The sequence below is a fragment of the Ceratotherium simum genome, chromosome 12, assembly GCF_057802395.1.
Source record: "Ceratotherium simum simum isolate JZ-2026a chromosome 12, ASM5780239v1, whole genome shotgun sequence".
NCBI lineage: Eukaryota > Metazoa > Chordata > Mammalia > Perissodactyla > Rhinocerotidae > Ceratotherium > Ceratotherium simum.
In genome coordinates, this window is record NC_141911.1 from 69337171 (window position 1) to 69481349 (window position 144179).

The 144179-nt window shown below is 40.0% G+C and overlaps 1 protein-coding gene and 1 long non-coding RNA gene across 2 annotated transcripts; one reads left to right on the forward strand and one right to left on the reverse strand.

Moving 5' to 3' along the window:
- Positions 1 to 642: 642 nt before the first annotated feature.
- On the reverse strand, positions 643 to 90072 carry SEC24B (SEC24 homolog B, COPII component). Its single transcript, XM_087437212.1, has 25 exons — positions 89991 to 90072; positions 87743 to 88375; positions 70327 to 71055; positions 59912 to 60085; positions 51203 to 51307; positions 37454 to 37534; positions 34517 to 34740; positions 26348 to 26532; positions 23677 to 23779; positions 21420 to 21546; positions 20590 to 20699; positions 18739 to 18851; positions 15259 to 15377; positions 14859 to 14914; positions 14407 to 14613; positions 12010 to 12133; positions 11445 to 11603; positions 10534 to 10707; positions 9544 to 9654; positions 7697 to 7872; positions 6945 to 7082; positions 5885 to 5989; positions 4951 to 5043; positions 1762 to 1865; positions 643 to 1517 (listed from the first exon to the last, which is right to left on the reverse strand). Exons 1-25 carry the CDS (start codon positions 90070 to 90072, stop codon positions 1403 to 1405), a joined length of 4347 nt encoding a protein of 1448 aa, XP_087293338.1. The 3' UTR covers positions 643 to 1402.
- A 12393-nt stretch (positions 90073 to 102465) lies between these two features.
- On the forward strand, positions 102466 to 140524 carry LOC147915877 (uncharacterized). Its single transcript, XR_015553846.1, has 2 exons — positions 102466 to 102604; positions 140049 to 140524. It is a non-coding gene; the product is annotated as an uncharacterized LOC147915877 (long non-coding RNA).
- The last annotated feature ends 3655 nt before the right edge of the window (positions 140525 to 144179 follow it).

The window sequence follows — 144179 nt, forward strand, 5'->3', positions numbered from 1 at the left end:
ATGAGTGTTCTCATCAGAATAAAATCTCTCTCAAAATTCACGATGGTAATCAAAGTCAATTAAATAGGACAGTCACATATGTTATGAAAATTTTCTTGCTATGAATGTGCAGAAAAAATGCCTGAGAAAGACAAATTAAGATTATACTCAGTCAATAAATGTATGTATTTTGAAAGCAGCATTTGTTTTTTTTGTCTGTGTGTGTGTGTGAGGAAGATTAGCCCTGAGCTAACATCTGTTGCCAATCCTCCTCTTTTTGCTGAGGAAGACTGGCCCTGGGCTAACATCTATGCCCGTCTTCCTCCACTTTATATGGGACGTTGCCACAGCGTGGCTTGACAAGCGGTGGGTCGGTGCGCACTCAGGATCCGAACCCTGGACCACTGCAGCAGAGTGTGTGCACTTAACCACTACACCACTGGGCTGGCCCCAACAGCATTCGTTTTTAGAATACAAACAGAATAAGTACTTAGTAAAGTCCACAAACTAATGAAAACTTATTGATTCACATATATGACTGATTGAAACACAAGATTATTGCATTTTCCCAAGTGGTAAATTAAATATATCCTGTATGTAAAAAAAAAAAACAAAAAACACTAACCACCAACTCCCCCCGCACAAAAAAAACACCAAACCATATTGTCAAGCAAAATATTTTTAATTAGTAGGCTGATCATAAATAAATCCACATAAAAGATTTAACAGAATTACAAAGAGTTTTGTGTTCCTTTTGTGGACTCAATTCATGACACGCATTAGTCAACCTCATCCTCTAACTGCGACAAAAAGAACTGTCTCCCAACAATGCAGCAGTTCACCCAACTCACATTCTGTAGTTACATTTCTACATTTTCTTTACAAATGTAACATTTATGTACATTATGTATATTTTCTATAGTTCACGTACTGAAACTCTATTGTTTTTACAGGGAAAATATTGAATTCATTTAATGAATACGAATCATTCCTTGTTAAAAAGTAATTCATATAAATAACATGGGTACCACTGCCTTTTGGCATCTCTTGTCAGAGTTCAAGTCCAGAAATGTTATATTAATTTATCAGAAAAAAGAACTGATCTAATTTTACATTATGACAGATCATCCCACGTGGCTACCTAAACTTGCCGTCTTGCAATGAACAGAGCGCTATACTGCTGCACTACTGGAAATGTGTAGAAACTGACTCAAAACAGACCTGGTGAGAGAGCAACCCACCCCATCAATGAGGCTGCAGGGAATCTGTCTCGGTCCTTCCTCCCAACCTTTCGTCAGCACTCAGGGGTGCTGTGCCGCACTGTGTGCTGTAACAGGCACCTCCTGTCCCTCTCCCCCCGCGCCTCTCTGACAGGTTATGCTTCAACCAGGCTGTGGATCTTCTTATTCAACTTTATTCCACTTCACTTACAAATCTGCCGCTGAACGTGAAGCAAAAATTCATAGTAAGAGAAGGCGGCTTCTGTCCGGTCTTCAATCAAATGCTGAAAAAATTCCGTTTTGGCAGGACTCTCGTCTCTGAAAGAGAGAAAAAGGTATTTATCTAAAAATGCCTATTATTAAAAAGAATAATTATAAATTCAGAAAATTACTAATCCATGGGGACTGCAGGAAAATGGAACAGGGAATATTAATCAAGTAGCATTCTACCACTAGAATATATTGTGATAATATTATTTAAAATTTTGCTTTGAAGACAAGCAATTTCACACCAATTGCACAGGATATGACAATTCCACAATCAAGTTACAGAAGAACTTACTTCACCACGTGAAGAATTGGGCTTAATGGTCTGTTGTCTCTAAGCCATGTTATAAAGGATCTGGCTCTTTCTGACGAAAGTGTATTTAGCTCTGGAAGATGTGTCTGGTAAGAGAAACATAATTAGGAAATCATTTCCTTCCTCCTGACTTCAGGAGTATTAGTACTAAATCAGGATTCCCACTACCAGCACCAACTGCCAGCGCTGTTCCCAGCCCCCAACGGTAGTAACCAAACAATGGAAATTTAAATTGCTGGCAAATCTGTTTATATTTTTCTGGATAAGTCAATAAAGCACACACAATGATTAGTCTGTCACTCGTTTTTTGTTGCATTTTTATGTTTCTTCCAGAGGAAATACTCAAATGAAGGGCATTATCACTAAGTTCCAAAGTCACTTAACAATTATACATTAAGCCCTATTCTAACGATAGCCGTGTTCAGAGAATTTTGTTTTCTTTAGTCCTTACAATTTAAGGGCAAGGTATTTTAAAGAACAGTGTGGATGTGCAAAAACATTTAAAAACTATATGCAAGACTATTTTTAAAAGACCTAAAAAGTCTATTCTTTATATATATATATATTTTTTCCAAAGCCAACTAAATAATAATTCAAAATATATAGTAAGTAAAAAATTTAAATAGAAAATTTTGGGTTAACTATATTTGTAATTTATGTCAACAAAAAGTAAAAGAACAAAAAACATTTTTATTTTGATATGAATTTTTTCAGATATCTAAGTATATATAGCTACTATTATTATATACACACATTATTTTTTAATTTTTTAATTTTTCTTATTTTTATTTATTTATTTTTGTGAGGGAGCTCAGCCCTGAGCTAACATCCATGCCAATCCTCCTCTTTTTGCTGAGGAAAACTGGCCCTGGGCTAACACCTGTGCCCATCTTCCTCCACTTTACGTGGGATGCTGCCACAGCACGGCCTGACAAGCCATGCATCGGTGCGCGCCCGGGATCCGAACCCGGGCCGCCAGCAGTGGAGTGCTTGCACTTAACCGCTATGCCACAAGGCCGGCCCCTACTAACACATTTTTGAAAATACAAATGGATATTATGTTTACTCTTCGCTCTTCAGACTGTATCCTTTCTAATAAATGCATCAATATTATTTAATGTGACACGCATGTGTGAACATCTACATACCTCTATGAGTAGATCTATAGGGAATGTTCTTTGAAATAGAATAACTGACTGTGTCAAGACTATGTGATTTTAGTTTTAACAGATACTGTCCAATGGCCCTCCACAACTCTGTATAAAGGTACCCCTCAATCAACAGTATCTGACGGGCCTGTTGACCTACACCCTCTGCATTACCGCCTATTATCAAATTCTAGAAGCTTGCCAATCTGGAAAATGAAAGAAACACTATGCTGTTATTTTTCTTAATCATGAGGCTGAACATCATTTCATGTGGCCACTCTATTTCCTCCCTATGAAGTGCTATTGAATTCTTTACCCAGTTTTCTTTTCCGTTTTTTTTGAGGGGACAGGGGTGTCTTTTTCTTAAAGACTTGTTAGAGAACTTTATATACTAGAAAATTAACCCCTTTTCCATCATATGAGTTACAGATAATCTTCTGATTTTGTTGTCGGTCTTTTGGCTTTATTTATTTATTTTACCAGACAGAAATGTCTATTTATATGCTCTCATATAAATTAATCTTATTAATCTTTTCCATCACTGACTTATAAAGGCCTTATCCATTTTAATATGATTATTTTTTTAATATTCCATTTTTTTCAGAGTGATTTGAAATACAATCTTTACCACATTCTATTTTTCACGAATTAGATCCACTTCTGAATTCTATTCTCTTCCATTGATGTTTATTGTGCCTGTATCATAGTGCTTAAATAACTACAGCTTTAAAATGAAGTTTATTATTATTTTTTTTGGTGAGGAAGATTAGCCCTGAGCTAACATCTGTTGCCCATCCTCCTCTTTTTGCTGAGGAAGATTGGCCCTGGACTAACATCTGTGCCCATCTTCCTCTACTTTATATGTGGGATGCCTGCCACAGCATGGCTTGACAAGCAGTGCATAGGTCTGCACCCAGGATCTGAACCCGTGAACCCTGGGCCACTGAAGAGGAGCACACAAACTTAACCACTACACGACTGGGCTGGCCCCTGAAGTTTATTATTTCATTTAGAAGTTTAGTATTTGATTTATTTTTAATATGCTTTTCCCCTTTGCTGACATTATTCTCTCTTCTCAAACTTTTCCTTATTATCCTCATTTGTTGAGTCTTAAAAATGAACTCTGGGTGTCAAATTAAAAAAAAAAATCATAAAAATCAATCAAACAACAGCAGCAGAATGTGATAAGGATTACATCAACTAAATTTATATTAATTTCAAAAGAAAAGATAGAGTTACAATATCCAAGAGTAGGGCAGGCCTTTTCCATTAACTAAATATACAGAACTGCTCTTAGAACACTATTTCTTTGGTATTGGTTAACACATATACAGTAAAGACTTACTGAAAAATTTATGTTTATTTTCAGTAAAGTAATTTAAATCAGAAGTTAAAGGTGTTGGAAAACAGTTGGGCAGTTCCTCAAAAAGTTAAACATAGAGTTACCATATTAAGCAGCAATTCCATTCTTAGGTCTACACCCAGGAGAACTGAAAACCTATGTCCACACAAAGACTTGTATACAAATTGTTCACGGCAGCACTATTCACAATAGCTCCAAAGTGGAAACAACCCAAATGTCCGTGAACAGACGACTGGATAAATAAAATGTGGTATATCCATTCAATGGACTATTATTAAGTAGTGATACATGTACAACATGGATGAACCTTGAAAATACTGTGAGAATTGACAGAAGCCAAACACAAAAGGCCATATATTGTGTGAGTCCATGTATATGAAATGTTCAGCACAGGCAAATCCACAGAGAGAGAGAGGAGACTAGTGGATGTAAGGGGAAAGCCAGAGGGGAGAACTGAAAGAGACAGGTTTCTTTCTGGGATGACAGTATCTGAAATTAGATACTGGTGATGGCTGTACAACATTGTGAATATACTAAAAACTAAAGAACTGTATACTTTAAAATGGTTAAAATGATGAATCTTCCGTGAATTTTATCTCAATAAAAAAATTTAAAACAAACAAGCACACAGAAAGTTAAAGCTGTATGAAATCCACTGACCATTTTCTGTGGTATTGATGCGAAATTAGGATACCCAAGCACATCTTCGATGAAGTTATTGTCACAGCTTTTTCCAACCCAAATGTAAAAAACCTAAAAACAAAAAGCAAAATATTAAAATGCCCTAATCAGAAACACTTTATAGCCAATTTTCTCAAAATCGTCCAGCATAAAAGAGGTCAAGATTACTATATCAAAGTAGGAAAAAACAAAAAAGTCAAAGGAAACGCATAACTGGTTCATTTGGAATTCCATCTGGGAATCGACAGTGGTTCATATCTTCTTTGCTTACATTTCAAGGCTTCCCATAAAATATTTTTTACCTTCTTCCTTTTTTCCCAGTAGGAATGTCACACTTTAACCAGGATAACTGACTCATTGTATTTCCCATCCACTGTTTCAATTACTGTCTCTGTATTTTAACTGTGGGCTCCCCCATCCCGCTCTGGGGGATATCCGAATCCTTCCCTGCTCGTAAGGTGTCATTTAGGAAGCCATTTTGACCATTCTGACACCCTTCACCACCACCCTGCCCAGTGACTCCTCCTGAACTCCTAATCATCAATGGCATTTCTGACAATGGATATAAGCTGAACTAGATAAACTCTTGAGGTTCCTTTGAATTTTATGGTTCTAGACAGTAAAATCCTTGATGACAGGAATTTATCTCTTTATTTCTCTTTATTGAGTACACATAATCCACGAAAGTAAATAATCCATGATAATAAAATTCACTAATCTATGAAAATAAAAAGATGTTTAACTAGAAAAGTCTAAAATCAATTGACCTCTTGTGTCAGTCACCAATTCACTGCCTCTCAGCTCCTAATCCACCTTTTACTGCCTGATCTGTGATAACAGAGCTGGACCCTGAAAGTGCTTCTCCTTTTGCCAGCTGGAACAGTGTTAATCTTGGTCAGTAGAGGGTACTTACAGAGCCACAGTCCATAAGGAAAGCACCTTCTCTTGTCAGCTTCTCTGCTGACAACTTCTGAAGAGGTGGCTGAGGTACAACCCTGTCATTAACATGTATTGCACCCTAAAAAGAAAAATATGGCATGTGAATGAGCTTACATTACTATCAACCCCATCTGGAAGCTAATGGCCACTAGCTCTTTATGGAATACTGAAAAATGACACTTGAGAATTTTGTAGGATGCAAAAAATTATTCCTAATTCATTATCATCTTGGCTGCAGAATCAAGACACTCAAATACATTCAAATTAAAAAGATAAAAACATGAATACGTAAAACGATTTGTCCATTTCCTTCCCTTTTGGGATGAGGATATATTAAAAGCACGACTATTAGGGCTGGCCCCGTGGCTTAGTGGTTAAGTGCGCGCGCTCCGCTGCTGGCGGCCTGGGTTCGGATCCCAGGCGCACACTGACGCACCACTTCTCCAGCCATGCTGAGGCCGAGTCCCACATACAGCAACTAGAAGGATGTGCAGCTATGACATACAACTACCTACTGGGGCTTTGGGGGAAAAATAAAAAAAAAAAAAAGCACGACTATTAAATCTGCTGTAAAGCAAGTTACTTTTTTACATTCTCTAGTAACATAATACAGAGAAGATTCCACAGGGTAGTTTTAACACAAGGAAGAAAAAAGACACTATATATTTGCATACTAAAAAATACTATCGGATACTAGATTTGGTTTACAATGTAATGAAAATTGCCCTCTGATCATACCAGAAACAGTCAACATCTACAAAATATAAATGGAAATGTCCACTCTACTACTCAGCTTTGTAATAAATATTATAACCAAACCCACAAGGTGAATTATTTCCTATATGAAACTACTTTTGAAAACTCCATAACCATAGATAGTATCAGATGCTCCTATGGTCAATCAAATCCACGGCTAGTGTCCTTAGTTAATGTATTACTACCACAGGGGTTGGGAAAAACTGTTAATAACACATTACCACCTTGGCTGTAGAATCAAGACAGTCAAATATATTTAAATTTAAAAGAAATCCTACCTCATCCGTCAGTCTGTCTATCCTGTATAAGTTGGGATGGATCATTTTCATTAGATGAACCAGTGGCTGACACTTTATCTGACACATGGCATACACGCGATCATCCAGGCGTGTGCTTGTACCAGTTCTAAATGCTTTCTACAGAGAAGAAGATATACATTTGTAAAGGGAAACATAAATATAGTGGACAAATAGTAAAACGGATATATACCATCAATCATGGAAAAAGCAAGGTCTTCAAATCAGAGAGCTGGATTCAATTCTCAGCTCTGACATTTAATAGGTAGGCATGTGAGCAAGTTACTGAGCGTCTCAAAGCTATCCTGTCACCATAAAGAAAACAGGGAAACAATGCTGACCTCTCTGGTCTGCTGTAAGGATTAAACAAGATGATGTGTATATAACACCTATTATGACGCCCGAGACTTGGAGAGGCATTCAGTGAAGAGCGGCTCCTCTCCTTAGGGTCTCCTTCCAGAAGCACACAGTCGAGTGTGCTGTAAGCACACCACTGTTCAAGCTGCCCCCACACAGTAACGAGGGAGAGCACAGGGCTTCACAACAGTCATCAGGGGTTTGCGCACCTTCATTTTCCACTATCTTTTCCTGTTTTTCAAAACTCTTTCAATGCTAAGCTGCATAATCATCTAGGTAAACATTTTAAAACTCCCAGAAAACTGAGATTTCATTTCTTCACCTATGTATTGAGAATTTTAAGACTTTATTAAATGTAACAGTGTATAGACAGCTACCTGTTTGAGAAGGGCCAAAACATAGAGCGGAAACAACTTGAGGGAGCTGGGTGCTATCAACGCAGAGTGCTGTAAACTGGAGACTGCGGAGCCGTACGCGGATAGCGAATCCACCACAGCGTTCACTAAGGCATCTCTTGCATCTGACAGACTTGATGAAACTGATCGATCCACAGCTAGGCAGCAACCAAAATGAAAAGGTATTTAACCATTAGATTCCAATGAATGCAATAAGAGAGAAAATTTACATACATTATTTAAGAAACCAACAAAAATTCCATTTTTAGGATAGAAAAATATATTTCATCTACTCCGTCATTTTAAAAGTTATCTGCTCATTACACAATTTTTCTGAACTAAATGTGAATAAGCCTAACAATCAGAACAAATCTAGATTGTTTTGGACCTTTTCGTTTTAATCTCTTTAAGTCTAAAAACACTTAACCACTAGTGATACTGGAGAACCTATATCATCCATCCACTTCTGAGAAAGCTCTGGAGGTGGTTCCATTACTCAAGCAAAAGTCACATGTATAAAGTATCATATTTTTCTGTATGAACAATGTAAGTTCTACAATCTGAGTTGTCCCCCGTGATCCTCTAAAATCTTCTTCATCAAAGCACTCCCAGGTCAACAAAAAAAGATGGCAAACTCAACACAGGTTCTCATCTCTGAAGAGCCGGATATCAGTGTGAAACTTATTTCCCTCCAAGAATATATTTTATTAAAATAGAGAGAACCTATATGTAAGTCAAAGTATTAAAAATAAAATTATATTGAAGAAATCAGTTATGGTATAATTAATTTGAAATATAGATGTAAAACGTTAATTAAAAAATTGAGATCCTTTAGTAAATGCTATTATAATTTTTCCCAAAATGAGGAATAATGACAGTTTTCCTCCAGGACTACATGGGAAATAACAAGGTTCATTTCATGCCTAAATTCATCATATAGGTAAATTCATTAAAAACAAAACACTCAGTGCTAAATTACTTCCCCAAAGGATTTTTTTAAACTTATATACAGTAAAATTTACTTTTTTGATTATAATTCTATGGTGGTTTTATGTTAAATGCATACTCATGTAATCACTACTACAATCAAGATACACAACTGTCTCATCACCCCAAAAATATCCCCTTGTGCTGCCCCTTTGTGCTAAAATCCTCCCCCTGCCCCCAACCCTGATAACCACTGACCTAGTCTTCACCCCTGTAATCGTTCCTTTTCCAGGACGTCATATAAATGGAGTCATATGTATGCAGGCTTATGAGTCTAGCTCCTTTCACTTAGCATAATGCCTTTAATCCATGTCTGCTCACATATCAACAGTTCACTCCTTTTAACGGCTGAGCTATATTCCATTGTACATTCCATTGAACAAACCATAGCTGTTCATACACTGACCAGCTGCAGGACACTTGGGATGTTACCAGTTTTTAGTGATTACGAATCCCCCAAAAGATTTTTAATTTTTTTTGGTGAGGAAGATTGGCCCTGAGCTAACGGCTGTGCCAATCCTCCTCTATTTTGTATGTGGGATGCCGCCACAGCATGGCTTGATGAGTGATGTGTAGGTCCACGACCCGGATCTGAACCTGTGAACCCTGGGCCACCAAAGCGGAGCATGTGAACTTAACCACTATGCCACTGGGCTGGCGCCAAAAGATTTTTAAACTAAAGAATTAATAAGAAATATAAGAACTGTCCAATACACACTGCATAAATGAAAATGTACAACATACTTTTTAAAGAAGGGATTTCTAGGGTGAAAAAAATGCCCAGGGTTCAGTTTTTAGGATAGAAAAATACATTTCACCTGTTCCTTCACTTTTTTACTCACCCATGTTTGCCAGGAGGCAGATGGCAGCTTGTACATCCACTCCTGCATACACATCTGGTAATGAGCTGACCACCGGCAGACAAAGTGTATGCACTCTTATTCTCCGCTCACCTAAACGAAAGGACTGATAAAGGTCACTGTAGAACACGTTAGACCAAGAAAGAAAGAAAGCAAACAGGTCAAAATATTACTTAAGTCATTGTTTTGACTGGATTAAATCACCAACAGGATTTTGAAATGTAAAAACAAAGCTTTACAATTAACATGTTTTAAAGAAAATTACACACTCTCCAAATCTGAAGATAGACTATGAACATACACTATATTTTGTATATAGTTGAACATTAGGTTCTGGTTTTTATTTGACCATCACTCATTCACGTCAGAAAACTCAGACTGTCAAATAACAAATGTAGGCCCTAAGCGCTATGCAGAATTCTTGATTTTATGGTGCAAGAAAGAATGCTAAGGATGACATCGCTGCATTCAGCATGAGTTGTTTACCAGACACATATGATTCTGGGAATACAGGTCTTCCACAAGTGAAAAAAACATATTAATTAAGGCTGGCCTGGTGGCCTAGCAGGTTAAGTGCATGCGCTCCACTTCAGCACCCCGGGGTTTGCAGGTTTGGATCCCGGGTGGGCACCGACGTACCGCTTGTCAAGCCACGCTATGGCGGCGTCCCATATAAAGTAGAGGAAGATGGGCATGATGTTAGCCCAGGGCCAGTCTTCCTCAGCAAAAAGAGGAGGATTGGCATTGGATGTTAGCTCAGGGCTGATCTTCCTCACACACACACACACACAAAAAGATATTAATTAAGGATTCAAAAACGAGTAAAAGAAAAAAAAAAAAGGGAACACATATTTGATTAACTAACGCCAATTCCATTACTGCCTACCGTATGTTCACTCTTCTCCCTACTCTCCCAGCCTGTGCGAGGGGGGTTACTGCTGCCCCAGGTCCACCGCACTCCTGTTGGCATACCTTTGCTGGACGTGTACAGCAGGGCCGTCTGAAAGCACACCAGGGACGTGTCTGTCAGACTCTCCTCAATCGACAGCTGCACTGCAAACCCTGCGTCAGGATTGATGTTGGCGAGCGACAGCAAGTCAGTGGAACGGACGAAGAAGTTCCCGTGAAAAGTGTGCATCGAAAGACCTAGGGAGGAGAGAACTAGTTATAGCAGAGGAAGTAGGACAGACCTCCTCTGCTCTAAAAGACAAGGTAAAGTAGTATTTTTCCCTCAAGCAAAGCTATTTTTTAAAGTAAAAAATGTCTCTGATTTTGAATCAAAAGGATAGCTGGGGAGTAGGATTGGAGTGTCAGTAGACGTTCTAAAATAGCAATTCCAAAAAACCAATGTGGGTTATGTAAAAGGGAGACTATGTATTTAAATTATATTGATAACCAATCTTATAATATTTTCTCATATGTGATTTGAAGTCAGAAGAAGACCTAACATACAAAATTAAACAAATGAGGGTTACCATACAACTCATTTAAGAATTAAAATAAGGGATCAGAATCCCTCCAGCAAACATTCAACCGAGGTATTGTACATTGAAGACTATCTGAATGATTATGAAGGCAAAGATTATTAATTTGACAATTTTCATTTAGGATCGTCCCTATTCTTCTATCTCCCCTTCTAAAACCACCTCCAATATGGCTTTCCTTTAGGTTCTTCCTAATAAAGCAAAACATCGTTTTTGCCCATTTATTCAAATTACTTATAAAAATTGGGCAATGATTATTCAATAACTATATATTTAAAACAGGGTACAGCTAACTGGATCAAGCTGAAAGTCCTTTACAATGAACAACCATAGGTAGTCACAGGTAGTTAATTTCGACAAAAGTATGTAACATAAAGCATAATTTTTCTAATTTCATACCTTTAGTGCACCTTATTCTCATAACAGCTTCAAATCCAATTTTTCTTGTGAGATATCGCTTTAGGTCTTTTTGTAACTTTTCTGCTTGTGAAGGATTGTGAGTATAGTGGAAAGATGGATAATAATAGACGCACCCTGCAGAATACTTGGACATACACGCTTCAGAGAGAGACATAAAAAGGATTAGCTACAGAAACGATAGTATTCCACTTGTCCAACAGTAGTACACGTTCTATATTATGAAGAACCCTAAGTCACAATGAGGAAATCTAAGCTGTCAAGTAAGGATAATATACAGATCTGAGAAAACACAAACATTTGTAAAATATAACAAACGATAAGGTTTATTGTTGAGCAGAATGGTAAGGAAATTGTATTTTAAAATCAAAACTGTAAAAGCACTTTATATTTGTATGGTGCTTTAAAGTTGACTCGTAATTTTCATAGATATCTAATTCACATGCCTTTCTCCCCAAACTACTGAGCACTCTTAGTAAAGAGTTTAGATTTAATTATATGCTAAAAATGTGTATGTAAACAGATAAACACAGTGATATCTCCTTACCTAGCGAAGCAAGGTCAGAATACTGTGAACTGAGAAGGAACAGATCCACCGCAGTCTGCTGCCCTGAGCAATCTAAAGCGAGTTTCTTATAAAAATCAGTTGCAGGGCCAAGATGCTGTACAACCTAAGTCAACAGGTCACCAAGTAAGAGCTAGAAAGCTTGAATTTTGCACATCTTTTTAGGTCTCTTGTAATAAGGAAGAGCATAGCCTCTGTCCCCCTATCAAACTAAGGAGTTTTTTTAAATGTTGAGGCAGCTGGCACAGATTTCCTGTAAGAATAATAATAACTGCTAACATTTATCAAGCACTTACATGCCAGCACTGCTTGAGATGTTTTATATAAACTAAATTATTTAACCCTGGTAATAACATATATCCCATAGGATTATCTACATTTTACAGATGAGGAAACTGAGGCAAAAAAAAGGATTCAGTAACATGACTGATTACATAGTTATTGAGTGGTGGATGCTGCAATATAAACTCAAGAAGTCTGACTCCAGAGAGAGTTGCTAACCATTATTATATACTGTTACCTAACAACGTGAGAGAGCAATAGATTAAGGAAGGTTTCCCATTGGTATGAGGACACTAGAGCTGAGAAGGTGGCACTGGAGAAAGAGTTAAAAATACAGGAGCCAGGCTCCAAGTTCTTAATTACAACACTCACTGCATAACAAAATGTTTCAATCTTCTTAATTGTAGTGTATGATTATTACATTAGAGTTTACACAGATATGAAGGAATATGTAAAACAGAACAGATATTTAAGCTTTTGAGTCCCAGGCACATAGAGAATATTTCTGAAAGGTAAATGATAAAAAACTCCCAACACTCTATCAAAGAATTCAGTAAACACACACCTTCCTATGTTCAAAACACCTCAGTATTCTGTCACAGGCTGCCATGGATCAATGAACCGATGCTAGCTGTGCTTGTTGATGAATTTAAAAAATATACTTGCCCCAATTTACTTTGAAATTAGCTTCTTTCTCAAATGCAATTTAAAAATACAATTTATACAAATAGTAAAATATGGTGCTATTTTTCTCAAGCAAACTGGTGATGAAAAAAAGCAACATGGTGACTAGAAGATGAAAGTCCTTAAGAGTACAGGTTGATAAAAAACCCCAATAAGCAAAATACATGAGTAGTTTAAATAAAGTGTATACTCTTTTACCCAATAATTTCACTTCTAGGAATTTATCCTAGGGAAAAACTGAATACGTGACTAAAGAGTTATGACACTATTAAAACTGTTTAATTCATACTCATAACTAGTTGTGATGGCATTTTCTCACATAAAAGTTGAGGTCAGACAAAATTTATGTACAGAATAAAACGACTGTTCTAGTTAATTTACTATTTGAAATGAGGGATTAAAATATTCTGACCAAATCTTCGTGTAAAATCCAAGTAATATTCAGCCTCATATTCTTTTTTTTAATAGTGGAAATACTAGAGACAATTTAGCTATTCAACAACTAAGGGGCAATTAATTAAATCGAGTACTTTCCCAGTTACTAAAAAATATTTTTTAAAGAGAATTTTTAGGGATCTCAGAAAATGAGAATATACTTTCCAATGAAAAAAGTTAAGAAAGATAGTATATATGAGATGTATGATGTCCAATTATGCTTAATTGTGTTTGCATAACTCAATAATGTTATTCTATTGATAGTGAGATTATTGATGATTTGTATCTGTTTCCACTGTCCAAGTGTGGCACAATGACTTTTTTTTTTGTGAGGAAGATCAGCCCTGAGCTAACATCCGATGCCAATCCTCCTCTTTTTGCTGAGGAAGACCGGCCCTGGACTAACATCTGTGCCCATCTTCCTCTACTTTATACGGGACGCTGCCACAGCATGGCTTGACAAGCGGTGCGTCCGTGCGTGCCTGGGATCTGAACCTGCAAGCCCCGCACCGCTGAAGCAGAGTGCACACACTTAACCGCTGCACCACCAGGCCGGCCCCCACAATGACTTCTTTATCTTTATATTTAACAAGTTTACTGGTCCGAGCATGTTCAACCACGACATCTCAGATTTAGTAAGTATTATCATTTGTGTAACAGAAAAGAGCACTGGAGTCAGAAAGTCAGTCACGTCTTCCCTATTGATAGTTATTCAACCTTCGGCAACATAGTATAATGTTTCCCCATCTGTGAAATGAAAGGGTTTCAGTAAATGATTTCTAAATTTCTATGACTTGCAAACAAGGTAATAAAAAGAACACACTGCAACACAAAAACAAGACGATAATTCGAGTTAAACTCTTACCAGTTTTTTACTATTAATGAAGCAGAAAAGTAGAACAACAAACCAATAATCACACAGTCTATCGAGGTGGAAAACACCATCTTGAGTATGACAGAGAAACCAGATACAATTACCTTTGTGCTTGATCTCTGATTGGGATCTTCTCTGGACTGCAGAAGTCCTGCGCCCAAGGAAGGTAACTGTGTCTGAAACACAGACACGCGGCCGCCTGTTGGAGACATTAATTTAAAGGCAGCCTGAAGCGCAGGACCAAGGGCACTGTGTGTCTCTCTTGTATTGGTGAACATAGTTGGTAATGCATTCAGTAAGTCTTTTATAAGCTGGGAAAACAAAAATGACAAGTTGAATTACTGAGAAAGCAAGGCAATAATACTCTTCTTCAAAACATTCCAGAGTACGGTGTGTGTCACTACATTTTGGGGACTGTAAACCGAGGAGCCAATAGGTAGGCCACCTACATTGTCTACAGCACTGTTAATATACCAGGTAAACAGATGTTAGACATTTTAGTAAACAGTTGAAATAAGAGAAATATTTTAATACTTCATGAAAAAATCAATCTCACCTCTTTACTTTCATAGAGATTCACAAGTAAGCTATCTGGTATAGGCAGAAAAACATCTGTAGGGAAAATATATATTTTAATCAACAGATAAATCAAGTCAAAAGAATATAATAAATTAAAAAATCTTAGTTTTTAACAGGCCATACATGTAATGGACACTATAATATTGTTTTATTAAATACATATATGCTACATTATACACGTGTGTGTGTGTCAGTACACACACAAAGGTGTAAAAAAACTTAAAATCAAGTATTTTCCAGGAAGTAATTATTTTTAAACAAATATCAAAGTGCACCAAAGTATCCTTACAGCATTATGACAAGATGTACTGTCAAATAGAGAAGACTTCATCCCAAAATCTGTAGTTAGAAAGACTTCTATTTTATTCATTGCTCACCGTCTATATCAGACACAATCAACATCTGAGGCTGTGATAATCCTTCTTGTAAATTGTAGAAATGAATAGTGCTGTCAAAGGTCATGAATCCTATTCTTGTTCGTGAATCTCCAGGAAGCCTAAAGATAAAAATGACAATTTTAAATTCAAAGTGCTCAGTAACTTATTTTATTTAAAAACATAATGAAATAGTAAACTAAGTCTAAGAATAATTACATATGCTTTTTTTTCGAGGACAGAGAAGTTATCCCTGTCTAAATCAATACATATGAGAGAAGAACAAGGATGAAACCTTTCATTTTCAGATGAAACCTGACATGTTTAGGGTTCATACTTTAGAAAACTGACCTATATTCAAATAAACCAACACTAAAAATGACATGATTAAAAGAACAAAAATTTCTTGCTAACTTTCCTTTCAAACACACTCCTTTAAAAGTGAAAAATTACCACTATGTTCAGTTCCAATATTAAAAAAATAGCTTATTTTGTTTAAGTATTTTAAGGGCAGAATGACAAACGAGTACTTTCTAAGAAAAGACTGAATGTAATGCAAATCAGATTTTAATGTGCAAAATTTTAAATAAAAATTGCATTTAAGAACATTGAGGGCCGGCCCTGTGGCTTGGTGGTTAAGTGCGCGCGCTGCAATGCTGGCGGCCCGGGTTCGGATCCCGGGTGCGCATCGAGGCACCACTTCTCCGTCCATCCTGAGGCCGAGTCCCACATGCCGCAACTAGAAGGATGTGCAGCTATGACATACAACTATCTGCTGGGGCTTTGGGGGGAAAAAATAAAAAATAAATAAAATCTTTAAAAAAAAAAAAAAAAATAAGAACATTGAGACATTTTATCTATCATCAATCTTTTAAACATTTTCTGCTAGAACTCAGTATTCAAAAGTCAATGCCATAGCAAAAAATAAATTACCATTTTATTGCCGGTCAAGTCAAGCTTTCCTTATTGATAAGACAGATGCCTCATCTTACAAAAGGATATTTCTAAGTACCACCAACTACTTTAACTGCTGTTACATACTTTATTGTTTTAGCAATGCCTTTAAAATATTTTTGAATATATATATTTTTTTTTTTGTGAGGAGATCAGCCCTATGCCAATATCTGCCAATCCTCCTCTTTTTTTTGCTGAGAAAGACTGGCGCTGGGCTAACATCTGTGCCCATCTTCCTCCACTTTATATGGGACGCCGCCACAGCATGGCTTGCCAAGCAGTGCGTTGGTGTGCACCCGGGATCCGAACCAGTGAACCCCAGGCCGCCGCAGTGGAGTGCGCACACTTAACCACTTGCCGGGCTGGCCCCTAAAATATTTTTGAATATTACAGGATGCCATAACAGTATGCAAGCATTATTACTATTATGCATGATCAATCAGGCTACTTAAATATAGGCTGCAAGCTAGGTCAAAAAGCATTTAAGAGAACAGAATGCAACAAATTTTATGTGGGTGTTTAGTTTACCAGCACTGGTCAAGATTTACAACGGTTCCACAGGCTACGGTCGGCCCATACAATCTACAGGTGGTTGAATCTGTGACTGGGGAACCCACGGATACAGAGGCTGGACTAAGGGACCCGAGCCTCCGTGGATTCTGGTATCCGAGGCGGGTCCTGGAACCATCGCCTGTGGATAACCAGGGAGGACTGTATTCACTCCTTTGAGATTTCTAAGGTCACTGAGTATTAGGGTGTTTGTTACCCATTAGAACGGAGACTTTTTACCTACTCTACCCCTAGCTTAAAATACAGAGTTGAGCTGGAACTGCCCCAGCATCAAATTCCTCTTTCTCAAAGTTATATCCAGAGCCCCTTCCAAAACCACATTGCTACATTGTTGCTCTCCTATCACCTTTACCTTTTTGTTACTTTCCTAATGTTTCTTATTTTCTGCTGTAATCAAATAAATATCTATTTAAAAAACTATTTTCCATTCCCAATGTTATCCTTTTGGTTTTGCATAGTCTATTTAATTCCCACATAGTCACTCATCTTTGTTGGACTGGCTCCTATTTCTAGGACTATATCCTCATACTTTTCTAGCAAGCCAACTCTAGTCTTAAAAACCGTTTCTTTGCAAAGGGTCTTCCATTGCTGTTCACTGCTAAAGCTATATCTGAATTAAACACTCATGAATAAAGAAAGCGCAAATGTTTCAATCAAGGATAAAAATACAAAAATTCTGCTAAAAGAAACTAAAAGCAAATCATTTAATATGCGGGGGTGTTTTTATTTCAAATGTCTCAATGTTATCAGTTTATTCACAGGCCAAGATCAGCGACATGCAGACTACGGCACTAGAGCTAGCACTCAGCAGAACAAGGACTGAAACTCACAGGGAAGACAGGAGAGAACCTTCTGGGACCACCAAGAGGATTTGTGACAAAGTATTCACACATCACCACCTCACCCCTCTACACACGTCAGAACCCCTGCAGTAGTGAACCACTCTTACTAACAATCTTAAGTCATATCTCTTGTGGGTGTTGAAAGAGAAAGGTACAAACAACTTTGTTTTCCAGAGATTTGGAAGGTTCATTTTTAAAGCTAGTTGAGGGTCTCCTTCATGACTAATACTGGTAGACGCACAGGCAGGAATCAGAGACAGGTATAAGCAATCTATCCTATACCCTGTTTCCACTTCCACAATACAGCTCATTACTAATGTGCTGTAGTGAAGGGCTCAGTTTCTGGATTCTTGAAATTTTCAGCATAAAATCAATTCCCTATTTCCCTTTATCCAGCTCATTCTCTCATTAGCACATTTAAAACTATCTTATGAAAAACTCCTTGCTCAGGCGTAAATTGCAGCTAGATTTCTCTCATCCAGATCCTTGACACCCTGGCCAAGTCAAGTTTTCTGGGCCCCAGTGCTCAGAGCTGCTAAGTCAGAGAGATAGTTAGATGAGCTCTAAATTCCTTACTTAGGAATCCTTTTAAAGGATTTTATGATTCAGATACCAAGTCATAAATCATAATAATCCAAGTAGCAGGACCCTTATTCTAAGGTGGGCAGGAAGCAGTCTTTAGTGATAGGTAAATGAAATCAACCTTAATAAAAACCAACCCCATAAACTGCTAATAAATACTTCACATTTAAAATATTTACACAGGGCCGGCCCGTGGCTTAGCGGTTAAGTGCGCACGCTCTGCTACTGGCCGCCCGGGTTCGGATCCCAGGCGCGCACCGACGCACCGCTTCTCCGGCCATGCTGGGGCCGCGTCCCACATACAGCAACTAGAAGGATGTGCAACTATGACATACAACTATCTACTGGGGCTTTGGGGGGGGAACAAAAAAAAAGGAGGAGGATTGGCAATAGATGTTAGCTCAGGGCCGGTCTTCCTCAGCAAAAAGAGGAGGATTAGCATGGATGTTAGCTCAGGGCTGATCTTCCTCACAAAAAAAAAAAAAAATTTACCTATATATACACACACACACTATGAGTAAAAAAAAATTCTTACTTGTCTAGGTTTTCTAACAGTGACTGGCACAAAATTGTCAAATATCCAGCTTCCACCGCATTATGAGACACATCTAAAACAAACAAGTAAACTGCAGGTTGAGGAGGACGAAGCTGAAAGGAACAAAAGTAAAGTCGCTTATTTAGAGGTACAATTTATTCATTTTCTATCACTATTACTATTGAATATTTACTGAATATGTTATACAAAAAGATATACAAATAGGATTGATGTTTTGTAAGATCTTCTGTGCTAATGAAAATAACATTCCTTTAACTTTTTTTCTTACAAAGTTGGCTGTGGATTAAGCACGACAAAGCAGCGGTTATAGAGTAATGGTTAAATAGATGGGCTAAATGTTTTCCTGGTAAGAGTGTTGGCTGAGATAGCTTTCAAAGAAAAATTAAAATTATTTATTATTTAATACTAACCTCTATATCCCTTCCCTACTCCTAAAACCATTTTTTTTTAATATTTATCTTTTTAAATCTGATCACCATTAGTACTAGCTATTGGGTCACCCGGTGGTGGCCAAATCCCAAAGGTTAAGTGCTAAATGTAAAGAAAGTCCTTGTGATGGTATTCTAAACATGTTAAGTCCTTATTTGCTAGAGACACACACTGAAGTATTTATGGGTTAAATGAAAGGATGCTGGGATCAGCATTTCATAAACTCCAGACTGGGTGAGGGGACCGGCCATTGGGGTGGATGGGGGACAGATGAAATGTATTTGGCCAAACGTTAACTGTTGAAGCTTGGTGATGGGTAAATGATGGCTCATCATACTATTTTCTCTTCTTGAGAGTATGCTTGAAAATTACTGTTACAGAAAGTTAAAATAAAAGGATATATGAAGTCTTTTTTAAAAAATAGGTCAACCAAGGATCATATGGGTCATATGGCAAAAATCAGATTCCTTCTTGCCTCATCACTTGAACTAGATTAAGGTTCCTAAGGAGCCAGAACCGAGTTGGGACACAGTGAGCTGTAGAGAAGGCAAGGAGTGGAGAGGAAAACCGACCAAGAGCAAGGTTAGCACAGTCAATACGGAAACAGGAAAACAGCAGTTAAGTAGGCAGACGCTAAAATGGACACAAAGGACCATAAAAATTACAAAAATAAAGAAAGAAATGGGCCAAGCACAAGGCATTTAATACACATTAGTTGTCCCTTTTAACCTTTTCCTACTAGCAACACTTTATATTTTTGCAGGCAACAGATTAGAAATGAGGACATAGAAGAAATGTAATTAATTAAAAATATATTTGAAATGACTAGATATGACAAAGATGATGAGCAGAACTTAGGCTAAGAATTCATTTTTGTAAGCAGAAAAGAAGAATGAGATCTTAGAGTCGGTATAATTAAAGAACAGGTAGAATTTTATGGTGAACTAGAAAGGGAAAAGTTAGAGTGAAGTCAATATCCATTTATCTTGAGAACTTTACAGGGTGAATCAGTCAGCCAGTGACATCTTTAAGAGCCGGAAAACTGTAGTTTTTGGCAAAAACATGAGTTTTTTATGTTTGAAGGTCTTAAATATTAAATGGTAACAGAATATTTATATTCATTCCATGCAAGCAATCGAATCAAAATGGCAACAAATTGTAGATGTTAGTGCTCATCATAAAACATTACTAATGTTTCTTAGTGACAGAATCGCATTCTTCTAGGAAATCAAGCAACCTTCACAAAGAGTTTTCTATTTGTTACGTATAAACTTTCAGCATTAATTTGAAAAATTCATACTATGGACATCTTCAAAATGTGGACAAGAATTCACTTAACAGCATATTACAAATGACCAATACAACTGTTTCCCACAACTAACTTGAACACTGAATAGTTACCATGTAATCTGAAGAGGCAATGAACTCCACTGTTGAATTCTGAACTTCTGGTCGCTTATGAGGCTCTCCATAAGATCGGGTCAGGGGGTTATACATAAATTCTTCAGGAACTAGGTAAGAAAGAGGAATCCAGTACAAATTAGTAACACAACTTGTAACTAAATACACATATACAGACCTAGAAATAAACACCTGTATCATTAATATTTACATGAGGTTTACAACAGCTCTGTGAACACCGAATGGTAAAAACGAATCCCTTAAACTCTCTTTAAAAAATATATCAGAAGGATAAAAACACTTACTTTCTGAAATCAGGTGAGGAAACCAGGACACGAGTAACCTTGTTTCTTAGGCTTGTGTCTTATTTATTATGTCAGAGGACATGGGGAAAAAAATCAAGACAGAAACACAAATCTGAAAGCATTATACTAAGAGGACCTAAGAAGGACTAAAGGGGACAACAGACAGACATGCATGCACTCATGTCCACACGTGCTGGCAAAGGTCTACAGAGCTGAATGAACCAAAGGCACAAACAGAAGACCACCGTAACCCGTCAGGGTCAAGCATAACTGGTCTGCACGACCCCACCTGTGTGGCCCTCACTGCTTGTTCTGTGAGTATTTTTTTACTTCCCCTCGCTGTCATTGTCCTCCTCATCAATTCTGCCCTTGGCCAGCCAAAATTACGTGTCCTTGGCCCATACTGTCCCCATTAAATGTAGCATGAAGGTTTTTAAACCAGCAAGGTGAGAGGCCAGACAACGACAAAAAGGTCAAACGTTCACAATACCAGGAAACACACAGACTCGAGAGCCCGAGACTCACCGTCGTTCACCCGATAGCACAGGTTGCACTTCCACCTGCGCTGGTCGATGAAGGACACGAAGGGGTTGATGTACGTGCGGCAGGAGCGGCACCTCACGATGGTGTTGGACGTGATCACCGGTAATTGCTGGGAAGTAAAACGCAGACGTTGGAGCAGGAAGGGCAGCTGGGGGGTGGACACACATGGCTCTGCTCCACATACAGAAACCAGAACTGTGCTTTGAAATTGAGGCTTTTTGATAAAATTCAGTGACGTGCTGAGCAACACAAGCTCAATCAAGTTTCCTCCCTCTTTGTCACAAACGATAGGATAACACTAAAATAAAGTCAAACCAAATGTAATACAAGCTATTGGCTGATGAGAAAAGCCTGGTTGGCCAAGAAATTAACCTAACTCAGAGCTCATCAGCTGGACTCAGCAACGGCGGCGAGAAAGAAACACACCCCCCCAGACACGCCCGTCCTGCTGCACCGTGAGGCCCTGCTCCTTAGATGGGGACCGAGGCCACTGAAACCAAACACGGTGTGCCTTTAAAAAATACATCTCGGGCCGGCCCGGTGGCTTAGCGGTTAAGTGCACGCGCTCCGCTGCTGGCGGCCCGGGTTCGGATCCCGGGCGTGCACCGACGCACCGCTTCTCTGGCCATGCTGAGGCCGCGTCCCACATACAGCAACTAGAAGGATGTGCAGCTATGACATACAACCATCTGCTGGGGCTTTGGGGGAAAAAATAAATAAATAAAATCTTTAAAAAAAAAAATACATCTCTTTATGCTGTTTGGGAAAGCAACTTTATATTCAATGTAAGAAATTTAGAAAATATGAAAAAAGATTAAGAAATCACATATTATTCTACCTCTCTGAATTAACCCCTGATAACATTTTAGTATATTTCCTTCTAGCTTTTTTTCTATCTATACATAAACATTTGTATCTTTGTATTTAACTTTTTTCACATATGCAATTTTTATTACACAAGTAACTATGTATCATTTGTGAAAAAATCAGGAAAACAGTTAACCGAAAATGAGAAAATAAAAAACTATCCCAAATTCTACACCCCAGAGGAAGCCACCGCTGCCAATTTAGTGTATATACTTCCAGGAGGTATCATACATGGAACCTGTATTTAGACAAAAATTCTCTCCTGTGTACTTGGGAACTTAACTATGTTGGTTTAGAGATGAAGGCTGTAATAGTATTACAGGTGATCAAATGGGACTGACTGAATGAATAACTTCAAGGTACTTATGGCATGTCATGATTATTTTGTTTTCTATCCACTTTGCTCTTTCTGCACATCCTAGTAGGAAAGTCAGCTCCATGAGGAAGCATGCTGACCTCCGTTCCCTGAGCATCGAGCACAACAGGTAGTCAAGCCACAGTTGGATGAATGACAACGAGAGACACTCGGGAGCAGAAGGAGGGGTAGAAAACCCCGGAGGTAAAGAGTGTGAGGGAGAGATGCAACTTACAAAGTGTAAATAGAATGGATCTGCTAAACTTTATTTCTGAACTTCAGAAATTTTAGTATAAACACATTTGCAGAAGTATGCATTTATGCATACCTGAAATACCAGAGGTATGCATAAAACTCCAGTAAGCTACGTATTAAACCAAACAGACTGTGGAAACTTAAACAAGGGATGTTTTAATTCAACAGGCTTGAACCACTGGGACTCTGTTATTACAAAGGATATTTGTTTAACACAGTCGGGAACAATCACACACTCGTCCTCCCTCTCTGGACACCATTGCTGTTGCTTCCTTTATGTTTAATAAAGGACTCTTACAGTTTATCTATCTTCTATGGCCTTTCCAACTTCCCAAACCACTAATCTTTCAAAATCTAGCTCAGACCTCATCACTCGTAGAAAACTTCTGCTCCTGTCCCAGAGGGGATCACGTCCCCTACTGTGCTCACGACCTGAGTACCTCACAGAATTCTGTTAGTTACATGCATCCATTATCCTGCACTGCTGTTATCTGTTTTTCCATCTCTGTCCTCTGTTAGGTCAGAATTTCCTAGGGGCAAAGTCAATAGCTTCGTCAGCTCTGTATTCACCAGTGCTTAGTTTAGGGCCTGTCACAAAGCAGGTGCTGAGAAAATGTTTCTTGACTTGAATTTGACAGAGATAATTATTTCTAATTTCAAATCAAAGAAGATGAAAAAGATTCTAAGAAAATATACAATCTAAATACCTTACACATAAGCACACATCAGTACCCACAAATATTTCAAAACACATTACTTTACCGTTAGGTCTCTGAAGGGATGTAACAACAATCCTAAGGGAAGCTTAGCTTTATTCAGTAGAGCCTGTGTCTGTGGAATATTTGTCAGAGTACATCGAAACGAACTGTGAAAAATATAAACATACGGACTATGTTAGCTACCAGAAAAAAATAAGACTGAGGTACATAGTTGTTGCACATAATTAAGAACACTTAAGGGCATACGTGAAAATCATTTAGGTATGTTATATAACTGTACTAGGAAGGTCCTGATTGCTTTAAACAGGCATATATGTAATACATGTCAAAAGACCTCAACTAAGGACTCAACATTTTCATGGTGGAAAACACATTCAGGAAAACACAACTTCTCCATTCTGACCTGCACGGAGGGCACGAGCAGTAGGGAGGGAAGGTGCACCTCTGCATCTTTAATGATGCTGTGCCTGCTTCACTGCCCACTTCTCACCTGCTCAACTCATACCCTTACCAGACTCACCCCAGTCATTGCTCCTTCTGAAACCACCCTCCCCCCGTCACAAGTCAGCAGCAGTGTCTTCTTCCTCTCTGCTCCGAGATCTGTTTATGCTTCTATGGTACAATCAGTCTGATTTCTTTAGCTGGTTGTGTACCTTGTCTGTCTCTCCCACTTGTCACCCGAGCATTATTCCTCTCATAGAGTAAGTGCTTATAACCTATCAAGTTGTAAGTATAAATTCAGTAGACACCAATCAATAAAGGGGCAACCAAAGAGGTAAGCAGCACAAGTACTGGAAACCAGGAAAGAAGTTTTAAGAAGACAGTATGTAGAGACACGTGGATAGGTGCTGATTCCAGGCTGGTGGTGTTCCCTGAGCACACCAGGCTGGTTCCTGCTTCAGGTCTTCCGCATGTGTGGTTCATGTGGCTTGTCACACTCTTCCCAGGGTCACATGGCTTGCTCTCTCACTTCACCCAGATCTCTTCTCAAATGTTAACTCCTTCCGAAAAACCTGTCCTAACTCCTCAAGTAACAACAGTCACCCTCCACCCTGACCCCTCCCTACTTCCCACTAATACTCTGACGGTACATCATACACTCATTGGTCTGACTGTTCATAGCATGTCTTCCCTAACAGGATACAGGTTACACGAGACTGGGACTCTGTTTACTGCTTCATTCCCAGCACCTAGAAACAGTGCCTGACACTTAACTTAGAAGGCATTCTGTACATTTTATTGAATGAATGATTTATCTTAATATGGAGGCACAATTATTATTCCTGTTTTACAGTTGACAATACTGAGAATTTGAGAGGTTAAGTAATTTGCAAAAGGCTCACAGCTACTTATCAGTGGATCCCCAGTAAGAACCCAGGTCTGTCTACTCTAAAACCTGGACTCCTAATTACTCTGCTTTGCTATTTTGATGAGAGAGAGATTTTCACAGAAAACATATAACTGAGTAGAAACGTATACACCATTCCCTACCTATGGGATCTCCTATACGCCCACATACACTACATTCCCCTACTTGGGGGATGTCTACCCATTCATAATACAAGGCTATATCCACATACTTACCGACCTGACAGCACTCACACTCAGAAGGATGGGCAGCTGTTTTTGACCTAGAATTGGTGCTGATGCATTTTATGGAAATGATCCTGACACTGCCTTAGGCACGGGGGTGGGGGAGTGAGGGGGTGTTGGTGGTAGAGTGTAGCAGAAGGGAACTCTGGGAGCTGCTCCATTTTCTGTTTCTTGTATTGGAAATCTGTATAAGATTCTGGTTGAAAAAAGAGGAGCCTATAGCTTTTCCAAAAAGTTAGAAAACTATTGCCTTAATAAAGAAAACTATTGGCTCTAAAGAAGAACACTAATCCTCCTAAGGCAAGGAAGAAGACTGTCGTTCTGTGAATCAGCGTTCACTTTACGAGGCAGAGAGATTCCAGGAGCAGGAAGACCTCTTCTAAAAAGCATGTGGGTGCAGAGGAATATCCCACTCTGAGGAGATAGTAGGACTGAAAGCAGGCAACAGCAGAGCTTTTGGGTTGGGAGGCACCGTGAGGTGAGCAACAGCTCATCCACCCACGACACACCAGGGCCTGGAGGCCAGCAGATGCAGGCTGCCAGCTCAACTTCTGCATGAGGTGAGGACATACTCAATCAAGGCAGTCCAAATCTAGACTCAGGCCGGATAAAGAAGCCTGGGGGTGATGGTCTTCACAGTTGATACTGAGTGGGAAAAGAAATTCAGAGATAAACCATTTATCTAAATCTGTTCTTGGGATTACATAAGTGAAGTCTGTGTCCTTTTTAAGAAAAGACTGAAGGGCATAAAATTTTAAAGATTCGACCTTATTTAAAAGACCTCAGAAGTTATTACTGGTAAAAAGTGAGGAAAAAGAAATTTAAGAAAAAAATATAGTTAGATTGGGGCTCCTGAAACCCTTCACTCAAATAGAAAAAATGTCTCTAGCATTAGGTGACAGGGAATGGGACTGGATGGAGACAGAGATGGGGACAGAAGCAGATGGCCTAAATTGAACTTTATACCTAGAACTTCTATTTCAAACTAAAATAGAAAAGTCCACACTGACAAAACTTTCAATCAAGGATTTCATATCATATTACTTTTACTATTTTTGAAAGTCATACAATGTTTTTGACAAAGTACATTACTTACTAAAGACTATCTAATAAATACTTACTCTGGGCTACAGTTTAATTTTCTGAGTTCTAAATTCAAGTTAGGGACAGGTGCCCACACAGGAGTCATGGGTAAAACATTCCTCTCCTGAGTGAGGTTCACAGGTCGCAGGCTCTCTGGCTGTGGAGAACTCTGAAGACTCAGCCCTCCCAGGCCAGTGGACAGCTGGTTCAGACCAGGATACTGCTGACAGAGCAACGCAAAACACAACAGAAGAACAATATATAACCAATGTGAATAAAATTTATTTTACTGTACGCAATATTCTAATATACAGAAAAAGCAAGAGGAGGAGAAAATTTACATCTGGCTTGGTAATAGCAGAATGACTTAATAGGGCAGTTCAATTTAAAGCATTCTTGAAAAAAACTCAAAGCAAAAATACCGAATAAATTTAAATCTTATTAGCATAGTTAAACCTCACAACAAAATTTCAGCAACAACGCTTTTCAACATCAAGAATTTTGTTTCTGTGAACACAGTTCATACTGGAAAGGCAGGATAAATGGTTATATTTTTAAGTTTTTTCAATTATCAATTTTCAGAATAATGCATTGGTGCCAAACAAATGTACAATGATGTTCCATGAGTTTGCTTTGCTTATTTTTTCTATGCTTCCTTTGTTATATGTATAACATTATTACGAATTCATGGTTTTTTATTAACTGAAAGTGATGTAATGAATTACAGTTGTTCATTTTGATACTCAACTACCCACTCTTTGGCCAGTGAGAGCCCCTTCGAGTTGGCTCCAGTGTCCTTTGATACGGACCTATTTGTCTCTGTCAGCTTCCTTACCTTCTGGTCTAACATTCTGTACTATTCCTCCTTCAGACTTCAAATCAGTCATTTACTCCAACAGGAATCTTGAATCTTGGTTCCCTTTGAGTAGGGATGATATCTAGAGACCGTAATCTGAGTAATAAGGGTGTTCATTGCTACTGTGATGTTATTCCTTCCAGACTTTACAACAGGTAGAGATAGAAAACTTACATTTTTAAATAGAGGGGAAAAAAATAATGGGTTCACATTAACATTTCCAATTCAAACTGAAGATGATGGCATTTTAATTTAATTTCTTTGATTTTATATCTGTACCTCTCTTCTTTTTTGCTGAAAATGGATTCCTAAGGTAACAGCAATATTTATTTGTTTTATCCTACAATATACTAAAATAGTTTCAAAATAACAACACCAATATTATTATAAATTTAAGGTTAATAAATTAAACGTAAGATTTCTTTGTAGTTCTTTCTGTCCTTAGATTATACCCCTCTGAGAATGGACAAAACACAGGGTTTTAAGATTAGCTAGAATAATGCTTTTTCTCTGCATCAGAATGTATCCAACTTGATAAACAGGTTCATTTGTTTTTGTTTGCTTTTAAATTTTTTTTTTTTTGCGAGAAAGATCAGCCTTGAGCCAACATCCATACCAATCCTCCTCTTTTTGCTGAGGAAGACTGGCCCTGGGCTACCACTTGTGCCCATCTTCCTCCACTTTATATGGGACGCCGCCACAGCATGGCCTGACAAGCAAAGCGTCGGTGCGTGCCCAGGATCCAAACCTGGGCTGCCAGCAGCAAAGCGCGCGCACTTAACTGCTAAGCCACAGGGCCGGCCCCTGCTTTTAATTTTTAAGGATTGCTTTTTATCTTTTTTGACTTAATGTTTTTTGAGTAAACATAACATTTATATAATTCTAATGTCATAACTTTACAATAAGGTATATTCAGAGATACCCTGTTTCAATTTTGATCCTTCCATCTACAATTAACTATTTTTATTAGTTTTTGGTTTACTCCTTCCACTGTTCCTATTTACAAATATAAACTAATATATATGCTGCTCTAATTATGACCCGTTTTTTACCTAAAAAAAAAAAGTCCTAGCAATAACTCTATGTCTGTATATACAGACTTTCCATTCTTTTTCACAGTTACTGAGCACCCCATTATGTGCAAGTACTGCAGAATTCCAGCTAATAAATGCAGAACAATAAATTCAGGAAAATCACTGTTTTACTACGCATACTGAAATAAATGATTCAGGTAATGATTATCTGGAATAGATGATAAACAGATATCAACAGATAATAAAGCCACTAGGTGAAAGCTTAATGAGGAGCTTCACAACGAAGGGACCAGGCTGTCACCATATAAACCCACAATCAATCCTGGCAACCACTAAAAGTGAGACAAACAGAATGAAACAAAATGTATCATATTATGGCTTAGATAAATAAATAAACGAAGTAATAAACCTGAGTATAATCAAGCCAGTAGATCTAACTTCCAGCCCACAGAAAATAGAACAGAGGAACAAACTAAAGGATACCACTAAAGAAGCAATGAGCCAAATTCAGAACTCGGGACATTCCACAGGACAACAGACCCAGTTTTTCCAAAAGATCAAAGGCGTGAAAACATGGGGGTGGAGGTTTCTTTTAAAATTAAAAAGAGAATTACGAAACATAAGCAAATACAATTATTAAATCTTGTTTGGATCCTGATTTGAAGAAACCAACTATAAAAAAGCAATTCTGAAACAAATGGGCAAATCAGAATATGGACTGAATTTTAAATGACATTTAGAAATTATTGTTAATTTCTTGGAGATGACAGTGGTATTGTGGTTATGCAAGACATGCATCTCCCTTACTCCCTGTTGCCCAGGATTAGCTTTAAAATCCTCAGCAAGAAAACGTGTGTGTATGGGGGAGGGGTAGATGAAACAGGTATAACAAAATGTCGACAGTAATCGAAGCTGGTGATGTTGAGGGAAAAAAACTCAACTAGATGATTAGAAGAATTCTCTAAGTTTTCAGTAGACCTGTAAAGGATGAGAGAAAAATGACTGTATGGATCAATAATAGTATATAATAGAAAACCCCAAACAGACCCAAGTTGATAAGAATTTAGCATGTAAAATAAAGGTGGAATATTTAATCAATGAGAAAAGACAGATTATTTAATAAATGACAGTGAACTTAGAGCTAACTACTTTTGGAGGGAAAATAAGATTTATTATTTACATTATGTACCAAAATAAAACCTTAAAGTGATTAAAGATGCAAAACTGAAATCACCAAACAACTAAAAAAAACATATAGCTGGAATATTTTCCTCACCTTAAGGCTGAAAAGACCTTTTTAACGAATACAAAGGTAAAAACAAAATAAATTATGACTATATAAAATTTAAACATTTCTCCAATGTCAAATAAATATCATTAAAATTAAAAACAAATGTCAAGTTAGGGAAAAAATGCAATATATATATTAGACAAAAGGTTAATATACTTATTACAGACAGCTTTTACAAACCAGAACCTGAACAGAATAATGGTGAAAGAATATGAACAGGGATTTCAGCAAAGAAACACAAATGCCTAAAATTATGAAAAAAATAAAATATTTTTGCTTATAAAAATAATTCTTGGCATACTCAGTAAAATAGAGAAATGGGCAGTCATATACATTTTGCTGGGAATACAAATTGGTACATTATTTCTCCATACCTGACCACCAAATATTCATCAACTCCTGCCTGCTCGACACCTCCACTTAGATGTCTATTAGGCTTTTTAATTTAACAAGCCCAACTCGATTCCCATTCCCAGACCTATTCCTGTCTTCACCACCTAAGTAAATACACTATCCTTTATCCAGTTGCTCTGCCAAAAACCTAAGAGTTATCCTTGATGCCTTCCTTTGTTTCATCTACCACATCCAACCCATCAATAAGTCAAAAGCTCTCCCTTATCCATCCACTCTTCACTACCTCTACCCATACTACCTTAGAACAAAGCAGAACCATCTGCTTCCGGGATTAGGGCAAAACTTCCATTTGTCTCTTTGTTTCCATTTTTGTCTTTTCAAATACTCCCATTCCTAATCCATTCTTTACACACAGCAGCCAAAATGACCTCCAAATATGTAAATCAGATATCCTTCCAATACAAAAAGTCTCCAGTGTCTCCCACTTTGTACTTGGGGTAAAATCCGAACTTCTGACTACAGTCCTTCCCTAGCTATCTGATCTCATTGCTATTACTCTTCCCATTGCCGAGCTCCAGCCACACTGGGACTTTATTCCTGGATCATGTCAAAGTCACTCCTGCCCCGAATCTTTGCATATGTGCTTCCTCAACCTGAAACGCTCCACCCCCAGATTTTCCCATGCCTGGGTTTTCTTGTCATTCAAATGTTAATTCAAACACAACTTCTACAATGAGGGCTTTCCCATCCACTCTACAACCCAAAGCCAGCAATTTCTTCAACTTGCCTTACTTCAGAGCACTTGTAACTATTTGAAATTATCTCATTAATTAATTATTTATTGCCCATCAACCCTGCCCTCCCACCAAGTGTCTTGAGAGCAGAAACTGTTCACGTAGCTTCCTCTGGTACCCTCAGTGCCTAGAGCAGTGCTGCCACATGACAGGAACTCATTAAGCTTTTACTGAGTGAATAAGCAGAGAGAAATTCTACAGTCTTGTAAAATTAGGTGCTTTGATTCAGTAATTCCACCTGAAGAAATTTCACCTAAGGAAACAACGAGACAAGCGCACAAAGGTGTGCGTGTGCACGTATGTATGCTGATGCTGACACTCAGCTATGCCCAGTAAGGGTAAACTGGTTGATCATCAAGACACTATGCAGCTATCAGATGAAGGATAAACAATAATACTGAGAGGTTTCCTCTCCTGCTGTTAAAGGAGTGACACATTTCTAAAACAATACCCGTATTTATCAAGTCCTTTGACTGTTTAATAAACTACTCATCTGGACAGCCGGCTTCTCCACTGGCTCCCCAAATGCAAGAAACCTGGAAGGACAGACTCTAAGTGTTGCTGTTTATATTCTGATGCTGGGAACACTGGCTGATAATTATTTTCCTCTTTTTGCTTATCTGTATTTTTCTATAATTGATCATGCACCTTTTTTTTTGGTTAAAAAAGCTATCTATATCTGGTTTTCCATGTATTCACTAAAATTTTTTTCTAATTTTTATTTTTAAACATCAACTTTTTTCCTGTTTTTCAACTCTGAAAAACAAATTTTAAGCTTTTTTCTTCCTCAAAGGCCAACTATTGGGGTTTCCCATTACTCAATAAAGGTTATCTCAAATTAATGAATACAAAGAAAGCCCACACGTCAGAACCCTCCCACTGGGTTACACTAAGTGCACCATTTAAAGGCATTTCAATTTTATTATAGAAGGCTGCTTAAAGCTAAAGTAAGATATTTTATCCTAAGTAGGACTTCAAAAACAAATGGCTTCTTCTAAAATTAGCTTGATAATGTTAATCTTAGGTTAAAATCTATAATTTCTTTTTTGTAGATAGGTAAGAATTTAAATGTATGTCCTAGCTGTGTGCTTAAATCATTATTGCTCACTGACACTGAAACAGTACTGTCCAAAAAACGATTTTAAATTCAGATTAGGGGCTGGTCCCGTGGCTTAGCAGTTAAGTGCGCGTGCTCTGCTGCTGGCGGCCCGGGGTTCGGATCCCGGATGTGCACCGACACACCGCTTGTCCGGCCATGCTAAGGCAGCGTTCCACATACAGCAACTAGAAGGATGTACAACTATGACGTACAACTATCTAATGGGGTCTTGGGGAGAAAAGGGAAAAAAAGGAGGAGGATTGGCAATAGATGTTAGCTCAGGGCTGGTCTTCCTCAGCAAAAAGAGGAGGATTGGCATGGATGTTAGCTCAGGGCTGATCTTCCTCACAAAAAAAGAAAAAAAAAAATTCAGATTAGACAAAAATAAATCACTGCTTTGTAATCTTCCTTAGAGAGATACCTATACCAAATCTGGCTACGATTTTCTTCTGTACAAGTCCCTACCAATTAAAGAGAAAAAAAAAAAACGCTTAATTCTGAGCTACAAGGACTTTTATATTCTCAGAACTAAGCCTGGTCTTGGACAGATGAGTTCACTCATCTGAGTCTCAATTTCTTCACTTAAATAGTGAAAGGAAAGGACTGTCTAAAGTAAGAGAGTCAAAATTCCAAGTGTTCATAAGGATGTGAAGTAACTGTAACTTGTACACACTGCTAAAGGAGGTATAAACTGGAACATTCACTTTGGAAAACTACTGACGTTAACTGCTGAAGTTGAACATGTGGATACCCCATGACCCAGCAATTCCACTCCCAGATACACACACTCATTTAAAAGACATGAATAGAAACATTAACAACAGCACTATTCATAATAGCCCAAAACTGGAAATTTACTTTAATGCCCACCAACAATAGAATAAATAAATTGTGGTATATTCACACAATGGAGTACTATATAGCAATGAAAATGAAGGAATCACAAGCACACTGTATGCATCATATCGAGCAGAAGAGTCTAGATAAGACAAATACAGTATGACTCCCTTACATAAAGTTTAAAAACATGCAAAACTAATCTGTGGTATTAGAAGTCAAGACAGTTATCAACTCTTGTTTGGAGGGTCAGTGACTAGAAAAGGCACGAGAGAGGCCTCTGGCTGTTGGTTACGTGTGTTCAAATTGTAGAAATGTATCAAGCTGTATGCTGTTGATTTATATACTTTTACATAATATAGATTATATTTCAGTAAAAAGTTTAAAAATCGAAAGGTGGGAGCGGATGATCTCTAAGAGTCGACTTCCAAGCTTCAGTCTCATGCTGCTCCTCTCAGCTGTACTAACAATCCAAGTTACTTTTTAACCTCTCTCTGTCTCCTTTATCCCAACTGCTCTGATCTGTGTACTAGAGCTCAAGTATAAAAAGGACTGTGATTACAGAGAAACAGAAAGAGGTTATATTTAAAAATCTAGTATATTAAACAGTAATTTTTACTTTCATTCCAAGGACAATTTCTCAACTTTTCCAAAATAACCTCCCAAACGAAATGAGAAGGAAATAATACTTTCCATTCTCCTATGTGAATGGTCAGCAAACTTTTTCTGTAGAGGGTCAGACAGTAAATATTGTAAAGCTTTAGAAGCCACATGGTCTCCATTGCAACTACTCAACCCTACCACCAAAGTGCAAAAGTTGCCACAGATAGTACATAAAGAAATGGGCATGGCTGTGTTCCAATAAAGTTTATTTACAAAAGTAGGCAGCAAGCCAGATTCAGCCAAAGGACCTTTTCCTAAGTCAGTATGGAAGACCACTTACTATTTCCAAGTAATTTTATTCCTTGCCCAACACTTCCTCCAAGAACCAGATCCTTTCTTTGAACTTGGTTTTCTTCTCATTAAAATGTAGAAATAAGTGATAAATTACACCCCAAATAGCAATTTGCCTAAAGCATGAGAGTCAGACAAGAATGACTTAAAAATGTTTCATCTGGACCTATAAAGACATAAAGAAAGTCTAACGAGATAGAAGGCAGGGATATCTGTACTAACCAATTATATTTCTCTAGTACCTCTCCCAGCTTCCTTCTTCCTTCTGCATCTTAATTCTAAGATTAAATTCCAGAAATAAATGATTTTCCTATTTCCGTCTAATTTTCATTCTTAGTTCACCATAAGATGAAATTTCTATAAGCTTAGTCTAAGTTTTTTATTATAAGTAGAAAGCTTTGGCCATTTCAACTGTTTCCTTTTATTTTATTTTCTTCTCAAATATAAATGTAAAAAGGTCACATCAGAACGGGTCACAGCAGTAGCTGATGAACACAAGTACTGACGAGCATGGGTGTGTGTGTGTGGAGGCTCTCGCCCATTTCAGTTACGTGCCACGGAGATTTCTTCAAGTTAAGTGTTGGAACCAAAATCCCAAACCACACTTATACCATGTCATTTTTTGAGGAGAAAGCCAGCTTAGTAATAAGGAATTCTAAGAAAAACTTAACATTTTAATTTCCTGATTATAAAATTAGTATCTGCACATTGCAGAGACTCTGAAAAATAAAAGTACAAAGAAGAAAAGAAAAATCACAGCTAATATCCTGATCCAGATTTAATCTCTTGAAAAATCTGATATTTATGTTTCCTTTTACCTTTTTCTATGTATGCACACACACAGACGGAACCAAATTCTACATATATTTGATTTAGGCTCACCTGTGTTTGTACCTGTGACCCATCTGAACCACTAGGGACTTGTCAGAATTGATGACAGTTCCACGATTTTCAGAAACGCAGTGTCTTTACATGACTAAACACATACCTGAGCGCACTGCTGGAATCCAGAATACGCGGGGCCTGTGGGCGGAGCTCCAGAACTAGGGGGCGCGGCAGCATTCTGATAACCAGGCTGAAGAGCTGGATAACCATACCCAAAGGGCTTGGGCGCTTTTGAAGGCTGAGGAACAGCAGCAGCGGGAGCTGGAACAGCGTCAGGTTCAGGAGCGGGATCGGGAGCAGGACTGCTCGCTGATGAAGAAAGCATATCTAACAAAGGGAAAAAAACAGTGGTAACAGTTGAAAATCAGGACTCTATAAAGACTTGGCTCCTAGGTGAGCCATAACCTCTGGCATTTCCCTTTTTCTTTTTTTAAACTTTTATGAGAAATTTTGAACATACACAAAAGTGGAGAGAATAGAATAATGAACCCCCAATACTCATCACTCAGCTTGAATAACCATCAATATTTTGCTAATCTTGTTTCACATGTTCCAACCTTATCTTTTTTTCTTTTTTTACAGAAATATTTACAAGAAAACTCCATATTTTGTATCATTTCACTGACAAATACTTCAGTTGGTATTTCTAATAGATAAAACCTTTTATTTATATTTAAATATATATATATAATCCTTTATATTTAAATATATGGATTAAATATATTTTATATATTACAATACTAATAAATATTTATTTATATATATAAAAATAGTTATAAATAAAAGTTATTTTTTTTTAATTCTCTCAGCAGGAATGGGGCTAAGAAGCAGAAAACAAAGCAAAGCAATAAGAAGGGTGTCAACTACTCTTTTCTCTAATTTGCCTTTTATCTGATCTGCGATCTATAAAAAAAAGTCCATGGAAAGAGGGGCATGTTTCCACAATCCCCTAGAAATCTGCGCTATGTGAAGAGGCAAAACTGTGGAAGTATGGAAGACGGTGTCTAGAAGAGTGTCCAGTCCCTACAATAATGTCTGGCGTGTAACAGATGTCAAATGACATTTAATGAATGAATGTTCTTCATTTAAATTTAAAACAAAAACAAAAATTTTAGTAAAACTGTGGAAAAAACTAGAAAATTTAATCATTATATACAAGAATAAAAATGAAAAGAAACCCTCAAAATTACTCTACTATACATAACCATTATTAACATTTTGGTATATTGACTGTGAGTCTTATTTTAAAGTCAAACCTACTATATATATGTATTTTAATCTATTTTTCATAAAAAAAAATTATATTCTTCATCAGCAATCAGACTCTGCAAAAAATATGTTCTTAAAAGTATCTGACTTGGGGCCGGCCCCATGGCTTAGTGGTTGAGTGCACGTGCTCCGCTGCTGGCGGCCCAGGTTTGGATCCCAGGCGCACACCAAGGCACCGCTCGTCAGGCCATGCTGAGACCGCGTCCCACATAAAGAGGAGGAAGATGGGCACGGATGTTAGCCCAGAGCCAGTCTTCCTCAGCAAAAAGAGGAGGATTAGCATGGACGTTAGCTCAGGGCTGATACTCCTCCCAAAAAAAAAAAAAAAAAAAAAAAAGAATAAAAGGTTCACGAATATTATAAAAAAAAAAGTATCTGACAAAGTTTTTACCAAGTTTTCGAGGAATCACATCTTTGTATTGGCTCTAATTTTGGAGATACACTCCTCGACTTTCTGCTCTCTACCATCTTGTGGTAATCAGGCAAGAGTCAGCTCACTGGCTTTCTAGTAACCTCTCAGACTTCCTAAAAGGACAGGAGCTTCCATGCAGTGCCATATCCTTAGATTTCCTGCTCGTCCTTCCCCATGGTGACAGGATACGAGTAGAAAAGCCTCTTAACAGGACAGCAGTCAACAGCATAAGAAATAGAGAACTGGAGTCAAACATGGAGGTCTAAAACTGTACAGTTAGAGTACTCATCTTTTAGTGAATAAGTAACTCTTCTAGGATATTTTTATAACAGTGATTGCTTTGCAATGGTCCACAACTTCCTACGCGCGCGCGCGCACACACACACACACACACACACACACACGTACATCCCTAGGGAAAAAATCCTTAACTACAAAAGACTGACTAGCTTATCCAAGTATTCTTGAAATATTAAAAGTGAAATCTATACTAAGCTGAGCAGACTGAAGTTTTCTATTGATTCATAGGATAGTGACAGCAAGATCGTGTGTTTATTAAGTACAGCACCCTCCAACCTCAATTAAGCTTCATTCTGGATTATTATCAAAGTGATAAGAAATAAAGAGAAGGGCAAATTCACCTGTTCTGTTAGTCCTAAAGTCTGGAATTGTCAGAAAGAAAGAGAAAGAAGGAGTTCAGGTGTGGCTGTCAGGCTGTCAGTGACGAAAGACAGGCGAATGAGGAAGATCACAGCACAAGATATTATAAGGAAATGATTATCAATTATAAAAGGTTGTAGTGTTTTTCCTTTTAATACTATCCACCACTCCTGTTCCTATGCAATGAACAAAGTTATTTCCAGACATGGTTAAAAATAATGCCTCCAAAACCTACCCCCAAGTTGGTTAATCTATTTCCCTGGTGGAGGCAGCCAGGGGTTATGGGGGGAGTAAAGAGGCAAAGACTATCTATATTGAGAGGCTAGTTGGAAGGAATTCAAGGACCTATGCATGAGAACCGAAATATAAAATTACTGAAGGAGTTATTAGCATTAAAAAAAAAGGAGAAAGAAGAGGAAAATTATTCACTATTAAAAGTCTTTTAGAAAAGGGAAAAAGATAAAGAGTTTGATAACAAAAATAAAATAATAAATTTCCTTAGCCCTTCCAGAAATAACATTCATAGTTGTTATATGACAATTGACACTATCAAATTAAGGCTGAGAAATACCAGGACAATGTCCTTTTTTTCTGTTAAAAATATAGCTTGCAATTATGTATAATATACGTTCATGTTTGAAAACAATTGATGGTCAGTAACTCTTCAAATAAACATCAGATAAGCACAAAATGAGCTACCTGGGTAGCTGCCTCCTTCTAGGGCATCATAACTATTGGGCACTGGAGAAGCACTGCTCGTGGTAGAAGAGCTGTCCACACCTAAAACGAAAACCCAAATATCTACTAAGTTTAAAATGACAGTGTACCTTAGAGCAGCCTTTGGCAATTCTGAAAAAGACGTTTTGCTGAACTAGGAAAATTGCTGACTAGTACAAAAGTAAAATGATGTTTAAGACATTTAAAAAACCACACATAAATTTCCATTAATAAGAATAGGGGATGAGAGTGAGGAGAAACGTAGCTGATGAGTGGAACAAAATTTAATCAAATACATGTGAAGGTATCTTAGACAAGAATAGGTACCAACTATTAAAAGCAGTCAAACACAAAAATAAATTTTAGATTGATAGAAATGTTAATATAGTCACACTTCAAAGATTGCATCTACCAAATCTCAAGTTATTAAATACATTTGTTAGTATCAGGATATTTTTAAGATAATTAAATTTTAATGACTTTTATAACAGCACAGTTGTATGAAACCTTCATGAAAGAGGAGTCTAGAGCTTGGATAAGCTTTTGTACACCTCAGTTTATTCATCTACAGAATGGAGATTAAAGTACCTGAATATTTAATAAGGTAATACAAATAAAAGGCACTCAAATTTAAGTGCTAGATTATGAGAATTTTTATTATGTGTGTTCATTCAAAACTTGTAAGATTAACAGGAATGTTCAGTGGCAATTTATGATGAAATTTAGTGACAGGTCACACGATAGTAGAACATAAAATATATTGCTTTCATTCTTTCACTCAACAAATATTTGATTGAGAGCCTACAGTTGCTGTGTTGATGAATAAAACCAAACATGCACGTGGTCCCTCTCTTGTGTTAAGAGATCTTGGTCCTTTTTACGTTTCATCTAAGACAAAATTCTGTGGTACAGAGGTGATCCCTAACTCAACACCAGTATTATAACTGGGGTTTAAACTACATTTCAGGTTAGTTTTCAACTGTGATATAAAAAGAATGGGCATGCCTAATTATCTTTGATTGAATAATTTTGGATAATTGAATAATTTGGATATTTGAATAATAAATTTGGATAAACTGAATAATTTGAGAATTAGGACTCAGGACATAAAAGCTAAAGACTTTTGCGTGGGCACATTTATTTTCAGCAAAGAACATGATTTGGAGGCAGAAGACTCCAGCTACGTTAGACTTTGTCATTTACTTGCTATATAACTTTGGGTAAGTGACAATCATCAATACTCTCTTCTGCAAAATGAGAACAATTTTTAAAAGGCCCTATGTGTGCTTTTGAATGTTCTTGTGAGGCTTAAATGAGATAATGGATACGAAGCAACTTACAAAGTACAAGGGCTATAAAATAAATAGTAGGTAGAAGACACTAGTATTTACTAAGTGTTTTCTTTGTGATACACAGAAAATTGTTTCATATATGTATGTCATTACATGGCTCTTCCTTTCTGTTCCTTTTGTCAATTTATAACTAAACAAAAACGCTGACATATAAGGTCAAAATTCTTGAATAGCATTAAAAAACAATACACCAAAACTCAAATATTCATCAACAGATGAAGGGATAAACAGAATGTGGTGCATCTATACAATGGCATACTATTCAGCTATAAAAAGGAATAAGTAATGATACATGCTACAATGTGAATGATCCCTGAAAACATGCTTAGTGAAAGAAGCCAGACACGAAAGGTCACATATTATATGATTCTATTTATGTGAAATATCCAGAATAGGTGAACCTATAGAGATAGAAAGTAGATTGCTGGTTGCCAGGAGCCGAGAGGAGCGGGAAATCGGAAGTTACTGCTTAAGTAATGATAAAAATGTTTAGTTCTATCTAGTTCAGCACATTTGCAAAGTTACACTGCACAACAGCCAAAACGACAGAACTAGATAGAGGTGGTGGTTGCGTGACACTGTGAATGTACTAAATGCCACTGAATTGTGCACTTTAAAATGGTTAATTTTATATTATGTGAATTCCACCTCAAAACAAAACAATATGCCAAGACATTTCAAAGGGGAAAGAATATTCTTTTCAACAAATGGTGCTGAAACAACTAGACATCCACATGCAGAAGAATGAAGCTAGACCTCTTCCTTAGACCTTACACTAAAATTAACTCAAAATGAATCATAAAAATAACTAAATGTAAGTGCTAAAACTATAAAACTCTTACAACACAGGAGTAAATCTTCATGACTTTGGATTAGGCAATGGATTCTTAGATATGACAACAAAGGCACAAGCAACAAAAGAAAAATAGATAAACTGGACTCCATCAAAATTAAAAACCTTTGTGCTCCAAACAATACCATCAAGAAAGTAAAGAGACAACCCACAGAATGGGAGAATATATTTGCAAATCATATATCTAGTACGAGTCTAGTATCCAAAATATGTAAAGAACTCTTATCACCCAACAAGAAAACAACAACCAACCAAATTAAAATTGGGCAAAGGATTTAAACAGACATTTCTCCAAAGAAGATAAACAAATGGCCAATAAGTACAAAAAGAGATGATCAACATCACTAGCCGTTATGGAAATGCAAATGAAAACCACAATGAGATACCACTTCACGTCCACTAGGATGATTATAATAAAAAGATAATATCAAGTTTTGGCAAGGATATGGAGAAACTGGAACCCAATATGGAGATTGCAAAAATGTGTGGTCACGTTGGAAAACAGTCTTGACAGTTTCTCAAAAAGTTAAACAGAGTTACCATATGACCTAGCAATTCCACCCAAGAGAAATGAAAACATACAGCCCCATAAAAATGTGTACATGAATGTTCACAGGAGCATTATTCATTACAGCCAAAAAGTGGAAACAACTCAAATGTCCATTAACTTATGAATGAGTAAATAAAATGTGATACATCCACACAATGGAGTATCATTCAGCACTTAAAAGGAATGAAGTACTGATACATGAACCTTGAAAACATTATGCTAAGAGAAAGAAGCCAGTCACAAAAAACCCACATATTATATGATCTATTTATATGAAATGCTCAAAATAGACAAATCTGTAGAGACAAAAAGTGGATTAGTGGTTGCCCAGAGCTGTGTGTTTGTGTGTGTGTGTGTGTGTGTGTGTTTGTGTGTGTGTGTGTGTGGAGAGGGGTAAGAATAGGAAGTGACTGCTAAAAGGTACAGAGTTTCTATTTTAGGGTGATGAAAATGTTCCAGAATTACATAGTGATAGTTGGAGGACTTTGTTAATATACCAAAAACTGCCAAATAATACAATTTAAATGAGTGAATTTTATGGTATGTGAATTATATCTCAATAAAGCTGTTATAAAAATATACCACAGCATTCTCTTGGATCAAGATAAACTTTTAAATACAAATATCAAGAAATAATTATTCTTGAAAGAGAATTAAGTCCAAAGGTAAAAGATTCCTTACAAATATCAAATTATTTCAAAGAACATAATATTGCTTAATTATGCTGCTTAGCTTCTTTCACATCAAATCTAATATTAATACTTAAAAATATTGTCCATTTTAATAATATTGCTATTCCTACAAACTTTAATGTATTAATTTTATAGAAATAGTTATTCTGTTTCATTTATTGGGTAATTTGAAACCTGCTAACTTACTTCAAAATTCGCTTTCAGGAGAAAAGAACAAATGTAAATCTCTATTTGGAACTTGTTAAAATATCAAAACAATGATAAAAGTTATAAATCCAGATGAACCACTAAACTGAACAGATTCAAACTTTGCTAAAACTTATTGTTCAGATTAACTCTTTTTTTTTGTCCATTCACTTTTATTCAGCCCCAACACAATGCTACAAAATCACAGAAGTGGCAGAAGGTAAAGTAAGGTAGACTCTCTAACAATCCAACGTTCTAAGATTGCTGAGTAATTAAGTCTATAATTGATCTGCTACATAAATTAATGAAACTGCCTGCTGTCAAGACTAGTATCTAGCGGTGAAAGTCAACTCTCCTCCCACACCAGACTTCAGAAGGCCAGTGATGAGCTCAGACCACACAACTAGCCCTGTATCTTCCTCCAAAGAAATCCTTGTCTCTATGCACGAAGGCTTCTTGCTAATCAGGGTCTTCTTTACAACGGGGTTATTCTCAATTTCCTGGATTATGTGACTTTTGACACTCTCCATTTCAAAGTAGTGTGTAGAGAGCACACTGGATTGAGAAGCAAGTCTTATATTCTACACCAGTGTTGTCCAATAGGAATATTACAGGAGCCCTATGTATAATTTTAAATTTTCTAGTAGCCACAAGTTTTGGAAGCTGGGAAGTCCAAGATCAAGGAGTCAGCAGGGCTGGTGTCTGACAAGAGCTCTCCCTTCAGGTTGGAGGCAGTCCATCTCACTGTGCGTTCACAGGACGTCTCCATTGTGGGCACATTGGGGGGAGGGGGCATGATTAATTCTAATTAGGCCATGCCATCACTGCCAACACAAATCAAAATGGCTTTTTGTTTTAAAAAAAAAAATTACATTCTGAAACATATTATGTTAATATTCTGAACATGTTTAAAAACACCTTCACAAATCCCTCTACCATCTTACAGCATGAGGTCTGAACGCCTTTGTATTGTCATAAAAGGAATTGCCAACTCTGGCTTTCTTTTCACCGCCGTCTCCCACCTGTTCCTGTACCAGCCTCCCTCTTTTACCTTACAATGCAGTCACACCAAACTTCTCACTCTTCACCCAATACTCCATTTTTTCTTGTGTTTATGCACTGTACGTACTGGTCCATTAGCCTAGATTTCCTTTCTCCACATGGCAAATTCCTACTCATCCTTCAAATTTCAAATCCTCTGTGAAACCCTGCTGATAGGCCCATGGAAATGCATTTCCTCTCCCATGTAGGTACATTTTTTCAACCCTGGATTCCTGCACTTTCCCAGATGTTCTGCAGTCACATGTGACACCTGCTTCCCTCACACTATGTGTGTGGAGGCAGCTACGCTGCTGCACTGATCTTGGAACCAGGACACCAAGCAAAACACTGCTTTCTGCGCACAAGCCGGTTTCGGTTGTGTGACCAGCTCTGGTACTCGTCCCACCCTTAAACCTTGCACAGATTCAGTCCGCCTCGGTCACTGCACACCACAACTGGTGATGGTAAGTATTCTGAGACCAACGGAGAGTGAGTATGAGTGTGGTACTTGGGAAGATTTTCCCTCATTCTTTTACTGGCTCTACATCACAGGTCGAGAGGAAGAAAAGGAGTTGGAGGAAAAGAGGGGGAGCTGAATCTGAGGAAGTAAGCAAGTGAATGGACCAAAGGAGCAGCTCAGAATCCATGAAGCTGGGGAAAGATCAGGATATGCTTAAGCCTCTGAGAAAGACTTTTGCTGTTCTCTAAGACAAGCGACACGAGTCAAGTCTGAGGCACTTATACTGCTCAGCTTGAAAGTAATCAGATAATCTAAGGTTCTATGTCCTCATAACTTGCATAAAACATGGACAAAGTGTAAGTCAGATTCCATCTCCACCACTTGCCAGCTGAGAGAAAACAGACGAGACACCTAGCATACCCGAGCCACACCACACCTACTCCCCTGGGCTGCTGCTAAGATTAAACAGATATAACAGATAATAGCCAGAGACTCAGGAAATGTTCTTCATTTTCTCTCTTCCCTCCCCCTCTCTCCTCCAACAATGCTACAAATCGCTGGGGGGCGGGGGGAGGGGGGCTTTGGAGACAGACAAGAACCTCCTGTTTGATAAAGCCAACTGGTTGTTCCCAGACTTCAACCAAACTTCCTTTAACATTTATCACTGCTAACCCAATTACTTTTGATCTGTCAACACCGTTTCCCTCTTTTGGAAATGCTAGTCTACACTCTCCCTCTCCCATCTTCCTGCTTTCTTAGTCTAAAAACTCACTTTTCTCACCAGATTATTCCAGCAGTCTCTAATTTCAATATGCTCCCATCAATTCTTCTCTATGAGATCTTTCTAAAGTGGAAATTTGGTTATGTTATTTTCCCATGTAACTTCTTCAGTGACTCCTCACTACCTTCAAGATAAAATCCAAACTCCTTAATATGAAATACAAGGTTCTTAAAGATCTCATCCAGCCATCCTACCCAACTTCAATCAATTCTTCTTACCACCGTCCCTTGCAGACCACAGGTCCTAGACTCACTAAAGTTCCCCAAATATGCCATTTTCTCTCAAGCTTCTTGCTTTGTCTAAAAAGTGTCTGCCTCTCCCCAGATCCCTCACCTGCCTAATTCCAACTTCTCTTTGTAGATTCAGCTCAGGTATCCCCCCAGCCCTCGGGAGAATCTTCCCCATCATCCAGCCTACATCTGGTTCCAGGTTCTCCTATGTATGCCTATAAAGCACTATGATTAACACAGGACTTACTGTAATTTTGTTCTATATTCCGAACTAGACTGTGAGCTTCTTGGGTTTTTAATCAAGCTTACAAATGGGGCATTATTAAATAATCTGTTTATAAATCGCTTGTTCAGAACTCAGAATACACCTTTTCAGAGAAATAATGAAATAACTGGTACTTATTATCCCAAGTTACTTTATAGGCACTTAGAAAACCCACAATCCATATTATTGACTAAAGACCATTTATTTGCAATAGGCTGGAAAAATAAAGCATTTGCAAATGTTTGGTAATTCAGTTAAGTAGATTTGGGGCTAGTCTAGACATCCAATCACCATTTGAACACTATTTCTGTTCGAATGTACCTTTTGAATTCCAACTCTGGACACTGGTCCCAAATCTCCTTCCACTGTAGCCCCAGTACTCTGCCCCCCGCACTGTACAGAAAGCTGGAGTTTCTAGCTATCGCTATCATACACACAGGATGTTTGCAAGCTGGATGTATTTGCCACCTGCAAATACATCACCACATTTTCTTTTTAAGGTATAAGATTACCGACACCCCTCAAATTAATACTTTTCTTGATGGCACGGATGTCCTTTCATATCTTTCACAGACTCAGGACATGTATTAAATTCATAAAATTTGAAAAATATATTAAATATGTAATTCAATTCAGTTGAAAGATATTTACTTGTTAAAACAATAAAATAGTATATCAATTACAGGGAAAGATAGGTTTGAATCCTTTTAAGGATTCTCTTTGGGGGGATGGGGAAAGGGGGAGATGGTCATACAGTACAATCTTCCAGTTTTAAGATGAATAAGTTCAAGAAATCTAATGTACAGCATAGTGATTACAGTTAATAATTCTGTATTATATACTTGAATAAAAAGGAACTCATTTTGGAAGTTAGAGCTAAGCAGGCCCATATCGTCTTGTTATCTACAAGAGTTAACTTGTTCTGTGTCCAAATACAACATTACCCTTTAAAATACTCAAGCAACTCATAAACATGTCGCTATCTCTGATGAAGTGCCTGGCACTGAATAATTACTATTAGCCTGTGTGAAAGTAAAACAAAAACTGACTAGCACCTTAAAACTCATTATGAGAAACCAAAGTTTTTTCCAACATCACTTAAAAATATAGCATCAAGCTGTCACATTACCAGAGCCATAGGAGAGAGCTTCTTGTCCCCTGGCCTCTTCCCAACCTGAAAATTCCCTGGAGGAAAGGCGACTGGGAACACGCAGAGCAGGTGACAGAACATGAGCAACAGTGTCTTCCGGAGACTAGGGCTGACCAAAGCCTGGAGGCTGAGTTAGTCTTTGGTTATTTTTTTCCACTTTCACTTTATTTCACGCCTCAATTTTAATTTCACTGCTTATTCCCTTTCACTCCCGTTCTCGAGTTAGTGTTCCTTCCTATTACAAATACAGCAGTACTGGTCTGCAGGACTGCACCTAAAACTAATGACAGGTCCACTCTAGTATGGCAGCTGAAGGCATGAATACCTGTGACTGAACAGACTTAAGGAGAAGAATTTAAGATAGAACCATCATGAGAACCTGACAGCCCACTGTCTGCTCAAGCTTTAAGTTTATTCTCGAACAATTCTGAACTTTTAGAAGCTTCCAACAAAACATAAGACTGTCCCTAGTACAAAATCCTATTTTAGTTTCTAAGTGTGTATTTAATGAGAAAAATTTAAAAAGTAAGCCTATTTGTAGGGTGTAATTAAAAAAATATATAATTAGATGGTTTAATGCAAATTAGAACTGAAATCAAATAGTTTTCTTTTAAAACTGAAAGTTTAAAATAAATATTCCTGTACTTCACTACTAGAGAGACTTGCTGCCAAGGAAAGCACAAGTTTTTTTTGTTTTTTTTTGTGAGGAAGATCAGCACTGAGCTAACATCCGATGCCAATCCTCTTCTTTTTGCTGAGGAAGACTGGCTCTGGGCTAATATCCGTGCCCATCTTCCTCCACTTTATATGGGACACTGCCACAGCATGGCTTGCCAAGCGGTGCGTCAGTGCATGCTCGGGATCCGAACCTGTGAACCCCGGGCCGCCGCAGCGGAGCACATGCACTTAACCACTTGCGCCACCGGGCCGGCCCCGAAAGCACAAGTTTTAGTGAATAAAAAGCTAAAATAAGTGGATAGTTACTTTAACTATAACCATAAAGAGGCATATTACTGATTTCCAAACCTGCTACTTAATATTTCATTACTGTTCAATAAACTTTTTTGAAATTAGAGAACAATTCCACACAAACTAAACACACACAAATCTCATAAATATAGTGAATGAATCTCACCGAGATGCTTACAAAGTAGACCACTCCAAACCTCTCCTTTACAGAGATACATGTAATCTCCACACCAACCTGAGCTACTTTTACCTCTTTACATATGAAAAAACTACTGTAACTGAGCAGGGTTTAAAAAAATAAAACTAAAATTTTAAATTTCTAAGTTTTCTTTCCATTTTTTCTTTCCCTTCACTCAAAATGTCCCTTTAATTTGCAATCGACAAAAATATAATTTTTTTTTAAAAACCATGAATACAGAACACCAGGGGTCTAATAAAAATGTCCATTGGTTAGTCTGATTACTTTGCTGCATAATAAAGGCAGCCCCGGCGGAAGACAACATGTAAGTCATCCTGTAGTGTGCCTGAGTTCCCTGGACTCCAGCTGGGCATGGAGACTCCTTCCTCTCTGCAGACAGAGACCTCAGTTTGAATCTCTACTCTGCTACCTAGTAGTTGTGTGACCAGAGACCAATGTTACTTAACTTGTTCAAACCACAGTCAACTTATCTGTAAAATGGAGTCAATTATCTCTGCCCTGCGGCACTGTTGAGGAGAATAAATTGAGATAAGAAGAGGACCTCAATGTTAGTAATAATAGCTTAACTTGTTGAGCATTTACTATCTGCCAGACGCTCTTCTAAGCTCTTTTCAAATATCTTCAATCTTCAAAACAAACATAGCTAATTGTTACTATTATTACACCCATTTTACAGATGGGTAAATTATGACTCAATGAGTTTAAGAAACTTGCCTAAGGTCACAAAACTAGTAAGTGACAAAGCCAGGATTGAATCAGAAAAATAGACACAAAACCCCAAGAGACATACTAGTTCTTTAGCGCTTTGACTGGCACACAATAAATGCCCCAAAATGTTAGGTATTATTAAAATCTAAATCCCAGGAGTTAAGAACTCAGGAATTTTTAATCTGTAATATATTCAAGAAAGAAAGTAGTTAAGATAACATGATAGGAGAAGAGCCATAAATGCTAAATCTTTTTGATCTCCCAATTTTTTTTTTCAGTCTAAGGAAATGGAATTTTCAACAATTGTACCTAATTGCAAGCAGAACAAAAATGGGAGTAATTTAGGCTGACAAATAACATTATACAAAATAACATTTTTGAAATGTGCAAAATAAGGATTATGAGATAAAAAGTGAAATTATTTAGATGTGAATTAATATATACCTTAAAAAATAGTAATAATTCAGGGCCTGGGAGCAATGACCCATCAGTAGCAATGACCACGCACTGCAATCAGATCTTGATTTCTAAAATATCCTTCTCCACTAAAGGAACCAGGACTCGTCGGAGAAACAGCTCACTCCAGGGCTGCAGCAGGAAGCACAAGATGAGCCAGGAACATCTTACTGAGGCCTTAAAGTACTTAAAGTACGTGCTTAAAGATTCATGGGAACATTTTAAAAAGACAGTTTGAAGGAGCTGCCACTGGCCAAGTCTAGGACAAGTTGCTATCAAAATGACAATGTTCATAATGGACTGTTAACCACTGAATAAAATAAGAATCCATGAGTCAATATGAACCCAAAGAAATCAACAAGGGAGAAGGGAAAGCTCTTCTTCACAATAAAACCTCAACTCAAATATAGGAGAAATGTTGGAGTTAGAACATCATTGGGGCCGGCCCTGTGGTGTAGCAGTTAAGTGCGCGCACTCCGCTGCTGGCAGCCCAGGGTTCGGATCCCAGGCGCCACCAAAGCACCACTTGTCAGGCCATGCTGTGGAGACATTCCATATAAAGTGGAGTAAGATCAGCTGGATGTTAGCTCAGGGCCAATCTTCCTCAGCAAAAAGAGGAGGATTGGCATGGATGTTAGCTCAGGACTGATCTCACAAAAAAAAAAGATCATCATCAATGAATGCTAAAACTAATGGGTGACAATTTAATAAAGAACAGAACATTTACATAGTACAAAGAATCTCCCCACAAACCACTTATTAATTTCAAGAGGGAAAAACAGTACCTTTGTTACCCCAGCCCCTGACCCCATAAGGCATTAACCACAACCCTGCTCAGAACAAGCCTAACACATTCTCTTTAGGTGGCAGGAAACCACACAGAGAGGAAGAAAGAGACGGCTGAGACATAGAGTGGAAACCAGTTAAAGCCAGGTGAAGGCAACATGGCAGTCTGACTTGACCTGACAGAGTCCCCGCAGCTCGTTATACACTCACTGTGGTCCACTCACCATGCTACGTAACATGCCCACCCGCCCCACGACAGCTTACAACTGCCACGGCAATGGCAGCATATGACTAAACAAGGAAAGAAAAGGGGCGACACCCTTGTTGCCCTGAAAAGCCTGCTCTGTTTCCCGAATACAAACAATATTCCTCCCCTTCATTATCTCAACAACCTACAACGGCTGCTCACTCGCCCCAAGAGCTGAGAAGCTGATCTGTGAACCTAGTTCCCACTTCTCCACTCTTTGGCCATTGAATAAAAGCTTGTGCCAGTGACCGCTCAGCTTCAGTTTCGTGTCAAATCCATGACTCCGATGTCAAATCCATGACTCCTAACAGAAAAGAACCCTCCAGGGAGGGGACAGATTGTGGGTACGAGCCCCACCCTCCGAACGTGGGCTGGAGTCCCAGTGGAGTGAGGTGAATTTGGTAACAACTTTACCAAAGTTGTAACCAAAACTTTGGAGAAACCCGGCAGACACCATCTTAATCAAGTGGTCAAAGTTAACACCATCAGGGGCCGCTGTGGCGCAAGCGGTTAAGTGCACATGCTCCGCTGCGGCGGCCCGGGGTGCGCCGGTTCGGATCCTGGGCGCCCACCGCCGCACCGCTTGTCAAGCCATGCTGTGGCGGCATCCCACATAAAGCAGAGGAAGATGCGCATGGATGTTAGCCCAGGGCCAGTCTTCCTCAGCAAAAAGAGGAGGATTGGCAGATGTTAGCTCAGGGCCGATCTTCCTCAAAAAAAAAAAAACCATCATCAATATGGGAACAAATCGACAACCCATGCCTTGGACAGGATGCAGTGAGAACACAACATTACTTCAGTGGCAATCTTGCCAAAAATGCATGATCTGAATCTAATCACAAGGATACATCAGACAAACCCAAACTGAGGGACATTCTACAAAATAACTGTCCTGTATTCTTCAAAAATGTCAAGGTGAAGAAAAAGAAAGAAAGGTTAAGGGACTGTTCCAGACTGAAGGAGTCTAAATAGAAATAACAACTAAATTCAATGCTTGACCCTGGACTGGATCCTGGACCATGAAAACAGCTATAAAAGATCTTATTGAGACAACTATTGAGATGTGACTGTTGACTGTGTAGCAGATATCACTGCATCAATGTTCCAAGTCCTGATCACTGTATTGTGTTTATGTTTTATGTAAGACACTGACCTTATAATTAGGAAATACAAATGCAAGTTTTTAGGGGTAAAGGTTCATGATATCTCCAACTTACTTTCAAATCATGTAGGAAAAAATGTATACCTAGAGAATTATAAAGCAAGTGAGGCAAAAATGGCTTCTCTGGGTGAAGTGCACGTGGAGGCTTCTTCTACTCTTCTTACGATTTCACTATAAGATTGAAATTATATAAAAAAAAAATTACAAAAAACTCAGAAAGATAGATGAGTAGTGTAGGGGATCAGAATTGGCCACCCCAAAACGTGTCTCTTGAGCACGAGGATTATTTGGGCTGGATACTTTTAAAAACTGCAGACATGGGAGAAGCTCTGAAAAGTAGAATTTACCCTTTGTAAGAGATATTTACATTTGTAAGGGAAATTTCCATTTGTAAAGAAATCTCCCTCCCTCTCTGTACCAGGAAGAAGGGGGCATGACCTTATCTCTAGAAACTCTTATCAATACGGAAGGTGAGGTCTTAAATCTGCATAATAACCTTACTCTTGTTCACTGTGCTTTTCTGGTAATCTCCCATAGCTGACTCCTCCCCACCCTCAACATCCTCCTTTGTGTTTAGCTGAAGATAGTATTTAAGATCAGAACCTCCTCCATTTTGGAGAGTTACCCAGTTCTTCCTGGGTCTCTCCTATGTACACGTTACAAAGCTTTGTTTGATTTTCTCCTGTTATTCTGTCTCATGTCAATTTAATTTATATCCCAGCTAGAAGGACCCAGAGGGTAGAGGATTTGTCTTTCTCCCCTAGAGTATTTACATATTTAGAGTAAGAAAAATTACTTCCCATCTGGAACCCTCTATTTTTACCCTCCATCAAATCATGCATAAAGATGTGAATATTAAAAAAATGCACAGGAAATAGAAACTTTTAGTTAAATGAATTGTTTATAGAGCAAATTCTTTCACTCAATAATAAAGACAACAGAAGGAGAATCACGGTCACATGTAAAAACTTGAAAGATCAACACTTACTGGTTTAGTACTAAACCATTAAAATTAACAGAGGAACCACACTGCCTCGTGCTCAGCAGTGTTCTACCTATCGAAGGCAGAAAAAGATATGAAACCAGCTGCAACACATCACCACATGCACAACTTCTTCAACTAGCAAGATGTGAATTACTACCTCATGAAGAAGGAAAATAACAACAAATTTGGGGCCTTCTAAATACATGACAAGAAGGGCCAAAAGGACCTCAAACACTGTCCTATTTCTCCATCGCTAGCGTAAAATCCACATGGTTCATTTTGATTAGACTAAGGTAGCACGCAAAGCAGAAAATAAAACGTCATTCCTACAACGGTGCTAGAGCAATCGTCAGCCAAAGCTTCAGTCAGACTCATTCTTTTGCATGTGACATGAGAGGAAATGCATTCCTGAGAGAAGAAAGCACTCTATCATCATGAAAGATGTATTGTTACTTACAAAATGGTACAGACGTCCAAGGGAGGAAAAATAAAACATATGAACAGGCAAAACACCTCATTTCAAGTGACCCCATCTCCTATAACCCAAACCAAGCAGTTCATTGAGCTAAACCTGCAGAGACACTTTTGCTAAGACTGTGGACATAGAAAGAAAAGGGGAGCAGGAAAAGATGAAGAACTGGTGTAAAGCTGAAGCAGACCTGCTTCCTCATCCTCCTCCTCCTCTTCCTCATCATCGGAAGTGGATGACAAGGGAGTTGGCGCGGAGCTAGCTTGATTATTAACATAGTCACCATACTGCATGCCTGTAAAGTGGAAGCACAAACACAAGAGTCAAACCAACAGGAAAGACAAGAAATAAAATTTTGACATTGCATTAAAAGTGAGAAAGAACTCTGACATTTCAAAGAGCATCCCAGCATGCATATTATTAGCAAATTTATTATCAAAACTGGAACCGTTAGAAAATCTCTGCAAAGCAGTTTAGTAAATGCAGCTTTAATATAGACTGATTTAAGTGTGAAAAAAGTACCATGTCTTACACGGATGATATTTAGGAACCTGCAGTGATATTCTCTGAATGTTTTACCAAGCTCTACACATTTACCTTCTTTGACCTCGGGGCCCTTGTGGTGTACGTCCTCGGGGACTGTGTGCTCTTGGTGAGCAGTGCTCATTTCTACTGAAATGAATTTGTACAGCACACAACACATTACAGATTCCTGGGACCCTCCTTCAGCTAAGGCCACCTTGATGGTAACTCAGCTCTCATAACGGAAAAAGAATGACAGTTAAAGGAAAGAACTGTATTCAGCATGGTTCTCTGCTCACAGAAGATGCTCAAAAAAAAAAAAAAAAAAAAAAAAAAAGTCTTATTAACTGGGGCCCTGCAAGTGTGACAATCACAGAAAGTGAGTTTTCTGAGATGGCCGATCATCTCAGCTTCAGCCTACGGCCTCCATGTGAACCTGAGGCAGGTGAATGAAACTGGCCCTCTGTGAAACACACCAAGAGAAGGCAGATTCTGTGGAAAAGGCACAACAACTAGTAACTGTATAATATTTCCCTTACAAAAAGCTGACTAAGTGTTTTTATAATTTAATTAATCTGGTAAAATCAAGACTTAAAAAAATAACACCCATAAAATTTTTAAGAGGAGAAAATAATCTTAATTAAAAATGAAAATACTTCATAAATAAGAACAAACATCCTTGTAAGGAAAATCTTACAGCTCAACTTGAAAAAAAAAGAAAAGCCCAGAAACACAGTGTGGATTTTCAAGAACATTTCAAAATACTGGAAGCATAATGAAGCCCTGCCTCATCAAAACCACGTGGTAGCCCTCTGATGCTCACGTCACTGTTTTTTTCAGGTGACCTTTGTAATTAGCATGGATAAACATAACTCATGCCTAAAGTACGAAAAAAGCCAATAAAGAGTAAAATTGGAGCTTACAAGAGAGCAAAGTTAAACTGTAGATGAGTGAAACTTTGATCTTCCCACTACAACTAAAGGAGTCATGGAAAATCTGCTGGCTTTGCTGAAACATTCTTAAATAAAGATACAATAGCAGTTATCACACATTCATCTGAGAAAGTAAAAATCAATGTAAAATAAGTTCAGGCAATGCAAGAAATAAACTTGATACCTTGAAAGACCACACTCAGAGTGGCATGCTCCTCTAACAAAAGCCTAGTTAAAACGAAAACATGACTAATATTAGACTTTAGGTTAAATATACTAAGAAGTTTACAATTAAACATAACAGTAAAAAGATTTTATAGAAAAGAAATTCTTCAATTTAAGGACTTCTTTAAAAATGAAGTACTTCCTCAAAATGCAATTAGCACTGCACTTTAAAAAGCACACATATGTGAATGTACATAAGAAAAAGAAACAAGAGAAAGGAGAAACTCCATTTGTGTGCTGAGCTCAGAGAGGCCAACAAGCAGGAAAGAATCAGAAGAGAATCCACTCTTTACATGACTGAATCAATATGCAGGTTGTTGACTCTGTAAGTAATCAAAGGAGCCAAAGTACTGGCCAAACCTATAAGTATTATATATATCTTTTCCTCTCTTTCTCCAGATTTACCAAATAAAACCAGATTTCACTTATTATAGTAAAAATATCCAATGCTTAATTAGAAGCAAATGAGATGGCTATACAATCATAAAAAATTTATAGAGCAACGACAATGCACTGGAACAAAGCTACGAATAACACAGAACAGAGTAATATTTTTATTACAGTATCATTTTAGATTATACTATGGTTGTCAATGTACCATATTAATAGAATGGCATACAACACACTCAAATTTTACTTTCCCGCAAAAAGATGCAATCCTTTTTGGGAAGTGCTGGAGATGAAAGTGTCGATTTCCTTCATTAAGTAGTAGATAATAACAACAATAAACAAACACATAGGGACAGAGATTGGATTGGTGGTTACCAGAGGGGAAGGGGGGAGGGGGGAGGGTGAAAGGGATAATTCGGTACATGTGTGTGGTGATGGGTTGTAATTAGTATTTTGGTGGTGAACATGATGTAGTCCATGCAGAAATAGAAGTACAATGATGTACACCTGAAATTTTTGCAATGTTATAAACCAATGTTACTGCAATAAAAAAAAAAAAAAAAAAAAAAAAAAATATTTAGAGCCCTAAAAAAAAAAAAAAAGAAAGTGTCGAGATTTAAGACTTTTCCCACTGTGACTCTTCAAATGCTCAGAATTTAGCCTTCCTTTGTTTGTTCCAGTAAACTGTGTTAAAAGCTTGGGAATATTAATGGCCCAAGAATACGATACTTTAGTTTACCAATCCACAGAGGAATGGTAAGAGCTCCAGAAAAACAACTGATCCATATTTAAATGCCCCCCTCTAGGCTGGGTACAGTGCATACAAACCCCAACAAATGGGGAGTCACAGCCAGAAAGGGGCTGTGGTAAGTAAATGGCTTTGAGAGCTTCCTCTGTAAGAGCCAGAACTGTATGAGATACCAGGTTGCATCTATGAGGTGGTAGAAAATGACATCTTATTCCAGAGATCACCCTGAAATCCACCCTACATGAAGCACCTTCCACCCCCACACCAGAGGGAACACTACATCCTAACTTATTCTGTCTCACTCAGAGCTTCCAAGGTATAAATCCAGTCAACCAAGAGACAAGACACATTTCAACGATAGAATCTGACACGATGAAGAGCTCTGTTATTAACAGGGCACCAATATTTTAAAAAGGACATTTGGTTTAAACCACCTTTCATGGAAGTGTCTTCAGGCAATACTCCCCAGGAGACTCGTGGGGCTGCCCTTTAGTGAGCTGCTCACTAAAGGGCAGCCCCACTGGTCCCTGGAGACAGCCGCACTGGGATAGATAAAATCGGTCTCAGGAGAACAGATCCCGCATGGAGGTTAGCCTTTTAAATTCAAGAGTTTGGACTTGTGAGCAACTGTTATCTTTCCTAAGCTGGTCTTCAAACTAGGGACACATACTAGAAGACTTTCCAAGGGTTCCCACAAAAGAATGGTTTTAAGAGAATCAATTTCCATCGTATTCTCATTCCTAAAATTTACCCATCTAAAAAAGCGCCTGTGTTAAGAAAAGCCTTTCTCTTGCTTCACAAAGGAAACAAGGACCTTTAATTTATCATAAATCTTACTCTAGGGCCGGCCCCGTGGCTTAGTGGTTAAGTGCGCGCGCTCCACTGCTGGCGTCCCAGGTTTGGATCCCGGGTGCGCACCAACGCACCGCTTCTCTGGCCATGCTGAGGCCGCGTTCCACGTACAGCAACTAGAAGGATGTGCAGCTATGACATACAACTATGTACTGGGGCTTTGGGGGAAAAAATAAATAAGTCAAAAAAAAATTATAATAAATCTTACTCTAAGACATTGCCCTGGGGTATAAAAATCTCTCTGGCAGTAAAGGGAAAGCTTCCTCTTCCTTAAACGATTAATCAAGCAAAGACTTTCTTTTACCTTGCCATACATGTTTCAGTTAAAGATGAAACATGTTAGAAAGAGGGTTAGTTCTCACTGGAATATTCTTAATTCAGAAATAGTGAAAAGTAGAGTGGTGGGAGTAACGATAAATTTATTTAATAATTCTGCATGTATGCAGTCCCCAACCACTGCTGTCGAAGAACCCACTGCTCTTGAAAAAGTCCCATGAGAACAAGGCAAAAACAGTAAGAAATACTGAACAGACAAGCAGCAGGACATTATGGATAAAGATGGGGCCTCTGGGTTGTTCTAGGTTCTACCACTGACTAGCTGTGTATCCTGGGGCAAGTTACTAACCTCTCTGTTCTTCATTTACATTATCTGTAAAATGGGGTAATAACTACCTCAAATGGTTGCTGTGAAAATTAAATGAATTAATATATTTCAAAGCTTAGAATGGTGCCTGAAATATATTAAATACTATATAAGTATTAGCTATTATTATTACTATTATTAAATTTTAAAAACATGTTTTTGTGTATATTTAATTAAAAACAATTACTTTCAGCTATTCTGAATACTTATCCGTAGGGCAAGCCATTAGTTAGAAAAAAGAACTTTCCACCAACCTGAGTAGTATTCTTAGTAATGCTAATTCTTTTAAAAACAAGTAGAATGTTTTCTAGGACTGCCAATTTTTTTCAAGATATACTGGATAAAACTCATTGATAAATATTATACATGATTTCTTTCAGTCAATAGGAGATGTTCAATAAAGTACTTTACAACATGTTTTATCATAAAATATTTATAATGATTATAATCATTTCTCACCTTATATTTTATACAATATTTAATTCTACCTCCTTTTAACAAAAAAAATATTTAATAGCAGGTAAATCTCTTAGTACTTAGTAGTATATGTTTTTCTGTTTTTATTAAATACATGGGAACATTTTTATCATGATGTCTGATGAAATTAACTGAATTATTTCTGACTTTTTACTTGATTCCTATTTAAATACTAAAAAAAGAAGGTCAAATACCAGAGTTTGATACACACAATGCACATATTTACCACAGGAATACAATGCTTTTCAAGATAATGTCCGCTTCATAAATAGTGTAGTATTTGATACATATTACACTACTCGATTTCAAATTTGGTAATGAGAAACAGCATACTGACTCACTGCCTAGTTTTTATAATCTACTATAAAAAAGGATAAATTAATTATATTAAATCCTTGACTGCTTTTAGTAATGTGGCTTAGAAGATATATGCCGCAATTTAATTCTCAGTGGAGTTTATGGTACCTCTTGAAAATCCAAGAACACATTTCCTTGGATTAAAAAACCGAATCAGATTTTCTGACAAAGAATTAAACTCGTCTCCCCGGTTTGCAAATGAGGATTGTCTTTGCTAACTAGGTTATATGGCGACACCATCCGTAAAATGACCTACATCACAGCCTGAAGTTTTTGATAAAAATACATTTAAAGGATGTGATAAGATATTACACTGGCAATGGTATAATGAAATTCACAACATTTTGAATAAGTGCTGATTCAGTACAACGAGCACTGGGGTTGGAGGCAGAAGCTCTATACTGGGTCCTGGCGCCCCTCTTGGGGAGTCTGCAGGTCTTTGGGTCAGACACCCAGCTCTCTAATCCTCGACTCCTCATCTATGAAGATGAAACGTGACACGCCTGCTTCATTCACAGTGATAGAGTGAGACCGCAAAAGGTCACTGTTCTGCAAAACTGTAAACTCCTACATGAAAGTAACAACGTTATCCACCATCTACAACCTGGAAAATAAAACCTAAACAACGACAGCAAACATCTATGACGTGTAACTCAGAAAGTTAAAAAGGTTAAAAAACCCAAAGGAACAATAATAGTGCTTTAATAAAATCCTTCTGATACCATTCCTATCTACTTTACGTGCACGAAGTTTCTCAGCAATCAGATGTATGAAAATAAAAACTAAGAATGAAACTGATCTAAAGTTGATCTTACTCTAACAACGCACCACACGCGACTCACGGACACAAAGGTGAGGAGGGACGACAGCCTGCCGTCTCACCGAAATGTGTGTTTCCAATAAATGTACTTCCCATAAAAAAGTACCAAAATTCATGATGTTCACACTGTTTTGACCAACTTATACTAATAATTGTATTCATAGCTTAATCTAGAAGAAAAAATGTTAATACTTAGACACTTATGGTCACAGACAATGAAACAAATTTTAAAATTTCAATTTATATAATATTGTGGCAGAGAAGTATGACAGAACGATAAAAGAGTTTCTAGTAAAGAATATATTATATTATTACATTCAGGGGAGGGGTATGACGTTAAGGAGAAAAAGGAAAAATGTAAACTTTCCAAATGTTAAAGAAGGAGTCATTTGCGTCTCTCTTAAACTGATGATGGTAGGTATCATTCCAGTGGACACAGAGTAACGTATCATCTTTGTTTTAAAAGTCAACATACACAATATCTTGAAAATTACGTAACTGCAACTATTTAAACCTTTGGTGACAAACTTTAGATGTCAATCTAAAAGATGTTCAAGTAGTTATAGAGTTTTTCAAAAACTTTTTAAGGAGATACGCAAGCAACAATTTGAAGCCTTCCCTCTAAAAACCAGTAAAAAATGCTGAGTCCTTGAGAGTAACTAAGGAAGGGTGTCTTTGAAGCTGGGAGAAAAAGATGAATCTCTTTAAACATTAGTGTTTTAGCAGTCCTATGAGACGCACAGCACACCCTGTGCAGGCACATCCCACACAACTGCAGGAGGCACCGTTCATGCAAAGGACAGCCTGCACAACAACACAGCCTAACTTGCACACACAGGGCGTACACCCCAGATCTACCCAAAAGCAAAGGGGCCACTGAGAAGCCAATCTCCCGCTTAAGAAAAAGAAACTATAAAAGATACAATTCAAATGTCTCCAGTGTTATCTTTTCTGTTACTTATTCAAGGAGCTTAGCTTAGGTAAATCAAGAGTTTGTAAAAATCCAGATTTTACAGAAAGAGCACAAGACAGAAAGGTTCGAGTTGAAAATCTTTCACTCTGCTACTTATTAATTCATAATCTTGGGCAAGTTACCTAATCTTTGTGAATCTCACTTTTCTCTTCTGTAAAAAGGGATACTATCTACCTCGTAGGATTGACGTGAGGATTAAATGAGATAATAAACATAATGTATCTGGCACACTGTAAGTGCTCAATGAATGGTAGCTCCTCTTTTCAAATTTATCTTATTAAGAAAAAAGGAAACAATTATGGTTATTTAGTTGGGAAAGTGGTTTACAAAATGATACTTATAGTAAGATGGTATGATGGTATTTAAAGTAAAGTAGTCAAAAAGAAAATATAATAGAAAAAAACGTTAGCAGGGGCAATGTAAATGGTCAAAACAAGCAACATGTTTAAGAAATGAAAGTAGTCATTGAGTAGAGGAAAGACACTATTCACCCAGTTAGGGCTTCACCTACCCTTAAGTTCTTCTACTTGTGATAAGCACAACCTTCCCACCAGCCCTTCACTTTGAGGGCAAACACTTATAATAACCAGATTCTATCCCCACGCTCCCACTGGCTTGTGGGGAATCAGTGGGTGCTCCTCGGTGCAGCAACTGGTTTTCCTATGAAATCAAGTAAGAAAATGTATAATGCATAATCTGATCAAACAATACCAAATTCTCTGTTGACCACATAAACACTCAACAGATAAAAGCAGCGAGATCAGCCTATGGATTTATGATGCTTTTTCCGAGTTTCAGAACATGAGAGAGAGCTCCTCATACCCAAGGTCAGGAGCTGTCACTACACGGTGAGTACAGTCCCTAAGGTATCACGGACGGTGGCTCTGGAAACACACACTATAGATTCCTAAAAACAGTTCAGGGTCTCTCATCAAACGAAGAATATAGTATATTAGCCTGAAACATCACCAGATTTGGAATTTCAGCCAGACAGAAAATAACCAAGAATACTGCCCAAAGAAAAGGCACTGTGGGTCTGGGTGAGAACAACCCACTTGAGTCACCTGTCACTTATTCAATACACGGAGAATAAGAAACAAGCAAACAAATAAACCACATGTTTGTCAAGGATGCAAGAGTGTGCATCGCCATTTCATTTTCACCTCTCATTCCCAAAATCGGGCCAAAAGTTATTTTTCATTAATAGTGACGACAAGCGGGGCCGGCCCCATGGCATAGCGGTTAAGTGCACATGCTCCGCTGCTGGCGACCCAGGTTCAGATCCCGGGCGCGCACTGAGGCACCGCTTGTCAGGCCATGCTGTGGCAGCGTCCCACATAAAGTGGAGGAAGATGGGCACGGATGTTAGCCCATGGCCAGCCTTCCTCAGCAAAAAGAGGAGGATTGGCATGGATGTTAGCTCAGGGCTAATCTTCCTCTCACACACTCACTCACACACACACACACACACACACACAATAATAATGACAAGCAAAGAAATTATCAAATAGGATATGAAAATTCACTAAATAAGGAAATCTTGGGTGTTTTATCCTAAAAGAAACTATAATAACCTTTAAAAAATAGGAAATAAATGTTCTATAACAGAGGGATGGATTAGTAAATTATAATACATTGACACAATGAATTATTAGCCATGAAAATGACCATAAAGACTATGTAGATATAAGAATTGTGTATAATAAATGTAAAACCAAAATACAAAATGGTACGCAAACTATAATTGCAATTATGTAAAATATATAATCATAAAGAGACTGGAAGTTAATACATAAAAAAGAAAATAGTCGTATTTGACTTAGAGTATAAATTCCTTTTTTCCATATTTTCTACAAATTATGGCTATACAGTTTGACTTTTAAAGATCAGCTATGTGAACTGGTGTGTCTGGGTGCGTATATACGTGCCATACGTACAGTATAAGGGCTTTCTCAGATACCTTTCTGTTGCACCAGCTCTGATGGCTGTGGAGCTGAGGCCACAGGCTCAGCCGGGTAACTTGCAGGAGGAGGCGTCCTTGTCGACGAGGCTCCTGACAACATGGTGGACACTACTGGGCTGGATGCGGGAGGCTGAACATTTTGCATAACAGAACACGATAAAGAATCTGCAACTGAAGACAAGAAACTATTTCATCCACAGCAATACATGTGAAATATATTAAAATACTAATGAAATACAGTTTATCTTGAGTGCTTGCAGAAAATTCAGCGGCATCACATTTATCTAGTCTGTCTATACCTGCAAAATAAGGCGGCCCAAAGAAATGATTTTCAAAAACACTGAAAACCTACTCACTAAATGTTTTAATAATCTTTAACGGCAATTTTCCTAAAACATTTCACAAGCGAATTACCTTCTTAAACAAAACGAACCCAAACAGTTTTCCTTTACTAATGATCATGATTATTAATATTAATTAGTGTACTAAGCAATGATATCTCAGATAAGAAGATGAATAGAGGTTATGTACTTCCGTAGTAAGGTGGTCCATGAATTCTACAAATGTTTCTAGTATCAGCTCAGATGTCATTTTGGATTGTAAACTGCCACTTCTCATTTGCTGTTTCTAATCAGATGCCATATGGTAACACTAGGTTGAACTTCTAGAATAAAGTACATGTGATTCATGGTGGGCCTTCGTGATAGCTCAAACTGCCTGACCTACAGGATAATCTTCAGCCAACCAAGAGATAATTGAAAAACCTATGGCAACAACTTAAGTGTCCATCGACAGATGAATGGATAAAAAAATGTGGTGTATGTATGTACTGATAAAAAAAAATTGGGAGTGTGTGTATATACATACACAATGGGGTATTTTCCGCCATAAAAAAGAAGGAAATCCTGCCATTTGTGACAACATGGGTGGACCATGAGGGTATTATGCTAAGTGAGATAATCAGACAGAGAAAGACAAATAGTGTATGATCTAATTTATATGTGGAATCTAAAAAAGCTGAGCTCACAGAAACAGAGGGTAGAATGTTGGTAGCCAGGGGCTGGAGGTAAAGAGATGCTGGTCAAAGGGTACAAACTCTCAGTTATAAGATGAGTAAGTTCTGGGGCTCTAATATACAACACGGTGACTACAGTTAATAATACCATATTATATCCTTGAAAGTTGCTAAGAGCAGATCTTATGTGTGTGTTATCGCCACATACATGAAAAAGGTAATTACGTGAGGTGATGGATGGATTAACTAACCTTACTGTGGTAATCATTTTGCAAATATATGTGTGCATGAAATCATCACATTGTATATCTTAAACTTACACAATATTATATGTCAATTACAATAAAGTGGTGGGGGGAACCTGTGGCAAGAGACTAGTAGTGAGTAGTGAAAACACACTGAACATATACATATACGTGTATACAAACAGACACGTACGTATGTGTATACATGTACCTCGTGTGTCTGTGTGTGTATATATATAAACAAACTTAAGTCTAAGACTGAAACAAATGTAGGAGTATGGTGACAGAACCACATGTGTTATGTGTCCCAACAGTGTACAACGATATAAATATGGGGAACAGGGAAAGACGGTGTTAGCTAATCTAAGCATGCTGATTGCATTATCATTTTTAGGAAGGACAACCGACATTACGGGGACTGAAAACAGTCACGATATTTGCAGTTCCTCTCATTAAGAAGTGGGGTCTAGGGGGCTGGCCCCGTGGCGTAGTGGTTAAGTGTGTGCGCTCTGCTGCTGGCGGCCCGGGTTCAGATCCCAGGCGCGCACGGACGCACCGCTTGTCAGGCCATGCTGTGGTGGCGTCCCATATAAAGTGGAGGAAGATGGGCACGAATGTTAGCCCAGGGCCAGTCTTCCTCAGCAAAAAGAGGAGGATTGGCATGGATGTCAGCTCAGGGCTGATCTTCCTCACAAAATAAAAAAAAAAAAAAAGAGTGGCATCTAGGGGCTGGCCCAGTGGCACAGCGGTTAAGTTTGCGCGCTCCACTTCAGCAGCCTGGAGTTCACAGGGTCGGATCCCAGGAGCATACCAACGCACCGCTTGTCACGCCATGGCGTGGCAGCGTCCCATATAAAGTAGAGGAAGATGGGCACGGATGTTAGCCCAGGGCCAATCTTCCTCAGCAAAAAGAAGAGGATTGGCATCACACGTTAGCTCAGGGCTGATCTTCCTTACAAAAAAAAAAAAAAAAGAAGTGGGGACTATTTTCCCACCACCTGGATTGGGACTAAACTTATAACTGGCTTTAGTCAGCAGAATGTGGCAGAAGTAATGGTGCACAAGTCCAAGACCTCTCAAGTTTCACAAGGCCTTGCAGCTTACGCCTTTCCGCACCTGACCATCACATATGGCAGCTCACCTAGTCACAGGGAGAAACACCGAGGTGCCCAGTGAACAGTCCGCACCACTGCCAGACCCGTGAGTGAAGCCCGAGGCTCTCCCAGCCAGCCAACTCTCTAGCTACATGGAGTCACAGGAGGGAGTCCAGGAAAAATTGGCGGAGGAACTGCCCATCCCACCCACAGAACCATGAAAAATAAGTCACCTTTGCTTTAAACCAACATTAGATAACTGATACAATCATTAAAACTGCTAAAGTAATAGAGTGATAAGTATATTTAACAGTACAAAGTAAAAACTAAGAAAGATATAATCATCTAAAATTGGTGACAGGGAAAAGGGGAGGGCTGGAAGCTAGAGGAAATACACTAATTTTACCTTTGGTCACACGGAGAATTAAAAGACACTGTCTCCGTGGCTTAGCGGTTAAGTGCGCGCGCTCTGCTACTGGCGGCCCGGGTTCGTATCCCGGGCGCGCACCGACGCACCGCTTCTCCGGCCATGCTGAGGCCGCGTCCCACATACAGCAACTAGAAGGATGTGTAGCTATGACATACAACTATCTACTGGGGCTTTGGGGGAAAAATAAATAAATAAAAATTAAAAAAAAAAAAAAAAGACACTGTCTAAACCACAGAGGGTGTTTCTGCAGCTGGTAATGACAGGCTGGGTGAGTAGGACCACACCTCCTACTGAACATAACTTTAAAAAGCATATTCAAAAACATCTTAAAATCACCAAAGACCTAACATGATATTAACGAATTTTGGGGCCAAAATCTATACGAAATTGAAAACTCAGAGAAGTACGCCCAACACTCAGAGCTGCTCTCACCCGTGATATCTGCTGTCTTCTGCGGCCTGCAGGGTACACCCAGGATGGGCTACCTGATCAGGCACCCCGTACCCTTACTCGTAAGACAGTACTCCGAAGGGTGATAACTCAGCAGAAGGATAAACCAGGAAGCGATCCTTACAGGGGCCAGCAGCTTTGGTTCAGAACACCTGCACAGTCCGTCACTCTAGGCTCAGACCTGGGTCACTGCTGTCACAAGCTGGGAGAGGCTGCAGGCAACTGGCAGAAGGAGACATGAAGCCTCTGGAGGACGATTCCATCACCCTAGGCCTCCGATTATGCCCACGAGTCATTTTTCACAAACAATTCCAAGCACCAAGTCAGGAGAAGCAGCTCAGTTTTGAACAGGTCCCCTCTGTCCTGGAACACGGCTAGTCTCCAACCTGACGCAGGGCAGTGTGCCGCTTTAAACGCCTTCAGCAGTCTGCCAGTGCTTGAGGGTGAGACAAAGAGCTCCACCTGCAAACTTCTCCACGTGGTCACCAAGGCCCTGGGCAATCCTGACTCATCCTGGTCCTGGATTCTCCCTGAGTCACCGGGCTTCCTTCAGTCCCGTGAACTTGCTGCCCTCTCTCCCATTAAAGGGGACACACTTACTCACCCTTTGATGTAACAAACTTTTTTCTTTAATAAAGTAATGGATGCAAATAAAAGAGTTTATGTGAGACTTACGTGTACTTATGTATATATACACATGCACAGAAGCATAATGAAAGCAGTACCCATGAACTCAACCTCCAACTGTGAAAACATTTCCAATGCTGCGAAGCGCTCAGAGTACTCCTCACACAAGGCCTCCTCCTGCCTCCCTCCTGCATTGTGTCTATTATCCCCTTGCTTTTGTTTTTAAATGCGTAGTTTATCACACATCTAAGTACCCCTAAACATTATTTTTGCTTGTTCTTTAACTTTATAACCACAGCACACTGCACGTATTCTTCATGACTTCTAGGGCATTTCTGGGATGCATTCATGTTAGCGGATGCAGCTCTATTTCACCATTTCCCTCCTTCTCAGCAGTCCATCTGAAGGATATGATTTATTTATCCATTCTACTATAAATGGCCTTTTGGGTTTCTAATTTTTTGTTCTCACAAACATGCTGCTATGAATATTCATGAACATGTCCCAGGTGCAGATGTGCAAGTTTCCCTAGGGCAGAGTTTCCCAATGTGTAGCCACAGCTCAAATGCGGGTAGGTGTGCAGAAGGGATGTGGAATCCCCTTAGCCCTGGGGGCAGCCTGTGGGAAATGAGCTCTCTGGCCCAGAATCCCAAAGGTCATCGTGTCCTACAAGTGCTACACCTAAAGCAAGAAGTGGTGCTCGAGGGCCTTCCTGTTCAAAGCGGAGTCTACAGGCTAGCAACACTTCATGCAGAAACTGGATAGAAACCTTAGGCCACGGGGGCCAGATTGGTGGCACAGTGGTTAAGTTTTCACCCTCCGCTTCAGCCACCCAGGGTTCGCAGGTTCGGATCCGGGCTCGGACTGACGCACCGCTTATCAAGCCATGCTGTGGCAGGCATCCCACATATAAAGTAGAGGATGATGGGCATGGATGTTAGCCCAGGGCCAATCTTCCTCAGCAAAAAGAGGAGGACTGGCAACAGATATTAGCTCAGGGCTAACCTTCCTCATCAAAAAAAAAAAAAAAATCTTAGGCCAGGCCATTCTAGACCTGGTGAATCAGAAGATCCCAGGTGACTCACAGACTTTTTGAGAGTATATAGAAGTGGGAAAACGGCATTTTAGGGTGTGGTTATCTTCAATTCCATTAATGCCAAATTCTCCTAAAATCTTGAACCAATAAATCTTCCTACTAACAGTGACTCAGATTTTCCTGTTACTCCACATCCTCGCCATCCCTTGGTATGGTCAGACTTTCAAATTTTTACCATTCTGCTGCTAAGTACAAGAAGATACCCCACTCTAGTTTTAATTTGCTTTTCTCTGATTATTAATGAGGCTGAGTATGTCTTCATTTCATCTTCTTCGAAATGCTTGTTCATGTATTTTTTCTTGGGTTGCTGATCTTATTAATTTCTATGTGTTAATTGTGTATTCTGAATAAATACTGTAAATTTTCTTTACTCCCAGTTCACAGCTTGTCTCTTTTTCTTTATGTTGTCTTTCAATGAAGAAAAGTTCTTAATCAGAAATCAGTCAAGTTTATCACACTTAATCTTTATGGCTAGCACTGCTATGTGTTGTCCTTAAGAAATCCTTCCAAACTCCAAGGTTCTCAAAGTAGTCTTCCGTGTTTTCTCTGGAAAGTTTTAAAGTGTTGCCTTTTTGTATTTAAATATTTATTTCACCTGCAGTTTATTTTATACAGGGAGAATCATCCTTCAGACTGCAGCTTAAATATCAAATATTGGGGAAAACTTTCCTAAGCTTCATGACTAAAAGGCCAGACGTCCCTAGAGTACACTGACCAGGCACCATGTATCTTTGCTTCATGACACTTAAATGATAAAGCAAACTTACATCCTTTTGTGTTTAGTTGGATTATGTTTGCTTCCCAAGTAGACTGCAGACTTCGTGAGGATAAGGATCAAGCCTTTTTACTCACTGTTTTACCTCCAGGCACTAAGACAATGCCACATAGCTGGCTCTCAAATATTTGTCAAATGAATGGAGACATTAAGGACAATAGAAGCATGCAGCCAAAAAAAAAACTGTCCCTTTCACAAAGAGAATGTGACAGGAGAAATGACATATAAAACTGGCACTAAGCAAAATGAACTGCTGTAGTACTGTTTAGTTTATGGGATGTTTAGAGACAGAACCCATGATTCAAAACCAAATCTTTTGTCTTTTCCTGTTGGCATCAAGGTAGTTCCCTAGTTAGTTCTTAGTAGCTCCTTAGTAATTATGCATACAATTCTTTCAGAACTAGGGAGATTAAATAAATTCTCAGCTAATAGCACCCTCACCCATTCAAGCTGTTCAAGCTAGAAAATTTAAAACTCATCCTTTATTCTTCCTTTCCCTTCATAAACTATATCAACAAATCCTTGAAATCATCTGTCACCTATCTTTGTCTAAACAAATCCAGCCTATGTCCTCATCCTTCCTCTAGATAACTGAGGTGAAGCCTTACTGTCTCCAGTTCCTCCTCCTCCAGTCTATCTACCACACTGCTCACAGAAGAAAGTTCTGAAACACAAATCTGATCCTGTCACCACTTGGCTTAACAACTTTTGATGGCTGCTGCTCATATACAGGACCGAGTTTATGTTGTTCCTTCATCAATTCCTCCCACTGTTCCAATGCCACAGCCCAACAGCCACTGCAAAACTGACTCACCAGAAAAGGGAGCACTGATAAAGCCAAGTTTTGAAGGAAGTGATCACAAAGACGAACATCTCACCTTCTGAGCTTGAAGGAGTAAATGTAGAAAATTTACAAGTGCGAGGTACAAAGCTAAGTAAAGATGACAGGGTTCAAGGGTAGCTTTGGAAACACTGAAGGAGTAAGAGTTTGTGAGGGAGCAAAATGATGTTACTCCCATCTTGCAACTGTGCAATCTCACAAGTTTTCAAAGCTGAAAATAATCTCTTTACTGTACTGTTTGTACCTCCGATGTGGTTTTCTAATTTACTTCTAACTTGCATTTCTTTATCCAGATAATCACCTCCTGTAGGGTACTTACTTTGCTTTTCCTCAGGCACATCATCACTCCAAGATGACAGATACAATATTAACTGATCAGTGACTGTATTTTAGTGTCATGTATGTTTTGGATTTTTATATAGGGATCATATAAATATTTATTTTTATTAGTTTTATATAAGTAGCTTTTTAAATGCTTCTTGTTTTATAAAACTATACATAGTAAAACAGCATTAATCAGATGGTACTATTTCACAATATGCTATCAATTTGTGATTCTTATTAAGCAAAAAATAGTAAAAAAAAATTTTAATAAAAATAATTTTTCTGGCAAAATTCTACAACTTGGCAACAAGATTTATCTTGCTAATTTTTAAAATTATGTGCTTTTCAAAACAAAAGGATAGTAAAAAATTAAGAAAATGACTTTAAATGAATCTACGGAGTTTCAGTACTCATCTTGTTGTCAAAGATGGGTATCTTTTATCCCAAAGTCACGTACTCAACCAACTTCACCTCAAACTAAGAAAAAGCCTCTGAACCTTGAGAGATTTATCTATAGTGACAGTTTAAAATTATTAAGTGGCCTAACGAAATGACACCTTTTAAAGATTAGCCAAAATTTCACCCTAAGTTAACAACTAAATATAGCACCCAAAACATATATACTGTTTTTAATGAAATAATCTGAAGTTCTAGTGCTGAATTATACTAACATGCTTTTCTAAAATAAAGAGGCAAATGAGATAACATTTAAATGTCTCTTTTATTCCATGTTTCTCAATATGAACTCATCAACTGCCTGAAAAAAACCACATTGAATCCATCACTGTGTTTCTGATAATCACTTAACTCAGGTTTATGCTTTTGGATCTCCAACTCCTTACAAATTGCTTAAGAACTTCTACTATACCTGAAAGTGAAACTAGTATAATCAAGTAATAAAAAAATGCAATTGTTTGCGTCAATTACTCAAAGACTGAATTTTACACAAAACTATGCTTAACACCTAAGATTCTCATTTTAATGTGACAATATAATTTAAGAGTGTCCAAAGCAATTAAGTTACTTGTCCTCCTAGAAAATTAAAATCGATATTCCCATGGTTCCCAAACTTTTTACTTAGGCACCCAGGTTGCCCTTGCAACAAACTCACAAGGTTCTAAGAAATGTTTTAAATTTTCAAGAGACACTCAGTGACATCTGTCAAAAACCTTATGAACTATTACTACTTGGTTGTTTGAGGCATCATGAAAAAAATATTGAGAGATATTAACTGAGAAAATTTGGGAACTTCTGTAATATTTAATTTTAAAGCAGATTTTTAAAGTAACCTCTCTATTTCTTTTGAAATGGTGAAAAGCATGTGTCATATTAACCTGAGATATATTTAATCTGCCAACCTCTGAATTGCAATTAATAAGTAATTTACCAATCTAAGGGCCAAAAAAGAAACCCACTTCTTAACACGAATTAACTTCAGAAACTATATTATGGCTTTCATAGCACAGTACTAGGATTAAAAGAAAACCCCTTCCCTCTGCCTAAAGGACCAGTTACTAGTTATCCAAATAGAAAGTAATTTTGTAATTATTCTTACTCTCTATTTGATATTGTTTTCAATGATAACCCCTTCCCAATTAGGTATTCTGTTCATTAGCCAAGTGGCCCTATAGTTTCCTGATCCTACATCTCAGTATAAATTGGTTCCATCCAGGGTCCCATTCCCATCTCAGAAATCAGATAGGAATTACCTGTATTTCTTCTTTTTTTGTCACGAAAGTCACAAAATCCTTAAGTCAGAGGGACCTTAGGATAAGCTGATCTGTAAAAGGACTGCTGAAAGAAGAGAGAAAGAAAACAGAATTTCTAGGGGACAGAAAGCCCTGGTTCTGAGAAGGGTAGACTGAGAGTCAGAAGAAACTGAGCTTCAGGACAAGCTCTGTTTCTAACATTAATGACCTCAGGCAACCCAACTTGGATAGTGTTCCTCATTTGTAAAACAAAAGGACTACAGGAGAATTTGGATCTAGGCATCACTTGAGATCAAGTCAGAAGTCCAGATTCCCAAGCCTGCCCTGGAGAGTCTACTGTAGCTCAATAAGCCGGGGTTGAAGCTCACAATGTGCAAGTGGTTCTGGTGCACAGCCCAGATACGGAAACTGTGACAGCGCTTCAAGTTGACTTACCCAAGACTCAGTCAATGCTAAACCCCTTTTTTCTCACCTGCCTCTACCACGGAGGCTACAAAGCTAAATATTCATTTTCTAGCCTTCCCTAAAGTTAGGGAAGGTCTTTTCAAACAGCTATGGCAAATGATATGTAAAATGACATCTGTCATTGCCACCACCCCATCTCCTTTCCTCTCCCTTCTTCCTGCTTTTACTCTGACTTGATTTCTACAAGTCAGAAGTTATCTTGTTTCTGCAAATCAACAAGCTAAGATGGCAGAGTGGAAAGAGAGAAAAGACGCTGAGGACATCTAGATCCACTGCATCTGCCTAGACTTCTTGCTAGGTGAGAAAAAGACCACTTTTTTGTTTAAACCACTATTAGTTGCTTGTAGCCAAAAGTGCTTCTAAATGACACAGCCATGAAAGAACAGATGATCTCAAATGCACAGTTCAGAGCTCATACTCTGAAGTTCTAATTTTAAATCATCTAATTGTTCAGGGAAGGATACTTTTCTACAACATCCCTGACGTATGGCTTTCCCGACTCTGATATAGAATCTAAAGACATCATTCAGAAAACTACTACAGCTTTACCAATTCTCATTCTTTACATACATTTTCACTCAGTTCAAGAGCAGATTCTGTTAAGTTCAAGTTCACAAATTGAACTAGAATGAGCATATCCTATGGAAACCCCACACTAAAAAAACTACATACCTTATATACATAATTTTTAAACTAATAAATTTAACCATATTTTTTGGTTTAGGAAGGTCAGAAAAACTAATCACAAGGGTATTCTTCATATATCTTTCTCCTCCTTCCACATCCTTCATCCTACCCACCAATGTAGGAACGAGAAAACATCAGCTTTATGTGTAGGAAATACATCTGCTGTGAAAGTCACTAATGGGGCTCCCTGAGAGAAACCAGTGTGACACTGCAGGCCATCATCTGTTCTATAGTGAGTGGGGCTCTAGCTGGAATAGTAACTGTCCCAAGGTTGAACTAGTATAAAAAAGAAAGTAGTAGCTAACAAAGCATATCCCCAAATGGACCCTTCCATCTTGCGCTGTCTCTAACATTAAAGACAACGATTGCACAGGGATGGAACATATCAATAAATACTGACTGACATCTCAGTCATGGCAAGGAACCAGGCTATACAAGGCAGGTGGCTGGGTGGCTAACTGTGAACGGGTGAAGGCAAAGGTTTCAGGGAGATGCTGCAAAACACACAATAAATAAAGCAAATAAATTGCAAACGTGAGCTGATTTGCAATTTTTCTATTAGGCAACATCATCTTTAACTTTCATGAAAATAAAAACCAGATTGGAAATGCACTGATTTTCAACCACGCTTTGGTGAGCTTTCCTTCAACCTACCGGGATTTGTTGGGTTGCTGTTCGCTGTAGCCAGGGAGCCAGTGTGGTTTCGGATGAGATTGTCTTGAGCCGACGGAAGGCCTGAAGCTGACCACGAGAGAGTACTGTACCCTGAAAGATTCTGCTGCTGGTGGTACTGCTGTGATGGTGGAGGTGGAAGCGGTGGTGGATGGCCGACAGCTGTATTCTGACCAGAAAATGAATGATCTCTCATCGGCCTGACAGGCAGAGCACTCTGTGAGGTAAACATTTGCTGCCCATATGGATCACCAGCAGGGAGAGAGGGATACGAGACACGAGGATACGCATTAGAAACGGTTGACACAGCATAGTGACCACAAGTAGAGGGAAATCCCTGAGAGGCAACAGAAGAGTTGGCAGAGTCCATGGCTGGACTATTGTAGTGATTCACAGAGGCACTCGTATGCAAATGGGATGCTGATGAGACGGCACCTGGGAAAGACCCCAGCGTGGATCCCACAACATGAGGGGCAGGAAGGACCCTGCCATACATCTGCTGTGCTCCTGGATGTTGGCTTGCTGTGTTAGGAGTCACCACATTTTGTGTTGGTACCGTATAGAGGCCAGAGTAGTAATCACCACACTGGCTGTCCAATGGCAATGAGGTCATTTTCCCAGGTCCTTGAGCACAATGTCCCGAGGGAGCAATATAGTTTTGAGGATGCAGTCCATATCCAGATGGAACCTGCATTTGATTCTGTGCTGGACCTGAAAAAGAAAAGCAAATATTTACAAGGACTGGTAAGGAGATAACTAATTTTTAAGCACAGTTCCTATTTGAATGTTGCTCTAGTTAATTTACTTCTCCATAATCCCAAACTGTTACAAAAGATACGTACTGTTATAGACCCACTGTGGCAGCCAGCCTCCAAAATGGCCCCCAATGATTTCCACCTTGTGGTATTCACACTCTTGTGTTTGAATTCACACACTCCCACACACAACGTACCAGGACTGGTCTGTGTAACAGCACACAACAGAGGTAATGATCTATCACTTCCAAGATCTGCCCAGTCTTGGGCGCTGGCTCTCTTAGCTCACTCACTCAGTGTGGAAGAACAAAGCTGCCAAGCTATGAAGAGCCCTGTGGAGAAGCCCATGCCTTTAGAGGAACTGAACTCTGGCCAACAGCCAAAGAGAAGCTGAGACTTGCCAGCGACCACATGAGTGAGCTCGGAAGCAGGTCCTTCATCCTCAGTAGAGTCCTGAGATAATTACAGCCCTGGCTGACAGCTTGACTACAATCTCTTAAGACCCTAAGCCAGAACCACCCAGCTAGGCTACTCTCAAGTTCATGTCCCTCAGAAACTACGAGACTAAACATTCGTTGTTTTAGGTTGCTAAGTCTGGGGGTATTTTGTTATGCAGCAATAGATAACTAATATGTCCAGCACTGAAGAAGTTCTAGCCTTTCTTATTAGTTTTTTTTTTAACAATAAAAGTAACAATATACCCATTGTAAAAAAAAAATCCAAACAATGAAGAATATAAAGTGAAAAGTACAGTCCCCTTCTCTCTCCAGTAGCTGATATCCTACTTCTCAGACGTAGCTACAGTTAATGGTTTCATGTGCACCCTGTGTATACCTATGTGTGTGTGTGTGTGTGTACATAATGTATATATAAACATATATATATTTTTTAAACATTCAAGTAAGGATCATACTATAGTTTTACAATTTGTTTTGTTTACTTACTATATCCTGGATATCCTTCTGTGTTAGCATAAATAAATCTTCATTATTCTAAAAAAATCTGTATAGTACTTCACTGTAGAGGTGTAACATTATTTACTAAACCCCCATTGATGAAAATTTATTTCAGGGAGTGAACTAACTTATGTTTATGGGGTCACCCATAAACATAATTGAATTGGTATGAATTGGTAGGATAAGTTCCTAGAAGTGAAACTGAAGGTTCAAAGGGTTTGTGCTTTGAAAATTGACCATTATTGGCAAATATCTCTCCAAAAAGTTCTATCAATTTATACCTCCCAACAATAACGCTTAAGAATGTCTCGTCTTCCCAACATTGAGTAACATTTAATCTTTGCCAGTCTGATAAGTGAGAAACATTTCAGTTTGTAGGACTTAATTTTGAGTGATGCTGAGAATATTTTCAAATATTTCTTAGCATCTGGGTGTCTTCCTCTGTTATTTGCCCTTTTCCCACAGGGTTGTGCTCTCCTTACTGATTTAGAAACGTTCTTGTATACTAAGAAATTTAACCTTATGTTATCATTATGTGCTGCATATATTTTCCCCCAGGCTACTGTTTGTCTTTTGACTTTGCTCATGGTGTCTTTTGCTATAGTTTCTCGATTATTATGTAGTAAAAATTTTTATGCTTGATAAATTTTTAAATCATACTTAGTAGAGCCTTCCTCATTCTAATATTATAAATCTATATACCTATGTTTTCTTCTAGTGCTTTTTTTTTTTTTTGAGGAAGATCAGCCCTGAGCTAACATCCATGCCAATCCTCCTCTTTTTGCTGAGGAAGACCAGCCCTGAGCTAACATCTATTGCCAATCCTCCTCCTCTGTTTTTTTTTTTTCTCCCTTTTTCTCCCCAAAGCCCCAGTAGATAGTTGTATGTCATAGTTGCACATCCTGCTAGTTGCTGTATGTGGGACGCCACCTCAGCACGGCCGGACAGTGGTGCGTCGCTGCACCCGGGATCTGAACGTGGGCTGCCAGTAGCAGAGCGCGCGCACTTAACCGCTCAGCCACAGGGCCGACCCCTCTTCTAGAGCTTTTAATACTTCCATTTTTATATATTTATATCTTTGATTCCTTTAGAATGTATTTATTAATATCATTAAAATTAACATTAATCTTTTTGTGTGTGTGTGAGGAAGATCAGCCCTGAGCTAACACCCATGCCAATCCTCCTCTTTTTGCTGAGGAAGACAGGCCCTGAGCTAACATCTATTGCCAATCCTCCTCCTTTTTTTTCCCTTTTTCTCCCCAAAGCCCCAGTAGATAGTTGTATGTCGTAGTTGCACCTCCTTCTAGTTGCTGTACGTGGGACACCAGCTCAGCATGGCCGGACAAGCGGTGCGTCAGTGCGCGCCCGGGATCCGAACCCCGGCCGCCAGTAGGGGAGAGTGCGCACCCAACCGCTAAGCCACGGGGCCAGCCCCAAAATTAACATTAATCTTAATATTAATTTTATTAACAGTCTAAATATTATTAAACATATTACACTACGCGCCACTTACTGTTCTAAATGTTTTATGTAATTCAACTCCTTTAATCCTCTTCACAGCCCCTTGAAGTAAATATGTCATTATAACCACTTTATAAATAAGATAAATGAGGCACAGAAGTTAGGTCCTTTAATGCAGTCACATACTTAGAGAGTAACAGGGCTGGGATCTGAATCATGTAATCTGGCTCAAGTCCATGCTTTCAAACAATGATCTGCTGCCCCTTACTACACCAAAATCTGGCTCGCGTTCTTTAGCCCAGCAAATGGTCAATTATCCCAAACAATGGAATTCTAGTCTTGGTTCCAACTAAGGCCAAACTTCATTATACTAGAATCTAATTTTCCTCTCTTGTGGAAGGAAATAGAGAGCTGCGCCATATCTCAGATGAAAGGATAACCCCCCCCAAAATATTCACAAGCTGTTTCAAGTTCACTGACACAAAAGAATTGCTACCGTATTCCGTGCCATAATAATGTATAAAAATATAAAAATATTTGTTTATAAAAGAAGTATGAATAAAGCTTACATTTCCTTGTTCTGTTTTCAATTTCTACTAAATACTGCAGCGGAATCTTAATCCTTGGTTCTGTAAATACATATTCTATGGCAGACACAACATAACTTACACAATCAAGCTGTAAGGAAGAAGTAACATCCACACTTCTGTAACTCCAAGAGTACACACACAACTGAAATTCACATAACACTGTTTTCCTAAGTGTATAATTTACTTTTCTTACAGGATATTTTACAAGGCCATAGTTCACCAGAAAGAATTTATTTACTTAAAAGGGAAAAAGCCTAATAGGAATCTTCCACTAACATGTCAAAAAAATGTGAACTATTCTCCTCCCTCACTTACTTAAATATATAAGAAAATGGATTTGCTACTCTTCACTACAGTCTCTGAAAACCCTACACTGGTACAAGTTTATCAATCAACAGAAGAGCCAAGTCAGAGTTACATAAATCTGTTTAAATATCTACCCACTTAATGTTTGATTTGGCTCATCTGCTACATGATCTTCTGAAAACAGGAAAATAATCATGTCCAAGCTACTCAAATGTCATTCTTCTAAAATCAACAGGAATGTTGTATCTACTGAAATTTATCAGAAGTGAATTACCCACCAAAGCAGCCTATTTACTTCTCAGTCCATCAAAGAAAAGAAAGGTACGTACTTCAGGGGGATGGAAAGGTGGGAATAGCTAATTATACGTCGATGCTTACCATTCCTTACTCTATATCAAGATCTAAATGTTCCAAATGCACAAAAAAAAGCATCTGAAAATAATTTAATCAAAATAATAAGTGAATCAAGACTCCTTTGAAAGCAGAATTTTTTTTTCAAATATTTTAAATCAATTTTTACAAGCCTGCACTAAAAAAAAAAGCAAACACAAGGATCAGTTTAAATGGAAAGAAAAAGATATCTAGGACAAGCAAAATATTTTTAAAAATTTTGTCTTACTGTGACCTAACAAAGCAAGCTTTTTCTTTTCTTCAACTTTAAAATGTATTAGATAACTCTCCTAACTTTCTCTTAGGGTATAATACCAAAACTAATATCGAAGTTTTATTTCTTCAGCATATACTAAAAACTGAGCCTAGCAGATATTACAAATAAATAGTTCACATATACTCATACTCTTTTTAACACAGTCTATAGAGTAAATTATGGGAATTTTATTAGTATTAGCATTTTCATTTGCCTGTATTTCCTATAATTCCCACAGTGACTGTGGCAGTTTTAAAAATGGTCCCCAAATTCTTTGATACTCTGCTGATTAAGGGGTGGGGTTTGTCTAGTCCCCTTGAATCTAAAGCAGGCTTGTAACAGCTTCCACCAATAAAGAACAGCACAAGAAAAACTGTGTGACTTCCCAGGCTTGGTCACAGACAATTCACTGCTGCACTGTTGGACAGAACATTTGCATGTGGGTTCCTAAACAGCCACATAAGTCCCATTACACCACAGCTGCCATAGTCTGAGGAAGCCAAACCACGTGGAGAGGTCACGTGTGGGCACTCTGGTTTGAAGTCTGAGCCTTCGAGTCATTCTAGCCCAGGTGCTAGATGTGTGAATAAATGAGCCTTCCAGATCATTCTAACCTCCAGCCATCAAATCACCTTTGAATCTTCCCAGCTGAGGCCCTAGACATCAAAGAGCAAAGCCATCTCTGCTGTGCCCTGTCCAAATTCCTAATCAGCAGAATCTCTGAGCATAATAAAATGGTTGTTTTAAACCACTAAGTTTTGGAGTAATTTCTTATGTAGTAATAGCAACTGGAACAGCAACTAACTACTATTTAAAAAAATTCAGAATCCAGATCCTAAAACTGAAATACATCCATCTTTTTTTTTTTTTTTTTAAAGATTTTATTTATTTTATTTTTTCCCCCCAAAGCCCCAGTAGATAGTTGTATGTCACAGCTGCACATCCTTCTAGTTGCTGTATGTGGGACTCGGCCTCAGGATGGACGGAGAAGTGGTGCCTCAATGCGCACCCGGGATCCGAACCCGGGCCACCAGCATTGCAGCGCGCGCACTTAACCACCAAGCCACAGGGCCGGCCCCCATCCATCTTTACTTAACATAAAACTGCATTATATTCTCAAAAGTCTAGACATAACAGTTTCAATAATTATTACAAAAGAAAATGTTATTTTTAAAATAAGGTAAACGTGTATATATGTACATAATGCACTACGTTGTCCTACTCTATTAGAAAAATAGTTCCTTCCTAGAATACAATATTTGAGAGCTGTAAAGCTTAAGTGAAATACAGAAAAAACTGATACAGGTACACTAGAAAAGAATGAAAGAAAAAAAACAACCAAGGGCTGAAAATTGGGTCTATCGAGAGAGACAAAAATAACTGGAATCACAGTTGTTGGATAGTGTAGGAGACCTGCACTATCCAATATGGTAGCCACCAGCCACATGTGGCTATTGAGCACTTGAAATATAGCTAACCTGAATTGAGAAGTGCTGTAAGTATAAAATACACAATGGATTTTGGAAAAATAGTATAAAAAAGGAAAATATCTCAGCAATTTTTAAATACTGAACACATGTTAAAATAATACTTTGTATATATTAGGATAATTGGACAAGTTAAAATTGATTTTACTTGTTTGAGAACAGCAGTTCTCAAAGCGCAGTACACAGAACCCTGGCAGTACCAGAGACTCTGGGGGATCCGTAGGTAAAAATTATTTTCATAACACTACTTAAATGATATTTGCCTTCTTCACCGTGTTGACATTTGTACTAACGGTACAAAAGCAATAACGGGTAACATGCTGGCCCTGTGGCACAAATTGAAGCAGTGGCACCAAGCAACACTAGTAGTTACCATATTCTTCACTACAATGCACTCACAGTAAAAAATAATAATAATAATAATAAGCCACTCCCATTCAACAATGTTCAAGATGTACTAGGTAGCTACTTAAACAAGGCAAGAAAAAGAAAGAAACGGCATACAGATTCGAAAGAAAGAAATAAAACTGTCTTTATTTACAGAATGACATGATTGTGTAGACAATCCCAAAGAATCTACAAAAAAAATTGCCTGGAACTAGTAAGTGAGTTTATCAGAGTCACAAAATGCTAGGTCAATATACAAGAGTCACTCGTACTTCCAAAGATCACTAATGGGGCCAGCCCGGTGGTGCAGGCCCAAGTGCACACACTCTGCTTTGGGGGCCCAGGGTTCACGGGTTCGGATCTTGGGTGCGCACCGACGCACTGCTTGTTAAGCCATGCTATGGTTGCGTCCCATATAAAGTAGAGGGAGATGGGCACGGATGTTAGCTCAGGGCCAATCTTCCTCAGCAAAAAAAAAAAAAAAAAAAAGAGGATTGGCATCAGATGTAGCTCAGGGCTGATCTTCCTCACAAACAAACAAAGACCAGTAATGAACACATGGGATTTAAAATTTTTAAAAACCAATATTATTTATAATAGCACACAAGAAAGTACTTAAAATATAAATCTAACAAAATACATGAAGGATCTACATGCAGAAAACTACAAAACACTGATGAAAGAAATCAAGGCTTTCAGTAAACGAATGATATGCTGTGTCTGTGAACTGGAAGATTCCATATTAAGAGGTACAATATCTCAATTTTGATCTTTAGGTTCAATGCAATCCCAATAAAAATACCAGCAGGCTTTTTTATAGATATCAACAAGCTGATTCTAAAATTTCTATGGAAAGGCAAAGGTACTAAAATAGGAAAAAAACAAAAAAAAATTTTTGAAAAAGAACAGTTGGAGAACTCACATGACCCAATTTCAAGACTTACCTTATATGCTAAAATAATCAAGAAAGTGTGGTACAGGTGAAAGGACAGACTCATAGAAAATAATAGAGAGTCTAGAAATAGACCCACAAAAATATAGTCAACTGACTTTTGACAAACGTGCAAGGCAATTCAATGGAGGAAAGACAGTCTTTCCAACCAACAGTGCTGGAATAGTCCATAAGCAAAAAAAATTAACCTCAACACATATCTAAGACCTTAAACAAAAATTAAGTCAAAATGAATCATAGATCTAAATGTAAAATGTAAAATTAAAAAATTTCTAGGAGAAAATATAGAAGAATATTTAGGTGAATATGCGTTGGACAATAAGTTCTTACCTATGACACTAAAAGCATGATCACTAACAGAAAACACTGATAAAGTGGACTTTATCAAATTGAAAAGTTTTTTGGTCTGCAAAAAGCACTAAGAGAATGAAAAGACAAGCCACAGACTACGAGAAAATATTTGCATTTCACATGCCCAACAAAGGACTTGTATCCAGAATATATTAAGAACTCTTAAAACTCAACAGTAAGAAAACAGACAACCCAACCAAAAATTGGTGAAAAATTTGAAAAGATAATCACTAAAGAAGATATATGGATGGCAAATAAACATATGCAAAGATGCTCATCATTAGTCATTTAGGAAAATGCAATTAAAACCCCAATGAGGGGGACCAGCCTGGTGGCATAGTAGTTAAGTTCACATGCTCAGCTTTAGTGGCCCAGGGTTCATGGGTTCAGATACCAGGCATGGACGTACACACCGGCTCATCAAGCCATGCTGTGGCAGCATCCTACATACAAAATAGAGGAAGATGGGCACAGATGTTAGCCAATGTTCCTCACAAAAAAAATAAAAAAATAAAATCCCAATGAGATATCTCTGTACACCCATTAGAATGACTAAAACAAAACAACTGAAATATTAAATGTTGGCAAAGATATGGTGCAACAGAAATTCTCATTCATTGTTGGAGGACGCAAAATAGTACAGCCACCTTGGAAAACAGTTTGATAGTTTCTTGTAAAGTTAAATATACACTTACCATTTGACCCAGCAGTTTCATTCCTACATATTTACCTAAGAGAGCTGAAATTGTGTTCACACAAAAACCAGTACATGAACGTTTATAGCAGCTTTATTCACAATCACTAAAAACTGGAAACAACCAAGATATTCAACAGCAGAGGAATGGATAAACAATCCTGGTACAAACCTACAATAGAATACTCCATAGCAATAAAAGGGAACAGACGACTGATTCATGCAACAGCATGGATGAATGTAGCTAAGTGAAAGAAACCAGACCCAAAAGACTACATATTTTATGGTTCCATTTATATGACATTGTCATACTGGAAAAGGCAGAACGACAGAGATGGAAAACAGAGCAATGGCTGCCAGGGTTGGTGGAGAGGAGAGGTGTTAACTACAAAGGGACTACATGAGGACATTTTTATGGTGATGGAACTGTTATATACGGTACTGTGGTGGTGGATACTTGATTGTCCACATATGTCAAAACTCAAAGAAGCTGAACACTACAAGAATGAATGCAAATTTACTATATGTAAACTTTTGTAAAAAATCAACCAGATGCGGAGAAAATCTAGGATGGAATGCAGACTGCAACAAGTCAGTCTAACTATATTACGAATGTATGATAACCTAACTGAAGGATGTTTAGGTAATATATATATACAGATGGATAGACAACAGAGATAATTACAGATATTTCCATATACGGGTTTGTATATATCTCCTAGCTCTGTCCCCTAAGAGAGCCTAGAAGCAGTGACACCCCAGGAGTAATGAGCACATCCAGGGCCCAGTTTTGGTTTCTAAATACCATGCCCCAACAAAACGAACCAGGGTGCCTTGGACAAAGGGCTGATTCTACTGCTAGGGTAGGGCAAGAAAAACACGGCGTATCCTGTAGTGCCAGAAAGTAAGGATGTGCTCAAACAACAAAATGATGAGGGCAAAGGGATACAGGAGCCACCCTGAAAGAGCTCCCAATGGCCAAAGCTGTAACAATTCCCACACCCCCAAAGCCCCAGTAGATAGTCGTATGTCATAGCTGCACATCCTTCTAGTTGCTGTATGTGGGACGCGGCCTCAGCGTGGCCAGAGAAGCGGGGAGTCGGTGCGTGCCCGGGATCCGAACCGCTAAGCCACAGGGCCGGCCCCCAAAGCTGTAACAATTTGAGCAACAGATATAAATAGTATTGGATTATAATCCAAAGAATAAAATAAATATTCTTGAGTCCATAATGATATAAAGAAACGATCGAATAAATTTTAAAATAGGAGAAAAGGGGCAAGTCTTCCTTACAGAAAAATTCCAAATAATAAATGTAGAAGGAATAAGGAAAAAAGAAAAATCACTATTAGAATTCCATAGTAAGCATTACTGCAGGAGAGAGCCACTGAGGAATGCTAATAGTGGAGGTGAAATTTTAAGGAGAAACAGGATAGTTACTTCAAAGTATCTCCCTAAGAACATTTATTAATTACTGTGGTGATTTTAAGACATGCCGGGGCCGGCCCCGTGGCTTAGCGGTTAAGTGCGTGTGCTCCGCTGCTGGAGCCCCGGGTTCGGATCCCGGGTGCGCACCGACGCACCACTTCTCCGGCCGTGCTGAGGCCGCGTCCCACATACAGCAACTAGAAGGATGTGCAGCTGTGGCATACAACTATCTACTGGGGCTTTGGGGGAAAAATAAATAAATAAATTTAAAAAAAAAAGAAAAGGCTTTAAAAAAAAAAAAAAAGACATGTCCACAAATTTTTTGATAAATCTCACTCCAGAAGGTGGTGCTTAATTTCCTTTCTGTTGAATGCAGGCTGGAGTTAAGTGAGCTCCTCCTAAATGGAGTAGGAAAAGTTTTAATAATTTTACAGTGGAGGAACCTGGCAGCCCATTATGGACTGAATGTGTCCCCCCAAAATTCGTATGTTGAAGCCATAACCCCCTGTTCGATGGTATTAAGAGGTGGGGCCACTGGGAGGTAATCAGGTTTAGATCAGGTCACGAGGGTGGGACCCTCATGATGGAATTAGTATCCTTATAAGAGGAGGAAACACAGCAAGAAAGTGGTCATCTGCAAGCCAGGAAAAGGGTTCTCACCAGAACCCAATCATGCTGGCACCCTGATCTTGGACTTCCAGCCTCCAAAACTGTGAGAAAATAAATGTCTGTGGTTCAAACCACTCAGTCCACGGTATTTTGTTACAGCAGCCGAAGCTGAGACATCCCCTCAATCAAGTGCCCAAGGTTACCACGACCAGTAACAAAACAAGCGGCTATCACGTAACCCCTGACACCACCAGAAGGGCACTTCACCTCTGTGGTATTTCTCCTAAAGATTCACAACCCCAGTTTAATCAAGAGAAACCCGAAGTGAGGAACTGGCTGCAAAATAACTAACCAGTACTGTCAACGTCCTAAAAAACAAAAGAGACAAACCATCACCCACCAGAGGAGACTATGGAGACACAACAACTAAATGCAACATGATATCCTGGATTGGACCCAGGAACACACACAAAAAATGAGTGGAAAACTGGTGAAATATAAATAAAATCTGCAGTTTAGTTAATTGTATTTCATCAATGTCAATTTCCTTGTTTTGATAAATGTACCATGGTTTTGTAAGATGTTAGGAAGATGTAAGACTTGAGAGGAAGCTAAGTGAAGGATATTGCGTTTGCTGCACCATCTTTACATCATTTCTGCAAATCTAAAATTACTGCAAAGCTAGTTTTTAAAATATCAACGGAAAAAAGGGCTGGAAATGACCTACTAAAGTGATTGTATGACACAATTTTTTAGACAAATGTCTACACCAGACATAGCCACAGTGATTTTCCTAAAAAGCACATCTGACTGTTACTTCCTTGTTTAAAGCTTTCTAATGGTTTCTCTTGCCATAAAGAAAAAATCCAAATTCTTTAACATGGCCTATAAGACAGTGGAAGGCAGAATAATCCCTCTTCCACCCCATATGTCCATGTCCTAATCCCTGGAACTTGTGCATATGTTAGGTTACATGGCAAAACAGAGTTAAAGTTGCAGACAGCATTAGGGTTGTTAAGCCTTGATAATCCAGTGAACTCAATGTAACCACAAGAGTCCTTAAAAGTAGAAGAGGGAGATGTGACCACAGAAGACTCCTTAGAGAGATGCAATGCTGCTGGCTTTGAAGATGGAAAGCATGGGCCCTGAGCCAAGGAGTGTGGGCAGCCTCTAGAAGCTGGAAAAGGCAAAAGAAATGGATTCTCTCCTAGAGCTTCTAGAAGGAAATGCAGCCCTTACCGACATCTTGATTTAGCCCAGTTACACTTCTAACCTACAGATGATGAATTCATGTTGTTTTAAGCCACCAATTTGTGGTAATGTGTTACAGCAGCAAAGAAAAACTAATGTAAAGGCCCTTCATGATCTGACCAAGATTAAAAGTTCTCATTGTCTTAAAAAGAACATCAAGGCCAGCAAAGTACAAGTCCCTCTATCCTACTGAGATACATTCATACTAACTTGGAGAGACAGAATCAGATCTAAAAAATTCATTCATCACTGAACTACCAAGAAGTAGGTCGATATTCAGCTAGTATGCATTTTAACAATCATCTTTGATTAAAATACTCCTGAACCAGTTGGTGAGTAGTCACAGCCCTGACTCTGCTTCCCTGTTACAGCCCACCATGCTGCTCCTTAGCCCCCGACCCCCAGACTTCCTCATGATCCAGCAACTAAAGGACTAATGCCTGGTTCATTACAGGCTTATAGAATCCTGCTCTAGTGTCAAGGCTGGTATCCATTCAGTGGTCAGTACACGCAGTACTGACTACTGAATATTCTGAATAGCCTATCCCTGCCAATAAACTATCAATAATATTGCTAAAATATAGATGTTTTTAATGTGTATAAAAAATATGTATATACACAGCCCCCTAAAGAAATCTGCAACTAGAAACCCTAGTGATTTAAAAAATGGGGAGTCCCAATCACATCTGGATATCCTGGATTATTCTTTCTAATGGAAGGCTACTAGCTACAAACGTAACTGTCACAGTCATTGGGGGCAAACAGAGCCTAGACACAGCCTGGGCCACCACGTGGATGAAATCTCACTGCATTAAGTAGAGGTTACTCCTGCCACTCCATCAGCCGTCCTCTTTAGATGCCATGATAGTGAGTTCAAAGAGAGAAGGCACCAAAGGAAAACCAGTATTGGCTGAGAACCCACTACAGGCCAGGTACTTGCTTCTCTCTGTGTTAATCTCTATAATTGTCACAATAATCCTGCAATTTGATAAACCAACAAACAGGGACATGAAAGCTCACTAATTCACACAAATTCAAATCGTTGGTAAGTAGTGAAGAAGCCAGGCACTGCAGGATCCAAAGCTCATTTCACAATACCTGTTTCTCAGAAATACCAGGAAAATAAGCGCGTTAAGACTTGGCCACCCGCTGGGCCAGGCATTTGACTCCTCCCCCTCCCCTCCCTGCATCCTCCTGCTTTTTCTCAGTTCCTAGCACGAGCAGCTTTCGACACACAAGTTTAGAAAACTTAAAACCAATTAAACCCACCTTCCCACAGGCCAGCTAGCTGAGATGGATGGCCTGTTAGAGGAGACCTTCCAAGAATGGATCTGTGGGAGTGTAAGAAAATACTAAAAAGACTACAGTAGTGATTGAGCCTTAAATACAAGAAAGGAGTAGGGAGAGCTGGCCCTATACAAATCCTTTCAGTGGCCAGTCTTGAAAAGCAATTACAAATATGAAGCCAAGTTCACTTACTCAACTGAGTGCCTACTGCACTGGGAATATGATGAAGAAAACTCACACGGTCTCTGCCATCCCAAGAATTCTTATCCTGGTGTTCTGACGGAAACGGCATGAAGGGGACTCTCATTCTGCTAAGCACCAGATACTTTAAAAATAGTACCTCATTTAATGTAATCCTCTCAACAACCCTACGAAGAAGGTATTATTACTCCCGGAGGCTCAGAGATGTTCATTTTCTCCACAAAACCCTTTTCACTAGCCCACACCTTCTGACAACTCTGAGTCTGCTCAGCCTACTGGAAACAGTGGCTTCCCCAGAGCTGAATATAACATCATCTAACACGCAGTGCTGAGGGGAAGATGCCCTCATTTCTAGGAAAGTCTACCAAAGATTGGCTCAAAATCTGTTCTATTTCAATATCTTTAGCATCTAATACTTCAGGGTTTACAGATGAATTAGAAAGATGAAGTTAGCTGAAACACTAAGATCAGCGGCAATGAACGTGGTTTACAAAAATTATTACAAATACAATCTCAGAAACCTGAGGGGGAGTGAGAAAAGACAGTGCAAATAACTAAAGTAACACACATAGCAACAAAAAATAAAAATTAAACCCAGATAAATGACACTAGGTTATATAAGGAGGAAATTTTTTAAAAGATTCTTAAGATATGTATGAATCAGCTTAGAAGGAAACTACGCACCCAGATACTTACATTATACCATGGCAATATCTTCATGAGAGGACCTGATGCTTCTGATTAGGTAAAAAGGACGACTAGAAATCCAAGACACAGATGCTGCTCTGATGAAAAGGAACCTACTGCAGACACACTAGGGAAATTTCTATCATTTTAAATTTTACGTGTGCTCTCAAAGCTGAAGGGTTTCTTGTAACCGACCAGAGAGTACTGCTGGGTGAATGGTATGTTTATTTATATCTTCCATAATGAATTCTAATTCCCATTACTGTCTCATCTTTCTTGCATTATTGACAATTAAAATGATAAAACTGCCAGGAGTATCACTCTTGTAAAAGGTAAATGGAAGGAAGAAACACATTTTCATTTGAAAATGAGCACCATTTGCTTCCTACAAGTAGAATTAAAAAGCAGTGGTTTATTGTTAAATCTGGGTGCCCACTCCTCCCAAAAAAGACCCCTTTCAATTTAAGTCAATTGGGAAAAATTTTGGAGTCATGCCATCATTACCAGGATATTATTTCACTCAATCTTTCCTTGTTTGAGGACTCAGCTCAGAAGGACTCTCAAAAGGCAGAGTAACAGCTGAAAAATATTCAACTAATACTTCATATAGAAATACAAATAATTCTAAAAGCCCATATGCTGCTCAATGAAAAACTGAAGTATAGAAATACAACTCCAAAGAAGGAAGTTTAAGAGAAATATTTCACAGACTCGAAGTCAAGTTGTATCTTCAAGTAAGTGGGGAAAAGCATGTTAGCAATTAAACCTAGAAAGTAAAAGTGATAACGAAGTCTCAGTTTTCTGCCTCTCTGTTCCCTACCCTTTCCAAATTTCTAAAAAGAAACTTCTCAGAGTCTGTTAATAGGAAGAGATCTGGACTTGGCACTAGGAAGACCAAATGACACTTCATTTAACAAATATTTAATGAATACTTAGAACTTCCAGGCCTTGAATGTACAGTAGAGAACAAGAGACAGACAAAACTGTTACCTCACTAAGCTTACACAAGAATTGCTGAAAAACATAACCTTTCGGGCCCCTGATTTCATCTGTTAAATTAGGGAAGTGGACTACGTGTTTTTCAGACTGCGTTCCAAAAGCACCCAGACCTCCACCTCTACTTAACCACAACAGCTCTGCTTTTTCTGATTTCTCTATCAGGGCTCTATACAAAATTTCCTTTGGGAAAACAAATCTGTTTTTTAAAAATTTGATAACCACTGAAGTAAGTGATCTCTAGGTACCATTCTAGTTTTACAATTCTGTCTTCTGTGATGTTTCCGACTCCCGCTTCTGACCTATTTCTTCTCACCATGTCTGGAGTTCCATAGAGATACAGTAAAAGGCAAACTAATTTACGTAGGGCTGAAGAGTAAATCACAAATCCCCACGACTGCTTAATCGTTATCTACAAAGGCCAACCCGTGTAGCAAACATTATTTTCTTCTAAGATTGGCAAATAAAACAAAAACAGATTTGTTCTTGCTACTTCTCTATTTAAACTACTTCCTTCCACAAAAACAAAGGAAGAAATTGACCCTTGTTCTTTATTTTAATTTCCAAATTCCTTAGCATGACAGTTAAGGCCCTTCTGCAACCCGGCCCCTTGGAAGTACTCCTTTCTGCTTCAACATCTTGGGTTTCCTCTACCACCCAGCACCCTTTTGGCCTCTTGACTGCTCAGTTTCTAAATTCTGACACTTTTGTTCTTGCTATCAAGAAAGCCTTGTCCTCCCACCCCTACCCCTCAAATCCCTCAAGGTCACAACCAACTCTAATGTCACCAAAACACAGGTCAATTTAGGAGAAAGGCAGGGATTCTATCTTATCTACTAATCTTGATAGCCACCCCGTAAGCATGCGGCAAATGCTGAAATGAATCAATTGCGTTCAAGGTAAGTTATGATTATAAATGGTAGAAATCAAGTATCATCTATATTTGGCTTACAAATGTATTAACTGATTTGTTCTTACAGATTTAATATTCTGATTACAAGTGATAGCCTGGCATTCCTTGAGCATTCACCAAATTTGTAAGGCTAAGATAAACACTTGCCACTTTAAAAATTGTTCACTAAGACAAGGCATACTCAGAAAACAAGAAAAGACCCAATACTTGGCTCACTGTTAAACACGGGTTACAATACTCTACAAGACTTGAGATCTTTTCCTAAATTATCCTGTTCTAGTTCCTTCACACACGAAGCTGTTTTAAAACAAAACAGAAACAAGAATGCATATTAAGTTTACAAGGACAAAAACTCTCACTAATAATATCCTTATGTCTGCTGATGACAGGAATACATATTCAGAACCCACCACAGTCAACGCTGACCATCGGAAGGAAAGCACGGAATATGGACAAGCATGGCTGGTCCGAAAGACAGGAAGGCTAAGCCATCACTTTAGACTCAGGAAAAAATTCAACCTCTGACTCTTAGCATAAACGATAAACTTCATGTTTGAAAAGCACCAGTTTTAAAAACCAGACGTTGGCTGAACTGATGTATAAAGTCCGGGAAATTTTCATTAACAAACTGGATAACACAGGTCAGTCCGACCATCACGGGAAGAGTACTAGCATAGTTTTGTTCTTACGAACACAGGACAGACACACTTTCCTGAAGTATTCGGTCACTCTCGGGGGTTCTCATGTGACATACTGCCCGTCTACAAAGAGGGCCCCCACCCACGAGCACGGGGCCCGAGACCCCGCGCCCGGGAAGCGCAGCCCGGGGTGAGCCGCCCCGCGGCCCCGGCCGGCCTCGTCCGCATTTCTGAAGGCGCAGCTGGGGACCCCCAGATGCAGGCATTCGCTCAAAGCCGTCTGACACCTGCTCCCTCGCCAACACCACCGGCAAACTCCAGGCGCGAGAGCCGCCGCCGCCGCCGCCGCAGGTCCGGCCCGAACTGGGTCAGGGTTCCGGTTACACTGCGTGCGCGCCGGCGCCCTCCCGTCCGCAAACTTGGGCACCAACTTCGGGCCCCGGGAGGCGGCGCGCTCGGGGCCTCGGAAAGCCCAGCGGTCGCCCCGGACCCCGCCCGGCGGGTCACCGGCCCCCGCCCGCGCCGCGGCCTCGCCTCCCGCCGGGTCCCCGGGAAGGGGCCGCTCACAGCCCGCCCGCCCGCCCGGGGTGCCGGGGACCGGCCCGGGCCCACCGCCCGCGCTCTCGGCCCGCCGCGTTCAGGCCCCGCCGGCCCCGCTCCGCCGGCGCCCTCTCCCCGCGGCCCCCGCCGGCGCCCTCAGCCCTCAGCCCCCAGCCCTCAGCCCTCAGCCCTCCGCCCCCACCCGGCCCGGCCGCCCCGGCCCCGCAGGCCGCCCGCCCGCTAGGCCGCGCCCCGCCCGCCTCACCGTTCTGCTGGGGCGGCGTCGGGCCCGGGCCCGCGGGCGCCGCGGCTCCTGAGGCGGCGGCTCCGCCGAGCCGGGGCGGGATGCGGGCGCTGGCGGCCGGACGCGGGGAGCCGGCGGGGGCCGACATGACGGCGCTGCGGCGGCGGCGGCTCGGCTTCGGGAGGTGGGCGGAGGAAGGGAAGGCGGGGCCGGGCGGCGAGAGGAAGAGGAAGGAGCGCGGCCGCGCCACCGAGGGAGCCGCCCGGGGCCGCGTCTCAGGTGCCCGCGCCCCTCGCGGAGCCCCGCTCGGCCGCCGCGGGCGCCGGCCCCGCGTGCCCTCCCGGCGCTGCCCCGCGCCCCGGCCCGCGCCGCGCTCTCCCCGGGTCGGGCCCCGCACGCGGGCCTCGCCCGCCGCCGCAGCGCCCCCTGCAGGCCGGGCCGGCGGCCCCACGCCTCGCTGCCCGCCCCGCGACCTCGGCTGCGGCGCGGGCGGAGGGGCGGGCCTCGGCCGGAGGGGACCCTGGGCCGCTCCCACCCGGCCAGACCGGGGCGCGCTGGGCCTGGGCCTGGGCCTGGTGCAGGGAGGGGACGTCCGGAGCCCAGGGCGACGCCAGACCGTCCTGACCCCACCCACCCTTCCTCCGACGAGGAACTCTGCGTTTGGTTTTGTTTTTTAACCTTGATTTTTCCCCCCTTAATATTAATTCCAAAGGAAATAGGGCTTTCAAGCTCCCTGTCTATAGGAAATTATGATCCCGGGCAAAGGAAGAGGAAACGTTTCTCTATGATAAACACAATCTCAGTGAGAACCGCATTATGCCAAAGTTTTCCCACTGACTGAAATCTAGGTTAGGGGAAGGGGAAAACGGAGTAAGGGAGATGAAGACCAACGGTCTTCCTCAGGATTTTGGGCGAGGGTTGGCTCGTCCTGTCGCTGTTCAGAAGAGAAGCTGCAGCATCCAGAGCCAGAACTCGCTCGCCTTGTCCACGTTAGTGAAATCTGTGAATGGCCGGCCTATCCCAGCGTGCTAACTGGCAAGCAAGCCCCGGACTAGATTACCCAAGTCGTCTCAACCTCTTGGAATCCTGAGAATGCCACAACAATTCTGTATTAGCAATGAAATTGCCCAAGAACATAGAGTTCAGAATGGGATCTAATAGGATATTTCTGGAGTAATAGGTCTAATTTACTGAATGATTATACAAAGCATAAAGTGTTTTGTGGTCCTAGAATAATGCGAAGCTTCCCTTTAGTTGCTGCGTGAACTGATGATACTTGTGATACGGAACCTCTTCATCTCAAAACACACAGTAAGCCAATCACTGTGTTTGGAGGTGGAGAAAGGTTTATTTGAATTGGCCAAAATGGGAAGGCAGGAGGATGGGTTCTCTCAAATTGGCCTTAACAAAAGAAGAAAGCAGGGGGTTTTATAGAACTAAGGGGCTTGGTAGGAGGAGTTCCAGAGAAACAAAGGTGAAATCTGTGTTTCTTTCACTCCAAATAAGCCCTTGGGCAATCAGACTTCTGGGCATCAGTGGCAGCTGGGGGCTGATTATCTGGTCATGGTAACTTCCTTGAAGGCGTTCTTTTTACTCTGCAAAACAAGCTCATAAATCCTTGTGAGCCTTGCGTCACCTCTTGGGTTAAACAAGAAAACAAATTAACGAGAGTAACTTCTTTTCATCTTGGGTAATCGTTTATTACTGAATATTTACAGTAACCATCAGGTACCCAGCTTCACTTGGTGCTTTAATGCCCCAAATGAACTACAAATAGGATTTTAGTGGTTGGATCTGTACTTTTGAGTTTTAGGATTTCCAACAACGCTTCATGTTCCATATACACAAAAGGGGCAAGCCCTTTTCCACAATGTTTCCAGCTTCTCCTCAGAAACCTCAGCCTGCATGAGCAAAAGATCACACTCTGCTTCATCAAGGAGATTACACAACTAGATTCCAACACTTCCTGGGAGTCCTTTGAAAAACGGCTCGGAAAAAAAACTCTAGATTGAGGGCTACCCTTATGAAGCAAAGGGAATAACTAGGCAGTTGGCTTTCTGTCCCTGAAATGTATCTTCTGAAAAGAAATTTTCAAATTTTGAGGTATATAGGGTAGGTATTCTGGTTTAAAATTGATTTGGCTTGAACTAAAGAAGCCTGATTTATGGCCTATCAAACGTATATTTTACTTCTGCTTTAACCATTAAAGAGTGCATTAAACATTATCTCAAAGTAAAAGAATGCACTCTTTGAAGATAAAAATGCATACTTCCCCTCTGTGTTGCCCATATCGGTAGTACCCGTATCAGCACTCCTGAAGATATGATCCCTTTGTCAGACATCAGGGTCATGTTGACCTGCTAATTTGCAACTGAATACCTCTTTGAAACTTTAATGAATATGTATCCTGGGTGTGTTTGATGTGTGTTCTTTGTTCTAAAAAGATATAAAACTGTACTGAAAACCATGCTTCTCTAGAACACTTTCTTCCTTTGTGGAGACTGGCTTCCCAGATTATGGTCCTCAGCCTGGCTCAAGTAAACTTCATCTTATCTCTCTTATCTATAGAATGGTTTTTGGTTATTTGCATCGACACCTCCAGGGTGTAAGAAGCCCATTTTAATCAGGGGTATATGGAATGAAGGTGAACCCTGTCTCTTTAGTGGAGACTCCTAAAGAGAAGGACTGGGACCTTATGTTTTTTTTGTGTGTGTGTGAGGAAGATCGGCCCTGAGCTAACATCCATGCCAATCCTCCTCTTTTTGCTGAGGAAGACTGGCCCTGGGCTCACATCCGTGCCCATCTTCCTCCACTTTATGTGAGACACCGCCACAGCACGGCCTGATAAGTGGTGCTTTGGTGCACGCCCGGGATCCGAACTCAGGCCACCTCGGTGGAGTGCGCGCACTTAACTGCTACACCACGGGGCCTGGGACCCTATGTTTTAACAGATCTTCCCCACAATATTTATCACCTAAGCTGCTTCCACTTGTCCACTAATTCACCATAGTATTTTCTAGCATGTTTATAAGAATTTTTTGCATGACAGATCCTACAACCCTTATGAAAATGTTATTCACTCTATTGCTTTAAGTTCCATGACTGCTATCAGTGAAGAAAAGGAGGAAAGGGATGAAAGATTGGTGAATACTTACCATGTACCAGGCTCTGTGCTAGTCCCTTTAGATATATTTTTTTCCAGTTAGTCCTCACAATCATTCTATGGGATATTTTTCTTATCCCCATTTTACCAGAGGAAACTAAGGCTTATAGAGTTCAAGTAATCTTAGTAAAACTCATGAACTTGCAAATAACAGAGCCAGAGATCAAATCAAGGTCTATTTAGCTCCAAAATCTTTGCTGTATTCACTATAAACTATACTTGGTTAATTTACATTTTTCTTCATAAAGCTATGCTAATTATGACAGTATTTTGCTTGTCAAAGGATTTTCAGTTTTATGTATTTAGAATTTGTTCCAGTATTCCTTAGAATGGTGGATCTCAAAGTGTTTTAGAAGCAAATTCTCAGGTCCCACCCCAAACCTACTGAACTCTGGAGATGGGACCCAACAGCAAGCTCTCCAGTGATTCTGACACACAGGAAAATTTGAGAACCACTGTTTTGAATAACAAAGTTAAGCTGAATTGGTTTATTCTTTTTACTTTGGGAGAAAATGGTCCTTTTCTTCAGGGCATCTCTCCCATCTTTTGCTAGTCATAAAAGTGATAATTTGTAGATATTTGGTTACAGGCCAGGAATGCCAAATATGGTTGTGTCAGTTCTGGTTGTTTGATGGACAGTGTTGAGGCAAGTGCTGAGGCCAAGTCTGTGTTCCGTGGGAAAGAGTGCTGTAATTGAAATTAAGCCCTGCCACAGGTGCAGGAGGGAAATTTTTGCTGAGTGTCAAATTCTGACACGTGTGCTGTAGTTTGTCGCCCCCAATTTAGGACTCATATTCTCTATAATGGAAGTTGTGGGAGCCTTGGACAACTGAACATCCATATCTCAAAAAGTGATAGTGCAGTTCTTTCTCTGTTACAGCCTGGCTTCCCATCTTCCTGAACCAGTTTTTTTATTCTCTAGTTTTTAAATCATATTTGACCTTTGTAGAACACCTTTTCTCTTTCAGTAACATTCCCTATTAGGTGTCCCTCTCCCCATATGAAGAAACAATTTTCTTGTTTCTCCTCCTTTATCTGATCTATTTACACATTTATGGCATTTTTAGTAGGCCAGGTATTAGGGATACAAAGATTTATAGGATATAATCTGTCCCCAAAGATCTTATGCAGGATCTTTTATATATGTTCCTACTGACTTTCTCATATTTGAATTTATTTTTTTCCTACAAACTTTCTGCATTATTTTTTATGTTCCTTGTGAATCTTTGTTTCTTCTTTTCATCATGGCATTCTAAGTTGAGTTCCATCACTCATATTATGATGGGAAGAAATAATTTCACTGATGTTATATTATTTGATCACTTATGTTGATGTCATTTAATTATCATTTAAGTCTCAACTGTCTAAGATACAACTAAGATCCTAAAAGGAAAAAAAAGGATGGAATTATTAGGCAGATAATTACCACATAGTCAGCCCGTGCACAAAAGTGCATGCACTTACAGAAAATTCTCTGGAATTCTCACTTAGAATATCTGTCTATTATTTTAGATATCCTGTGATTTCTGTAGTTATCCAGCCCACAGCAGGTTAGAAACAAGGAGTCACAAGGCAGGGGAAGGAAATGCTGTTGATACAGGCAGCTTGAGAGCAGCAATCACTGTTAGTTGTCTGAAAAAGTACAGGATAGACAAGAAAATTGGAAAAATGGAAGAACTGAAAATGCACAGCAGTCTAAGACAATTAGTTAAATTGAACAACCCTATACATTCTGCTGGGAAGACGATAAACACAGCCCACAATCTGCCATGTGAGAATTTCTAACCTGCTATTCTGAAGGGAATTTACTGAGCACCTATTATATAACCTGAAAGCTCTTTAGGGCATCGCTATATATATATACAGATAGTCATAGCTTTGGCCTTCAATTACCAAGAAAAACTAAATTATGCTCTGCAATCTGTTTCAGAAGACAGCGGGGATATACAACCTCTTTTTAGAACCTTAGAAACGCTCTTACATGTGAACAGGTTAGGTCCCCAAAGTTCCATAAGTGCCAATATTCACAAGTCCAGAGTAAGTAGGGGCGTTTACCCTCCCAGGCCACCCATGCATTTCCATCAAACAGAAAGGTGAGCCAGTTCTTTGAAGCTTTAGAACCAAAAAGTCTTACTCTTTTCTTTTTGCTGATATGAGATGTAAATTGGTGCCTCTCAAACTTTAATGTGCGTATGAATCACTTGAAGGTCTTGTTAAAATGCAGATTCTGATTTGGTAGGTTTGGGATGGCCCGAGATTCTGCATTTCTAACAAGCTCCCAGGTGATGCTGATGCTGCTGGTCCATGGACCACACTTTGAGTAGCAGGTTCCAAGGGCATCTTTTCATTTACATTTGAAAGTCCGCTGAGGAGTAGAATGCCCCTCCTTGATGATCCTAAAGGAACCTCTTAACAGCAGCAGTGTATTCCCACCTGCTACCACTCATGTTGGTGTGGTACAGATTAAAATGGGCCTGGCTGGCCTGGCCCAGTGGCGTAGCGGTTAAGTTTGCGCATTCTGCTTTGGTGGCCCAGGGTTTGCCAGTTGGGATCCTGGGCGCAGACCTACACACCGTTCATCAAGCCATGCTGAGGCAGTGTCCCAAATAACAGAGATACGACTCTACACCTATGATACACAACTATGTTCTGGGGCTTTGGGGAGAAACAAGAAAAAAGAGGAAGATTGGCAACAGATGTTAGTGAAGGGCCAATCTTCTCAAAAAAAAAAAAAAAAGGCCTGGCATTTCCCTGGCTTTCTGTTGCAGCAGTACTTTCTTAGGCCTTTAAGACACTGAACCATCTCCCAGTGGGTTAATGGGTGCCCTACGTTGACACTGGTCATCTTGCCACACATTCAACAGTGTTTCCATTTTGTCAATTACTTTTCCCCTTGCAGATGATTGTTTGTAGAAAATGGTGTGTTAGCTCAGGCTGCCGTGACAAAATACCACAGACCGGGCAGCTAACACAACAACAGAAATTGATGTTCTCACAGTTTTGGAGGCAGCAAGTCCAGGGTCAGGGTGCCAGCATGGTCAGGTTCTGGCGAGAGCTCTCTTCCTGACTGCGGCCTCCACCTTCTCACGACATCCTCACACGGCGGGGAGGGAGATCTCTCTGGTGTCTCTTCTTATAAGGGCGCCTGTTCTGTCAGACCAGGGCTCCACACTTATGACCTCATGTAACCTTAGTCACCTCCTTAAAGGCCCTGTCTCCAATACAGTCACATGGGCTGGGGGGTTAGGGCTTCAACATGTGAATTTGGGGGGGAACACAATTCAGTCCACAGCCAATGGGACTTTTGCAATGGCATAATTCACTCTCTGCCTTTCAGAATTGTTCCTACTTTCAAATGGTTTGTCCCATTTCACTGTATATTAAATTATTATGAGTTTTCACTTTTAAATCTTTGCTTTTATTGTCATCTTCAAATCCTTTTTATTCAAAATACCTTCAAAACTCTCTCTGCTATTTCACTGACATAAATGTTGGGATTAATATTTATAAAACACATTTTAAAAATGTAAACTCATTAAAGTTTCCAAATTAATAAGAAGATGACCTAGATCAGAACTTTCCAACCAACACACCAGAGCACACTGTGGGCTGCAACGCATTAAAAGATGTGCCAAAATATCAATCCTCCTCAGATATTGGGAGCACCGAGGGGGACTTCGGGGATCCCTGGGCTAGTCCCCTTGGCTGTGACACCCTTGTTTATTTACCCCACAAGAATACTCTTATTTTCTAGCTGTGCTGTGACATGAAGGGGCTGGGAGTGCACCTAGACTGAAATTACTGTGCACAATCTTCAGTGCCATCTGCTGGGAGCAGGCAAAGTTGATACACTGTTGCTCCAGAAGGTAGATTTATTTTTATTTATGAAACTATATAAGTTAAAATATCATAAGAGTGTTTCTGTATTACAGAGGATTTAGTTAATTTTATTTTACTAGTTGACAGGATAAACTTTAATTACATGAAAAAAATTCAAGTGTGTGAAACACAATTGTCTCTTCAAAAAATGCCAGATTAAAAAAACGTTGTTGAACATACTAATTATGTTACAGAAGACACACACTTTTTTAAAACCACTATGATGGCAAGATGTTTAAAAGGCTTGCCATATAAAACATGTCCAGGAATTAGGGAAGTTTGGACTAGAGAAGATAAGACCACGGGAAAATGATAAGCTTCCTAAAATATTTGAAAGCTTTCTTCTGAAGAGTAGTAAGTCTGCTGCTTCAGATCACAACAAGGACAAATGAGTTGAATTTTGATACCTGAAATATGTTCAAGTGCAGGATGCTGGGGTCCTGGAAAAGGTCTCCCCACATTGGGAGGGAAAGTCAAGTTTCATGTACTCTATATTCTCCCAATTCCAGATTTCATAACCTGTCATTCTGTTTATCATTTGGATGTCATTTAGTTTGATATTTTCAGTAATTACAAAAACTTTTATTAACCCCCTTGAAGTCTTCAGAGGCATATCAAGTATAATTCTAATAAAATTTAAATCTCTGTTATGGGCTGAATTGTGTCCCCTCAAAATTCATATGTGGAAGTACTAACCCCTCATAACTCAGAATGTGGTTGTATTGAAGATAGGACTTTAAAGAGGTAATTAAGGTAAGATGAGGTCACATGGATGGGCCCTAATCCTATGCTGGTCTCTTATAAGCAGAGATTAGGACACAGACACACGTGCACAGAGGAAAGGCCATGTGATGACTCAGCGAGAGGGCAGCCACTTGCAAGCCCAGGGGAGAGGCCTCAGAAGAAACCACACCTGTGAAACCCAGACCTTAGACTTCCAGCCTCCAGAAGTGTGAGAAAAGAAATTTCTATTGCTTAAACCACGCTGTCTGTGGTATTTTGTATTGGCAGCCCTTGCAAGCCAACCAATGTCCTTCCCATGGGGTCCTTCCTTTCCTCTATAGTATATTTAAGTACTGAAGTAGATTTTCTTTATATTCTTAGTTCACAATCTCTTTCAAAAGGTTTTTTCTTCTGACAGCTTTCTTCCTCACCAACGAAAAGTGGAAATCGAGTAGATTCCTGTGCACAGTTGCTGTGTAATAGACTAAAGCGAGTCCTTATCACTCTCCAGCTCACGTAGATAACATTGCCAGGTTTAAGCCACAGGGAACTGGGGGTGTGTGGGGGGCTTAGTTCAAACAGGAATTTCTCCCATGAGATTTTCTTCTTTTATTTTTTATTTTTATTTATTTATTTATTTATTTATTTATTTATTTATTTTTGTTTGTTTGTTTTTATTGCAGTAACATTGGTTTATAACATTGTAAAAATTTCAGGTGTACATCACTGTACTTCTATTTCTGCATGGACTACATCATGTTCACCACCAAAATACCAACTACAACCCCATCACCACACACATGTACCGAATTATCCCTTTCACCCTCCTCCCTCCCCCCTTCGCCTCTGGTAACCACCAATCCAATCTCTGTCCCTATGTTTGTTTATTGTTGTTATTATCTACTACTTAATGAAGGAAATCATACGGTATTTGACCTTCTCCCTCTGACTTATTTCACTTTGCATTATACCCTCAATGTCCACCCATGTTGTCACAAATGGCTGGATTTCGTCGTTTCTTATGGCTGAGTAGTATTCCATTGTGTATATATACCACAGCTTCTTTATCCATTCGTCCCTTGATGGGCACTTAGGTTGCTTCCAAGTCTTGGCTATCGTGAATAAGGCTGCAATGAACACAGGGGTGCATGTACCTTTGCAAATTGGTGTTTTCAAGTTCTTTGGATAAACACCCAACAGTGGAATAGCTGGATCATATGGTAGTCCTATCGTTGATTTTTTGAGGAATCTCCATACTGTTTTCCATAGCGGCTGCACCAGTTTGCACTCCCACCAGCAGTGTATGAGAGTTCCCTTCTCTCCACATCCTCTCCAACACATGTTGTTTCCTGTCTTGTTAATTATAGCCATTCTGATGGGCGTGAGGTGATATCTCATTGTAGTTTTGATTTGCATTTCCCTAATAGTTAGTGATTTTGAACATCTTTTCATGTGTCTGTTGGCCATCTGTATATCTTCTTTGGAGAAATGTCTGTTCAGGTCTTTTGCCCATTTTTTAATTGGGTTGGTAGTTTTTTTGTTGTTGAGATGCATGAGTTCTTTATATATTTTGGAGATTAACCCCTTATCAGAAGTATGGTTTGCAAATATCTTCTCCCAATTGTTAGGTTGTCTTTTCGTTTTGTTGATGGTTTCCTTTGCTGTGCAGAAGCTTTTTAGTTTGATGTAGTCCCATTTGTTTATTTTTTCTATTGTTTCTCTTGCCCGGTCAGATGTGGTGTTTGAAAAGATGTTGCTAAGACCGATGTCGAAGAGCGTACTGCCTATGTTTTCTTCTAGAAGTTTCACAGTTTCAGGTCTTACATTCAAGTCTTTAATCCATTTGGAGTTAATTTTTGTGTATGGTGTAAGGTAAGGATCTACTTTCACTTTTGCATATGGCTATCCAGTTTTCCCAACACCATTTGTTGAAGAGACTTTCTTTTCCCCATTGTATGTTCTTGGCTCCTTTGTCAAAGATTAGCTGTCCATAGATGTGTGGGTTTATTTCTGGGCTTTCGATTCTATTCCATTGATCTGTGTGTCTGTTTTTGTGCCAGTACCATGCTGTTTTGGTTACTATAGCTTTGTAGTATATTTTGAAATCAGGGAGTGTGATACCTCCAGCTTTGTTCTTTTTCTCAGGATTCCTTTAGCTATTCGGGGTCTTTTGTTGTTCCATATAAATTTTAGGATTCTTTGTTCTATTTCTGTGAAAAATGTTGTTGGAACTTTGATAGGGATTGCATTGAATCTATAGATGGCTTTAGGAAGTATGGACATCTTAACTATGTTAATTCTTCCAATCCAAGAGCACGGAATATCTTTCCATTTCTTTGTGTCTTCTTCAATTTCTTTCAGGAATGTTTTATAGTTTTCGGTGTACAGATCTTTCACCTCTTTGGTTAAGTTTATTCCTAGGTATTTTATTCTTTTTGTTGCAATTGTAAATGGGATGGTATTCTTAATTTCTCTTTCTGCTACTTCGTTGTTAGTGTACAGAAATGCAACTGATTTTTGTATGTTGATTTTGTATCCTGCAACTTTCCCATATTCATTTATTACTTCTAAAAAGTTTTCTGGTGGATTCTTTAGGGTTTTCTATATATAAAATCATGTCATCTGCAAATAGTGACAGTTTCACTTCTTCCTTTCCAATTTGGATCCCTTTTATTTCTTTCTCTTGCCTGATTGCTCTGGCTAGGACTTCCAATACTATGTTAAATAGGAGTGGTGACAGTGGGCATCCTTGTCTGGTTCCTGTTCTTAGAGGGATAGCTTTCAGTTTTTCACCATTGAGGATGATATTAGCTGTGGGTTTCTCATATATGGTCTTTATTATGTTGAGGTACTTTCCTTCTATACCCATTTTATTCAGAGTTTTTATCATAAATGGATGCTGGATCTTGTCAAATGCTTTCTCTGCATCTATTGAGATGATCATGTGATTTTTGTTCTTCATTTTATTAATGTGGTGTATTACGTTGATTGATTTGCGAATGTTAAACCATCCCTGCATCCCTGGAATAAATCCCACTTGATCATGGTGTATAATCTTTTTAACATATTGTTGTATGCGATTTGCTAGTATTTTGTTGAGGATTTTCGCATCGATGTTCATCAGTAATATTGGCCTGTAATTTTCTTTTTTTGTGTTGTCCTTGTCTGGTTTTGGTATCAGGGTAATGTCAGCTTCGTAGAATGAGTTAGGGAGCTTCCCCCCCTCCTCAATTTTTTGGAAGAGTTTGAGAAGGATAGGTATTAAGTCTTCTTTGAATGTTTGGTAGAATTCACCAGGGAAGCCGTCTGGTCCTGGACTTCTATTTTTGGGGAGGTTTTTGATTACTGTTTCGATCTCCTCACTGGTGATGGGTCTATTCAAATTCTCCACTTCTTCTTGATCCAGTTTTGGAAGGTTGTATGATTCTAAGAATTTATCCATTTCTTCCAGATTGTCGAATTGGTTGGCATATAGCTTTTCATAGTATTCTCTTATAATGTTTTGTATTTCTGAGGTGTCTGTTGTAACCTCTCCCCTTTCATTTCTGATTTTACTTATTTGTGCCTTCTCTCTTTTTTTCTTGGTGAGTCTAGCTAAAGGTTTGTCAATTTTGTTGATCTTTTCAAAGAACCAGCTCTTGGTTTTATTAATTTTTTCTATTGTTTTTTTGGTCTCTATTTCATTAATTTCTGCTCTGATTTTTATTATTTCCCTTCTTCTACTGATTTTGGGCTTTGTTTGTTCTTCTTTTTCCAGTTCCTTTAGGTGCATTGTTAGATTGTTTATTTGAGATTTTTCTTGTTTGTTGAGATAGGCCTGTATCGCTATAAACTTCCCTCTTAGAACCGCTTTTGCTGTATCCCATAAATTCTGGCATGTCGTAGTTTCATTTTCATTTGTCTCCAGGTATTTTTTGATTTCTTCTTTGATTTCTTTGTTAACCCAGTCATTGTTCAGGAGCATTTTGTTTAATCTCCATGTATTTGTGGCTTTTCTTTTTTTTTTTTTAAAGATTTTATTTATTTTATTTTTTCCCCCCAAAGCCCCAGTAGATAGTTGTATGTCATAGCTGCACATCCTTCTAGTTGCTGTATGTGGGACTCGGCCTCAGGATGGACGGAGAAGTGGTGCCTCGATGCACACCCGGGATCCGAACCCGGGCCACCAGCATCTCAGCGCGCGCACTTAACCACCAAGCCACAGGGCCGGCCCTATTTGTGGCTTTTCTGATTTTCTTCCTATAGTTGATTTCTAGTTTCATACCGTTGTGGTCAGAAAAGATGCTTGGTATTATTTCAATCTTCTTAAATTTATGGAGACTTGTTTTGTGGCCTAATATGTGATCAATCCTGGAGAATGTTCCATGTGCATTTGAAAAGAACGTGTATTCTTGGGTTTTTGGATGGAATGCTCTGTATATATCTACTAGGTCCATCTGTTCTAGTGTGTCGTTTAAGGCCAATGTTTCCTTATTGATCTTCTGTTTGGATGATCTATCCGTTGGTGTAAGTGGAGTGTTAAAGTCCCCTACTATTATTTTGTTACTGTCTATTTCTGTTTTTATGTCTGTTAATAATTGCTTTATATATTTAGGTGCACCTACATTGGGTGCGTAGATATTTACAAGTCTTATATCCTCTCGTTGGATTGTTCCCTTGATCATTATGTAATGCCCTTCTTTGTCTATTTTTACAGTTTTTGTTTGAAAGTCTATTTTGTCTGATATGAGTACTGCTACCCCAGCTTTCTTTTCATTGCCATTTGCGTGGAGTATCTTTTTCCATCCCTTCACTTTCAGTTTGTGAGTGTCTTTAGGTCTGAAGTGTGTCTCTTGTATGCAGCATATATATGGGTCTTGTTTTTTTATCCATTCTGCCACCCTATGCCTTTTAATTGGAGCATTTAGTCCATTGACGTTTAAAGTAGCTATTGATAAGTATGTACTCACTGCCATTTTTTAACTTTTTTTTTTTTTTCTCAGTGTTTTAGTAGTCCTCTGTTCCTTTCTTCTTCTATACAGAATTGATGGTCACTTTAGTTTGACCTCTGTCTGAAAGCTGTGCTCTTTAACTCCCCTCCTCCCTCCTTTTATGTTTTTGATATCATATCTAACCTCTTTTTTGTGCATTTGTATCCATTACGTTCTAATCGTGGAAATAGATAATTTTTCCTATTTGTGGTCTTCTCTTTTCCCCTTAAATCAGTCCCTTTAACATTTCTTGTAACACTGGTTTCTTGGTGACAAACTCCTTTAATTTTTGCTTATCTGAGAAAATTTTGATCTCTCCTTCCATTTTGAACGATAACCTTGCTGGGTAGAGTATTCTTGGCTGTAAGTTTTTTCCTTTTAGCACTTTAAATATATCGTGCCATTCTCTTCTAGCCTGTAAGGTTTCTGCTGAGAAGTCAGCTGATAGCCTTATGGGGTTTCCTTTGTATGTAACTTGACATTCTCTTGCGGCTTTTAGGATTCTCTCTTTATCTTTAATTCTGGACATTTTGATTATGATGTGTCTTGGTGTGGGCCTCTTTGGGTTTATCTTGTTTGGGGCTCTCTGTGCCTCCTGTACCTGGATGTCTGTTTCCTTCCTTAGGTTAGGGAAGTTTTCATCTATTATTTCTTGAAATAGATTCTCTGCCCCCTTGTCTCGCTCTTCTCCTTCCAGGACACCTATAACACGGATGTTAGTGCGCTTGATGTTGTCCCAGAGGTCCCTTAGACTGTCCTCACTCTTTTTAATTCTTTTCTCTTTTACCTGTTCACCTTGGGTAATTTCTTCTAGTCTTTCGTCCAGCTCGCAGATCCGTTCTTCTGTATCCTCTACTCTGCTTTTGAGTCCCTCTAATGAATTTTTCATTTCCAGTATTGTATTCTTCATTTCTGATTGGTTCTTTTTTATATTTTCCATTTCTTTGTTGACATTCTCACTGAGTTCATGTATTCTTCTCCCCAGATCAGTGAGCATCCTTAACACTCTTAGTTTGAACTCTCTGTCGGGTAGGTTGCTCATTTCTGTTTCACTTAGTTCCTTTTCTGGGGTTTTGTCCTGTTCCCTTACTTGGAATGTATTCTTTTGCCTCCTCATTTTGCCTCTTTCCCTGTGCTTGTGTCTACGTATTAGGTAGGTCAGCTACGTCTCCTGCTCTTGGATAGGTGACCTTATGTAAGTGATGCCTTAGGAGGCTTCCAGTGTGCTTCCCTCAGTTCTCAATGTTCCAGGGGTGGCCCCTATGTGGGCTACGTGTGTCCTTCTATTGTGGCCTGTTAGCTCTCCCTATAGGCGCCCAGGGAGGCTGAGTTATGCTCCTGGCCAGCTGTTGTTATGCTCAGCTGCTTGTAGTTGTTGTGGGCCCTTCAGTCTCTTTATCAGGTGTGAGGAGCCCCAGCACAGTTGGCTGCAAGTTCTAATACCACATCTGTGTTGCAGTATTTCTTTTAAGTGAGTAGGGCCCCAGTGTGGCAGGTTGTTAGGCTCAGGGCCTTACAATTGCTGTAAACCTCTAGCCTATTAGGTCTCTTGTCAGCTCTCTGAGGATTGCAGCTGGGTGGGGCTGCCCTCAGGCACAGGAGCACCCAATTGTTTCAGGCTTTGGAAGGTGGGGCAAACCTCCTATGTGGGTCTTTGAGAAGCACAAGTCTTCTGCAGCTGACAAGCCCTGTTGCCCAGAGGTCCACACACACAGTCAACACAGTCCTGCCCCGTGTGAGCGCCCCGACCTCCCCAAGCGGACCCAGTCTCTCCACGGCGGGAGCCCCACACACTCCGCCACCACCCCACACTCTCCACCCGCTCCTTGTGCACACCCTGCCCTGCTCAAGTCGGCTCAGTTGCCAGGCTGCAGAGAATCCAGTCACCAATCTATGCAGGCCCACACGTTGCCTGAGGGCTTGTTGTTGGGTGGGGCCAGTCTCTAGGGTGGGCTGCCTGCCCTGGCTGAGCTGGATTAAATTGGTGCTTTAGCGGGTGGAGCAGACCCTGGGCTAGCAGGTCTCAGGGAGAACTCCAATTGCGTCTGTGTCAGCACGCTCACACCAGGCCACAACAATGGCCGCCGCCAATGTCCCAGTCCCTGGAGAGGTCTCACCCCTCACCGAGATGCACTCAGGGCCTATTAGGTGAGTCTCTTGTCACCAAAGCACTGTGCACCTTTCTTTCTGGTGATTTTAGGATGCTTTCTGGAACGGGTGAGTTTGTGCGCGGGCCCTTTAAGAGCCAGTTTTAGTTTCTTTGTGAACCGGGTTTTCTGGGGGTGCTCCCCAATGCTTTAGTAGCAGGCAAAGTCAGATATTATGCCACTGGTCTCGATTGTGCTGGGTCCACAAAATGCCCACAGCGGGGGTGCTCCCGGCTCAGGGCCCTGCGCCTCCAGGGAGGGTGCGTACCTGTGAGCTGCTCCCGGAGGCCTGAAGCTGGCGGCTTGTAAAGGCGGCGTTTTTCCTCTCCGGAAGGGAGTCTCTGCCTCCTCTTCCCCAGTTAGGACTGTCCGTTGTTGCAGGAGTTCCTCTTATCCAGTTTTCAGTTCTGTCTCAGGGGTAATTTTTCCACGAGTAGTTGTAAATTGGCTGTGTCCACGGGAGGAGGTGAGTTCAGAGTCTGCCTACGCCACCATCTTCCACAAATGTATCAGATTTTCTTCTTTTAAATGTAACTAAGTGGCGGATGTTATTCCCCAGAAATTCTCTATGAGAAAAGCCTTCAGGAAGAGAGAAATACACATTCTAAGGGATGCCACATGCTTCTTACCAAGAAGAGAAGACCTGGGAGGCCTCTCACTGTCCTCTATGTGGGGCTGGCGTGCAGGGACACAAGAGTCGATGGCTTCTCACTTTTACACCACGTGGGAAGAAGTAGTGAACAAAGTGGAAGCACAACAGAGAGAATCACGTGGAGGGATGGGGGATTGTAGGGGAAGGAAGAGAGTTCCCTGTCACAAGCAGGGAACTTTGTAGAGAGGAGAGATGTGCAACGGTATCGCAGGAAGCTTTACTGTCCATTTTTTGTGTGAAAGAACTCAGCATTACATCTTTAAGGAAACTTATATTCAAGATCGTTATTATTTATCAAAATTAGTCTCATTATCAGTGCACGAGACACTAGATCATAGGGCACCCAGTTGCGGATTGCAAACTTCATCCAAAAGGCATCTCTCGGCTGTCTGTTCTTATTTCCTGATCCAGATTTATGATATATGAGTGAAGTGGGGATTTCCTGTTTACTTTCCAGGACAAGCAGAGTTCTTACTTTGTTTTCCATGGAACTCCAATGGAGCTATAGTTGTAAGGTGGAACCAGGTCATATCATCCTGTATTTTCTCTATAACTAGAGGAGCAAAGTCAGTGGTTCTGGTGTCTGTTAGTGTCCCTCCTCAACTGAAGTCTGGAAAATGTGCTTTGAGACACACTCTGGGCTTAGGTAACATTTCTTCTGTGCAAGTGTGTGTTTTATGTTGTTGTAATCAGCCAGTCAGGCTAAAGCAACAAAATATTGTAATGGCTGCAGATACATGAGTTCTTCGTAGACACAAAATATAAAAATTTTGATAGTTAATCTGCACGTGTAAAAACAATAGGCATAGTCACGATTTTGTTGCATGATCACGAGGCACGAATGATAAGAACTGTATACAAATCACTATAATTAATGTCACATGTTCATTTTCAAAATAAGGTAAATTTGCAGGTAAAAATAATAATTGTTGCCATTTTTTGAGTGCTTATTTTGTACCAGGCATTGTTTTAGGTACATTAATACATTATTTCCAAAGAATAGTAGACTGTTAGAAAATAATTCTATGGACGAGAAATCTGAAACTCAAAATGATTATGAAACTCCCCCAAGACTACATGTATTCAGATAATTCAGTGAGTGGGATGAGAAATGGGAGAAGGCATAGAGGAGGAGGGGAGGGTTGCCTGAAAAGCTCCAGGATCCAGGTGCAAAGGGAGATGATCAGTCTCCAGCAGCTGGTGATGTCCGTTAAGAGGATTTCCTCTTGTATGCCTTAACTGAATAAGAAAAAGTACAGGAAATTTCAAGCATATTGAGGAATGCCACTTTCTATTCCCCCCCCAAGAAGCTTCAACAAGGAGATTACTCAGAACCTGAAAAAAAAAAAAAAAATCTTAGCAAACTTTACCCAGACAATGGTGTTCAGTACCATTTTGTTTCATTAAAAAAGTCACCAGGAGCCAGCCCTGATGGCCCAGTGGTTAAAGTGTGGTGCTCACCGATTTGGCAGCTCTGGTTTGCTTCCCAGGCACAGAACCGCACCACCTGTCTGTCAGTTGCCATGCTGTGGTGACAGCTCACGTGGAAGAACTAGAACTTCAGTTTAGGACTTACAACTAGGATATACAACTGTGTACTGGGGCTTTGGGGAGAAAAAAAAAAGAGGAAGATTGGCAACAGATGTTAGCTCAGGGAAAATGTCTCCCTGCAAAAAAAAATCACCAGAAAATGTAATCTAGGTAGATTACTAAAAACACTTTGTCATTAACATGTCTTTTTAAAAGTGTTTTTTTCATTGGGCTTTTTAAAAAGCCCAATATCTGAGGCTCTAAAATGCAACGGCCGCTTCCATTTAACAATTGGGTTTTCAAAACAGGTCAGACAGCACCCCCTACTTACTCTGTCTCCACTAATTTTCTTCTCCTTGGTGGTATAAACTGTCAGTGGGTTCCTGTCGCCATCTGGTGGACCATGTGTAGATGTGCTCTGACTTGAGAAGACTATGGGGCACAGAGAGGAATGTGGTTAATGAGAGGAGTTTCTTATTCATGCAATTGATCTGAAAGGAATGCATGGGAACATAGAAACTAAATGGATAAAAAATGGTTTGTTTCTTGGTAATTAGAAAGGGGAACAATTTTTAGGTGTTGGATTACAAACTAGGATGATTGGGAACCAAAGTTAATTAAAATATTCTTGAACTAATTCTGCTAGAATCCTTCCACTCCATGCTCCGTAGTATCTAACACTTCGTAAACGACTCCAGCACCATGGACCACTTGAAAGAAAGACGTTTATCCGGCGACCGCATTTGAAGGGACAGGAAGTTCTGTGTCTACATCCATTTCTATTTCTACATCACCTTCTCCTTCACCTAAAATTTCAACATTAAGGATCTACTGCCTTCTGAGAAGATTGTCCTATTTCTTTTAATTTTAAAATGCAGATAATCCTTGCAGGTGCAGCACATCCTGCAAGTGTCAGGGTAGAGATGCCGTTGGGGAATGTGAGCAGCAGAGAGAAGCAGTGGGTGGTGCTGGTTACCGAGCTGCCCAGCGCTCTGCATCAGCACATGGTTAGCCTGCTCTCGGTGCTGAAGTTGGCCATGGGACCCTTTCTGGTCAATGAGTTAAGAGTGAAGATTTTAAAAGTCCGTATGATTCTAGGAAAGTAGTTAACAGTTGACAATAGGGGGCAGAGTAGATCACAAAACTCAGCGTTTGTTTTTTTTTTTTGGTTAATTTCCTTCGTCATTTTTCCATTAGTAAAGCAAATGAGACATTAAATACACAGCTTGCTCAGTGTCATCCTCTCCTATAATATATATATGATAAGTGGTATGCGATGTGATAAATTATAACGAAATTAATGTTTTCATACTTACTGGAACATATCTAGCTACATAAATAAATGCTGCCTTTCAAAGTGGTTAGTTTGAGTAATGATGTTCTGCTAGTACGCAAAACACACTAGAAATCATAAGCCTCACTTGTCCCCAGCCCCAGTGCCTTCACCTGCTGGCCAGCCTTCACCGATGGGTAAACCACTGCTGAGCAAGAAGGGAGCTGTCCAAGGAGCCTCCACCCCTTAAGTGGTTGTATCTGATGTGACTAGGGATGAGTTCTAGGCCCTTCTTGTCCGCCAAGTCATGTCAAATCTGACCCTACCCTACCTACACTGGATTGCTGACTATTAAATTTAGGGCCAACCCTACAGTTGTGTAGGATCCCCCCCCACACACATGGTTTCCTCCTTTTAAACTCTGAGAGGTTCCTTCTGTCTAGTTCTGCAGTCTCTTCCCAACCTCTAGCCCCTGCTCGCCCATCCCCACGGTTGTAGGGATAACTTAGCCACCCTTTTGCTGCACAACCCTACAGTTGACTGGACTAGGAGTAGCCACTTGACAGAAACTGGGTAAATCAGAGTCCCTTCACTCTCAATTGGGACTGAATAAAATAATCCTGTCTCAGTTTGGACTGTGTCTTCAATGGAGGAGCTGTAGGAGGCCATCTTCACCCTCAGAGAATGCTTATCAACAGCATTTCCGTCCTCTGCCTTGCAATTCCATCATTGTTATCAGGGAAGAAAAGAAAGGAGGAAAGGGTCAAGGGGTGAATGAAAGATCCCTGTGGGTAGAGGACTGAAGCAGAGAGGAGAGACATAGAAAGCTGATGCCAGCCCATTTTAGAGTTTCAACAGCAGTCCTCGTCCTTATAGTGAGAAACTTCCCTTCTTTCTATTTAAGCTAATTTGTTTCTCGTAGCCAAATAAGTTTAAACCAATACCCCAAGGTTCTTGCATGCCTCCTGATAAAGTTATGGAAGGAAATGTCTTCAGAACCAGTTCATAAGCCAATCACAACCTCAGTTTTACTAAATATTAACCAACTTTTATGAGTTTGGTAACATTTAATACAGAAAATATCCAGAAAATGCTTTCTCTGTGCAATGCTCAGTGCTTGTCAATCTTAAGAATGCAAAGATTAGGAGGAGCTAAAAGTTTCTTTGGGAGAGGAAATAACACGCAAAATAATAATAGGTAACAAGTTCCACAGCAGAAGTATAAATAAAGAGGTTTGGGACAGAGAAAAGAGCGATTTATTCAGACTTTTTAAAAAAACTTTATTTGTCAGGGCCAGCCCAGTGGTGTAGCGGTTAAGTTCGCGCACTCTGCTTTGGTGGCCCGGGGTTCGCCAATTAGGATCCTGGGTGCAGACTCATGCACCGCTGGTCAGGCCATACTGTGGCGGCGTCCCATATAAAGTAGAGAAAGATGGGCACAGATATTAGCCCAGGGCCAATGTTTCTCAGCAAAAAGAGGAGGCTTGGCAACAGATGTTAGCTCAGGGCTAATCTTCCACACACACAAACACACAAAAACAACTTTATTTGTCAAATGCTGAAGTGCTAACAACTTGCTGAGAACTGTGTTATGATTTGGAGATACAGCGTAGAATAGAACAAAACCTCTTAATTTAAGGAGCTTAAGTTTGATCACAAGGGTAAGTGCAAATGTGTTTGGCAGCCAAAGGATCCCCCAACCATGTGTTGGGAGGAAGGGGGTTTGAGAAGCATCCAGAAGATGAGATATCTAAATTGATCCTGAAAGGTATACAGGTTAAATAGGATTAGATGAGGATGGGCTGGAAGAAAAAGTCTCATAGAGAAAACTGCAAATACTAAAAACTGGAATTGAGACAGTTCTAGCAGTGTTGGACATAAACGCTCAGAGTTGGGTACTCTCCACTTGTCTGTTTTTCCTCTTACCGTCTGGCTCCTCAGTCTTCTTGGTCCCTTTCCTTCTCTTCCCTCACTCCCTTGCTCTTAATCTCAAGTTCATGTGCCTGATATGCAATAAGCCAATCACTGAGACATGTGCTTGGAGATGGAGAAAGGTTTATTACAATTGGCCCCAACGAGAAGACAGGAGTATAGTTCTCTCAAATCCACCTTCACAAGAGAAGAAAGCAGGGGGTTTTATAGAGTTAAGGGGCTTGGGAGGAGGAATTTCGGAGAAACAAAGGGTAATTCATGTTTCTTTTGCTCTTAATGAGCCCCTGGGCAATCTGACTTCTGGGGTCAGTGGCAGCTGGGGGCTGGTTATCTGGTGATCCTCAAAGGCATTCTTTTTCTTCTGCAAAACAAGCTTATAAATCCTTGTGACCCTCGAGTCACCCTTCAGGCTAAACAAGAAATTGACAAGATTCACTTTTTTTTTTTTTTTTTTTTTTTTGCTGAGGAAGATTCGCCCTGAGCTAACATCTGTTGCCAATCTTCCTTTTTCTTTTTTTATGTGAGCTGCCGCCACAGCATGGCCACTGACAGATGAGTGGTGTGGTTCTGCACCCAGGAACTGAACTGAGGCAGCTGAAGCAGAGCGCACTGAACTTTAACCACCAGGCCATCAGGGCTGGCCCAAGATTAACTTCTTTTCATAACAAGTTCAGAAGGTAATCTTATTGAATATTTACAGTAACCCTCAGGTACCCAGCTTCACTAGGAGTGTTTTAACTAACAAATACATGTCTTGAGACCCGAGCTGTGGTCAGTGAGTCCCATTGACCAGCTGAGGTCTGTGCCCTCTGTCGGGTTTCTCTGTCACCTAGTGATAGGCTGCTGTGGCCTGTGTCCTCGTGTTCCATTGCTACTAGCAGGCTGAAGCCTCTGGTGGCAGCCACACCTCTTCTTGAAGGTCTAGTGGAGGAGATGTCTCTAAATTTTGAAATTTCCTTCTAGTTCATTCTCCATTGACTTTAGAGGTGGTAGCTGCCACTTGCAGTTGCTACTTCTGTACCCCTTTGAATTCTCTTCTATCTCTTTTATAGTTCACCACATTTTACTACTTATCAATTGTTTATATTAAACTTTCCTGTTTAAATAAGTGGTGTAGTTTTTGTCTCCTGATAGGACTTTGGCTGATATAATGAGGCAGAGGGAGGAGTTGGGAATGACTGCAAAAAGCACAAACCAGAACATAAAAGAATTCAATAATTTGACTTCATGAAAATTAACAACTTCTGTTCTTTGAAAGACACCACTAAGAAAATGAAAAGGCAAGTCGGTCGAGTAGAAAATATTTGCAATACATGTATCTGACCAGGGACTTGTAAACAGAATATATAAATTATCTCAAAAATAAGAAGATTGTATTAGTTTGCCAGGGCTGCCATAACAAAATACCACAGACTGGGTGGCTTAAACAACAGAAATTTATTTTCTCATGGTCTGGAGGCTGGAAGTCCAGATCAGGTGTTAGCAGGTTTGGTGTCTCCCGAGGTCTCTCCCCTTGGCTTGCAGACGGTGTCTCTCTCTGTGTCCTCAAGTTGTCTCCTGGTGAGTGCCCCTGTCTGTGTCCATCAGGGCACAGGGCAAAGACCATCAAGACACTTGTAGATAGTATGGTCAGAGCATTCTCTATTGCAATAGTCCCTCTCTTCCATTGCAATAATCTTTTTACATACAGTCTCTCCTTCCCTGTGTCCAGATTTGTTTTTATTCGACGTTTTCTTCATGCCTACCATGTCTTCAGCAGTGGGGCAATCTAGTAGGAATTAAGCGAGTAAATAGCCAATCACAAGCTAGAAAGGCATGTATCATGCAGGGCTTGCGATATAATTTTTGGAGCCCACTGCAAAATGAAAATGCAGGATGCCTTGTTCAAAAGAGTAGGGAAAAAGTGCCATTAAAGGTACTAAAATATGTTTTTCCTTTTCTTCCGTGATCTCTCTCAACTTGTTATGGTGTCTTTTATTTTTTATTTAATGTCATTTGAATGAAAAATTAGAATTTTTCATGATCAGCATGAATTTTACCATTCATCTCTATATTGTACAATGCCAGTTTAAATCAAATATAGGAGCATTTAACTTGTGGATTCAGAAAGAAGTCCACCTGAGAAATACACAATTCATACTTCTTAGCTCATACATGCATACGCATTTTGTTCTCAACAGAAGAGCGAAAATGCTGCACAAAACTAACTCAACTGTTTTTTTCACTTATGTGTTCATGCACATCCTACCAACACTCTCTACAATACTCCAGCTGACTGAGGAATATGGAAGGACTAAAAGGAAAGGCACTATGAGTTCCCCTAGGTTTCCCTCTCCTTCCACGTCATCATTTTTGGCGTTAGTGGTTGGCTAATACCAGGAAGTCAGGTGAATAGGAAAGGACAAGGCAGGGTTGCTTGGTTGTCTGTGTTTCTTAGAATGTCATTGCCTTCTTCCTGCATTCTGCATTCAAGCAAATTCTTGTCTGAATGGCAAGTGTGGCTTCTTGGAACTATTAGCACGTCCCAATCATAGACCTCACATGCCGACCTTGTACTGGCTTTGAGTCTCCTGAAACTCCATCTCCTCCGCCATCACCACCTAGTGCAGGCTGCCGTCTTCCATCATCCAGGCTGCTGAAACAATCCACTGACTAGTCCTTCTGCATCCATTCCTGTTCCTGCAATCTGTTCTACACACTGCAGCTGGAGTGGACTTCTCAATACCGCATCTGACCTTGTTATCCCCAATTAAAAAACCCCTTTAATGCTTTGAGAACAAAGACAAAACGCTTTAATATGACCCATAGACTCCTGCAAATTTTGCTCTCACATTTTTCCCGGTTTTCAGTCTGCAGCGTGCTCCGTATGAGTGCTCTCCATTCCTGAGCACTGGCCCCATAGCTCTCCGATCACTTCACTTCTTTGGACCCTTTCCTAGAGATCTCTTCCCCACCTCCATCCTAGCCCTTCCTTCACCTAATTAAACTCCACTCATGCTTCAGATTAAAGTTCAAACATCCTTTCCTCAAGGAAGCCATCTCTTACCTCTGTCAAGTTCAAATCTAATTATTTTTTCATCAAACCATCTACCTCTCCTTGGTAGCACTCGTAACAGTTGCAATCTTATATTTACTTTTGTGGTTCTTTGATTATTATGTGTCTTTTCTAGTGTATAAGTAAAGAGAAGAAACCCCTTTTCTACATATCCTTTTTGGTTTTCCTAACACGTATCGTAGGTGGTGACTGATCACTCATTCATGAGATTACCAGAATAACGTGTCCTCCGTACACTGACCATGTCTGTTTTGTTGACTATTATTCCCCCCACCTCACCTGCGCCTAGAAGCTTTCCTGATACGTACACAGGAGTTTAACAATTAATCATTGAATGAATGATAGCAAAGTTGATGAGACTTGAACTTTTAAATTCCAAAGAATTGCTGATATCAATAAGTGCCTAAGTAGCATTGCAAATAGATATATTGTCCTGATGTCAGAATACTCCCTCCTTTACCCTTTGTCTTGCAATTTTACCCGTCTCTTTCAAAATCTCCATTGCAGGATGGATGGACCATTTGAGGTGGAGTTTGAAGGATTCCACTCTCTTGCTTTAGGTGCTGTCAGCTTCTCTCTCTTCACGGCCGCACACCTATGGGCCATGTCCTTTTCCGTCTATTGCTGATATAGTCCTTGCTGATATGCCCTCCTCCTTTTCTTTTCTGGCCAGTCTCAGAGTGTTTCCAACATCTGTTATGGTTTAGAGGGACTCTTGCTTGGAAATAGAAGTTCTTTCCAGGCCATGCTATAAATTTCTAGTAAAAGCAAATGAACGAATATATAGCAAAAAACAGCATTTCACAAGGAAGTTGCCCTGCAAGTGGCTGCTGTAGTAAAAAGAGGCATTTGCCTGTTCTGTAGTCCCAGTAGCCTGATCATGGGGCCAATCAGGACTTCCCATCCCGCCGTGCAGCTTGCCTTCCGCCCTCTGCAGACTGTGTGGTTACAGTATGTGCATTGGCACTTGTTACACAGCAAGTGCACACAGCTGGGCTTCTTGCTGTTGTTCCAGTGCCAAGATGTGATTCCTCATAAGACCTTTTAACTGCTTTTGCAGTTAATAACATCAGTGACTGGGAAATCAAACATTCTATCTGGTGGTTTGTTAACTTACTGCAATTTTCCAGATGTTTTCTAGAGCTGTTCCTCAGATGTTGATTTGTGGTGGCGTTGAAACTTTCTTTCTATAGCATTTTATTATTTTTGAGCAGTGATATTTAATTTAGTTAAGGGAAATGTCTTTTCCAAACTCTTTGCTTCTGATGACACACAGTTATTTTGTGCCTTGTGTTAATCCCACAGGATTAACTACAGGACTTGGCCCGATTATAGACACGACTAGACAATAGAAGCTTTAGAAGAACCGCTGCACCAGACTTTCACTTCTGCAGAGGCTACGGACACACTGATAGATTATAGGCCCAGGGAATTCTAGGGCCAGGGGATTATTTACTTAGATCTCCTCTTTATTCACAAAACATAACTGGACCTCATAGATGCGAAGTGATTTTGCCCTGGGCCACACAGCTAGTTGTTAGTAAAATCAGAGCAGGAACCCAGGTCTCCTAGATACATGGGAAAGGAAGCCTTCCATGCTTCTCACCTGGAGGCGCACAGGTGGATTTGCTTGCCCCCTTTGGTGGCCAAAGCATGCATTCATTGGCAAGGAAGTCTCTGGAAAGCATTTTGAAGAGGAGGACAAACTCTTGCTGCGTGTCCTCGGGAACCATCCCTCTTTGCCAGGGACCAGCCCTGCCATGGGGCACACCGCCAGCCCTCTCTTCTCACAGGCTTGCACGGAGGTGTCACATGGGTGGAATGACTCCCCTGCAAAGCCATTTTGCAGGAACCGTTTCTATTTCCCTATCTCCAAACCCTCCTTTCTCCCCACAAGCCCTCTCCTACCACACAGACCCGCCAAAGGCCTCTTAAAGCTTTGGGATCATCTGTTTCTCAGTCCATAGTGAGAGAAAGAGGGGAAAGAATCAACTTCAGTGTGCTGTGAGGGGGAAAAGTTTTGAGAGTTTGACAGCGGTTTATAAATAACTCGGGGTAGATGTTGCCGACAATGGGAAGTATATGTGGGAAACACCATCATAAAAAAATGTATTCTTTGAAAATGAAGGATGATAGCATACAGTCCAAACTCCCAAAAGCTTAACAGAAATTCTCATAAACCTGTAGGTTGGCTTACATTACATTACACCAGTTTCAAGCTCTGGATCTGGGCCGAAACCATCACCTGCTTTAGGTCTTCAAATACACGCTTAAAAGCCCCAGAAAAATACAGTTGACCAGCAAACCACTTTAAGATTTTGTTGTAATCTATAGACTGTCAACTTGGGGGTAACTGGTAAAGTAATCTGTGTTCTCTTTTTGTCTGTTTTAATTCGTGATCTTTCTCTGCAGCTAGCCTTACAGGAGAAATTGAAACACAGCTGCTGCATTGTAAATCCATGACGTGAAATAAACAGTGTCCAGTGAATGAGGAGAAGGCCCCAGAATAGCTCCTCTAACAATCCTGCCTCTTCCTTTACTGGAATCCTTCCTTGTGGGCTCAGTGGTGATTCATGTATTGGGGGCAGTGGGACTTGGGGCTCAAAGGCTTCGTAGGGCAGAAAGGAGGCCATAGCTCGCTGTTGGGAATTGGACCAGATGAGTCAATGATAGCAGAGAAGTCCTGGAGTATGAGCTTCAGAATCCGAGTCAAAACTCACTCCTAAGAGAACGTACCTGATGAATCTTCTTTGATCACGTTAGCTCTTTTACTACGGTCGTCTTTCAGCATGTATGCCTTTAGATCTGTTAGTGCCCTTGGCCTGCCACACCTACCCATCCAGAGCCCATTTTCGGTCAGTAGACAGTGGCTTTCCAGTCTGGCGTCACATTTAAGGGGCTCCTCTCCTTGTGGCAAGTGTGCCGGGCCAGACGTCACTGCACTACAGTGCGAGCACCTACTGTCCCAAAGCCTGACCCAGCTCCAGCCCCTCCACACTCTCACCCTCTTGGCTTTCAGTGGTGATGCCTCTGGGGTTTGGGTCCTCAATGCTTAATATGGCCTCTCTCGGCTTTTGAGTTTGTTTTTCTTCCCAGCCACGTTTTCACCTCTCCTCTTTTTCATGAAGCATTCACAGAAAATCTCAGGGCAACAATGCCCTTCCATGCTTGGCCTCACCCTCAAGATTTACCAACCACAGCCTGCCCTTGGGACAGCCGCATTCCGGTGAGGTCCAGATACGGTTAAGAAGTGCTGGTAGTGAGTAATATGTTTGTAAGGAAGTTTTCTATTCAAGATGGTTGAAGTAAAGAGAGTTTGGATATGTAAAGAAGAGTGCGAGGGTGGGTGAACTCACCTGTTCATGTTATTCAGCTGTTCAAAAAAAAAAATTCATCCCTCAAGTGTTCCAAGGGAATATAATCTGATGGTATTAACATGTAGCTATGTTAAAATGCTCTGTATTCATTGGTTTGTGTATTCCATTTACCAATTAAACTCTTAGCTCCTTAAGGGCAGAGAAGGAATTTCCGTTCCTCTTATTTCTCTCGCAGAATAGGCACTCAATTTTTTAAGTGGCAAACTGAGAGATCCACCAAACCAAGGCCTGCATGTTTGGAGTTGTGAGCTGTTGATCTGTGTACAGATGTCACCACACTTTTAGAGGATAATTCCTGTGGATCATAGACCTGGTAAATCACACTGCATGGGCGTTATTCCCTCCACCTCCCCACTCAACCCCAAAACGTTGACATTTTTGTTCAAGTGAAATTCCGTTAAAATAAATATCAAGGAATGACTTTATCAAGAGAACCAAAACTAGGACCTTTAGGCAATTACACAGTAAAACCGGGGTGTGTGTGTGTGTGTGTGTGTGTGTTAGCACAAGGCTGGGGAAAATGACCGTGTCATGAAAAGGCAGTATTCAGCCTGAAGGGGCTGTGGAAGCACAAGGGGTTGTGGGGGCCAGGCCGGTCACCTCACCATCTGGGGTGCTTTGTGCCCTTGGAAGTCGTGTACGAGGTGACCTTAACAATACTCCTCACATCGCCCTCCACCCTCTGTTCTGTCTCCCCTCTAGGTCACGTCAATATTATCTCGGATCTGGATTATTGCTAATAGTCTCCTGATTTATTTTCCTGCCTCGAATCCAACCAATTCTTCCTTGTTGGATTAATCTCCCCAGTGCATCGGGCTGATGGTGACAATTGTTTAGTCATAAGTGCTCAGTCACATTATTTGATTCCCTCTCCCCCTTAGTCCAGTGTTCAACTTCACCCACCATCTCCTTTTAGTCTAGTTTCCCACCTGATCTCTGGGACTCCCTTCACGCACATTCTCTTCCTGTTGGGTGGGACTCTCTGTTCCCCCAACACCCTCAACGCTGCTGCCTCGGCTGCTCCACAGCTGGCTGTCCTTCACCACAGTGTCCCGCATCTAAATCTCTCCCATCTCTCCAGACCCGATGTCAAAGCTGCCTCGGCCATAAAGTCTTCCCTGAACATCCCTCCAGAAGTGTTATCTGCCGCCTCTGTCTTCCCACAGCGTGTTGTGTTGTTTCTTGTGATACCGACCACTTTCCGCCTTTGTCATTCTCATTTGTGACCCCGAACTGAGGGGTTAAGACAGTCTCTGGGTCAGACAGCCTGGATTTTAATCGCAGGTCTGGTCATTTATATGAGCTTGGTTATTAATCTTTTTAAGTCTTGAGTTCTTCTTTGGCAAATTGATAATAATCATAGCTATCTCATAGGTTTTGTGATGAAGATTGAATGAGATAATGAAGGTGATACACTTAACTCAGTGCTTGACACACAGTAAATGGTCAAAAAATTATATTCTTATGTTTGTTATTATTATTATTGTTTTAATTTCCTTTCTAGACTGTAACTTCATTGGGGGTTAAATCTCTCTCTACTGCAGGCATCTGTAAACTTCTTCTATAAAAGGCCAGACGGTCAATATTTTGGGCTTTGCAGGCAACATATATCTCTGTTACATATTGTGAAATAATAGAAAAAATATATATTGGTCTCTGCCCCCAGTTGCTGGCAGAACAACTAAACTCTTGTGATTTCCTCAGGGATCAGAGCACTAGGAGCATCTTCTGTTCTAATATCTGGTCTTTGACGTGGGTCCTGACACAGGGCTCCTGAAACCCTTGTAATTTCCTGGTGACAGGAGTATCTTTTGTTCTATTGAGGTGACTCTGGGTGGGCTCCTGCATGGAGCTGGTCACCATGAAGACCAAGCCATGATTAGAAGCTTGGAATTCTCAGTCCTACACTCCATCCTCCAGAAAGGGGAGAGGGGCCGGAAATGGAGTTAATAATTGATCAAGCATACACGAGGAAACCTCCATAATATCCCTGCAGTATGGGGTTCAGATTGCTTTCAGGTTGGTGAACACATCCACACCCGGGGGAGGGGGTGACGCACCCCAACTCCATGGGCACAGAAGCTCCTGTGCTTGGGACCCTCCCAGACCTCGCTGTGTGTCTCACTTCATCTGGCTGTTCCTCTGTATCCTTTATCATATCCTTTAACAAACTGGTCAACGTTAAGTAAGTGTTTCCCTGAGTTCTGTGAGCTGCTCTAGCAAATTAATCGAACCTGAGGAGGGGGTCGTGGGAACCTCCGATTTGTAGCCAAGCTGGACAGAGGTTGTGGGTAACCTGGCGACTGACTACTTGAAATTGGCATCTGAAGTAGGGGGGATGTCTTGTGGGACCGAGCCCTTCACCTGTGGGATCTGACACTATCTCCAGGTAGATGGTCTCAGAATTGGGTTAAATCATAGGACACCCAGCTGGTGTCAGAGAATTGCTTGGAGGGGGAACCCAGCCCTGCAGAGTGTCAGAAGTATTGTGAGTTGGTAGTAGTGTGAGAGCAAAGGAGACTCAGGTGGAAAAAACTGAGTTTTTCCAATGCATATATTCTTTTCTTTTAATTTTTTTTTCCTTTTTAAAAATAATCTTTGAAAATGCAAAATTCATCCCTAGCTCCAGCCTGTACAAAAACAGGAGAAAGACTGGCTATAGCTGGCTGACCCCTGCTATATGGTCCCCACTGCCTAGACCGGTGCTTCGTGGACACAGAGCAACGGAGAAATGTCATCTGATTAATTAAATGAGTGATTACATGACTGGGCGCTATCGCAGTGCCTCTGTTCTTCTTTTCCTTTTACAAATGACTCCATTGTGCTCCCTTCCACCCTGCACCATGCTGAGTCTCGAATCTCTCCAGGGTGTCTGATCCCAAGAACAAGCCGGATGAAGCCCCCGAAGCATGAGCCAGGCAGAGTGGCCTCTTCTACACAGCTGTGTGCTCTGGGTCGGTGGATCATCTCTGATCCAATCTAGCAGAGGAGCTGTCCGCAGTCAGTGAGGTTAAATTATTCTAGGGAGAAAAGTGGTGACAGAGCATTAGAACAATACTAAATATTGTATTACTACATTTAGATGGCAGATATTTAAGCTTCTCTGTGAACGTGTAAGATCCTCTCTCCCACACTGGTTTTAAAGATTTTATTTATTTTATTTTTTCCCCCCAAAGTCCCAGTGGATAGTTGTATGTCGTAGCTGCACATCCTTCTAGTTGCTGTATGCGGGACTCGGCCTCAGGATGAACGGAGAAGTGGCGCCTCGATGCGCACCCGGGATCCGAACCCGGGCCACCAGCATCGCAGCGCGCGCACTTAACCACCAAGCCACAGGGCCGGCCCCCACACTGGTTTTAATCGAATGTCTGAGAAATCCAGCCTGGCTGTGGCAAAAGAAAATGAGAATGTTGGTACTAGCACAGCGTTGTTTCCTTGCTAACTGCACTTACATCTCAGTTCCTGGGAGAGCACACGTTGTTTTCTCCTTGTGCCTTAGTTTATCACAGCAGCATCAATTACTTCTGTTAAGCATCTTTCCACAGATATTCAGGAATGTAAGTGAGAATGAATGCCTTCACTCAAAGAATTCTTATTACTGGCAATTCAGCCACTGGCTCTGCTTCCCTTAAAAAGTCTATTTTAGAAAATAATTAATACGACATGCTAAATTTGAAGTACAGACTATACGTGTATCTTCATGCTTATTTTAAATACTTCTCTCTTTAAATACTCAATAATTGTGAGACTGATTATCATTCTTTATATTAGGTGAATTCTATAAATTCACACATTTGCTCACCAAAGCAATATTAAAAAATATAATCATCAGTAATAACCTTACAAATTGCATTCCTTAACCAATTTCATACTGTGAAAGGTAGTGAAATGATTCTTCTCTGAGAAGTACAAAAATGTCCACTAGGTGTTGCTGCTGTACACTAAATTAGCCAAAAGAGCCTAAAGAAATACAAATAACAGTTCCACCCACAAATTCATTATCATAATTGTTTAAGCAATTATTAGGAAGACAAATAAGAAAATAAATGGAACATAACTTATTTCTATGTAATTTTGAAGATGTCATTTTCAACTTTTGTTTCATATACGGAAAGAAAAATATCTTAGGAGAAAAGCTAAAAAATCAAGACTAATTTTTATTTTTTAATAAAACAATCAAAAAGAATACATAAAAATAGAAATTTTGGAGAATGCAAAAAAAATCAGGGATAAGGTACATATGTAGATTTTAGGCAATGCTATGCTTTCAACAATATTGAAAAACTTTTGGTTAATATAACAACTGTCAATATGGAAATTTGGTAAAATTCTGTAGCAATCAAGCTAAGTCTTGAAAGAAAGAGAAAGCCTTAATTTTGATTCTGGTTCAAAATTCAATCCCTATTCATTTTATATCCAGGCTTATAGAGAAGCAATAGTTGCCAAAATATCAAACATAAACTGTAAATTTTATGAACCATGCTTCCACTTACCTTTTAGGATTGAGATGTGGAAAGTTCTGTGGTGTTGTTGGTTATGACAATACCCAAGACTAGTTCAAGAAGGCTAGGAGGCAGTAAGATCTTGCCTTCTATTAGTACAGTCACCACAGTTGTTATAGAAATGTAAAGTTGAAACAATGTGGAATATTTCTCTCTAACATTAGTTTCCATTTCATGTAACCTATGGGAAGGAGAGTCATGCACCTTTCCCTCCTGAGCAGCGAAGCCCACAGCCCAAGATGAAGAGTGTTACTGTTGCTCTGGTACTTCCCTCTTGTGGAACAAATTTGCAAGGTCTGTGGCAGTGATTCATAGTTCAGGAAAGACACACCTTCCAGAAGCAAAGATGAAGAAAGACGGATATTATATATTTAGTCTTAGCTGTTTATACCCTTCTGGTTTTCAGTTAAATTGTGACTTACAATCATTTGGTTATGGTGACCCATTAATTCATCAAACAGAAGCTCCGTTTGAATCAGACTCCTTTTTTAAAACTTAAAAGAAAATGGATCTGTATGTTCTTATGCTTTCCCTGTAGTATGTTCTGTCGTTTTACTAATGCTCAAAGTCTGTCCAACAGAACTGGACTCATCTTGAAGAAAAATTTAGAGTTTCACATGAATAGATAAATAGTGGTTAGTGTTTTCATTAAAAATAAACCATCAGGGGCCGGCCCGGTGGCTTAGTGGTTAAGTGCTCGCGGTCCGCTACTGGCGGCCCAGGTTCGCATCCCGGGCGTGCACTGACGTACTGCTTGTCGGGCTGTGCTGAGGCAGCGTCCCACATACAGCAACTAGAAGGATGGACAACTATGACATACAACTATGTACTGGGGCTTTGGGGGGAAAAAGGGGGAAAAAAAGGAGGAGGATTGGCAATAGATGTTAGCTCAGGGCCGGTCTTCCTCAGCAAAGAGACGAGGATTGGCATGGATGTTAGCTCAGGGCTGATCTTCCTCACAAAAGAAAAAAAAATGAACAATCATAAATATGAAATTAGTTTTTTTCCTGTCTCTTGTTTATAATATGCACTGAAAATTACTATTGTACTTAGGAAGTATTTTTAAGATTGAAGCTGATCTTACTGGTACTGAAATATTTGAACCTTTTGGTTGTGTCATATGGCAGGGACCTTGCGCCATATAAAAATACCATTTATATATTTAATTGTGTGTAATTTCTTTAGCATCTACCTCTCCCACTGGACTACAAACACCCCAAGGACTGTTTTGTCTGTTTTGCACAAATAGGTGCTTAAAAATTTTTGTAGAATGAACCAGCAAATGAATTAATAAAGATAAACATTGCTGAATTAAACAAATGAAATATCAACCAAGGCTAAACTCAATGTTAGTTCAAAAATAGTTTGTGAACTCTGAGTCAACCAGAATATTCCTAAGACTAAGTACAGCAGTCCACCAGTAGGAGAAGCAGTTAAGATGCCAAGGAATTTACCATCTTGGTTGTTTCCTAAACTTTCCAGATTCTTTTTTTTTTTTTTGTGTGTGAGAAAGATCAGCCCTGAGCTAACATCTATGCCAATCCTCTTTTTTTTTTTGCTGAGGAAGACTGGCCCAGGGCTAACATCTGTGCCCATCTTCCTCCAATTTATATGGGACGCCGCCACAGCATGGCCTGACAAGTGGTGTGTCGGTCGGTGTGTGCCCGGTATCCGAACTTGGGCCGCCAGCAGCAGAGCGCATGCCCTTAACCACTACGCCACGGGGCTGGCCCCTCCAGATTCTTAATACCTCTTCCAGAACACAGTTTTCAGCATCTTGTTTCTTGACTCCGCTGTTTCATTAACACTTGAATGATAGACAGCTGTGTAGTACTTTCTGGTTTCATCTCTGACCTCCAGTCACAAGGATATGCCAAGTCCATGAAAAGACCAAGTGATTTAATTAATGCCAGTAAGTATTTATTGCACACTTTCTTGTGCTTGGTTCTGTGATATATTCTCTACACTATGACGTTTTATTCCTTTGTGCCTTTGTTAATGGCAATCTTTCTGCCTTGAATGCTTTTCCTTTTTCATCTGTGTAACCACTACTCATTCTTTAAGACTTATCTCAGGCATCACCTACCTCATAAAGCCTTTCCTGAGCCGTAAGGCCAGGGTCCCATAAGATACTATGCATAGTGCTATTAGAGAACTTAGTGCATTTTATTTTTGTACATATAAACATAATCTGTTTATGTATCCATATCCCCTAGAATATGAGCTCCTCAAAGTAAAGAAATCAGAAGCAATCTGAATAGAACCAGCTCTTATTTCCATTATCAAATATAACAACGTACTGTATCTGCACCAAACACTCTGTCCTAGCTCCTGTCCTGTCCGATGGATGGATTGCCATTGATCCATCCAAGGCCAGTCCATCTGCTTGGGCGTCTCCCTTCCACTTGATTTATAGTTTGTCTAGGTATAGAATTCCAATTTGGAAATAATTTTCTTTTACAATTTTGAAGGCATTGCTCCATTGTCTTTTTGTTTTCAGCGTTGCTGAGAAGTTCAAACCATTCCTTTTTTTAAAACTCTATATTATGGAAGATTTTAAGTACCTACAAAGAGAGAATAATATCATGAATCCCCATGTACCCATCCCTCTGCTTCTACAATTATCACTTCAGAGCCAACCATGTTGCATCCGTAGCCCACCCTCGACTTCTGACCCAACTTCCAATGATTTTGAACCAAAATCTAGATATCACACTGTTTCATTTGTGAAACAGTATTCAGTATTCAATATTCAGTATTCATCTCTTAAAGAGATCAAGGATCATATTTCATGTAATTTGTTTTATTCTCTCTGAAAGTTTTTAGGAAATTACTTTTCTTCCTAGAGTTTTGAAATGTTACAGTGATATGCTCATTGTGCCTGTTTCTCTGGACCCTTTCTGTCTGTAATCTCATGTTCTTTGGTTCCAAGAAAATTGTTTCACTGATGATTTCTTTGCCTCATTACTCAAACACTAGGCATGAAATGGTACTCTAACTTTCTGTTCTCTCTATTTTCATCTCTTTGACTTTCTGTTTACTTTCTGAGAGATTTTCTCAACTTTATCTTCCTATCCACCTATCAAAGTTTTCATTTCTGCTATTGTATTTTTAATGTCTTAGAGCTCTTTTCTGTTTTCTGAATATTTCTTTTAGAGAAGTGGTGCCTCAATGCGCACCCGGGATCCGAACCCGGGCCGCCAGCATCGCAGCGCGCGCACCTAACCACCAAGCCACAGGGCCGGCCCCTGAATATTTCTTTTGTATGGCATCCTTTTATTTGTTTCAGGGATGCAATATATTCTCTTTATTTTTCATTTTGATAACTTAATGATAACATTTTGAAGTTTTTCTCCCTTCCACAGTTGCTTTTTTTTCTGTTTACTTATTTTGGTTTCTGTCATATGTGGAAGAGGCTTCCTTCACTGGGCGTGTAATCCCTGGCTCTCTGCCCACGATCAAGACAGTGTGAGACTAAAAAACTCATTCACATGCCAAGCCTGTGGAAAGGATTTCTCAACTTTGAGCTTCACTGAATCGGACTCTGGGTGGGTCTTTAAGGGGACCCTCTGAGAGCAGTATCTTTAGGTCTTGCTCTTAGGCAGGTCAGATTCTGTGGAAAAGACTTTTTTAGTTTCTTTTCTGGAGGGTAAATACCTGGCTGCCAGCATCCTGGGGGCAGAGTTGGGGAAGAAGGCTAGGTGTGTCTGCATTCAACACTCACTAGACATATGGTCTCACAGCATCCTGCCTCTGTTTTCTCTAGGTTCGAGAAAGGCACTTGTGATCTTACTGTCTCTCAAACAGCTTTTACCCACACCTCCTTATTTAGAAGCTCTTTTTCACACTTTGTTTCAGATTTTTCTGATGTTGCCAATCTCTGATCCTTTTCAGGCTGTGGTACAAATTATGTTGGTTTTGAACTTTCCTTGAGGCCAGCTTGGGATTTGGGTTGCTTGCGGATGCTAAATCAGTTATCACACATCCGCCTGCTTTCCAACTTCCAAAATTCTGTGGCTGTGGTTTCCTCTACTGTTTTCCCCACACTTGTAGGCTTAGGTATGAAACAAAACTCATTCATTATACGTTCGTGGGGTTTTGGAAGGGAGAAAAATAGATGTGTGTGTTCACATCATCCTAACGTGGAAGCATCCCCCCGGCCCCTTTTTTTAACCTTAAAATCCCAGAACCATTGTTTAATACAAATGTGAACCCTGCTTCTTGTGGTGGGCTTATCTTAGGGTTTCTGGTAGCCAGAGTGTGCACAGGCCTCTGAACTTCTTGGATTTGCAGTGACTGGGGGGAGCTACTAGCACGGTCTGGTCACACTGGATGAGGATGCCTTGATCTCCTTCTTGAAGCGTCATCCACATATTTCTGGTAATAGGCCACCAGTTCTTTGGAGATGGACTGGTGGATTGTGTAGATCTGGCCATGTGACCACCACTCTTCACACGGCACGGAGGTCACACAGGGGACATGCTCTTTGTGCAGGAGCAGAACGGGTTTTAGGAACTTCTATTGCAGTGCGCTACTAAGTCATCTCCAGGGGCCGCCTGGTCACCTATTGAGACAGTTGCCCTCTTTGCTGTGCACCAAGGCCGTGGCCGTCTTCTTGCATCCCAAGACCTGCACGGACTGCAGCGAGCTCTTGGACAGCCTGGCTGCAGGTGGAGACAAGGGTTCCTCAGCGTGCAGCTCGGCAACTGGAAAAGGAAGAGTCCCTTCTTGAAAACACTTTCTTTACTTGAATTCTGGATACCACACTTGCCTGTCTTTGTTTTCTCCTTACCTCTCTGGCCACCCAATCAAAAACAATCACATGACAAATATTTTTTGAAATGTTTTCTAAATGCCAAGTACTGTTTAAGATACTGGCAAACATCAGTGAACAAAACAGACAAGTTTCTGTCCTCACAGGGTATACATGTCCCTTTTCCTTTGCTGGCCTCATATTATTTTTCTGACCTCTAGGTTATGTAGGGCCCCAAGGCTTGGTCCTTAGACCTTTTTTGTTCCTCCTAAGTGATCTCATTCTGTTCCATGGCTTTGAAAATATCTATGAAATGATAACTCTAAGTTTACATTCCCAATCCTGATGACTTCCCTGCATTCTAATCTCATGTACCACTGTCTACTCATCACTATCATTTGATGTCTGTGGGGGCTGAACGGTGGCCCCACAAAAGACATGTCTGCTTCTGAACCACAGAACCTACGACTTTATCTTATTTGGAAAAAGAGTCTTTGTAGATTTAGTTAAAGATATTGAGATGAGGAGATCATCCTGGATTATCTAGATGGAGTCTAAATCCAATGACGAGCATCCTTATAAGAGACACATGGAGGAGAAGGCACACAGAGGAACAGGCAGTGTGAAGATGGAGGCAGAGCCTGGAGTGATGAGGCTACAAGTCGAGAAATGCCAACAGCTACCAGAAGTTGAAAGAGGCAAGGAATACGTTCTCCCCCAGACACTCTGGGAGGTGTGTGACCATACTGACACCATGATTTTGGACTCTGGCCTCCGCAACTGTGAGAGAATAAATTTCTGTTATTTTAAGCCACCAAGTTTATGCTCATTTATTATGGCAGCCTCAGATTAAGTTTATTACGCCTATTAGAAACTATATTAGTTTTGAGGAGATCCCAGCTCTCCTTTCCCCTCTGGTTCCTTTTGAATTCTTTCCAATTCAATAAATAGCATATCCCTTCATGACTGAAGATTTTATTACATTGATTTTTTAAGAATTTTTATTTAATTTCAAGTTTACAGAAATCTCGCAAAAAAAAAAGTAAAAAGAGGCAAAGACATCACAAGAAAACTACAGACCAACATCCCTTATGAATATAGACACAAAAATCCTCCACAAAATAATGTCAAATCGAATTCAGAAATATACAAAAGGATTACATCACGAGCAAGTGGAGTTTATTCCAGGAATGTGAGGTAGTTTCAATATAACAAAAATCAATGTAATACATCATATCAGTAGAATAAAAAACAAACACTGCATGATCATCTCAATATACATAGAAAAATGATTTGACTAAAACCAATAGCCTTTCATGATGAAAACACTCAACGAACTAGGACTAGAAGGGAAAAATCCTCAATCTGATGAAGGACATCTATGAAAAACTGACAGCTAAGATCATACTTAATAGTGAAAGTCGGAATGTTTTCCCCCTAAGATTGGGAACCAGGTAAGATTTATTTTGCCACTCCTATTAAACATTGTACTGGAGAGTCTAACCAGGGCACTTAGGCAAAAAAAGAATTAAAAGGCATCCAGATTGGAAAGGAAGAAGTGAAACTATCTGTATTTGGGGAAGACATGATCTTATATATAGAAAATTCTAAAGAATCTACTAAAAACTATTATAATTAATACAATTCAGGAAAGTTCAGGAAGTCTTCAGAATACGAAACCAATATACAAAAATCAATTATATTTCTATATCCTAGTAATAAACATTCTGAAAACGATACTAAGGAAACAATTCAATTTATAACAGGCATCAAAAAGAATAAAATACTTAGGTGTACATTTAACAAAAGAAGTGCGAGCCATGTACATGGAAAACTGCAAAACATTGTTGAAAGAAAGAGAATTTAAATAAATGGAAAGACATCTCATGTTCATGGCCTGGAAGATTTAATTTTTTTTTTTTTTTTGTGAGGAAGATCAGCCCTGAGCTAACATCCATGCTAATCCTCCTCTTTTTTTTTTGCTGAGGAAGACTGGCTCTGAGCTAACATCTATTGCCAATCCTCCTCCTTTTTTTTGTTTTCCCCAAAGTCCCAGTAGATAGTTGTATGTCATAGCTGCACATCCTTGTAGTTGCTGTATGTGGGATGCGGCCTCAGCATGGCCAGAGAAGCCGCCCGGGATGTGCACCCGGGCCGCCAGTAGCGGAGCGCGCACACTAAACCGCTAAGCCACGGGGCCGGCCCAGATTTAATGTTTTTAAGATGGCATTATTCCCCAAATTCTTCTGTAGATTTAAGACAATGCCATTCAAAATCCTAGTTGTTTTTTTTGCAGAATTGACAGGCTGATCTTAAAATTCATACGGAAATGCAAGAGAGCCTGAACAGCCAAAACTATTTTGAAAAGAAGAACAAAGTTGGAGGACTCACATTTCTGATTTCAAAACTTACTGCAAAGCTATAGTTATCAAGATGCTATGGTACTGGTATATGGAAGACATACATCAACAAAATAGAATTGAGAGTCCAGAAATAAACTCTTACATTTATGGTCATTTGATTTTTGACAAGGGTACCAAGACCATTCAATGAAAAAAGAACAGTGTTTTCAACAAATGGTGTTAGGACAATTGGATATCCATATGCAAAAGAATAAAAGTAGACCTCTACCTCTCACCATAAAGAAAAATTAATTAAAAATAGAATACTTAAATTATAAGAGCTAAAATCATAAACTCTTAGAAGAAAATATAGGAACAAATTCTCATGACCCTGGGTTAGGCAGTGCACAAAAGACAAAAGGAAAAGTAGATAAATTGGACTTCATTAAAATTTAGAACTTTTGTACTTTAAAGGACACCATCAAGAAAATGAAAAGACAACCTACAGAATGGGAGAAAATATGTACAAAACATAAATCTAAACAGGGACTTGTATCCAGAATATGTAAAGAACTCTTATAATTCAATAATAAAAAGACAAATAACAATTTAAAAATAGGCAAAAGATTTGCATAGCTATTATGATCAACAAAATAATGGCCCGCCAAAGATATCTGTGTCCTAATCTCTGGAACCTGTGAATATACTAAAAAACATTGAATTGTACACTTTAAATGGGTAAATTGTAGGTACGTGAGTTTGATCTCAATAAAGCTGGTTTTCTTTTTTTAAGGAATAGTTCAATGAACTCCGACGTATTCTTTACCCAATCTCATCAACTGTTTACATTTTGCTCCATTTACTGTCATATTCTTTCTCTCTCAATGTATATATGTATGTGTGTATATGTATATATATATATGTATATATCTTTTCTAAATCCATTTGAAAATAATTTGGGATGATTGTGGAATACCATTCAGTAATAAAAAATGAACTATTGATACACACAACATAGATGAATCTCATAATAATTATGCAGATGAAAGAAGCTGGACAAAAAACTTTATGTACTATATGTTTTCATTTACATAAAACTGTGAAAAATGCAAACCAATCGATAGTGACAGGAAGCAGATCTGTTGTTGTCCAGGGGATGGAAAGGGAGACTGAGAGGAGCAAGAGAGAGGGCTTACAGGGGGCACAAGAACACTTTTGGGGATGATGAATATGTTCGTTATTTTGATTGTGGTGATAATTTCACGAGTATATACACAGATAAAAATTTATCAAACTGTACACTTTAAATTTGTACAGTTTATTATATGTCAATTGCACCTCAATAAATCTGTTAAAAACTTTTCAAGTTGTACACTTTAAAAGTAAACAGTTTATTGTATGTCAATTATACCTCAATAAAGCTGTTAAAAGAGTCAAAAGATGAGTGAAAACTGAAAAATACTTTTAAATCATAAGCAAAAGACTAATGTCCTTAATATAAAATCTCCACTAATTCAATAAGAAAAAGACCAAAGACACAACTGAAAAGTGAGTAAAGGATATGAACACCTTATGACAAAGGAAACATAATTGATCCTTAAACCTAGAAAAAGGTATTCAATGTTACTCATAAAAATAAAAATTCAAATTAAAGCACTACTGACATTATTTTTCCACTCTTAAATGGGCAAATATAAAAAAAATTCATAAAACACTGTATTTGCATGAGTCTGGCAAAACAGGTGCTCTCCTGCCTAGATGGTAAGCGTTTGGACTGGTGCAATAGCTAAGAGGGGTAATTTGATAATACGTATCTAATTGCTGTATCCTGCTACATAGCAATTCCACTTGGAATTTTTTTTCTACAGATACACTTGGCGTAAGTCCAAGATGACCTGATGCTCAATGTTATTCATTGAAGCTTTATTTGTACTAAAGACTGGCAACAATCTAAATGCCTCTCTGTAGGAGATTGGTTAAACAATTATAGTTCAACTGTTAAATGGAGTACTGCAGATTGATAAAAAAGAATGAGAAAGCTCTTTGTATGTAGGAATGAAATAATCTTATCTTAAGTGAAAAGAGCAAGGTGCAGAACAGTGTGTATAGTGTGCTACCATATGGATTAACAATAAGTCTACAAATGTATATTTGCCACAATGAACATAAGACTGGAAGGACACACCAGAAACTGCTTAACAATGGTCGCCTCTGGGAAGTGGTTTGAGGAAAGGTTTGGGAATGTCTTTTCCCTGCCTCTCTTTTATAAGATTTGAATGTATTTCCTATGTTTAAAAAAAGCCCCGTGATTACTGATACTAATGAACCCCTCTGGGGCTACCAAAGTCTTAGCTCATAGCGAATTTGTTTTATTTTACAGATCTCCCTAACTCTCCCCTCTCTCTCCTCATTCTTTTTTCTCCCAGCATTTTAAAAAGAAGTTTATTTTTAATCCAACATTTCTGGGTGTTTTGCAGCAGAAAAATGTTTCATATTTTCAGATTACATGGTTCATAATATTTCTAGATATTGAAGTCTTCATTATTTCTTAACTTATTTCTGGAGGCGGAAGCTGGGTGAAAAAGGTCTGAACATTCCTTAACACTTTGGAAGCATGTTGCCAAATTGCTCCTTGAAAGATTCTACCAATTTACATTCTCACCTGCAGTTAATGGAAGTGTCCCTTTTCTTGAACTCTCATTGGCATTTTTTAGGTTCCAATTGTGCTATCATATTTTAGGTTCCAATTTAATGGGCTAAACTCATATCCCATTATTTTAGTTTGAACGTTCTAAATTGTAATGAGTTTGAACATTTTTCCAAAGTTATATTGGTCGAGTTCTTTTTTATTTTATTTTTTTAAATTACATAAGCAATACATTGATTGCATTTTCAGGATATATGATTCAAACCATAACAAAATATGCAAGAATATGTTAATATATGGTGTTAGATGAGGAATCTATTTTTTCCAGAGTTAACAAATTTTTAAAGCAACCATTTATTAAAAATCTACTCTTTCTGGGGGCCAGCCCAGTGGCATAGTGGTTAAGTTCGTGCACTCTGCTTTGGTGGCCCAGGGTTTGCAGTTTCTGATCCCTGGCTCAGACCTAAACGCACCACTCATCAAGCCCTGCCGTGGCAGCATCCTATATACAAAAATAGAGGAAGACGGGCACGGATGTTAGCTGAAGGCTAATCTTCCTCAGCAAAAAGACGAAGCTCGGCAATGGATGTTAGCTCAGGACTAATCTTCCTCACGAAGAAAAATAAACTACTCTTTCTGTATTGATTACAAAAGTGCTTCCCTAATTCTAAATCCTTATATATTCTTGGGTGTATCACAGAATTTAGAATCTGTTTCATTGACCGTCTACTATCATGCTGGAGCTACACTGTCTAGTTATCTTTGCATAAGAGTTTTAATTCCATTCTTTACTCTTTTGTTACATAATTCTGGAATTGGAACTTTAAATGGAATTACATTAAATTTATGAATGAAATTTAAGAGATTTGAAATTTTACAACATTAATTCTTCTCATCTGAGAACAAGGTATTTTACTTCATTTATTTAGACACTTTTAAATTCCCCAGTAAAATTTTTATTTTTCTTTATGTCGGCACTGCATATTTCTTGTTAAGTTTACTCCAAGGTATTTGGAATTTATAGCCCTTCCCCGATGATTCTATGCCTTTGTGCTCTTTCAACTTTGTGTCATATTACATCATCAGCATCCCTCGGCTCCCAGCACTTCCCCTGCTGTTAGAGCAGTGGATGGGAGCTTTGATGCCATAGGTCTGATGGATGTTATTTATTCTTCTTGTGCTTGAATTGACCACCTCCTAGTCTCTTTTTGTGGCCTGTAGCGAGTTTACGGTGACCCACTGCTGGACCAAGGATCAGAATCTCTAGTAGCTCTCCTTCATCTATATAAACAGCGAACTGGTTGGCCGCCAACTTTTTTTACTGCCGTCCCACAGAGAGCTCACCACTTGTGCTTCTGATCCTGCTTGGATATCTGATTCCAGGCACTTCCTTCCTCACAGGGCTTATCCCCACCCGAGGCCCCCTGAGCAACCCTAGAAAAATGTCAATTGCTTGTTTCCATGTGAACCTAGAGAATTGTTCTTCTATTGATTAAATAGCTATACAAGATCACAGAGCATATAAAAGAGCCTGGTCCTCAATCAGAAAATTTAAAAAAGAGCGAGAAAAGCAGACAATAGCTCTTTTCTATTGAAGCTCTCTATGCCATGCACTTTCTAAGCTTTTTTTTTTTGAGGTAAAATAAAATCTTTTATTAAAAAATTGTGGTAAAATACACATCTTGAACATTTTTAAGTGTACAGTGCAACAGTACTTAGTCCATGCACATTGCTGTGCAATCGATCCCCAGGACTTTTTCATCTAGCAAAACTGAAACGCTATAGCCATTAAACAACAACTCCCCATTTCTCCCTTCCCTCAGCCCCTGGCACCCATCATTCTACTTTGTTTCTATGAGGTTGACTACTCTTGATACCTAATATGAGTAAAATCAGACAGTATTTGTCTTTTTCTAACTGGCTTATTTCATTTAGTAGAATGTTCTCTAGGTTCATCCATGTTTTAGCGTGTGTCAGAATTTCCTTCCTTTTTAAGGCTGAATAATATTCCACTGTATGTAAATACCACATTTTGCTTATCCATTCCTCTCTTGATGGATATTTGGATTGCTTCTACCTTTTGGCTATTGTGAATAAAGCTGCTATTAACACAGGTGTCCAAATATCTCTTCAAGACTCTGCTTTCAATTACTTTCTAAGTTTTTACTAAATTTATCTCTTATGATCCTTACTACAACTTTACGAATCAAGTACTATTACTATCCTAGCTTTACAGATGTAGAAATTGAGGCATATAGAGATTAAGTAACCAGCTAAGCAATTGTAATTCTAGAACTCCCATGTTTGATACCACATTATACTGTTTTCCAAAAGAGACATCTGGGTGTCTTGCACCAGGGAATGGAGAATAAGACAAATGAAAATCATGTTTGCTTGGCTGTCTATTAAGCAAGAGGCAGGCATTGATTTTTATCATTCACCAAATTCAAAGAAGAATGCAGTAAAAATTATATTCAGGTTATTTCTGTTTCAACAGAACGAATTATGAAGTTGAGAGCCATTCAGATAATTCAGGAAAGCATCCTGCTTTTGAGTTGCCTTTCCAAAAAAATTACTCAGATAATTGCTTTGCTATGAGTAATCTAGTAAGGCTATTTCTTATTTCAAAATTAAACAAACTCTCAATTTCCTGTTTGTATAAACACAGCCATAATGAGATAGATAAGAGGAAAATTAAAATAAAAAAAGGGTGACTGGTCTGTGAAAATCTTCTGAAACAGAGCTCCTTGTTTAAACTGTTAATATCTACAAGTATTACTCTTAAGGTATATCTTATATACTAAAATATCCTATATGATTGTTTGAAATAATAGTACTCTAGGAAGGAGAAATGAGCCTGAACAAAAGACTGTTCACAGTGGAACAGCCAGTGTGGGGTATGGGTAGACTGGGGGTGCAGGCCTCCCGTGATCTGCATTCCTGTACCTTTGATTTGATTAGGTCTTAACTTGCATATATTCCCTATATGCTTCTGCAGCGTAAATTCCAAAGTCTCATGAGAAATGTAAAAATGTGTTCTGGGGAATGTTTTTTAATGGGTTGTCTATAAAGTGTGTGTATGTGTATTGCACATTATCTTGATATTTTTTTTCTTTTTCATTTTTTTTCAACTTAACTGCACATTAAAACCATCCATCTTCCTTAGGTCTCAAAACACTGCTGTATTCTCAGGATCAGGAAATAAATATGTTTTTGTTTCCTGCCCCTCAAAATAAATTATTTGAGTTGTTTTTCTAAGATAAATTGTATTTCACTTCCTTTTAGATTTTTTTTTTTTACCACCAGACATTTTTCAGTTACTGTAAAATTTATACTGGGCAAACACATTTCTTTAAAAAAATGTAAGGTCTTTTCTAGAGATAGAAATCATTGAATACTGTTTTCATAAAATCATCCTCAAGATAGATGGAGAATGTTTTACTAAGTTTGATGAGTTTTGGTTGTAAGAAGATAGATGTGTTGTCGATAGATAAAGAAAATATTTGAGGAAATTAAAAAATGGCCTTAATTTAAAAATAAGTAAAGCAATACCCTACTACAGAGGGAAATACAGAAATCAGAGCTGAAGTTTTCATGGTTGTCACTCCACTTGGATCACATTCACATGATGGGATTTTAGGGTGAAACTATGGGCGTCCCATCATAGGGATGTAGACGATATTATCCTTTTTTATTTATTTATTTATTTATTTTTATATTATTGAGGTCACATTGGCTTTTAACATGGCGTAAGGGCCGGCCCTGTGGCTTGGTGGTTAAGGGCGCGCGCTGCGATGCTGGTGGCCCGGGTTCGGATCCCGGGTGCGCATCGAGGCACCACTTCTCCGTTCATCCTGAGGCCGAGTCCCGCATACAGCAACTAGAAGGATGTGCAGCTACGACATACAACTATCCACTGGGGCTTTGGGGGGAAAAAAAATAAAATAAATAAAATCTTTAAAAAAAAACCAAAAAAAACAAAAAAAAAAACATGGCGTAAATTTCAGGTGTACATTATTATATTTCAGTTTCTGTATAGACTGCATCATATTCATCACCAATAGTCTAGTTTTTATCCGTCACCATACACATGTGCCCCTTCACTGGTTTTCCCCTCCCCCGCCTTCCTCTGGTAACCACTAATCTGTTCACCTTATCTATGTGTTTGTTTGTTTATCTTCCACATATGAGTGAAATCATACAGTATTTGTCTTTTTCTGTCTGACTTAGTTTGCTTAGCATAACACCCTCAAAGTCCATCCATATTGTCACAAATGGCTGGACTTTGTCTTTTTTTATGGCTGAGTAGTATTCCAATGTATATATTTACCACATCTTCTTTATCCATTCTTCCATTGATGGGCACTTGAGTTGCTTCCATGTCTTGGCTATTGTGAATAATACTGTGATGAACATAGGAATGCATAAATCTTTTTGAATTGTTGATTTCATATAGATGATATTATCTTAATAAGTTTATAATTTTATTTATTTATTTATTTTTCCCCCAAAGCCCCAGTAGATAGTTGCATGTCATAGGTGCACATCCTTCTAGTTGCTGTATGTGGGACGCAGCCTCAGCATGGCTGGAGAAGCGGTACGTCGGTGCACACCCGGGATCCGAACCCGGGCAGCCAGTAGCAGAGTGCGAGCACTTAACCGCTAAGCCACGGGGCCAGCCCATCAGTAGTATCCTTTATAGCTATTTTCTCCCTAGTCTAGGATCCAATCCAGGAGCACACATTGCATTTAATTGTCAAGTCTCTTGTCTCTCCTTTAATCTGCAACAGTCTCATCAACGTTTCTTTGACCTTGGCATTTTTGAAGAGTACAAGCCATGTATTCTATAGCATGTCCTTCAATTAGGAAACCAATATATTTTTAACTAGTGGGTATGTGGGAAAGGGAGAGAGAGGTGGCAGTGAGCAGGGGCTCCACAGATAACCTTGACAGTCAGCTCATGAACTCTGGAGTGGTTTCCATTCTACCCTCTGTTATATCTAGCTCGGGGTAGACCAAAACATGAGAGAGAAAGTTCACTGATTTAAGCTAGACAATGCAGTATTATGGGAACATGTTGGAACATGTGGATGTAATCAACGTGTCAGCGATGAATTCTTCAAATCATTCTTTTTTTTTAAAATAATACTGTTCAAAGGTGGTCTCTAACCAAAACCTCTACACAGCAAGTGGGTACGTTGAATATATCACAGAAATTTATAGCTGAGCGGAGCTAGATATTACTTAGAGCATTTCACAGAGCAAGATCTTTAGACTTACTGAGCTTAAGACATTTGAGTAGGGTCGTCAGTGGAAAGCCAGGATTAGGTCCACATCCTCCTGCTCCTCGTCCAGGGCTCGCTTCCACTCTGCCCGAGCCATCAAAACTATGCTCCTCGCTCACTGCAGTTGTCATCTCGAATCCTGGCTGTGATATGATTTGATTCCTCTCTTTATTAAATAAAACAAATGAAGCTTTGCCAGGAGAGTTCTCACTTTAAGGGATACACCTAAAAAAGTCACTAAAATTAGCAGTTGTTTTGTACCTCAAAACATTCATGGTGCCAAGAGAAATGCTTCCATATCTAAATGAACAACTATTTTAATACATTAATTTCTGATGTTTAGATTTTTATATTTTAATTGTTTTTAAGTAGAAAAAGGAGTCTCCACTAATTGTTTTAATTTAAGAACAATGCACTCCAATGGAATGCAGACCCATTCCTCTCCTTAGAGATCTCCCTTCAACAGGGAGAAATGGTTGAAAGGCAGTGTGGTGTGGCGGGAAGGGCACGAGCTTTCATCTGTCAAGTGGAGTTTCAAATTCAACACTAGCAGTCAATACTAGCAGGATGGCTTGGCATGTGAAGTAACTTTCTGAGCTTTAGATTCCTCATCTCTGTAATGGGAGATATAATTTCACGTACTGCACTCTCTGGTACTGTAAGTACTTACTCTTCAGGATGACAGAAAATGTATTTTAAAGTATCTGACATGGGGGAAGTGCTCGGTCATGATTATCTTCCAGGGGGTAACTGCCGGGGTCCTGTGCTGTGAGCAGGTCCTAAGGAGCATCATTCCACACAGGGTGAGGAAGTTGGTCTGCCAGCTGGTGCTAAAAATAACTCAGGGCTGTCATAAGCCATCGGTTCCCCTTTAAACTTGCTTTGTCCCAGGTTTGGGGCTAGCAGTTTGTAACAGTATTACCCTCCTCCATCCCGCTTTTCTGGCAGGTTAGTTGCACTAGAAAAAATAAAACTTTCATTCTTCAGAGCTGCCCCGGATTTCTATTTTCGCCAGGTTTTACCAGCATGAAAATATTTTGGGAGGGGTTCCTTATAGCAGGACTTGTTCTGCACTCCCCTCGGGGGGCCATGGCTGTATTTATGTATTCCCTTCCTAACTGAGAATATGACCCACGTGTCCATAGTATGTTAATTAAACTAGACGTGGTAAAGAGATTTCTTGAAATTTTAAATCATCTCCATGCTTTTTTTTCTATTAGTTTTCTCATCTCTAAAGCAAATTGGTAAAATAAGTTTCATAGTCTTTCATAGGAATATTTTCCCCTTGGTTAAGTCAGTAGTGTCAAGTTAGGCATGAATTACGAAGGCCTGAGAACCGGATCTGTGATGGACACTGTGCGGACGGGATCGCGCACGTGAAGACGGCGCGGATTCGGTGCCGCCTGAATGGGTTTCTCTCCCTTCAATTCCCTGGGAATTCTCAACCCTGCTCTTCTCTTGTTTGAACAGAAAAGATGCCAATAGTATTAGCAGTTATCTGATGAATCAGCTGCTTTTGACTTGGACAGTTTTCTTGGAAAAACGTTTTAAAAGCAATTTGTCCAGCACATGAAGATCATAGGATTGCTAATTTGGGAGGAACGTGAGGGGGTCCAACTTCCCGGCTGCAGCAGGCGTTCCCCCTACAGTCTCTAGCGGACGGCCAGCCAGGCTCTTCATCATCAAAGTGATGAAATAAGCCATTCTAAGGAAAAAGGTGTATTTCTGTATTTTGGGCCCCACCATCCTTTCCACTTCATTTTAAACATTGTCTTCTAGAAACAGAAAATACAAAATGAAAGCAAACTAGAATACTGTATTAAAAAATATCTATGTCTATACAATAGGAAGAAGACACGGTGTTTCCTCTTCCTTTTTATTGCATTAATTTTTATTCTTTACTCTAATGACATATATATATAAGCACACACACACGTTCATATACTTTATTTCAGGCCACCTCAAAAATTATTTTTGTAAAGAGCGTTTAAAATATTGAACATTAAATAAATTTAAAGTGCTAAATAAAATGTGGTGGTGAGCCGGTGAGCCTGATAATGGGGAGCGGACGCGTTACCAGCGGCAGTCACGTGCCAGACCCGCAGCGCCCGGGTCCTCAGGTGGGACCGTGCTCCTCCAGGAGCTCTAGGGCACGAGCTGCGCCCAGCCTCCCTCTGCTGGGGTCTGTGTTTCACAAAGAGCCCAGCAGGTGAAGGGAAAGCTCTAACAGCTGAAAATGGGGCCGAAGAGGATAAAAAGGACAGTAGGTTTTTGGTGGCTTGCTGTAAGCTTCATTTCTTGGTAGTCTTCTGTGGTCGGGAATTTTCTTTTCTCCCGCTTTTTCCTCTGTCCCTTGGGAGACCCCTTGATGCTCAGTCCTCGTCTGATGCTGCCTGCCAGCCAATTCCACTGCTCACGACGGCGGGTTTCCGCGGGGATGGGGAGCGAGGCGGCGGGACGAGGCGGGCGCGGGGCGGGTGCAGCCGTCCCCCAGCAGACAGGGCCGCTGAGAATTGAATCCTTCCTCCCCGCTCCTGACCCATCAAGTCACAGAGCAGGAGTCACTCTTACGGAGTTCGAGTTCCTCATGTCTATTTTATGCCACACGTTTGCTTTTGATTTTACTCATAGTCCCCAAAAGAAGGCCTGAAAAGCAGAGAGATGAATATTTCAGGAATTTGAGGGCAAAGGTCCTCACTGAAACCTCCCTTGTGCTAGCTAATAGGCATTCACAGGATTCAGTTATATTTTCCACGCGTGAGTCTCCTAGTGCCAACCTGTAGAACGAACGCTCCCTGGACCTGCAGAACGAACGCTCTCGCGCCGTCTGTTACTAAGCATGGAGCTTACCTTAGGGTTGCTGTTTATTATATGCCAGTGGGTCAGAAAAATGAAAGATTCAGGTCACTATATGTGTGCTCGCTTTTGGAGATAACTTCAAAAAACCCAAACTCGGTGGCTGCAGACATGAGATGTGTAGTCATTCCTGAGCACTGACGTGGCCAGGGCACCTGTTTTCAGGCCTTAGACACTGACTGCTTTCGGGACTCAAGAAATTCTAGCTATTAGTGCTTCTGTAGCGCTGTTCCACCTACTTGCAGGGCGACTGTATGCATCAGCTGCGGTTTATTGACGATCCTTTGTGTGCTCTTGGGGAGTTTATGATTTAATGAGAATCAGAGAAAACACAAACGGCTACCTGTAAATATAACAGACAAAACAAAAATCGGCTCTATTCCTTACAGTGTCCTCAGTGCCCTCAGTGACAGAGGCGTTACTCCTGTGCCAAGGGCCCTAGTGACACGTACTGTTGGGTGTTCAGGAAATAAGTCTTCTCAGGATTTTTTCTCCCATGTCCTGGAAGTGGTAGATGTAGTACCACGGTTCCATAGTTCCTGATTCATGAAGTGCGCACACGGCTTCCGCTGAGAAGTAGCCATGTTCTCAAGTGTCCAAAATGATGCTTGAATTTGGCAAAGTGGTCAGTCTCCATCACGCAGCGAGCATGCTCTGTTTTGGAACCAAATGGCCAGAAGAGCGTGTGTGGGATTCTGAGGCTAGACTGTGATTCCGTGGATCCAAACTAGGCTTGTCAATTTAGCTAATTCAGTCAAGGAACATCTGAGTGCCAACTACCTGCCCAGTACTCTTCTGGATGTTGGGGATTTAAGGAGTAACAAAGAGGCCTTTCTCTCTGTGAGCTCACAGTGTGGGTGTATGTCGGGTGGGGAGTTTGGGTGGAGAGCAAGGAAGCAGAAAATTGCATTAGCATGTGGCAATTGTTATAATGATTTTTATTTTCTATTTTTGGATTTTTTAGTTGGGTACAGGCAGCTGGTAGCTATACTGCTACTAAAATTTCTGGAGGAGGATTGTGAGTGATGGACCGGTGGCTGGGTATGAGCCTTTTGAAGGTCAGAGAGTTAAGGCACAAAATAGAGTTTTGCTTACTGATGGAATTCTGATATTCTGAGGACAGTGAAATTCTCAGGCCTGACCATAAAGTAGAAGAGAGTCTGTAACAACCACTGTCAGTGCCCGGCCTGTTTCCTCTCGGCCTTGCTGTTGTAGTGACCACTGTGGCTGAATTCGGACGGTCTGAAGGTTTTCTGTGGCATTGTGGGCAGGCTGGGTATGCCAGAGAGTTGATGCCCCCTTCCCCACCCCCAGTCCCACCAATGACTCATGGGAGTAGGTGCGTAAATACCCTTGTCTCTTCACTCCTCCGGTGGGATGACTTGGAGACTTGACCTCTGGTGTTCTATAGTGATTAATTGGTGGAAGCTTTTAGGTGATCCCAGACAGTTGGTAAGCGTAATTGTATTAACTCCTCTCCATTTCTCTCTCCTTCTTAACCTATCCAATTTTTCTTCCTTCTGCTAGACCCAGACAGGGTAAGGAACTTCTGCAGGTGAATGTCCATAGATGACTGTTCATGTTCTAAGGGCTAGCCCCCAGACTCCTGCTGAGCAAAGCAGATTTTCAAATTTTTTACACATAATTGGTCAAGTTTTATACCACGTAACTTTGCCTTCTTGGCTACAATCATAGGTAGATCTGATGTGGGCCAGTGGATGAGTTGGCCTAAAGGAGGCATTCATTCATTCATTCATTCAAAAAATAGTGATTGAGAATCTACAATGTGCTGACCACTATGCTGGGCATTGTGAGTATAGCCGTGAACGAGGCAGATCCAAATTCATCCTTTATTAGGCTTTGAATGCAATGCTTACAGAGATGGGAATGCGGAAATGGAGGCAAAAGCTGGGAGGTTCACAATGGATACATCCCACGGAAGTGCAGAAGATATGGGGGGGAGAGTTATGCCCATTCAGTGGTGGGAGGAGAAGTTAGGAGACACGCGCAGACGCGGAGACAGAGCGGCAAGGTCGTGGTAATGTTGGGGCTCTAGAACCCAGAATGTTAGGACACCCCACAGCCTGCTGATGAGATGGTGGCGAGGTGACTGGGGTGTAGAAGCTGCACTGGATTCTGAAGGACCCTGGTTCCCAAACTCCATTCGTCTCTGAACACGGGCTCTGCTCTGAGTCCTGTTTGTCCACGTCTTTGGAGTCTAAGATCCTGATTTCTTATTTCCTGGTTTTTTATTATTATTATTTTGCAATAAACCTTCATTAATTAAGGAAACTTGTGATGAATTCTTTTTCATTTTAAAGCTGGTTAACACAGAGATGAGAACATGGAATTAAATTCTCACTTTTAACAGAGAACCTGAGGCTCCATGAAGCAAAGTGATTTTCTGGTGAGGAGACAACCCTGACTCCAAATTCACAACATTTTAGATCTGTCAAGAGCAAACACTAATAACCTCAATTACTGTCTGGAGGCCTGGAAACAAGGCAATCTCTTGGGTAGCTGCATCCTAAACTGGCCTTCTGTATAGTTGTCAGATGTATTAGGCTCATTAAAATTCTGCATGTTTCACTAAATTTGCACTGATCAGACCCATATTTTTCAGTGCCATTCTCTAATCTTCCTATTTGTTCTTTTGTTTTGTACTACTCCACATGGCCTTAAGCCAACAGCATCAGCATCACCTGGGAACTTGTTAAAATGTAAATTACAGGGCCCATCCCAAACCTACTGAATCAGAAGCCCAGGGGCCCAGAGCTCAGCAGTTTGTTTTGAGAAGCCCTCTGGGGGATTCTGATGGCTGGTTAGTGTTGGAGAATGACTGCTTTAGGCTGAGAAAATGTCTGGATCTGGTGACAGCAAATCTTCAAAGTGTTCCTACAGATTCCCATGGAAAAGTTTTTTTTTTTCTGAGGAAGATTTGCCCTGAGCTAACATCCGTTGCCAATCTTCCTCTTTTATTTGTATGTGAGCCGTGGCCACAGCATGGCTGCTGACAGATGAGTGGTATAGATTCACGTCCTGGAACGGAACCCAGGCCGCCATAGTGGAGTGTGCTGATCTTAACCACTAGGCCACCGGGGCTGGCCCGGAAAAGTTTTTAAAGAGATAGTATATGCTTTTTAAAGTTAATCTCTCTGTCTGATGTTCATCAGGACTATTTTTGCTGTTGTCATTGATGACAATGATGTGTGTCTGTATCTGTGTGTGTGTTTTGGTTCTAGGTACATCAATTCCATTGCTGTGCTGGTAAATATTAAACAATCAGCTCTCTGGAAAAAGAAAAGGAAAGACCTCGTTTATAGGATTTGCTAATTTCTGTAGTGTAAATAATCCCACCATGGCCAGTTTGAAGACATCAACGTGACATCATCGAAGATGGAGCTGGGAAGAGATGCGAAGTCGGGAGGAGATGAGCATAGCTGACTCTCTCAAGTCAGTACTGGCTCCATCCATCAATTTTGATTCTACACATTTAAGCGTAAAGCCCAGGACATAGCTGTACTTACACATTTGCTGAATGAATTCTGAGAGAGTAAACTAAGGATATGGGGCTAGAATTTTATCTTTTGGGTAAAGAAAAATTTAGTGTGACCAAAGACTCTAATTAACATCTCATACTATTCTTCCTTGATTTTATTGATTTTCACAAAAGTAACAACAGAAAGAACAAATTAAACATGTATTTATTCAAAATGTATTCTTTAAATAGCTCTCTTTATTACAGACTGCAACAACTAAGACTATTTAAATACAGGCCATTTTCAACATAGCACTTTATGGCAATAAAACACTTTGCAAATCAGTTTTATTGTTCCTCTTGGGGACCTCAGGAGGTAATAGATATCAGATCCCTATTTTTACAGATGAAGAGAGTAAGGCACAAAGAGATCTTCAGACTTGCACATAGTGTGTTAATAGAAAAACTGGAATTAGGACTCGAGTCCTGGAATTTCCCAGCCATAGTTTATTAGGTATATTTTCTGAATGTGAGTAATTTAAATGAGACTTTAATTGGCCTTAGTCTGCAGGAGTGGCTATGGTTTCTGCCGGCACAACGTACCAGACCTATGGTTCACCACAATGCTCGCCATGCCCCTTCTTGCCGGCCCTGACTACCTGTAGCCCCTGCTGAGAAGGGTCTTGGAGGGCCAGGTTTCCTGCATGTTGCTAAACTCATCCATCCCACAATCCATAGCTGCTCTGGTTGGGGGGGACACCAGACCCAGAGAGGCCAATCAGTAGGTTGGCCTGTGGCCTAAACAAACAGGACAATCATACTCCTCCTCTCTAGAACTTGGAGTAACAAAGGATGAGAAAACTCACATGGGAACTAAAAGTTTCAAGTTAGGATACAAAGATATGCTGGAAAGGCCCTGGTGGATTGTGGGTAAACTACAGTTAGGAGACGACAAAAAACCAGTAAGTAGAAGGTTTGATTTAGAGAACAGATAACAGTGATCAGATAAGGAAGCAAGTAGTTAGAGAAAGAAAAATAAATAAATGCTCAGGAAAAAAAATATACATCTCCGGAAACAGACCATGTGGCAGTGGGGAGGGGAGAGAGATGGAGAGAGGAGCCAGTTTCCAGAGCTGTTCTGGTGACTGGCAGCTTTCCAGCTTCTATCCATGTCTATGTGTGTCAGCTCTGCTGCCTGGAACAGGAACTCTGCACTGGTGACTCAGTCCAAAGGGGGCCTGTAGTCTTCACATCATAAGAAGTCTGGGGGCAGGTGGCTCAGGGCTGGAGCCGTCGCTCCACGTCACGACGCACCAGGCTCTTCTAGCTGTTCTCTTCACCATCCTTGCATGTAGCTTTCATCCTCAAATTTGCCATCTCATGGCCTCCAACATCGTATCCATTTCCATGCCAGAAGAAGGAAATGATGAAGAGAAATGCACTGTCCGCATGTAAGTATCAGGAATGCAAAACTTCTGCTTTCGTCTCATTGGCCTGAACAGTAACATGGACCCCTGGCAGCAAAAAGGGTAAGAAATATAGCTTTTCTTTCCCTTTCTTTCTCCCTCCCTCCCTCTCTCCTTCCTTCCTTCCTTCCTCCCTCCCTCCCTCCCTCCCTCCCTTCCTTCTTTCCTTCCTTCCTTCCTTTTTTTCTAGCTTAGTGTACTGCTACCCAGGACAAAATCAAGAGTCCAGTCAATAAGGAAGAAGTGGAGACTTGGGTGAGCAGCCAGTGGTGTCTGTCCCAGTATCCTCACACCTAGACACCTACCATTTGGGTACCTTGAGTGCGTCTTGAACTAAATTAGAACCAGCATGGAGGTAAGAGGTGTTTGGTTGGCTCAGGGGAAGGTATTTGGGCCATAAGCCATCACAATTCTGCTGTTTCCCACTTGAAGCAAATAGACCTGGCCTGTCTAGAAGAGTGCTATCTTGATCTAAAGCACTTAGAAAAAAACCCCAACACATTAATTGCTAATAACAGTCTGGATTTGTTAACAAGTCGTGCCAAACTAACTTCATGACTTTTTAAAAATTTTTGAATTAGATTGAAAAGATAGGGAAATGCTGTAGATATAGAGTGTCTTGTTTTTAGCAAGGCATTTGATAAACTCTCTAGATGCCATTACAAAAAGATGGAGAAACTTAACCCGATGGTGGTAGAGGATCTGAACTTAAAGCTGGTTAGATATATTTGCCCAGTATGTTGACAAATGGATTAATGTTAACCTGACAAGAAGTCTTTAGAGGTGAACCGGTAGACTCCGCCCTTGACTTTGTCCTGTTCAATATATCTGGTGGTGGCTGGAGGAGGAGAGAGACGTTCGCTGATCCAAGGTGGAAGAATAGCTATCACGATGGGTGATGGAATAAAAATAGACAGAGTGGCCTTAGGTTCAAAAGAATCAACCACACAAAGATAGCAGAGAGGCGGTCTGGTCTAACAGCATTTTGTGGGAGAAGAACAAAAAGGACTACATTGAATCCAAGTCAGCTGTGACAACACAGGGCTTGCTTCCCCTCTCTCCCTAACTTGCTTAGCAAATCCACACCCCAGGTGAAAGCCAGTCCTTGCTGCCCTATACCTTCACTTCTGCAGCTGAGAGAGGCTGGAAAAATAACGCAGCCACCCTGGAAGTCCTCACTTCAGATTTATGACCAAATAGGCCCTCAGCGCTGCCGTCAGAGAACCACGTAAACGCTCCTGGGTGCTCTAGGACGTCAGCTGTTTCACTCTGCTCAAGGACTCTTACATATTCTCCTCCCTCCTCAAATCCTCAGCATCTCCTCCCTTATCCTCCTTCTCAGCTGATGCTCATGCCTCCTACTTAACCGGGAAAACTGAAGCAATCAGAAGAGAACTTCCACCGACTCCATCACCACATCTCCCCACCCTCAGCATCTCACCCATGTGTTCTCACCAGCGACAGAATTCTCTCTGGCACATTCCTCTGTTTGTGCACTGGACCCCACCCTTCCTGCCTCCACAGACATTGCCTAAGCAATTCTGCCTTCCTCGCCTGCATCAATTGTTCCTTTGCTATTGGATAATTCCCATCAGCACTGAGACATGCTGTTATTATTCTGTGAACTATTTCTAATCTGAGAATTGTTCCTCTTGCTCCTTTCCTGTGGTTCTTTCCCTGGCCTTGGAGTTCCCCTTTCACAGGCCTGTGTTGATCAGCCCCCAGCGACGCCCTTCCAGAAGGAACCCCGGCAGATCTCTGTGCAGCCTCTCCAAGCTGCCATTCCACCCTGTGCGTCCTTGCCCTGCCTTGGCCTCTCTGACTCAGGAGGACCTCTGAGGTCAGTTTGGTTTTCCCCTCCCTATGCTGTGGCTGGAAACTCTCATTAGGCAGTAAACTGAGGCAGTGATCACTGTCCTGTGCTGCCTGTTTTCCAATGTCTGCACACCATTTTTTCATGTATTTTGTCCAGGTTTTTAGGCATTTAAGCTGCGAGGGTGAATCCAGGCTCTAGCACTTCCTCATGGCTGCAAGCAGAGGAAGGGAGACTTTTGCCCCTCACACGTCCTCTGAACCTCTCTTGTCTGGGTCACTGCGGATCCCTGGTGGTTAAATCCACTCCTCCGTCTTCCCTGGGCCTGGGGGCGGCACGTGGTCCCCTTGGCTGCTCTCTTGCACTTGGTGCCTTCCACACCTTGGGCTTTCAGGATGGCACCTTCCCCGTCTTCCTTCCCTACTGCGCTGGCTGCTCCTCTCAGGCTCCTTGTCTGGCTCCCCCTTTCCTCCCTCAACCCCTGAAGGTTTGTGGTCCCAGGACTAGTCCTAGGGCTCCCTCTGTACCCCGTCCACACTTGTTCCTGCTGATCTCTTCTAGTCCCTGAGAGGGCCCGAGTTTATGTCTGCAGCCCAGCCTCTCCCGCCTCCAGACG

Bases quoted from the DNA above. Each gene is read 5' to 3' on its own strand.
- SEC24B (XM_087437212.1), bottom strand. From the start codon at position 90,072: ATGACCCTGATGTCTGACAAAGGGATCATATCTTCAGGAGTGCTGATA. The intron at 88,376-89,990 runs GTATGCATTTTT...AACCAAACGCAG, and splicing joins ATGGGCAACACAGAGGGGAA to AGTTCCTCGTCGGAGGAAGG. The intron at 7,873-9,543 runs GTGAGTAAAAAA...GTTGCTGCCTAG, and splicing joins CTGCCTCCTGGCAAACATGG to CTGTGGATCGATCAGTTTCA.